General features: G+C 37.7%; 1 protein-coding gene and 1 long non-coding RNA gene across 12 annotated transcripts; one reads left to right on the top strand and one right to left on the bottom strand.

Annotated features, from left to right (window-relative positions):
• The first annotated feature begins 17964 nt into the window (after positions 1-17964).
• LOC140785116 (uncharacterized) lies at positions 17965-77733 on the top strand. 11 transcript variants are annotated; one of them, XM_073132859.1, is made up of 14 exons: positions 17965-18251; positions 48447-52805; positions 62404-63486; positions 69975-70334; positions 70476-70796; positions 70873-71199; positions 71340-72260; positions 72346-72495; positions 72602-72805; positions 72889-72981; positions 73176-73889; positions 73994-74803; positions 74940-75395; positions 75483-77733. In XM_073132859.1, the coding sequence occupies exons 1-14, from the start codon at positions 18207-18209 to the stop codon at positions 77481-77483; spliced, it is 11844 nt and encodes a 3947-aa protein (XP_072988960.1). In that variant the 5' UTR covers positions 17965-18206; the 3' UTR covers positions 77484-77733. The 11 variants fall into 11 exon arrangements, with proteins under 11 accessions (XP_072988960.1, XP_072988977.1, XP_072988967.1 ...); XM_073132876.1 differs by having other exon boundaries at positions 72623-72805; XM_073132866.1 differs by having other exon boundaries at positions 72361-72495.
• Positions 66120-70248, bottom strand: LOC140785178 (uncharacterized). Its single transcript, XR_012108398.1, has 2 exons — positions 70191-70248; positions 66120-66323 (listed from the first exon to the last, which is right to left on the bottom strand). It is a non-coding gene; the product is annotated as an uncharacterized lncRNA (long non-coding RNA).
• Positions 77734-105480: the final 27747 nt, after the last annotated feature.

Here is a 105480-nt window from a genome sequence, read left to right on the forward strand (position 1 = left end):
GGGTCGTTCACAAATAACAGGACGGGTGCCAAAATTATGTTTGTATCGCCCTGCAGTCGTTGAAGTAGAAAACTTTGGGGCCGAAGATGGTGACGAAGGCGGCCTAGGTTTCTTAGAAACTGCAGCTTTCCTAGGCATTCTTGAGAAAGAAACAAGATGCAAGATTCAATACATGCCCAAAGCAACCAAAAAAAACAAGAAATCAAAAAGAAATCAAGAAACCAAGAAGGCCCTAAATGAAATCCATCATCCACTTGAAAACGCTAAGATATCATGTTCAATCACACAAGAAACATCAAGATAGTAACTTTAACGTGATCAAAACTTGAAAACGCACGAAATCAATCAAGATCAAAAGACTTAATTGAATAAAAAAATAAGAAAATTGATGGATGATCATACCTCGCAAAAGTGAAGAAAAACTCAGAAATTCGGCCGAAAGATGCAAGATCCAGAGGAGAACTACCCTCTAAAAGGGTTTGTAGTGAGAAATTTGACGAAAAATATCAAGATCTTGAAGATTTGAGAGGGAGGAAATGATGGGTTTCTAGGGTTTGGAAAATGGAAGATGAAAACCCTTGGGTTCGGACGCAATATTTAAAGAATCCTCGAGTGCGTTCGAACGTACCAGTCTGCGCGTTCAAACGCGCAGGTCACCGCATTCGAACTCAAAAATAGATTGAAGACATAGAATATGACAATCAAATGAAATAAGTCATACACAAATCAACCAAATCATCAAAAGCATATTATAATCAATTCTAATACATCACTCAAAATTAAATTAATCTTGATTGATCATAACAATATGCATATGCAAGGTGAGCATAGATAACATGAAACATTTTTCTTAAATAAACTTTCCTATTTAAACAATGATACTACACAGTAGTCAAACCGACTTAGTATTTAAATTTGCACTTTTTGACTTATTCTCCATAACCGAACAGGAATTTTTCCTGTATATTTTTTTTATAAATAAACCATATAGGTGCAATGATGTCTTTCACACATGAGTAGGTAGCCTTTTTCTTGTAGTACAAATCAAACAATGTGCCAGAATATATACACAAATAGCAAAAATTTTATTTAATTTGCAAGTAATGTATTGAGTCAAATTGGACTCTAAACAAGATGGCTTTCACACTAACTCATTGTAGCCCTTTTCATTGATCTTTTATAAACACATTTGTGATGACTAAGCATGAGGTCAAACTGTGCAAATCAAGATCAATAGTGAGCTATTTAAAAAGAATTTTATGATGTCATGCTCACTCAAGAATATACACACGTTATGAGTGCATTAATTTCAGTATAATTATCATAGAAGTCGAGAGAGTGAATAACTCAGAAATGATACAATATACTACAAGATGACAAAATTGACTATAATAACTCAGAAATGATACGTTATGAGTGTTTTTTTTGACAAACACTCTCGACAAATATGAAACTAAAAACAAAAGAAAATTTCAGAGTAAAGAAAACCTAAAACAAAACGAAAAGAGAATAGTAAAAAATGAAACATGCAAACCAAAACACGCAAACCAAAACAAAAAGAAAATCAATCCAAAGCACAAATGCCTAAAGAAGTACGAAGATACTCAAATCTCTATAAATCCAAAGGTTTTGTAAATAGATCACCCAACTATTTGTCTGTCTCAACATGTTCTAGTGCTATTATTTTGTCTTCAACTAACTCGCATATAAAATGATGTCGGATATCAATATGTTTAGTATGCGAGTGTTGAACAGGATTCTTCGATATATTAATAGCACTCATGTTGTCACAATAAAGCACCATAGTATCTTGTTCAATGCCGTAATCTTTGACCATCTATTTCATCCATAGTAACTGAGAACAACAACTACCCGCTGCAATGTACTCGGCCTCCGCAGTAGATAAAGATATCGAGTTTTGTTTCTTACTGTGCCAAGCAACCAGATTATTCCAATATAAAAACATCCACCAGAGGTACTCTTTCTATCATCACATGAACCTGCACAATCAGAATCCGTGTATCTAGATATGATAGCTCTCGAGTCATAAGTAAACCAGATACCTAAGTCAACTGTGCCACCGACATATTTTATGATACGTTTCACAGCATACAAATGTGTCTCCTTAAGTTCAGACTAAAATCTAGTACACACACCGACGTTAAATGCAATGTCAGGTCTACTAGCAGTTAAGTACAAAAGACTACCAATCATGCTCCTATACAGTGTCTGATCAACACTTTGTCCTGAAATATCCTTACCTAGTTTGGTAGTTGTACTCATAGGAGTTCTAGCATGTTTTGCATTTTCTAAACCAAATTTAGTCACTAGATCCTTAGCATACTTGGTTTGAGCGATAAATATCCCTCTTTCCAATTGAGCAATTTGAAGTCCCAAAAAGAACTTCAACTCACCCATCATGCTCATCTCAAATTGACTATGCATGAGATCAACAAACTTTTTAGCTAACGATTGAATCGTTGCCCTGAAGACAATGTCATCCACATATATTTGTGCCACAACTAAACTTCTGTTCGACCGTCTAATGAACAATGTCTTGTCCACTCCCCCTCGAGTGAACCCCGCATCCACTAAAAAAGTGGTCAACTTCTCATACCAAGCTCTTGGAGCTTGTTTTAGCCCGTAGAGGGCCTTTTTCAGTTTAAACACATGAGAAGGAAATTTTTGATCTTCGAACCCTTTCAGTTGTTCCACATAAACATCTTCATTCAGGGTACCATTCAAGAAAGCACTTTTAACATCCATTTGAAACAATTTAAATTTTAAGTGATAAGCAATAGCAAGCAGTATACGAATAGATTCTAATCTAGCAACAGGAGCAAATGTCTCATCAAAATCTATACCCTCAACCTAAGTATATCCCTGTGCTACGAGTCTAGCTTTATTTCGAACTATATTGTCATGTTCATCACTTTTATTCTTGTAAATCCATTTTGTTCCAATGACATTCACATTCTTAGGTCTAGGAACTAAGTACCAAACATCATTCCTAGAAAATTGCTCTAATTCCTCATGCATAGCATTATCCCAAGAATCGTCTAACAATGCTTCCTTCACATTTTTAGGTTCAAAAGAAGATGTATAACAAGTAAATGATACCTCACTTTGGATTTGTCGTCTTGTCTTATTTGGTTTATTTACGTCTCCGATCACTTGTGACAGTGGATAATCTGATTTCACTCTGGCAGATGATTCTGGTACGTTGCAGTTATCTTTGTTCATTTCAACTTTGTCCTCGTCCTGATTCTCAATTTCCAGATCAAGCTCTTTTCCTATTTCTTCGTCATATGTATCTCGCAGAAATAGAAATAGGAGTAGCTTCAGTTAAATCGATCGTGGATTCATCTATCATTACATTAGCGAGATTCCATCACGGTAGAAGTGTTAAGATTAAATACTCGTAGGCTCGCTATTATTCGAATATCCTAAGAAGATGCCTTCGTTACTTCTAGTATCAAATTTAGTCAAATATTCTCGATCACGCAAGATATAGCATTTACTACCAAAAACTCGAAAATATTTAACACTAGGTTTCTTACCTTTCCAGATTTCATATGCAGTCAATTTTGTACCTGGTCTTAGATAAACACGATTTATCACATGTACCGCTGTATTGACCGCCTCTGCCCCAAACTTTTGAGGAACCTTTTTAGCGTGAAGCATAACCCTAGCCATTTCCTGCACAACTCGGTTCTTTCTTTCTACAATCCCGTTCTGTTGTGGAATTATAGGAGCTAAAAATTCATGTTGAATACCAAGAGAATCGCAAAATATAGAAAAATTTTCATTTTTAAATTCTCTACCATGATCAGAACGAATCCTAACTAGGGTAGTAGATTTTTTATTCTGCAATTTTAAGCATAGTGATTTAAAAACTTCAAAGGTTTCAGACTTCTCACGTAGAAAGGCAACCCAGGTATATCTGGAGTAATCATCGACCATTAAGAAAATATAGCGTTTACCTCCAAGACTTTTCGTTTTTGTTGGACCCATCAAGTCCATGTGAACTAATTGGAGCACACGGTCGGTGGTAGCTGCATTTACCTTCTTGTGTGAAATCCTAGTTTATTTTCCAATTTGACACGAACCGCAAACCCTTTTTGACATTTCTTTCATCTTAGGTATTCCTCTTACCATTTCTTGTTTGGACAGAGTAAATAATTCCTTGTGATTCACATGTCCAAGACGTTGATGCCAAAGATCTGCAATGTCGAAAGAGGCACTGTTACATTTCAGTTTATGTGACTTTCCAACAACATAGCAATTATCAGATGTTCTAGATCCATAACATATAACATTACCATCATGATCTAGAATAGTACAATCATTTTTGGAGAATTTTACCTCATAATCTTCATCACAAAATTGACTGATGCTCAGAAGATTTGCTTTCAAGCCCTTAACATAAAGAACATTTTCAAGAGTAGGAACCCCCAGAAAACTTACCTTTCTTTTACCTATTACCTTGGATGAATTACCATCTCCGTATGTCACAACTCCTCCTTCATGTTTTTCGAGATTAGAAAATAAGGATTTGTCGCCTGACATATGTCTTGAATAGCCACTGTCTAAATACCACAAGTCAGAATTTAAAGCTTTCAAGGCAGTATGTACAACATAACATTTCAAATCACTTTTCTTGACCCATATGGCCTTTGTTTTCATCCCATATATAAAAGCACTTCTAGGTTTTTGCAAAAGTTTGCAATGAGGTCGAATATGCCCTAGAATGCCGCAATGATAGCATGTCCGAACAAACATTTTTCTACTCACCTTTTGTCGAGGAGTGTGACTAGAGTTTACCTTTGGTACCATCGAAGTTTCACTAGTTTGTAGATTCAACTTCAATTTAGAAGCATTCATCCAGGATTGCTTTGTAAATGCGGTTGATGGCTTCAGGTATTCTTCCTTTTGTATACCTGCAGAAACAAAGATAGTTTTGTTATTATTTGAATTACCAGTGTATCCAACACCATACCTGTCTTTTCCACAGATCTGAGCTTTTAGAATCTCATCAAGTTTGTTCTTCCCTTTTATAAATGTCATTTTCTTATTCAATCGCTCTAGTTCAATTTCATCAGCCTTCATTTTATTTTTCGCATTGTCAAGTTGTTCAAAAAGATCTTTGACACGTTCAAGCTCCAATTTGTACTTCTCCTCAAATTGAATTCTTTCTGGTTCAATTACCTTGAGTCGTTGATGTAGTCTAAGATTGCTTTTCTTGAGTTTAAATAACTCTAGGTACAAGTCATTATATGCCTTTTGAATTTCAGATTCATCTTCTTCAGTTGGTAACATATCCTGATCATCTGTACTATCAGTATCAATAACAGAATCAAAATTAAGTAGAGAAGAGGCAAAAGCTACAAAGTTTTCTTCGTCTTTTCCAGAATCATCATCAGATTCATCTAAGTCATCCCAAGTAACTTTCATAGCTTTACCCTTCTTCTTAAGGCGATTAGAGCATTCTTGTGCTATGTGACCAAAACCAGAACATTCAAAGCATCGAACTTTATTCTCAGAATTCTTAATTTTTTGTTTGACACCATTGTTGCTCACACTTGTGTTCGAACTTGCAGTATTCTTCTTTTTCACAAAGGCTTTGTTTTTCTCAAGTTTTTCAGCATTCAACTTGTTTGGCTTTCGAAAGAATTTATTAAACTTTTTAACGAGCATGGCCAACATCTCAACATCTAAATCACCTTCATCATCAGACTCCTCTAAATTTTGTTCAACTGTGGATAGGGCCATCCCTTTGGATTTCCTTGGTTTTGAAAGACTGGACTCAAATGTTTGTAGATTTCCTACCAATTATTCAACTTTCATAGAATCGATGTCCTTACTTTCCTCAATAGCTGTAACTTTTGCCTGAAACCTTTCTGGAAGAGACCTAAGGATCTTACGGACAATTCTGTTTTCAAGAATTTTCTCTCCTAGGTTGAAACTAGAGTTAACTATATCACTCAATTTTGCATAGAACTCATCAAATGTCTCGTTCTCCTCCATATGTAGAGTTTCAAAACTAGTAGTCAACCTCTGAAGTTTCGAAAGTTTTACAGTCATAGTTCCTTCATGAGTTGTTTCTAAGATCGTCCAGGCTTCTTTTGCTATCTCACAAGTAGAAATTCTTCTAAATTCTTCCGAGGAAACACAACTAAAAATTGCATTTATTGCTTTGCTATTCCAGCCAACTTTTCATAATCTATCTTATCCCATGACTCAATCGGTTTCTCAATAAACTTATCATTCACCATGTACATTGGTGGACTCCAACCGTTCACAATGGCCATCCATACTCGCTCATCTATACACTTCAAATAAGCTCTCATCCTAGCTTTCCAATATCCATAATTTGATCCATCTAGAATAGGAGGTCTAATAGATGATGGTCCATCTCTATGAAAATCCATGCCTATCTGATCTCTCTCAAAGGGTGAGAGAACTTGCTCTGATACCAATTGAAAAACCCCTAGACACAAGTATGTATCTAAATACTAGGCAATGATATCACTCGTTCGCTTAAGTAAAAGTCCGTAGAAATATTAAGAACGAAAGCAGAGATGAACACCAATATTTTAACATGGAAAAATCCAAATGGGAAAAAACTACGGATCCAAACTTGGATCAAAACCAATCACTAGAATAGTAGCAGTTACAAGACTGACTCACAAAACAACCCGTCGATCCAAATGACTTTGTTCCTCTCAGTCTTGATCGCTAGAACCCACGATTCACTACTTCTTGTGATTGAAGTCCAATCTTAGTAGCCCTCGAGATTGATCTTTCGTCTAGATTGCCCTTAAGACGAAAGATTAAATTCTTGTAGATGAGTGGAACCTTGTTAGTTGAAGAACCAATGTAGCCTCAAGAAGTCTCCTTCAATAATGCTTCTTCAACCACCCTCAAGTTAGGGCATCACAATCCTTATATATGATCTCCAAGATAGAGCCAAATCCAAGTCTTATCCGTACTCACAAATCCAAGTCTTATCCGTACTCACGAAAGTCCAATTTTATCAAACTTCGTTGGTGCGTTCGAACGCGGCCCGGGTGCGTTCGAACGGCATGACTTGAACTCAGGAGCGTTCGAACGAGCCCGAGTACGTTCGAACGCGACAACTTGAATTCTTCAGGTTGCGTTTGAACGCGTTTGTGAACGCAGCTCTCGGTCTGTGTGAACGCAGTACTCGCGTTCGAACGCGTTTGTGAACGCAGCTCTCTGCCTGTGTGAACGCAGTACCCACGTTCGAACGCGTTTGTGAACGCGGCTCTCTGTCTGTGTGAACGCAGTACCCGCGTTCGAACGCGTTTGTGAACGCAGCTCTCTGTCTGTGTGAACGCAGATTTCGCGTTCGAACGCGTTTGTGAACGCGGTGTGAACTCGACGGCTTTTCTCCAATAATCTTGCAATTCTTCAAACCAGAGATATTCTAGACTTGTGTAAAGCTCATATACATAAAAAAATCCACTTAGAATATTTTGTACACAATTGCCAACTAATAAAAACCTAACAGATTTCAATCTGTAGCCCCATCTTGAATTGCTCAGCTCTGGCAGCATCATCAGGTACAACTCTAGGCCAAAAGCGAGACAAGGTATTAAACCTTTCCTCGTACTGAGCTACAGTCATATTCCCCTATTTTTACTGGGTAAACTCCCGTGTCAGCTCAACTCGGAGGGATACTGGAAAGTATTTCTGGTCAAAGGCATCAGTGAACGCCTTCCATGTGATGTACTCTCCCATAGGCCGATCTGGCATCAAGCACTCAATGGCCTTCCACCACTCTTCCGCCTCCCCTCGAAGAAGAAAAGTGGCGAAGGTCACCTGCTGATCCTCTGGACATCTGAAAGCAGTCAGGATCTTCTTCACGTCCATAAGCCACCGGTTCGCCTCCATGGGATCAATCATGCCACTAAACACCGGAGGATTTAGCTGCATAAACTAGTTTAGTAGCCACGAAGATCCCCCCTCCAGCTTGCTCGGCTGTGGTGAGATGCTCAGATGATCCACTCAGCGGGTTTGTCTTGGCCGCCGTCGTGCGTTCGCGAATCAGTTCCTCAATGAACCTCTCCTGCTATCTAACCAGACGCCCGAGGGCCTCTATGCTGCTGGCTGAAGTATCAACGGTCGGCTCATCAACTGGAGTAGAGGCTCCCTCAGAAACAGTCGCACAGATCGATCTAGTGCGTTTAGGCGGCATTCCTGTTAAGTTCAAGATAATTTATTTATAATTTTCAAAGTCACACCTACATGTCTCTACATTCTTATGTCCAATCTATCATGGTCTTTAAACTTCCTAAATCAATATGTGGACTGTACCCTAGAGAACTTGCCAGATTATGGTAAACTTGGCTCTGATACCAAGTTGAAACACCCACTTCTAAAAATTCACGTGTTCCCCACGTGGAGCATGTCCACGTGATTCCCACGTGACCTGTCAGTGAAATAATCTCACCAAGAATCTAAATAAGTCAAGAAATACCATAATAATCCAACAAATAATCCAGAATTATAATATCACAGGCCTCAATAAGCCTCTAGGAATACAAATCCAACATAAATTTGTTAAAACATAAATACCCTCGCAGGGGCTAAGTCCAACTGAAAATAATAGAATAAACAAATGCTAAAAATAAAGGAATGAATCTGCTACTCCTCGATGTCCGGATCCTCTATAATCATCTCTGAAATATTTCCACCAAAAATAGCGGTGAGCATGGGGCTCAGCAAGTAAAATCTAATATTAATCTAAGAATATTATATGATAAATAAAAATGCAACTTATAACATGTCAGGGAAAAATGTATATTATGACTTTTAATAGCTTCCTTTATTATAGCTCATTTTACATAGAAATATCCACACAGGAGTCGAGTCACAATAACATATCTCACAAAGCATCATAAAAATCGATGGGGACTAGTCAACTAGCGGTATTATCGCCCATACATGCCTGGCAACGCTGCATATGACCGGTTGTCTATGGCCATCAGACTAAGGACCCCAGTCGTAGGCCCATCAACACCGTTCTATTAATCATCGCATAGAGCGAAATCATCACATACGGCTGATAAGAGCACAAAGCTCAATAGACGCCCTGACCCTGCGTCCTCAAGTACCGCTAGAACTACAATCCCTACCTCTCAATCATCTTTTCTAATATCATACTAGTCAAGTCTCCAACTAGGGTAGTATAATCACCTGAATGCTCCACTAGCTACTGACCTCAGGTGTGGGCCGCTAATATAATACTATATAATATACACTCTACCCCTAACCCCGGGTTGAGTGGATAAAAAGGGCACTGCCTAACTAGGACTTGACTAACAGTGATACGTGCACGTGGTGCCATGATCTCTATTATTTATTTAACATAATCATCACAATAATAAATATTATAAACAAGCATAGAGTCTATCATACATGTGCATTAAGTGATAAATAATGCAAGTAAGAATTGACATGTAATTAAATGCAAACATGAAATGTCATATAAGTTTCACAAGGAAGAAAATGACATTTAATTATCACAGGTAAGAAATGACATAAAGATGCATTTTTCATAGACTATTATAGAATTCTACTCGCCTGAGTTATTTCTGGAATCCGTCTTACTCTCCTAATCAGTCGACTCTCCTTAATTTTTGAGATCCTTCCCGTACAATAATGGATCTGAGTTATTTATAAATAAAATAAACATAAGATTAATGAACTTATAAACTAACCATCTTGTTGTATAAATTTAAGTTTGATTCTCTAGGTCCGAGATATTATTTGTCTTAATTAAAAATAATAATAATGGTCATTTAGAGTCGTTCACATTGTAAATGTGAAGGTATTTGAAAAGACTAATAAATTCAAATACCTATTTTGATTTTGTATAGTTCCTAATTTTATTAATAACATGGTTGAGAAAATTATAATAATTACAATTTAGGTAGCTAACAGAATTTAATAAAAAAAATAGACTCATAATAAATTAGTCTAGGTTAAAATGTTAAAGGTTGGGCTGGGCTCAAGGCCCAGCAATTTAGGTGAGAGTGAGAGAGGGAGAGTGGGCTACAGACCTACCTACAGCCCACTGGACCAGAGGTAGTGGACTAGGCTCAAGAGCCCAGTCCAACAGAATGAGGAGTCAAATGTGCTCTGGACTAGCTCAGGGGCCCAGTCCAGCAGGGTGAGATGGTGGACTGGGCTCCAAAGCCCAGTCAGACAAAAATGAGGAGGTGGGCTGCGGTAGGCTAAGGGGGTGGACTAGGCTCCGAAGCCCAGTCCACCGAGACCTTAGAGAAAAGGGTCTGAGGACCTGGGCTACAGAGAAACCCACGCCACAGCCCAGAGAGAGACCGGTGGGGGTTGGCCCAACCCCCACCTTCTCCTCGTTCTTCTTGCCAGCGAAGGAGAAACAGAGGAGAAAGGAATAATGCTGCCGGTGATCCTTGTCACCGGCAGCTCCCGGCTCTAGCAACTCCTCCCCAAGTCGACTAGGTCGACATGGGTGCAGGAGTGATCAGGGCTAGCACGGTCGGAGAGAGAGAGAGTTGAGGAACTCCATGGCCGGAGGCCATGGAGTTTTCAACTCAGAGCTAGCTGGGCTCGAAGCCCTCTTCTCAGGTACCTACCTCTTCCAAGTGAAGAGATGGGTCAGCCAAGGTTGACGAGTGAGGCCACCACCGCCGGTGGTGGCCGCTTGTGCCAAAGAAACCCGGCAGTGGGAGGCGACATGGCATCGCCTCCCTCACGCCCCGTGGGGATCCAAATTGGGTACCCACAGCAAGGGGTTGAAGCAGGGAAACTTTCCAGACCGGTGTGTGGTCGACCCGAGGTCGCCGGTCGGGGAATTTCCCCGGCGGAAGCAGACGAAAATAAAATCCTAATACGCATGATTAACTAGGCTATTTTCAAATTGAACTGAAGAGGGGATGAAGGCTAACCTGAGGATCAAGGTGAGGGGGTTTTGGTTGATTGCCGGTGCTCCGGTGACTTGCTTCCCGCGACGAGGACTTCAGCAGCTCGGGAGAGAAAAGAGAGGAGGGAAGAGCGAAGAAGAGGAAATTACTAAAGAGGGAAACTCGAAGGGAAGGAGAGGAGATTAAATAGAGAAGAGCTGGAGAGGGCAACGGAGTGGAGTTAACTCCACTCCGGCGCACTCTCTCCCCACCTCTCACAACTGACTACGAGAGGTGGGGGAGGGGGAAGAAGGAGTCAGCGCACGCGCCAAGCACGTGCGCTGCGGGCGGTTAGGGTGCACGCGCATGGCGCGTGCGCTAAATTTTTTATTTATTATTATTATTTTTTTATTATTTTTTTTAACGAGTGTTACATTGGTCCAAGCCCTAGATGTAGGTGGTTTGGGCCATGCCCTAGGCATTGTCGAGTCAGACTAGGTCCTAGTCATTCGATGGGGTGGAGTTTCTCTGTGTCGAACTCCGTCTCATGTGCCTAACCTTGGTGGGTGGATCATTGATGTGCACAACTAAGAGATGGGTCCACCTCAAACCCTAGGGCATCCTCATCTTTGATCGAGTCAGCGCTTATCCGATCGAGAGCTGCAACATGCATCACTAGACATGGTTCTACTATGCGCCTCCCTATTTGTACCTGTGGTGTCTATTCAACACAGATTTCGTAAATAGCAGACACCATCTTTGTTATGGACGCTTATAGTGACAGCAAAATTTGCAACACCTCTTGTTGGGTAGTTGATACCCTTAGCGGATGGTAGGGTATGTTTATATTTAAAATACTCCTTGCGGATGGCAGAGTATGCTCTGAGCCTTCGGGCATGATGTTGAGACCAGGTACTGAGTGTTGACTATGCAAAGTGGTCTAATATGATGATGACATATAGAACTAACATTGATGACTGAGATATTAAGAAATGCATATGATTTCATTATCATCTGATTACCTAATTATCGAGTGGCCAATATACATCATATATGGTTTCATTTAATATCATAGCATCGTCATGGTCGGCATGCATCATGTGTCATATTTGAGAAAGAGTTATGTTGATAGTATGACATGGAGATTTATTTATTAATTGTCAATGATTATATAATTTATCAGTTATGACATGTTATCTACTTTTCATTTATGTATTATTGAGGATACATTCATATATTCATTCATAACATGATGCTCTTTCCGATTCATATTATCCAATACATAATTTACTCTTTGTTTGGCATCACTGATTCGGAATAAGGTTTATTCACTGAGCGTTTTGCTCATGACTCTCTTTATTTCTTTTCTAACCCCCTCAAATATGTGGTACGTGATAGCGACTTGAGATATCTTGAAGAGATATTTTAGAGCGAGGATGAGGTAAGCTATTGACGTGAGATGGTATAGAAGATAGTTTAACTAGATATTGAGTTGTACCATTATTTGATATTTATTCTTTATTGTATCAGATGGTGATTTGTATAATACATGTCAGATTATAGTGTACTCGTGTACCAGTTGTTTAGTTGTATCTTGATGGTTTGTCGTGGCCTATGTGGGTCCTATTAGATTATATAGTGGTCTAGTATATATTATTGTAGACTTGGATATTCATATGTTAACAGGTTTATTGGGTTGGTAGTATGATTTATTTGGTGTTGGATTATGTGAGTATGGATATATTAGTAGGTAGTATTTGATGATATCATGATTGTGTGTACACAAGAGTGTATTTGTGCGTGACGGGCCTCGCCCGTCTTGTCGCGTGTGTCGCGCATGCCGTGTGGGCACGTGGGCATGCACGTGTGGTTGTCATTTTGTTTGAGAATAATGACTGCTCCGATATCAAATTATTACAGACCAATTAAAGTCGATCTGTAACAAAGGGGTCTAGGTGTTGGATAGAGGTGGATGATGTTACGAACCGGCTTGATCTGATCTATAACGGTTCTGGACTGGTTTAAGGATGTGACTTTCGAAAGGGATTCCAAAGGATCTAGCTGTTGGATCTTGCTGAATTGTGGATATGTTGTCGCTCTTGAAGAGAGATTTCCAACGCATCTAAGATCGCAAGGCTTGGATGGCTATATCTTGAGATATCGATCGAATAGTGATTGAAGGTCGGATAAACCCTAGCTTGTTAGCCCTTCAATGGCTCGATAAATGCTAGGATAATTTCTTTCTAATAAAAGGGGAGAAGTTACTATAGAAGAGGGGGATTAGGAGTTAGAGGAGGTCGACCAAGGACTTGGGCAGTGGAACGAAGGAGGTGGCTGAGGGTGCTAAAGGCTAGAGCAAGAAGGAAGGAGATAAAGGCAACAATGTCGTTCTAATTATTAGATAAACTCCAATTAGGGTTTCCTCCACATATTTATAGAAGCTCACCCTTGTGACCTAAACTACCAAATTAAAATCCCTAATAACCAACAATTCTCACCGCAATGCGTTCGAACGCGCCCGATCGCATTCAAAAGCGCAAATACCATTCTCTGTCGTTGTGAACATGTGTAAGCGTTCAAACGGTCACATTCGAACGACCATGGGCCTGTGGCCGTTTGAATGCACAAATCATGTTCTCTGTTTTAGTGAATGCATGTAGGCATTCGCATGGCCAGTTCAAACGTAGTACTTCACATTCGAACGCCCCCTCACAAAAAGCTTTTATTTCTTCAAGCAAAAATCAAACTAGATAAATAGGCTTATCCTAATGAACTCAATGTCGCGAGTGGATCCAATCTGACCGAGTCGTATCAGATGATGGTGGTGATAAAGTGGAAAGTGGTGGAGAACGGTGGAGAGAGAAGATAGGCCACAATGGTGGTGATGAAGGGAGATTAATTTACTTTTATTCCTAGGTTATCTTACTCTTACTCCTAAGATAAACTCAACGGTAAAATAATTTCAATATTTGGATGATTAAACAAAGAAGCTCAAGCCCTCTATATATGGAGATTGGGTACAATGAGTCATACTAAGACTAGCCTTAAAGACTAACACAACTCTAATTAGGATTTGTCTTAAAGGCTTATAATTTAATTAGACTTACCTTAAAGGCTTAATTGGACTCTCTGATTTGATCAGACTTGACTTGTTCGCATCACCCAACCCAACCACACCCCAACCCCTCCTTCCGTACCCATAGAAAGCAAGCCAAGGAGAAAAATATGGGTGGCTGCTAGTGAACTTGGCAATTAGGGTCAACATGCCTGCCTCTCTCTCTGGTCGAGGGAAAAGGCACACGATGTGCTAACAAGAAAAGGCACACAATGTGGTGACAAAAAAAGGCACACAATGTGCCAACAAAGTTATAGACAAAGAAACTCAATGGGTAAAACTCGACAGCAAGGAGAGGGTAAGCTATTGGGGAGACCGAACAAAAAAACCATGCTAGAAGGATGAGGATGTCAAAAGGATTGCACACAATCCAAGGTTGACCCGCTAGTGTGACTAGTAACCCCTCCATGGCTAATGGCCATGGATGCTGCCAAAACCACAATTGGGCCACAAGGGCATCAAAAGCTTCGCCTTATGAAGAAGAAAATTTCCAACTAGGTGGGGAAGGGAGATGCCAGCAAGAATGGCCAGAAAAAGACCCGCAAGCCGATGAGGAGAGATTACCATATGTAGCCTTAACCGAGGGGAGAAATAGCCCATCAAGGGTACCATTAGCAAGGGGAGGATAAGGAATTGCTACTAGGGACGACACATGGAGTCACAAGACTACTGCATGACCAATCACCCAATGGGCGACGATAAGAAAAAGAAAGGGGGGAGACACTACAGGACTAATTAAACCAAAATTAACTTCATAAGTTGAAAAAAGATTCATCGACAAGTCAATCAGCAACGTCGACATGCCCTCGGCAAAGGCTCTGGCACAGCAAGAGGAAGAAAGGGGTACAATAACAACTACAAAAGAAAAAACAAAGAATAGGAAAGGGAGGGAAAGAAAAGTAAAGCAGCACATGTGCTGGGCACGAGCGCACACTTTAGATTTTTTTTTTTTCCTAACGGGTGTTAGACTAATTCATTTCGTGGTGTAGTAAAAAAAGAGAGTATATTTTCTCCTTTTACTACTGATTAGCATTTTGAGACAATCAATGGATGGAAAATGTCCGAAAAAGTAATACTATAAAATTTCTAGTCCATGACAGGGAAAGAGAGGACTCCTGAGGGAAGGTGAAAGTCGGTACAACTCATAGATTCTAGTGACATGGCACCAGATAGGCTAGCAGGATTTTGCCATACCAAACACCCGAACTGTGGGCCTATATCATCTCCAAATTGGGGCCCACCGAAATCTCAATAAAGACAGCTCAAGCATCAGCCCTTTCACATGCACCTCCCTTTAATGAACGCGAAATACTACTTGCCAAATCTGATAACTTAATATATAGAACGTCATAGTACATAGACAATAGATATACGTCATAAGATCTAATTGTTAAAAATATAAAATTACCGTTTTCTAACATTTTATCTGTTGGTTATAAAAATATAAAATCGCTACCTATTTTATTATCCACATCTCAGGCTTATAAAAATATGTCAAATCCAAAAATAGGGATTTTAATAAATAAAGATTATCGTTCTCTGATCGTTGTCCCCAATTACATTAGAAGGGTCTCTAACCTTCCTGTGCCATATTCTCCTTTTTCCACACGCACCGATACAGGAACCAACTTGCTATATGGGTCTTAAATGATTACGTTAGGGGCGGCAGAAGATGACAATAAAGCTTTAGCATGGTCGGCCGATCATATCTATTTTCTTTGCCTTGGTTTCTTGTATAATTAGCTACCATTCTGCAATAATGATGGCAACTTTCTTCACCCTTTGCAAGAAGGACCACTCATTCTATGTTTTCCAAACTCCCAGGAATATACCTTCAAATTAGAAGATCAGAAGCCATCTCTCATTCTAACATGTAGGAATTAAAATTTCCAAACTACATCAATAATGGTGAAATAGGAACTTCATGGTGTAGCTTTCAAGAGAGGTTGACGTACGATTCCATGCGAATAAATGGAGAAGAAGAAGAAAAAACTCACTAACTTCGGTTGTTGTAGACCCTCACTATCGGAAGCCAACAAAGACGAGTCGCATCTTATCGCAGTAGTTGGCGGCTAGATAAAGATGAAAAGGATTGGACACATATTTCAGCCAGTAGAACTTTATAAAATCTTAAATTATTTGGAATCCATGGGGGCTTCCAGTGTAAGGGGCCTTTGAAATTTTCACATAAATTGAAAAACAAATGGTAATCAAAATTTTCCACTGCAAATTTAGAGGCAATTGGTAGCAAAAAAATCTTTCAATTTTTTAATTGGCAGAAATAGAACCCTCCATTATCAAATTATAATTTTGAGTCTTTTTTAATGATTAAGGCCTAACAAATTCTAAAAAAACTACTGCATCTTTAAAAAAATAAGATTATACATTACCTATATAATTTATACACATCGTCTATACAAAATATACGCTCTAATTTTTAACAATATAGGTATCGAGATTTTAAAAAAGTCGTCATGCATTACATATATAATTTATACACATCGTTTATGCAAAATATATACTCTAATTTTTAATAATATGCACATCAAGATTTAAAAAAAAGAATGCCACATAACTTATGTAATTTATATGCATAGCCTATATAAATGTGCACTCTAATTTTTAATAATATATATATATCAAAATAAAAAAAAACATCACGCATCACATATATAATTTATACACATCGCTTAAACAAAATGCATGATCTAATTTTTAACAATGTGCTCAACGAGATTAAACGGTTATGTGGGTTAGAGAAAGGGTAAATTATTTTAAATTGATAAACAAACTTGAAATTATAATTTGATAATGAGAAGACTATTTTTGCCAATTAGAAAACTGAAGGGCTTTTTGCTTAAAATCACCCCAAATTCTATAAAAATAAGGTTAATAAAACCAAAGTGGAATAAGAGAGAAGAAGAATATGAGATAATTTTCTTTCTATCTCCTGAATTACTACTCGTTTCCACAATGATCCCTAAATTATCAAAAATATCTCACCCCATTAACGTCGTTGACAAAATCCAAGAAATAGCTAAATTGCCCCCTCCATTTTTGTCAACATAAAAATCTCTCGAGAGCTGTGCCTGACTTAAACGCGCATATGAAGGGGGTAAATATGCCATATTTTTATCACATAACTATCACATGATAACTTATATATAACAAAAATCTAATTAAAAGAATGAGAAACTATTTTTAATTGTTTAGAAGATCATTATGTACTAAAAAATAGTTTCCAACGTCATTGTTAAAAAAAAAATTAGTAGTTTTGGGAGTGAAAAAAGAAATAATCCCAAAGAATAGTCATTGTTAGTTTAGTAGGCTGCATTTGACTAATTTATTATAATTACTTCAATTTTATTAGTCTATCAATAGGATTGGCATTGTCATTATCATCTTAGGCGGCTTGCTCATATCAAGTTTTATAATCTAGCAGTCAAAGGAAACAAGTTTTGTTTGGACTTCTCTGGAGGCTAGAATAATAAGCTTCAAAATTGTAAGAAACTCTAAAGCACACTGACTGGTATTTAGTAGCATCATATCACACAGAAATAACTCAAGAACCAATAAGCATTCCTAAACACCCAGAAGCAGTACAACACTCACTTTTCTAGAGTTGTTAATAACTAAGATTTAGCAATTCTAGATACGGAAGCAGCTTTTGCCCTCCTTTGGTGTGGAAAAATCAAGGTCTCAAAAGCCAGTCCTTCACACGATTGATGTTTTGCCTTCTGACATAAGGAAAATAATTAGTGCCAGTCTATATCAATAATAGATAGGCAAACCAGTAATTTCACAAGAAAAGCAGAGGCTTGTGGAACCAACCAGTACAAGCATGCCAACCTAATTAACTATGGAAAGAAAAAGAAAACATTGGCTGGGCCAGCACCATCATGTGGTATATCAAACAAGTGGCATTTTGTCATATAATGCAAGTTCCCATGTTCAGTGATCTATATTTCTAGGGATAATTACTTCTGCCTAATTAAAAAATTTTAAAGGTACAATTCTTACAAATTATAGCCATTACCGACATTATTTTCGTAACTGCTCTCAAGACATTAAAGAAATGAGAAGAGAAGTTTAGTGTAAAGACCACACTCTTTTGAAGCCTCCTCAAACTATTTCTCGAAAGGCTCTTTCTCTAGCTATTCAGCTCATCCTCTTATGAAGCAATGGAGACTGAAGCAGCAATGCTGGAGGAACCCATGGCAAAGAAGGTGAGGAAAGACTAACCTCAGACATTGCTTTCATGCTTCCATTCTTTCAGCACTGCCTACCTCTCTAGAAATACGCATGAGATAACTCTGATAGACTCGTAATATTCTTCAGTATAGAAATGCATCCATACAGCTCTTTCTTTCATTTGCAATTAGTAGTCGGTTACTCTTGCATGGCTGCTTTGATCTCATGAAAATACAGAGAAGCAATATATCAAATATCAACAATTAGTAATAACTATGACACTAACAATTTGATTCATGAAATGTCATGATAATTAGGTTCAGAGACTTTTAGATCTAATCACCAAGATAGTTGTTTAGACAATTATGATCTTCTATCTTAACAGTGTTCCATCTTAATGTGGACCAGATACATGCATACGATACTGATATACTTCTCCACAAAGTATTCTGCATCTATGTAATCAGAAACAAATATCCATGAAATTGTGACAAACTTGTTTTGATGATGCTAGATTATAACATAAAGATTTGATTCATATTAATTCAGTGAAAAGTATTTATTTGTTTTTCCTTTAATACAATTATTTCTCTGTGACCAGACTATCATATCATTTTATGTCAGGGATGAGTAGCTTGATTTGAATGCCAAAAATATCAATTAAGGGCTTATGAAATATATGACCTGCACTATGCTAGAATAAGTTTTGTTCCAATTATATGTGTTTGAGTTATCTTTTTCTCATGTCTGATCAATGTTGCACTTGTTATTCAAGTTTCCCTTCCTGCAGTAATAAATTCAAAGCAAATTATCATTATTTAAACAAGCTCTGGTTCTTACTTTTGGCGGATAAATCATGCCATTGTTTCCTACATATGGTTGCTGTATCTTCTTAGCTCACCCCAGTAGTACCTTGTCAAAGTGTTACCAATTTCCTTGACAACATATATCATTCTCAAGGGACTTACCAATTTCCTTGTATCTTTCAAGTTTCCACTTATTTTATAGATAGGCAACTTCTTCGTAGTACAGCCACTTCCCAGCAGACTTAGTCTAGCGAACCTGAACTTTAACAGACACTATTGTTAAAGATCCTCAAAAATGTTGAAAAGGGACCCCTTAAAATAAAATAAAAACCAATGTCATCTAAAAGTACTTAAATTCTAGTAATATATTTAATTTAGACATTTGGGTTTCTAATTTTCTCCATTGACAGTTAAGCCAAGGGCATTTTGGTCATATGACCAATAAATTTGTAATATATTTGGATGTCTAAGCAAAATTCTACTTCTTAGTTACCAATCAAGAGACCTAATAAGGACCTTCAAAGTATGCCTCAGAATCAATTCACTGACCTTTAATAAGTTTCTTAATAAGTATATCTAGAAATATTCTAATCAAAGAATCATGAAATATTTTGAAACTTCTTCACTAAGCTCTACTATCTTATAACAAAATTGTAGGATCAACACTATTTACATTTTCATCTTTACTTTACTAGATCGGATGCTTAAGGAGTATCTTATACATATTCATGAGGTATCCAATATGGACACAAATATAGAATTGCTTCCTAAGAGCCAATATAAAAAAACATATGAAATGATTTGAAACTTCTTCATTAAGCTTTACTATCAAATAAAGAAATTGTAGGTTCAACACTATTCTTTTGCTACTATAGTTAACCAACCAACTACTCTAAATGGAGAAATCATCAAAGTTTTGCATAGCAGATAGCCCTTCCTTGATGGTTTTAGTTGCTTGATTTATTTGCAGAATAGTTCTTTCACTTCGTCTACATTACGTTCAATAGGCAAAATGGATCTAACATTCTGGGGTAGTTTCCTAAGCATGGCATCAGGCATGATGGTTCTTATTTTATCCCTTGATCTTTCTTTTCCATGTTTCTTAGTATGTTCAGTAAAACATGAACAACAGCTTAGTAAGTCATTGGTCATTGTCTTACATATGCAAGAACCCTAATTACATCCCACTTGTCTCTTTTGTCTACTTTCACTAGGCTACAACTGAGTACACGTTAGAAACCTAAAGTAATCCTATCTAACTTGATTTTCAGCTGACTAGGTTAACTCTTTTCCCATAGTGAAATAACTGTGTTATCCACCTTACTACTACTTTTAGATCCCAGCCTCAAAAACCTAAAACTAAAGATTTAAACTGATTATTGTAATCTACTATGCAATCACAAGCCAACTCTTAATCATCTTCTAAACACGCAAAACCTTACAGTTGTCGGCTTGATTCTGATGTTAAGGGAAAAGTGAAAATATCGGAGGAGATAGAATTTCTAGTTCGACTAGGTTTAGAGATAATAAAAAATAAAAACAATCCAAATCAAAGTTAAAACTCAAAAACCAAAACCAATTAGGTTTAGGAAAACTGAATCCTACTAGGTTTGAAAAAACTGACTTAGAACTGTATTTTGAAATCTGAAACCAAATAAGAAAAGAAAATTTGGATCTCACTCAATCTTTGAAAACTGAACTCAAGTTGATAAGTGGAAAACCTGGTACTAATAGGAAATGAAAAGCTAATAACTAATAGAAAAGTAAACGTAGCAAACACACCACGATATGTTTTTAGCATGGAAAACCTCTCTTGCATAGAGAGGAAAAAACCATGGATGGTCGTGCCAACAATGGCACGACGCGTGCCTATCGTTGTGCCACATGAAGCCCCTCTTTTTTCTAATTTCCCATTTCTATTAATTATTATTAAATTTTTTATCAATTGATTATTTAGAAGTTTTAGATAAAAATTGATGATGATAAGACTAGAGATGATAATGATGATGGTGATGATGAAATGACGAGACTCAGTCTATAGGTAGTAAGGCATCAGGAAAGGTGCGCCTATAGAATAATATGAGTTCATCATCATTACCATCATATCAATCACACCCACCAGAGTCACAACACCTTTATTATATTTCATATTTACAATCTGTATATGCTTATAGTGTGTTAAGCCTATGCCAGTGCTGGTCATTCCCGTGCATGTTCAATATTCATATTATATCATAAAAGAATTATAAAATTCTTATTTGAACGAAGGCTATTGAGATATTACAACGAGCAATACTATTAGTGGATGAGTTTTGAAAATATCAATAGTATTTAATACAACATTCTCATGTTATTCTTGTGCCGACAAATAAAGTCTTTGATACTCTTCTTCATTTTATATTCAACTAGATATTAGTTTTAATTATTAAACTATTATCAATTAATATTATGTGTTCAATTAGATTATGAACTATTATCAATTAATATTATGTGTTGAATAATATTTCTATTTAACTTTTGCTATATATTTAATAAAATAGGTCATTTACAAAAATATTATAAAGATAAAACACTATAATATAGGTTTTAATACATATATTTAAATAAAAAAACTAAATATTAACATACTGAAGACCCAAAAATATCTCTAAATATCCTAAATATTTTATTAAAAATATTATAAATACGTGCTAGTGGTACGTAAGGGCGTGTTGATAGTGGCATGACAAGGCACGTGCTAATGGCAAAGCCATCATTGGAGAAAACCACAGACCTTACAATCGATTAATCTTACTTCTAGCATTGTAATGCTTGAGTAATCTTTTGTACATGAATTGTATGATTAACTAATCTTGAGAATAAGGTCATCTATTTTTGGTAAGACTCGAGCGATAGATATCGACGAATGATTCAACTACTCCTATGCATATGGATCATCCTCAATTGTGGTACTCAAGCTTTCCTCACATAATATTTGAATTTATTTCCATGAGGGAACTAATGAACTATTCTAAGATGAGAATAAAAATTCCTAGAGTTCTCACTTGGATGGTTTGTCAACCTCTGGCCATTAATTATTTATAGAGTAAGAAACATTGATAATTCGTACTAGGACAAATCACCAAAGAAATCTCCAAATTAAATCTAAATTTTCTTTTGCTGTCCTTTGACGTCGTCTGGATTGCCGAAACTCTGTCCATACAATAGTTAAGTTTTTGATACACCTTGCTAGAGTATTTTCTTATTGCATTAGTTGTTTATTTTCAAAAAAATAAAGTTTCTGTAGATTGCGTTCTAATGTGGAGTTCGAACGCCTTTGCGAACTCCTGCATCAGTTCGCAAAAATAAAAAATGCAAAATGTGCGTTTGAATGCAGTCGGGCGCGTGCGAACACCTGTATCAATTCGCATCCACAGAGAACGTATTTTGTGTGTTCGAGCATAGTCGACCCCATTCGAACGCGATCGACAAGAGTGCATTAGTATTAGGGTTAATAATTATTATTTTGGCTTGTTGGCTAGCATCTTAAAAGGTGTGGATAAAATCATTATGATGAATGAATATTGGTTTCTATCTTCCTCTATCCTCTTTCTAGTCTCTCTATCATAATCTCCCTCCTCCTTCTTCACCAACCAGCCACCTCTACCATTGGCAATGTCTCATCTATCTTCTAATTTCCCTTGTCTGTCGAGTCCTCCCTTCTCTTTGTGATCTCGGCCACTTCTCTCCCTTTATCCTTATCCCTAAAACTACATCAACCATCTACTCTCATCTCCATTATCATCTATAACCCTATCATCTTCTCCACTCGTCACCACCACCATCACCCCCCATTCTAACATATTTTCGTCCCAATTGTAGTATGAATCTACGAAGGGCGTAAATACCAAAAACGTAGATCAGAAAGTTACAGATCGACCACCCTGGGTTTCGTAATTTTCTGACTATGGGAGAATATCTAGTGAATATTTTCCCTCGGTTGCACAAACTGCTTCCTGCATTTAATCCAGATATTGAAGAGGACGTTCTGTCCTTATCATTGGTATCAGAGCCCGGCAAACCTCGGACCTCTATTAATGGTGAGACAAGGAAGATGGCATCATCAAGAAGATCAATGGAGGGCATACCGATAAGAGAAGACTCAACCCACAAAAATCCTAACCGAGAGGCCGATTCCCTTGGTGCGGCCACGGTAGGACTGAGTAAACCAACGTCCATGGGTGTGAACATGAGCTTAGGGGATGAACTTAGGGGCATATTCCAAATATTGCTGTATCGAGTAAACGCAATGCAGAATGATCATAATGCCTTGAAGAAATATGTCATGAACTAATCGGCTTCATCATCTCCTTGACGAAAATTAGTGCCTCAAGGACCAGCAGTGGAACCACACCGAACCAACGCCCCACAGGTCCAAGTACAACATGTTAATGTTAATGAGCCTCTTTTACCTATTCCTACACATCATCCCCCACCTCCAATACAGAACCCAAGGCCAGCGGTGGTGGAATCCGAAAGGCGTGCGGCACCGATGCATTTCGTCGATGAAGAAGATTGCCACTTTGATGAGAATGTCGATCCCTTCGGAGATGGTATTGAGCGTGTTCAAGAATTCAGAGAAGGAGAGCAACAAGCATAGCGGTTTAGACCTGAACCAAGAATCTTTCGTGAGCTCGACAATGCTATCTGGGGGAGAACCGCACGCTTGAACTTTTCAAAATTTCAAAGCAGTGATCAACGGATTGGATGTTTCAAGTAGAGCAATACTTTGACTGTCAAGGGACAGCAGAGGACGCAAAGGTACCGATGGCAAGCTTTCACCTCCAAGGAACGGCGTTGCATTGGTATCGTCAATTATTCGAGGTGGAGGATTTACCAGTTGGGCAAAAATATGTAGGATGATTACACGTAGATTTCGAACAGCGACGTATGAAGATTTTGCTGCCACCATATTAAGCAAAATGGTTTAGAGGACAACCGTGTTAGAGTACCAAGCATAATTTGAAAGAGTTAGTAGTTGTTGTAAGCCACCTTATCCCGAACTAACATTGATGAACACATTTATTTTAGGGCTGCGAGAGGAGATTCAGGCAGATATTCGTGCTCTTTGTCCTACCACTCTTGAGGAAGCTTTTGAGAAGGCCGTAAGGATTGAGCAAAAACACAAGGCTCTAAAAATGGCAGCGAAAGTGAGTTGGGGCAACCGAGATGGGCGGTTTGCACCGAGAATGTCAGCTGAAAATTTTACAGGTTCAAAGGCATTGATTGCTAGTACTGGAGCATGACCACCCTTGAGACCCTCTTCCGATATAAGAGGAGGTACAAGACTCCCCAGGTGGAGGAGTGAAGAGCGAAGGGGCTTTGCTTTCAATGCGATGAATGTTTCACCTCCGGTCATCAGTGTTTCAAACTGATCGGAAGTGTGATGCTCATCGATGGTCTCGAGGGGGATGATGAGGTTATAAATGATGGAGAGTATACAGAGGAGGTCCATGAGGAGGACGTGGAGGAGGGTGCGGAGGAAGATATCCAAGCTGAGATATCTATGCATGCATATTCGGATACTTCCGCGCCGAAGACATTGCAGGTGGAAGGACTCGTTAGAAAGCATTATGTGCATATCCTTATCGATTCCGGGAGTACACAACTTTCTAGACGAGAGGTTGGTGAGAAAGATGAGCTTGGACGCTAAACCGACCGCGGGGTTTGAGGTCGCTATTGGAGACGGCACGAAGCTTCGTACGAAGAGCTTGTGCCGCCGGGTCAATATACGGGTGCAAGTACACAATATCATTGTGGACTTGTATCCGTTGGCGCTGCGAGGAGTGGACATTGTCCTTGGCACTCAGTGGTTGCAGAGCTTGGGACCTGTCACATTTGATTTCCGAAGCATGTGGATGAAATTTTTGCAAGGAAACAAGGTATGGCTTGATGGCGTTCGGTCCTCGTCGATTCCAGTGATGCAGCAGATGGTGAGGCTGCCTTGTGTGAGTTATTGGGCCTATATTCTTCAGTTATAACCAGCAAGAGATGAGCCTCAAATGAGTCCAGATACTGCAATTGATTTGTCTAATTTATTGGATAAATTTGCTGGATTGTTTGAGGAGCCAAAAGAGTTGCCGCCAAGACGAACGGCGGACCATCGCATAGAGATTATGCCCGGGGCTACACCGGCGAACGTGAGACCGTATCGGTATCCACATGTGCAGAAAGAAATTATCTCCAAGATAGTGGCTGAGATGTTGGAACAAGGCCTTATACAACCAAATCATAGCTCTTACTCATCGCCCGTGTTATTGGTGCAGAAGAAGGATGGGTCGTGACGTTTTTGTGTCGACTACTGGGCACTAAACGCTATTACCATCAAGAACTGGTATCCCACTCCGGTCATCGAGGAGCTACTGGACGATCTTGCAAGGGTGACCATATTCAGCAAACTTGACTTGAGGGCCAGGTATCATCAAATGAGAATTCACCCGGCGGATGTGCACAAAACTGTATTTCGAACTCCGAATGGGCACTACAAGTTCCGGGTGATGCCATATGGTTTCACCAATACTCCAGCTACTTTTCAAGGTCTCATGAATGATATTTTTCGGCCTTTGTTGCAACAGTATATTTTAGTATTCTTTGATGATATTTTGGTGTACAGCAAGACTGAAATGGAGCATTGGCAGCATTTAGAGGATATGTTGAATTTGTTGAAGCAAAACTAGCTGAAGATTAAGAAGTCCAATACCTATGGGGAGTACCACAAGTGAAGTATTTAGGCCACATCATAACAGCGGAAGGAGTGGCGGCGGATCCTCAAAAAGTGGCGTGCATGACAGCTTGGCCGATCCCTACTTCCACCATAGGATTGCGCGGCTTCTTGGGGCTGACCGGGTATTATCGCCGCTTCATCGCCAGGTATGACAAGATCGCTGCTCCTCTCACTTCTTTGCTGAGAACTCTTTTAGATGGACAGAGGAAGCCACTGCAGCCTTTAAAAAATTAAAAACAGCAATAACAGTGGCGCCCATTCTAGCTCTACCGGACTTCACCAAAGAGTTTGTTGTGAAATGCGATGCGTCGAGAGTTGGCATAGGAGCTATACTAATGCAAGGAGGATGTCTCATAGCCTTTCTCAGCAAAGCTTTATCATAAAAATCCGAGCAATTGTCGACCTACGAGAGGTTTATGTTGGCAATCCTGCATGTGATGACAAAGTGGAGGCCTTATTTGATCTGTAGGCAATTTATTATTAGAACCGATCAAAGGAATCTTCCATACTTTATGGGACAGTGAATTCACACTCCAGCACAGTAGAGATGGGTCACGAAATTGCTAGGGTATGATTGTGAAATTCAATACAAGGGGACCGAAAATAGAGCGACGGATGCACTATCGTACCAACCCGATACCGTCGAGCTCACAGCCTTTTCTTCTCCCACTTTTTCTTTTCTTGACGAGCTGAGGTATGCATGTCAATCTGACCTAGACCCAGATTCTATAAGGTTGTTACATGAGGTATTGGATGATCCAGATCGCCAACCAGAGTTAGAGAACTGAGGCAGTTTGCTGCTGGACCGCAGGTGCATCTGGGTGCCTGCAAATGACGAATTGCGGCAAAAATTGTTGGAGCACTTCTACCAAACTCCAGAGGATGGTCATGAGGGTGTCTTGAGAACTTATAGAAGGATATCACAGAGCTGCATGTGGTCAGGACTGAAGCGAGATGTGAGCAGTTTTGTTCATGCTTGTGAAATCTGTCAAAGAGCGAACGCAACCACATTAAAACCAGTCTGATTACTTCAGCCTCTACCAATACCAGACCGTGTTTGGGAAGACATTTCTATGGATTTCATAGAAAGTTTTCCGCTGGTGCGTGGCTACTCTGTTATTTTTGTGGTGGTTGACAGATTGAACAAATATGCGCACTTTTCTACATTGTTGAATCCATTCTCAGCCAAGTCGGTGGCTGAAATTTTTATGAGAGATGTTGCTAGGTTAAATAGCATGCCACACATGATTATCTCCAATCGTGATCATATATTTGTGAGCAATTTTTGGGTGGAGTTTTTCAGATTGCAGAGGACTTGATTGAACTTCAGTTCGATCTACCATCGACAGACTGACGACCAAACCGAGGTGGTCAATCGAGGCATTGAGTAGTACTTGTGGTGCTTTGTTGGAGAGATGCCAAGACGATGGTTGGAGTTCTTACCGTGGGCGGAGTGGTCTTATAATACCGCCCACCACAGTAGTATTGGCATGACTCCATACGAGGTGGTGTATGGGCGCACGGCTCCGACATTACGTGCCTATGACCATGTGGCATCTACGAATTGGAAGGAGGTGGACTTGGCATTGATGGATAGAGACGCCGCACTGAGGAGGTTGCGTGCCCATCTTAAACTTGCTCAGAACCGCATGAAGCAAGTTTATGATCACAGCCATCGGGAGCAGGAGTTCGACATCAACAGTTGGGTGTTCGTGAGGGTGCAACCGTGCCGACAGGTGACCTTGCCATCCGATGCGAAATCAAAAGTTAGGACATTGCTACTTCAGTCCCTTTTGGGTGTTAGAGCGTATCGGTCCAATTGCGTATCGCTTGGAGCTGCCTAAGGGGTCGAGAGTACATCCGGTCTTCTATGTTTCATTGCTGAGGGAGCGGATTGGAGATCATCAGATCATTGGATCAGTTCTACGGGAGCCATTAGAGGAGACAAAGATTGTGAAGCCAATTCGTGTACTTGCGAGGCGCCGATGATGTCATGGTACCAGACTGGAGATGGAGGTCCTAGTAGAGTGGCTTGGCAAACCATCCGACGAGGCAACATAAGAGCTGGAGACGGGCATCTTGGTGCGTTTCCCGGGCTTTACACCTTGAGGACAAGGTAGGGGAAGCGTGGTGAGCTGATACACCTTGCTAGAGTCTTTTTTTTATTACATTAGTTGTTTATTTTCAAAAAAATAAAGTTTCTGTAGGTCGCGTTCGAACGAGGAAGTGAGCGCGTTCGAACGAGGAAGTGAGCGTGTTTGACCGCCTTTGCAAATGCCTACATCAATTCACAAAAATAGATAATGCAAAATGTGCGTTCGAATGCGATCGGGCACGTTCGAACTCTCGCGGGTGAACGCCTGCATCAGTTCACACCACAGAGAACGTATTTTGTGCGTTCAAATGCAATCAACCCTGTTCGAACGCGATCGGCGAGAGTCCACTAGTATTAGGGTTAATAATTGCTATTTTGGCTTGTTAGCTAGCCTCTTAAAAGATGTGGATGGCAGCCAAAATCCTTATGATAAACGAATATTGGTTTTTATCTTACTCTATCCTCTCTAATTTCTCTACCATAATCTCTCTCCTCTCTCTTCACCAACCAGCCACATCTACCATTGGCAAGGTCTCATCTATCTTCTAATCTCCCTCGTCTGTTGAGTGCTCCCTCCTCATTGAGATCTCGGTCATTTCTCCCCCTTCATCCTTATCCTTGAAACTACATCAACCATCTACCCTCATCTCCATTATCATTTATAACCCTATCATCTTCTCCACTCGTCATCACCACCATCACTCCCACTCTAGCATATTTTCGTCCCAGTTGTAGTCCAAATCTGTGAATGGCATAATTACCAAAAACGTAGATCAGGAAATTACGGATTGACCATCCTTGGTTTCGTAATTTTCTGACTACGAGAGAATATCTGGTGAATATTTTCCTTAGTTGCGCGGACTGCTTCCTGCAATCAATCCAGATATTGAAGCGGACGTTCCGTCCTTATCAGTTTTCTTAAGTGAAGTGTTTCAATCGTCCAAGTACCCTAGTCCTCATCCAGATGAGATCCTATTGCTGAATTTGAATTTCGCTTTGCACGATCTTATCTTCCATAAGCTATGACTTGAATACAACTTAATTATCCATGAATTTGCCACTACAAAAATATTGCACTTACAATCTACTTCTTGGCAATTTCGTGATAGAACATAATTTCTAAAAAAAATCCTAAAGTCAAGACACATGAGCTTAGCATTTAATCCCTATGAAGATAAAAAAAAAAAACACTAGAAACCCCATGGAAAACATATGTTATATGAAAACAATTTGAGATATAATTTTTAAAGCAATTCCCAAGTCAATTTTATAATTGAATTTCAGCAATCAATATATCCAATACATGAAACTTATTATGCTATGTAGATGTGCTCTCAGCAACAACATCAAATCAAGTTTTTAAAACATATGCAAGTAAGCTCTAAACTTAAATAGTCAACATAAAGTCGTGAGTAAAGCTTATGAGATCAATGAAAACTGTTTCTCTCTCAAACAAACTCTCCCCCTTTTGTCATAAATTGACAAAGATAGCAAGTAACAGTGAAATGTCATACAGATAAATAAACTGCTCAAAAGAATGAAAACAAGATCATTTGAACAATATTAAAAAAATCCACAAGCCAAACCAAGAAACTCTGAAAGTCAAATTGAAAATCCATATTAAAAACCTGTGTTTTTCTAGTAGTTTTTCAGTCAAATCCAAACACAATAAATCAAAACAAAACTATTGAATTCTCATCTTGGCAATGGCGTCCTGACATGAGAGTACTGTCCGGACAAGGCTAGGGCAAAAGGTGCCTTTCCCCAATGTCGTCTGCATGGGCGATGGCTTGTCGGGATGAACTTCAGAACTGATTTTTTTTTTAGAAAATTTTCAATTTTGATTCAAAAATTGAGAAATCTGCAAAACATTCTTTTTTCAAAACCTTCAAAATAATTTCTCTGACCAACCTAAGGCCAAAATCCACAAAAAAAAAGTAAAAATCATGAAATCCAACTAAGTCAAAAATGATTTGAAACTTTTCAATATTGGACAATTTGATATATTCCAAATTCAATAAAAAAACTACTCTAATCCAAATAAAAAAATATTAAACTCTGATTAGAGATGTATAATGGATCAAACCATATGGAAATTAAGCACTTTGTTATTATGCATGATTTTAAGTAGTAAATTCAATGAAAATTCAATTATGCACTAATTCATAAACATAAGTCAATATGTAATCAGCATAGAAGTCAAAACCAACTTATAATATAGCATGAAGATAATAAAGATTTGCAATGACGATTTTCACACTTAAAGTTAAGGTAGCTTTGTCCTTTTATTTTCAATTTTTAAGCCAAGTCACTTTGTAAAGCCACAATGAGTCAAGTTTCCTTGAATTATGTCAAGATGGCTTTCACACTTATCATTCAATGTAGTCTTGTCCATGCAATTTTGAAGATTTTTTTCTAACATGCAATTGCAGCAAGGCTAATGGTCAATTATATGATCAAATATGAATATTATGAGTTACAAACCAACTAGGCTTGATCCACAACAAGGACTTGCTCTAATACCAAATTGTTACGGATTGATTAGAGTTGATCCACAACAAGGGAGTCTACACTTTGGTTAGGTTGAATGATGCTTGATGAAGAGAATGAAAATTGGTGATCTTAGTTGTAGGAGGTATGATCGTGATGGTGATAGTGGAGAAAGAAGATGAAGTAAGATAGAGAAAGAGAGATTAATGTACTTCTACTCTTAGATTAACTTACTGTTACTCTTATGAAAAATTCAGGGCTAAAATAATTTCTCAATGCTTAGACGATTAAGTAAAAAAGCCTAACCCCTCCTATATATAGAAGTTAGGTACATTGAGTCCCACTAGGACTAGTCCAAAAGGCTTATATGATTCGAATTAGATTTTACCTTAAAGGCTTACATGACTTAATTAGACTTATCTTGATTGCTTACTTAACTTAACTATGTTACGAACCAAATTTGGACCGATCCGAATGTCAGAAAATTAGGAAAATTTAAGTGGTAGTAGCCTCTTTAGTAGGGTTCTAATGACTCTTGTTTTGTCTAAATAGGGGGTCAGGATGAAAAGATATAAATAAAATAGTGGAGCAAGATCATAACGGGGTAGAACAATAAATATCCGACTTTATGGCGGTCGTCGGAAGGTGGCCGACAGCCAAGGGTGGTGGTGGACGGCCGTAAAATAGGGTGTCTCGTGAAGGTGATGATGGTTATGGGTTGGAAGTAGAATTATAGTTTCTAACTTAGATCTACTTCTAGGAAAATAAACAGTTATAATTAACTTACTTCTACTGTCATGACCCAATATTAGAATTATAACCGGCCATGTACCTCAATACATTTGAGATACACGAAGCCTTAACCAATATTTTTCTAAGTCCCAAAATAATAAGAATTTAAATTATCAACAACTAACTCCAATAATTTTAATCCAATAATTAAAAAAACACCAATATCATCGATAATGTGTCACTAATCAAACTAAATAACATATGGTTTAGAATAAAATGTCTAATGCAACCGATAGATAAATAGTAAAATCCTAAGCGGAGGTGAGGTCTCGGTGCATCTCGCTCAATCACCATGTAGATCAACATTTGAAATATTAGAAAAGAGAACCTATGAGCCAACAAATATAGCTCAGTGAGAGGAATACACTCAAAAACCAAATAAATCTGAATCCATAACACAACTTTAAATAAAAACAAGTACAATAGTATAAAATGAAAATCTTACTAAGCTTGCTTATGATAATAATAGTAATAACAGTACAAGTACTGACAAAACAAATCATATCTCATAACATGGTTCGTGTCCACATGCTGAATTTCTTTCGATATTAATAATAATGTTATATGTCTCAACTTGGACTGTCCCTAAGGGTCCATATCAATTATAAGTCACCTCGATATGCACACGAGTCTTTTCCTTATAGTTAATCCAGTTGGGATCGCCAGGGGGTATCACTATATAATAAACTAACCCTGTCTTTTCCACTAACCAGAGAGAAAGGTTAGAGTCACCTCAAGGAGATTTATAATCTAGCCTGGGATTGTTCTTTAAGCGTGTCAGAGTCACCTAAATGGATCATATGTTGATTAGGTATAAGACTATCCCCTGGACTTCAAGGTAGTCTTGAGTCACCACAGGGAGATGCACGAAAAATATATAGCCTGTGTCTATTCTCAAAGTTCTACCACGTATCAATTATATTTTTCCACTAATATTATCGGTTATATAAATGACTATATGCACTAAGTATAGCAATGCAGTGGGTCTTATATTTTGCACACAAAACATAATAATACACAAAAAAAATATAATAATATATTTGCACAATGAATTATACGTGATCTGATAAAAAAAACACAAAATACAAAATGAAAAAATAAAATAAATACTTAAGTGAACCCAGTCACCTGTGTCTAGCTGAACTGATTGAAATCTCTAGTCCATGGATTAACAAAAATCACCACATTTAATAATAGATAAATAACATATTTTAATTTAACTAATATCATGATTTCTAAGCTAATTAAATAACTAAAATGGGTTGGTTTAAGCCCATTGGATTGGGCTGGGCTAGGTTGCAGCTGGATTGCAGCCCAAAAAGGTTTCAATTAAACAAGTCCCAACAAAACTTTAATAATGGACTGGGCTATGGGATGCTAATATAGTGTGGGTTGGGTCTTGGATCCAAAATCCAACCCGAACCCATAACTAAAACGATAAGCTCTGATACCACTTGATAGGCTCTGATACCAATTTGATAAGCTCTGATACCACTTGTTAAGTTCCGATACCAAAGATAGGCTACGCAACGATTCCTTCGAGATCTTGTTGTATTACAGGAATCAGTCTGCGCGACCGTGGGAAAATATTCGTCAAATATTCTACGGTAGTCAGAAAATTACGAAACCAATTGGGTTAGATCCATAACTTCCTGATCTACAACTTTGAATTTATGCCCTTCGCAGATTCAAACTGTAGTAGAGACGAAAACACATAATAACGTGGGTGATGGTGGTGGTAACGGGTGGAGTGGATGTTAGGGTTATGGATGGGTATGGAAATGAAAGTGGATTGTGGAAGTGGTTAAAGGATATAGACGAAGGGAACGAAGTGGTCGAGATCCTAAAAAAGAGGGGTGGCTCAACAGTCGAGGGAGATTAGAAGTTAGGAGAAGCCTTGACAACTGTAGAGGTGGAAGCTTGGTAAAGAGGGAGGAGGGAGAAGTATAGAGAGAAGATAAGAGACAAGAAATCAATAATCCAATTGCATAATGAATTTGACTATCATCCACATATATATAAAAGTTAGCCAACAAGTCCTAAAATAATATGAAACCCTAATTCTAGAGGATTCCCGTCGATCGCGTTCGATCGCGCCCGATCGCGTTCGAACGCACCAAAAGACGTTATCTGTATTTGCGAACCTGATGCAGGCGTTCGAAAGGGCGTTCGAACGCGACCCCTCCTGCGTTCGAACGCGACCCCTCCTGCGTTCGAACGCAACCTACAGGAATTTTATTTTAATGAAAATAAACACCCAATGCAATAATAAGAAAATATCCTATCTAAGTGTATCATAAAAAAAAGGGAGGGGTTGGCTCAGTCTAACCCGAGCCCTAACCCACCCTTCTTCCTCGAGAGGATCGATGCGAGGAAAAGAGAGAGTCCACCGGTGACTGCCGCCGTCGGTGGTCACCAGGCATACCCTATGCTCCCCGCTACGATCACGGCCATAGCAACCACACGAGGTAGAGAAGAGGCCATCGTCGATGACCAATGCTCCTTACTCATGGGTGGAGGCGATTTGAACCACGAGGGCTCCAAAGAAGCACGCCTACGACACGAGGGCAATGGCACGACACTCCGACACATGAGCAGTACCGACCCGAAGCAGCCGACCAACTTGATTCACCGACGACGCCGCTTTGCCACAAGAATAGACATTTCTATTCTAACTTATTAAACTTAAATTAATTATGAAGGATAGGAGAGGGGTTACCAACAAGTCGCGTGGTGGTCTGCATGCTTTGGCTGATGCTCCGGCGATGCTCCGATGGTTTGATCCCACATCATGACCTCGACAGCAAAGAGGGAACAAAGATATGGAAGTGGAAAGAGAGAAGAAGAGGGCTGTGATTCCTTTCCTAGAGAGGATTTTCGAGTTGATTTATAGAGAAAAATCCAAATTCAAAATAGATTTGGATTCGGCCGAAAAACTCGCGGCTACTCCATCACGTGCCAGTGAGGAAGAGAGAGAAGGGTGCACACGTGTAGCCCACGTGCGCTCCGAGAGATTTTATTTTTTTGGTTCTTACATCTACTTCTAGAATATCTTATTCTTACTCCTAATATAAACTCAAGACTAAAATAATTTTTCAATGCTTGGATGCTTAGATTCCTAAACAAAGAATGTCATGCCAGCTCTTCTATATATAGAGGTCGAGTACAATGAGTCTTACTCGAACTTAGCCCGAAAGGCTTATACAACACGAACTAGGACTTGTCTTAAATGCTTACATGACTTAATTGAACTTGTCTTAGTGGCTTACGTGACTTAATTGAAGTTGTCTTAGTGACTTACATGACTTAACAAGATTTGTCTTAAGGGTTTATATAAGATATAAACATGAATTAATTAAAAGATAAATAGAATCGATCCATCGAGCCCAGTATCCTCATGATGCGATTCTATCTGACTCGGTTCGCATCAATCTACTACGCTTCTAACTACCTTGTCCTCAAGGTGTCTAGGGTGGTTTCCATACCTTCCATTGCTCTCAATCTCCATGTCCTCGATCTCCATGTGGGTCTCATCTGCGATGAAGAGAAGGGCTCTATGGTAGAATTTAGGGCCGACTTATTCGAGCCATAGTTTGCCCTAGCCACAGGGGACTTGGGCCAAATCTTAGTCACAATCTGTTCGAGCTAAGGTCTTAATGCATGCGGTTTAGGCCATGGCTCAGATGTGAGTGGTTCAAGGAAGGTGCCGGATGTAGTGGCTTGGGCCGAGAGAGCTTGGTTCGTTACCGGTGGGAAACTAGGGTGTTTGGCCCTCGCTTCCATCGCGGGTAGGGAAGATGACCCCGCGGCCGTTGTTGGTGGTTGTGAGGATGGTCTGCAGTGGTGGAGGGACCTCCACCGCGGCCGGAGGAGGAGGCGGGGTTGAAGTTTGGGCTGGCACCTCCACCTCTGTTAGTTCGGATTTTGCTCGCCATGGGGTGGCGTTTCGGTCATGGTTGGCAGAGCTAGAGGTGTTGGCAGTGCTGGCAGCGCGGGTTGGCTGTGCTGGGCTAAGAAAACCGTCGTCAAGGTCTAGATTAAGTATTTGACTTAATTGAACTTGTCTTAGTGGTTTACATGACTTAACAGGACTTGACAGATGGCTTACATAAGAGATAAATATAAATTAATTAAAAGATAAATAGATTCGATCTATCAAGCTCAATATCCTCATGATGCGATTTTATCTGATTCGGTTCGCATCAAACTAGACTTACCTTAAGGGCTTATATAACTTAACTGTACTTGCCTTAAGAATTTACATCATGAATTAATTAAAAAATAAATAGACTCGATCCATCGAGCTCAATGTCACCTTGAGTCAACCCGATCATACTCGGATCACATCATTATGCAATCTACTAGAAATTTAGGGTCATGTGCTGTCAATCCAATGTGCAAAATATTAAATATGACAATTTATATTCATGAGAATAATATATTAACATATTCAAAAAAGATATAATGATCAATGAATAGGTAATCAATGTAACTCAAAAATATAAGTTTCCATCTCAAAGTATTTTTAGTATCTTTCAATTTTTCAGACTTTTTTTTTCTGAAAATAATGAAAGAAAAGAAAACGCGCCAAGTAATCTAATCTAAAAAATAAAAACAAAATCTCAATCAAAAGATATGTAAATAAAAATCCATCAAATCAAAAGACAATGAATGAAGTCCAAATGATGAAATCCGCAAAATCCAATCAAGGGCCAAAATAAAATCAATCAAATACGCCCGAAATCAAATTAATTTTCAGTTTTCAATTTTCAGTTTTCAATTTTCAGTTTTCAATCAAATAGATTTCAGATTTCAGATTTCTAGAAATATAGGAAATAACAATTTCAGCAAAATAGATTTTCAGATTTCAGCTATTTACAGATTTCTAGAAATTCAGCAAATAACAATTGAAAAAATATCATTCAAATTTCCAGAAATTCCAGCAATAAACAAATTCACAAAAACAGTTTTCAGATTTTCAGAATTTCAGGATGTCAATCAATTTTCAGCAATTTCCAGCAATTAACAATTTCAGATTTCAGATTTCAGAATTTCAGAATTTCAGATTTTAGCAATTTCATAAATCCATCATGTTCAAAAGAGGACAAAGCAACTAAATCTGTCAAGTCCATCAATCCGGCACAAGGGCCAAAATGTGAAAACACGAAAATCTGCACTAAACCACTAAGTCCACAACCAAAATCAAATCCAATCTAAATCACAAGATGTATTAAGGAAAATCAATGATAGGGCTATAATGAAAAATAATGAAAAAAGCCCAAAATTCAGAGCTCGGGATAAAAGATTTTTAATATGCTCCCCCAAGCCGAAGTAATGCAAGAGTGAATCATTGAAGTGCACCATCCGGAAGGGGTGCAGTGAGATCACTTTTTCTCACCCAAACGGTTCGCATTTTCAAATTAAGAGCATTCACATGAGAAGTAGCAAGTATGTCATCACAAAAATCATATATATCATTGCAAACGCCAAATCTTTTTCGCATAAAATAATTGAAGTGCCTTGGAGCATCAAACATGTTATTATTCGAAGTCTTACCACATTGAATAAAACATTTAGATTTGATATGGCCCTTGATATCACACCTATGACAAGTAGAAACATGCAATTTTCTAACTAATTATTTCATACTTATATTAAGCTTCACATCATGTTTCTTCACATAAACATACTTAGCAAAAACTTTCTCACAATTTATACTCTTAGCATGCTTAGGCAAAGTAAACTATTTTTCCAACTAGAAGCATCACAAGTCAGAAAAGGAAGAGGCCGAAGGTACATTACCTTGCTCTTTTAAAAGAAGAAGGTGCATATGTAGAGGATTTATCATTGTATTCTAGCCTTTCCTTCAATTTTGCCTTCTTTTGAGCTTTATATGGTTTCGCCTGCCACTTGGAGCGTTGTCTTCTTGTCGAAGAATAGAAATTAGATATTTCACTTTGAGATCCCAATTCTACATCCTTCTTTTGAGCTTCGAAATGCCTATTGAGCTTTAAGGGCCCTATATAGAAATTTTGAAGAGATTGGTTAGCCTTTAGTAAATCAAAATTTTAATTCCTTTTCTCTCATTTAAATTTTTCTTAAATTCTATATGTTCCTGCATATGAGCTTCCAAAATTTTAATTTTATTTAGGAAACTTTTCCGGAAGCTAAATCATGAGAGAGAGATAAGGAATTTTTCAAATCCAGTTGAAACATTTTTTTCTTATGTAAGTTCCCCCACTTCATTAGTCAAATTGTCACGACCCAAAATAGGAATCATGACCGGCCATGCATCTCAATATGCTTGAGATGCACGAAGCCTTACCAATACTCTCTACGTATAGATGACAAGATAAATAAATAAAATGAGAATGTGCTTTATTAAAATTTTATTACTAAATGCAATTAAAATAAAAACAATGTTAATGTTTTTGAGTCTCTAAAATAAAATAAAATAAAATAAAGTATTCTAATCTAAAGCACAAAATCTAAAAGAGCGGAAGGGTAAATAGGTGAATCCTAAGTGGAGGTGGAATCCAGGTACATCACGCTCAGTCGCCCCGCTGTCTATTACCTGAAATAAATAAACAAATACAAAAAAAACAATAGAACTCGTGAGCCAACAACTATAGCTCAGTGAGTGGAATCCACTCGAACCAAATAAATTTTAAAACATATTAATGCTGAATAAATTAAACTAAAAGCAACAATATCCATCATAATATGTAATAGGCATGCTCTCTACATAGTAACAATGATAACAATAGAGAAATGTCACAACTTGTAACCTTGCACGTTTTCAACATATTAACATCTTTTAATATTTATACTGTCATATGTCTCAATGGGTCTAAACCCTGTGGATCCACATCAACTAGAAGTCACCTCGAGATAACGCTCGGGACTTTTCTTCATAGCTGATCCGGTTAGGGTCATCAGAGGGTATCACCCTGTGATCAACACACTCTGTCTTTTCCTCTAACCGTTGAGAGAAGTTAGAGTCACCTAGGAAATTTTCTCATACTTCCTAGGACTGTTCCCTAACCTCGCCAGAGTCACCTAAGAAAGTCACCGCAGTGATCTAATTTAGGACTTTCCCCTGGACTTCCAGATAGACTTGAGTCACAACGGAAAAATCGCAAACGATTTATACCGGGACTGTTCTCTAAGTCGTATCAATACTAGTCTTATTTTTCTTTTCACAATTTTTCAATATTTGCACGAAGTATGGTGATGCACTGAATATAATAATTAAATGCACACAGGAAATAAAACAATTAAATTTTCGCACATACAGATGAAATAAATAGATTTGCACACAGAAATTGTAACAATTTAATTTTTACATTTAAGGGTGAAATAAATAATTTGCACACAGAAAATTTACATGGTCCGACAAAAATACGAAATACAATAAAATAAATATGTGAGTGAACCCACTCACCTAAGTCTAGGCAAGACAACCAAAATCTCAAATCTCTAGCCCACGAACTAAAAATCACCACCGGGGAGGAGTGTGGTGGGTCCAATTTCCTCCGGCGACGCTCCGGCTGGCCGATTCCACGGCGACGACTCCGATAGTGAGGAAGAAGCGACAGAAGGGAGGAAGGAGAGAGAGAAGAGGGCTGGGGGGTTATCAGTATTAAGCAGAGAGAGAGAAAAAAAGATTAGGGTTTAATTTATAGTTTAGATGAGAATCAAATCTAATCCGATCCGGATTAGATGAAATCCCTTCTTTCCCACTGCGCACCGGAGAGGGAGAGGGGAGGGGCTGCACGTGCAGAGCACGTGCACCCTCCTCTCTCAACCCAAATTTTTTTTTTTTTTTTGGTCCTAACACAAATTGTTAATAGTTCATTCATCTTATTCTCTATCGAACAAGCTCTGGGTCTTTCGTACAAGTTTCAAGCTTGCCTTTTTCAATTTATAGGACTTTTCAAATAAGGCATTGTAGGCGGCTTGTCGATCCATGTCATCATTTTCATTATCCTCATTCTCAATCTGTCTTCTTGGAAAAGATATTTCAAAAGAATCATCATAGACAACAAAAATCTAGAGCTACATGCTCCTCTTACTTAGAATATTCATCATCTTTAGAGTTCACAAGCAATGGAATATTATAATGAATTCAGCCACTAGATAACAAGGAAGTAGTAGAAGGCAATGTGATTTTCCTTCTCGGAATAGGATTCATCCTTGACCAAATCACTCAAATTCTCCTTATCATCAATTAACACAATATGATTTTTAATAAAACTCATAATCGACAAGGCTATAAATGATGAAGGTAAACGAGAAGAAACCCCAAAAATTCATATCTCAAAAGATAGAGCTTTAAGATAAAAGAAACCCACTCTGATACCAATTGAAAATTTTAGGAAATATAAGATTTCGAGTTTGACTAAGTTCAAAGATATTGAAAATAAAAGTCAAAAGTCAAAAACAAAATCGATTTTGCTTAGAAAAACCGAATTTTACTAGGTTAACAAAATCAGCTTTGAATCATATTTTAAAATTTGAAACCAAGTAAGAAAACTAAATCTGAATACTACTAAAATTATGAAAATAACCTATTGAACACAAGTCTGTGAGCGGAAAACTAGGTGCGAGTAGGAAATTAAAAATCGATAATGAATAGAAAAAGTAAACATAACAAACACACCACGGCTCGTTTCTTTAATGTGGAAAACCTCTATAGCATATAGAGAAAAAAATGTTGGACCTGCACAAAACTGATCGATTTAATTTCACTAAGTGATAGAAACAAAACTTACTTACAACATCTCCCGATACTTCAATATCGTAGTGCTTAGTAACATTTTGAACACAAACTGCGTAATTAAGTATTTTTGTGAAAAATATTGCCCCTTTTAGGTAAGCACCTAAGCGACAGATCAATCATCAAAACACAAGTGTGTCAATAGTGGTAGATATCGACAAACGATTCAGCTCCTCCAATGCATATGAATCATTCCCAACTGTGGTACAAGCAATTGAACATGTGATCAAGCTCTCCTCATACAAAAAATGAATTTATTTCCATGAGGGAACTAGAAAATTCTTCTAAGATGAGAATAAAAATTCGTAGAACTATCACTTAGATAGGTGTCTTAACCTCTGGCTCTTCATCCCTTAAAAAGAGGTGACAAACATCTAGGAAAATGAACTTATGGAATCTCCAAATTCATTCCTAATCAAAATTCAGGCTCTCAGTTCCTTTGCTGTCCTGCACGCATCATCCGGACGCCACTTAAGTTTTCTTAAGAGAAGCGTTACAGCTGTTTGGATGCCCTTGACGTCGTCTGCATGAGGTCTTAAACTCTGCTTGCTGAATTTAAAATTTTTGCTTCGCATGACTTAATTTCTTTGCACGATTTGATCATCCATAAGCTACGTGCCTTGACTATATATATGAATCTAATTTGTACAACTCAATTACATGTGATTTTGTCCACAAACTTGTCATTATAAAAGTATTGCACTTATAAAAGGAATCAAATCTTAATTCGAAAGCTACATTTTTTTAGGGAGCTATACCAAAGAGCCAACAATCATTTGTCAATATTCATAGCGCTTGTGAGAACTTCCTCATCCCTAATTAATTTACCACTCACTTTCCCTTTCTACATTTTAGGACCCATAATTTCCTCATATACTCATAGCCTCATAAAGATTCCAACATCATCATTTTCTCATACACCAAATGTCACGACCCAAAATCGAAATCATGACCAATCACGTACCTCAATACACTTGGGATACACAAAGCCTTAACTAATATGTTTATAAGTCCTAAAATAACAAGAATTTAATTATGAATAGCTAACTCAAATAATTATAATCTAATAATAAAGAAAAGACCAATGTCATCGATAATGTGTCACCAATCAAACTAAAATAATAGATGGTTTAGAATAAAATGTCTAATACAACCGATGGACAAAATAGTAAAATTTTAAGTGGAGGTGGAGTACCGATGCATCTCGCTCAAGTCGCCATGTTGATCAGCACCTGAAATATTAGAAGAGAGAACTCATAAGCCAACAACTATAGTTCAGTGAGTGGAATCCACTCAAACCTCAAATAAATTCGAATGCATAAACATAACTTTAAATGAATAAAAGTTTAATAATATAAAATGAGAATCTCACTAAGTATACTTATGATAACAATAATAATAACAGAGTAAACCATATCTCATAACATATTTCGTGTCAATATACTAAATTTCTCTCAATATCAATAATAATGTCATATGTCTCAACTTGGGACTGTGCCTGAGGATCCATATCACAATTAGAAGTCATCTCGAGATGCACTCGAGTCTTTTCCTTATAGTTAATCCAGTGAAGGTCACTAAGAGGTGTCACTATGTGATAAACTCACCTTATCTTTTCTACTAACTCTAGAGAAAGATTAAAGTCACCTTAGAGAGATTTCTAATCTAGTCTGGGATTGTTCTCTAAGCGTGCTAAAGTCACCTAAACGGATCATATGCTAATCAGGTATAGGTCTGTTCCCTGGACTATTCTCTAACCGTACCAGAGTCACCTAAACGAATCATATGTTGATCAGCAATAGGTCTATCCCGTGGATTTTAAGGTAGTCTTAAGTCACCACAGGGAGATGCACTAAGAATATCTAGTCTGTGTCTGTTCTCAAAGTCCTACCACATATCAGTTAGGTTTTTTCACTAATATTAATGATCATATAAAGTATAGCAATATACTAAGTCTTATCTTTTGCACACAGAACATAATAATGCACAAAAATATAATAATATATTTGCACATTGAATTATATGTGATCAGATAAAAAGCCCAAACACAAGACAAATAAATAAAATAAATACGTGAGTGAACCCACTCACCTGAGTTTAAGTGAAACAACGAAAATCCCTAACCCACATGCTAAAAATCACCACCTCTAAAAATAAATAAATAACAAGATTTTTATTTAACCAACATCATGATTGTTGAATTCACACACAAATCTCATGGACTAGGCTACAAGCTAACCCGCAGCCCATAGTTATTAAGTCAGGTCGGGTCGGGTCTTTTGGATCCGAAATCCAAACCCAAACCCAAATAACATAAATGGGTTGGATCGAGTCGAGCCAGAGCCCATCTCTACTTCCTTCCTCGAGGGGATTGACAACCAGAGAGAAAGAGAGGGGGAGAAAGAGAGAGAGAAAGAGGTACCGACAATCACCATTGTCGGAAATCCATCGGTAGTACCCAACGGCTCCTCACCACCACAGCCACATGCTCGAGAAGGGAGGAGGTCGAATCGATCGCCGACAATCAGAGTCAACCCCAAGGCCGGCAGCAATTTGAGCCACAAGGGCTCCAAAGGAAGTACCCATGGCACGAGGCCAACGACGCAAAGTTTTCGGAGCACAATCAGCGGTAACCCGAAGCCGCCGGCCGACGAGCTTTGCCAACACCCAAATAATTAGGTATTTCTCTTCTAGCCTATTTAATTTTAATTAACTTTGTGGGGGGTGGAAGAGCACTCACAGATGAGTCAAGTTGCATCTCTGATTGCTTCGGTGGTGCTCCAGCAATCCAATCCGAGGTCCCAACTCCGACAAGAAATAGAAGATGATGATGATGATGATGATAAGAGAAAGGGGAAAATGAGGGGGAGTTCGGCGTGTCCTCCCCAATTTAGGGTTAGGGTTTTGTTTTATAGGGCAAATCCCGATTTCAATAAGGATTCGGCCGAGGATTTCATGACCACCTCCTCCTCGTCACAAAAGAGGTGAGAGAAGGAGAAGGGATCGCACGTGTAGTGCACATGAACCCCTTTTTTTTGGTTCTCACATCAAAGTTGTGCATATTAAAACAAAAGATGTCAACCTCCAATCTAGTAGCTATGGGTGCCAAAATAAACAAGCAGCTCGAGCTCGGCTAGATTGAGGCTCGGGCTCAACTGAGCCGAGCCCAAGCTCAAAATTGAGGCTTGATTTGAATTTTGAGCCGAGCCTGAAGCCAAAGCGGCTTGCTCAAGCTCGACTTGATAGGCTCGTTTACATTCCTTCTTATGCTAGAAAAAAAAAGTGTAGTCAAAACTATCTCATCTACATAAGACAAAAAGACCTACAAATCTCTCCCTTCTATCCCTCTACATCAGTGTCCCATCTACCTTCAACATATTAACATCTTTTCAATATTTATACTGTCATATGTCTTAATGGGTCTATACCCTGTGGATCCACATCAATTAGAAGTCACCTTGAAATGACGCTCGGGACATTTTTCTTCATAGCTGATCCGATTAGAGTCATCAGATGGTATCACCATGTGATCAACACACTCTGTCTTTTCCACTAACCGTTGAGAAAAATTAGAATCACTTAGAAAATTCCTCATTCATCCTAGGACTGTTCCCTAACCCCGCCAGAGTCACCTAAGAAAGTCACCGCAGTGATCTGATTTAGGACTTTCCCGTGGACTTCCAGATAGACTTGAGTCACCACGAAAAACCACAATCGATTTATATCGGGACTATTCTCTAAGACGTAACAATACTAATCTCATTTTTTCTTTTCACTAAAATTTAATATTTGCATAAGGTATGGCGATGCATTGAGTATAATGATTAAATGCATACAGAAATATAACAATTAAATTTGCATATAAGGATGAAATAAATAAATTTTTGCACACAGAAATTACATGATCTGACAAAGGTACGAAATATAATAAAAATAAATATGTGACTGAACCCACTCACCTAAGTCTAGGCAAGACAACCGAAATCTCAAATCTCTAGCTCACGTAATAAAAATCACCACTTTTAATAATAAATAATAATAAAATATTTAATTTGAATAATATCAATATTTCTAAAATTTAAAAAAAACTAAAAAGAACTAAAATGGGTTAAATTACCCATTGGATTGGGCTGGGCTACCGCTGGCCCGGCCTATTCCAAAAATAAAACTAATCGGGTTAGGCCAAGGCCCAGAATAAGTGGATTGGGCTACGGGCTAACCCGCAGCCCACCCATTTAAGTGGTTCGGGTCGGGTCTTTGGATCCGAAATCCAAACCCAAACCCGAACTCAAAAGAAAAGGGTTGGCTCGGGTTAAACCCGAGCCCCACCCAATTCCTTTTCTTCCCACGACCGACGCAAGGAAGAGAAGAGTTGAGGGAGCGACGGGGTACGACCACCCTCAAGCCCCTCGACTCTCTCTCTCTCTCTCTCTCTCTCTCTCGCGACTTCGTCATCCTCACGAGGTGGAGGAGAACCCACCGCAGATGGCCGACTCCAAAGCCAACGACGACTGGAGCCATGAGGGCTTTCCCAAAAGGCAACCATGGCACAAGGCCAACGACTTGGAGCTCTTGAGCATGAGCAGCAGTAGCCCGAAGCCACCGGTCAGCCTGATTTGCCGATGAAGCTGCAAAACCCAATTTAGGTATTTTTATTTTATCTTATTAAACTTTAATTAAAATTGAGGGGTAGGAGAGGGCTTACCAAGGAGTTACGTGGTGGTCTCCGATGGCTCCAGCGGCACTCCGACAGGCCAATTCCACGGCGTGACTCCGACAGTGTCACGACCCAAAATAGGAATCATAACCGGCCATGCATCTCAATATGCTTGAGATGCATGAAGCCTTATTAATACTCTCTAAAGTGTACGATGGCAAAAAATATATATATAATAATTTAAATGAGAATGTGCTTTATTAAATTTTATAACTAATTGCAATAAAAATATAAAACAATGTTAATGTTTTTGAGTCTCTAAACTAAATAAATAAAATGTCTAATCTAAAGCATAAAATCAAAAAAGCGGAAAGGTAAATAGGTGAATCCTAAGTGGAGGTGGAGTCCGGGTACATCTCGCTCAGTCGCCCCGCTGACTATACCTGAAATAAATACAAAAACAATAGAACCCATGAGCCAATAACTATAGCTCAGTGAGTGGAATCTACTCACTAACCAAATAAATTTTAATTCATATTAATGCTGAATAAATTAAACTAAAAACAACAATATCCATCACAATATGCAATAGGCATGCTCTCTAAATAATAACAATGATAACAATAGAGAGAGATGTTACAACTTGTAACCTTGCACGTTTTCAACATATTAACATCTTTTGATATTTATACTATTATATGTCTCAATGGGTCTAAACCCTGTGGATCCACATCAACTAGAAGTCACCTCGAGATGACGCTCAGGACTTTTCTTCATAGCTGATCCGATTAGGGTCATCAGAGGGTATCATCTTGTGATTAACACACTCTGTCTTTTCCTCTAACCGTTGAGAGAAGTTAGAGTCACCTAGGAATTTTTCTCATTTATCCTAGGACTGTTCCCTAACCCCGCCAGAGTCACCTAAGAAAGTCACCGCAGTGATCTAATTTAGGACTTTCCCCTGGACTTCCAAATAGACTTAAGTCACCACGAAAAATCGCAAACGATTTATACCGGGACTGTTCTCTAAGTCGTATCAATACTAGTCTCAATTTTCTTTTCACAAATTTTAATATTTGCACAAAGTATGGTGATACATTGAATATAATAATTAAATGCACACAGAAAATAAAACAATTAAATTTTCGCACGTACGGATGAAATAAATAGATTTGCACACAGAATTTGTAACAATTTAATTTTTACACATAAGGGTGAAATAAATAATTTGCACACAGAAAATTTACATGGTCTGACAAAAATACGAAATACAATAAAATAAACATGTGAGTGAACCCACTTACCTGAGTCTAGGCAAGACAATCGAAATCTCAAATCTCTAGCTCACGTACTAGAAATCACCACCTTAAATAATAAATAATAATAAAAATTTTATTATTATACTCAGTGCATCACCATACTTCGTGCAAATATTGAAATTTGTGAAAAGAAAAATGAAACTAGTATTGGTACGACTTAGAAAACAATCCCAGTATAAATCGATTGCGATTTTCCGTGGTGACTCAAGTCTATCTGGAAATCCACGGAAAAATCCTAAATCAGATCACTACGGTGACTTTTTTAGGTGACTCTGGTGGAGTTAGGGAACAGTCCTAGGATAAATGAGAAATTTTCTAAGTGACTCTAATTTCTCTCAACGGTTAGTGAAAAAAACTTGAATGTGTTGATCACATGGTGATACCATCTGATGACCCTAACCGAATCAGCTATGAAGAAAAGTCATGAACATCATCTCGAGGTGACTTCTAATTGATGTAGATCCACAGGGTTTAGACCCATTGAGACATATGACAGTATAAATATTGAAAAGATGTTAATATGTTGAAACCGTGCAAGGTTACAAGTTGTGACTCTCTCTATTGTTATCATTGTTATTATTTAAAGAGCATGCCTATTGCATATTGTACCCGGACTCCACCTCCATTTAGGATTCACCCAATTACTTTTCTGCCCTTTTAGATTTTATGCTTTAGATTAGAAGTTTATTTATTTCGTTAGAGACTCAAAAACAATAATATTATTTTATGTTTATTGCAATTAGTATGAAATTTAATAAAGCAATTTTTCATTTTACTTATTTATTTGCTATTGTAATAGTAGAAAGTATTATTAAGGCTTCATGTATCTCAAGCATATTGAGATGCATGGCCAGTCATGATTCCTATTCCGGGTCGTGACAGAAAATGGCCTATTGACTTAGATATAGAGAAAGGTTGTTCTCGTCGTCTCCTCCTCCGGCCTCCTCCTACTCCTCCGGCTGCTTCCTCATCCTCCTCCTCTGGCCTCCTCTTCTATCGACCTCCTCCTCTAATCAGGCTCAGACTCAGGCTAGCTCAGCTCGACTTGAGCTGAGCCAAGCCTAAATATCAAACAAGGCTCAAAAATAATTTTGAGCCGAGCCTGAGCTAGATTTGGCTCACTCACGCCTGGCTGAGGAAGAGTTATCACTTTGCTTAGGAAATCTTCGGAGTAGCACAAATAAGGAAATCTGTTCCTATTATTAAATTCATAATGCTTCTGATAATTTGAGCAAGAAATATATCGAAGAGTTAGTGCTAGGGGATCCAACTCAACTCAAGCCCGGTTGCTTTTCGATCTTGTTCGATTGATAACACATTTCTGCGATATATTTGTTCCCCGACGGAAGGACGGGAAGAAGCGGTCGACCCCATGCTGCCCTTGACCACAGGTCAGGCTCGGCTCCTTTACACCCCTACTAGTAGCAAAGGTCAGAAGTAAATGTTTACATAGTTAATTTCTTCAGTAGACCCTAGTGTATTCACATGAGATAGCACATACCACATCTTTGTGTCTAGCCTGCTAGCAGTAGTTTGAGACAAGTTAGCTCTAATTGTTGTACAAGATCTGGAGTTGATGACCTTGTAGAACCTCCAACTCCCCAGCTAAAAGCCCAACTATTAGGGCAGAACATTGTGTAAGCAACATTATTAGGAATTTAGGACATAAAAGATCCATGCTCTTTCAACTGCCTCAATCACATTCTGTTAGTAATTGATTTTGATATGATTCCAGTTCAGACCGGACTACCTTGTAGACATTAGGCTTATGGAGAGTCACTTATCTAGCTAGTTGTTTAATTCGGTACTAGGTTTAGTTTAATTTGAGCTTGTGTTAGTCATTTGGCTTATTGATGAATTTGATGTGGTTTAGTACTTTGGTTAATAATTTTGGTTTGGATTAATCGGTTAGCCTTCAATATATACTAGCATGCAAACCTGCATGAATCAGGAATTGAAAATTGATCATTTCCCTAATCTTTCCTCTCATCTTCGACCTATCCTCCTTTCCCCACCTCCTTCAACACCTAGTCATAAGCCTCTATTGGCACCGGTTTCTCCCTCCCTTCCTCTGTCAGACCTCCCCTCCTCCTTGGGCACCAACCATCTTCTCCCTCCTCTTCTCTCTCTTTATCACATTCAGCCATTACCTGGAGTTATCCATCAGACCTCTTGTTGGCATTGCATCCAGGACTTATTGATTCTTCGAAGTTCAATCTTCATTTCACTTCATGTACATAAAACTGATATAAGACACTAACATAATATAAATGAATGTCTAAAATAATCATAGCCATGAGGATATTTTCTGTCCTAAGATTAATTTTTCTGTTCTGTTTCAGAATATTATTTTGTCCTAGTATGAGTCTAAAGAGGATACGAGCTCATATAATTTACCAGTAATATTTCTAACAATAATACTATCACTTGGCTCTGATCATTGACATATTAGAATGATTGCTGAAATCTCATCATACAAGGGTATGATCTTTTGAAGCTTAACAATCTAGAGGGTCATGTTTTCTGCAGAACAAACAAGGGGAAACTACAGATTTAGGATTTGTTCACATTGCAAATCCACCAGAATATGAAAACAAATTGGTGGGAAATATTGAGAAGTATCTGAATAGTTTGGATATAAAAAGTAATATTTCTGGTTCAGTTTCCTCGCATAACATAGAAAATATTGAGAAAAATCAAAGTGATGCCAGAGCTACAGAAAAGAGCAGCAGTTTGCATGAAGCTTCAGATTCAGTTACTGAAGGAACTCTGAATACTTCTGATAGTGAAAGTTTTATTGAAGCACTTATGGAAGTTCAGATTCCTTTAGAATATGCTTTAAGTGATTCCTTCTCTGTTCTACAAGGAGAAAGCACTGGTAAAGAAGATATTCCAGAGAGTGGAGAACTTTCAAAATATTATCAGAATGATGAATGTGGAAAGGGAAAAGATGAAACCCACAAATTACACTTGACAAAAGATAAAGGGCCTACAGAAGATCTTCCAAGGGAAGAAAGTCTTCCAAAAACTGATGAGAGTAATATAATGGATGAAAAAGCTACAATAGATGATAATAATCCTGTAACTGATGGAGAGATATCATCAGAAGATATAGCTGTTCCAGAATTTGAAAATGAGGACTCAAAGGTAGAAGATGAACAAGCTATTGAAGTCACAGATGACATTATATTGCAAAAGGAGATGGCCAAAAACAAGGATAACATCCAGCAGATTTCTGACAAAAGTAGAGAACCTAATCTTGAATCAGCAGAAGATGAGGAAATGAACTATAAAAGTGATAAATTGGCACTTAAAGAGACAGCTTTGCAATGCAACATTATGATTGGTGACAATCTTCATAATAGTAGAGAAGCACATGATAGTGCCATGGAAAAGGAAAGTCTGGAATCTCTGGATCATGCAGTCGAAACAATTGTTGCCAGTCCGATAACTGAAATTGATTTTCCTATGGAAGAGAAAAAGGCAGTGAATAGAAGTACAGAGAACACTACGGAAAACCAACAGAAACACCTAGAGAACATGAAGGATCATGTCGATGATCTGAAGCAGGAGAAATCTATCTATCCTGAGCTAACAGAAAAAAATTTGGAAGAATTCATAGATAAAAGTGAATCAGAAATGGTAAAACCAAATATAACTGGAAGTATGAACCCAGACATACTGTCAGTATCAGAGAATCTGGAGATAGATCTGCAGAATGGTGATGAACAAATTGAGAGATCTAGCAACTTTTCTGTTCTGGAACCGAAAGAACATTGCCCTCAAGAAGATGGAGAGGACAAGGAAAGGGATCCTGAAAAAGAACAAAGTACAGAAGGACTCAGGTCAGACAGCGGATCTCAACATCCTGACACGTCTGATTATGGAAAGACATTAGAAAAAGTGTCAGTAAATGAGCTATCAATTATGTTGCTACCACAAGAAGAACATGTGAAGAAGAATCAAGTGCTTTCAGATATAGTGGACCAGGGAGTTATGGCACCACAACAGTTGCAAACCACCAGTGCCGCTGCAACAGAGGAAATTTGCAAGGATGACAAGAACATTGAAATCAATAATAACTCGAGCACTGCAATGATGAAAAAGAACGTGGAAAAGTCTCATTCTGTTGATAACGAAGCAGTACATATTGGGAGTACTGATTCAGCAGAGATAGACAAAGGCCCTGAGACCTTTTATGTGAGCAAAAATGTAAAGAATAAAGAATTAGATAATAAGAAACAAGTACAAGATGGACACATGGACATCATTGTCTCAGAAAATGTAGAAGTACAAAGCATCCAGAATGTCCAAGTGTATGTTACGAGCCTTGAAGAAGCTCGCATTGTCTTGCAAAGAGAAAGCAACCTTCAAACAAATGATGCCACCCAGTATATTGAAAAAATCTTGGGGAGAGAAGAGTATATGATTAATGAGGCTGAAGTCAACCCAGAAGAAAAGCTCAAACGGGATCAAGAATTTGGTGAAGCAGTTGATGAGAGAGAAAGTGAAGTGTCAGCAATTCCTACACATTCACCAGAGATTTCAGGAGATGTAATAAAGGAAAATCTAGAGAACACAGATTCAACTGATGGTGTAGGAGATGGAGTCCCAGAAGAGAAAGTTGATAATAGGAACATTAATGCTTCTTTCAACAGACAATTAGCTGATGAGATGCAGTCAATGAAAGAAGAACAAGAGAAGAAAGTGCCAGTGGAAACATCTGAAACAGTGACAGATGAAGACCAGTGTTATACAAATGCAGTTGACGAACTAACAGAGATGGAACCATCCAATTATCAAGGTTCCATTAGTGTTATTGGCCACTCGGTAGTAGCAGATACTTCAGAAATAGAAAATGCAGAAGAAACTTCATTAGTCAAGACTAAAGATCATGTTGAAAAACTTAGCAATGACATACGTGTGGAACCCAGAAAAGTACATGATGGGCCAAAGGACCAGATGCCAGAAGATCCTTCAAATGTTGTATGCAAGGGAGTTGACCTGACGGAAATCATAAACCCAGAAAAAGAAAAGATAGACAATGAAGGATCACCAACTAGTGTGGAAGGAGTTCCAATGACAGGAGGCCGGTGTTATAGAAGTGTAATTGACAAGTCTGAACTAACAGAGATGGAAGCATCCAATTATCAAGGTTTCATCAATGTTGTTGGCCATTCAGTAGTAGCAGATATGGCAGAAAGAGAAAATACAAAAGAAACTTCATTAATCAATACTAAAGAGCATGTTGAAGAAATAAACAATGAGGAAACTGTGGAACCCAGAAAAGTACATGATGAGCCAAGGGACCATATGCTTGAATATCCTCTAAATGTTGTATGCAAGGTAGTTGACCTAACAGAGATCATAAACCCAGAAAAAGAAAAGATAGGCAAAGAAGGATCGTCAACTAGTATGGAAGGTGTTCCAATGACTGACAGAGGCCAGTGTTACAGAAATGCAATTGACAAGTCCAAACTAACACAGATGGAACCATCCAATTATCAAGGTTTCATCAATGTTGTTGGCCATTTGGTAGCAGCAAATAGTTCAGAAATTGGAAATGCAGAAGAAACATCATTGATCAAGACCAAGGAGCATGTTGAAGAAATAAACAATGAGATACCTGTGGAACACATAAAAGTACATGATGAGCCAATGGACCATATGCTTGAAGATCCTCTAAATGTTGTATGCAAGGGAGTTGACCTGACAAAAATCATAAACTCAGAAAAAGAAAAGATAGACAAAGAAAGATCACCAACTAGATTGGAAGGAATTTTAGTGACAGATGAAGGCCAGTGTTATATCAATGCAGTTGATAAGCCTGAACTAACAGAGATGGAACCATCCAATTATCAAGGTTTCATCAATGTTGTTGGCCATTCAGTAGTACCAGATAGTTCAGAAACAGGAAATGCAGAAGAAACTTCATTGATCAAGACCAAGGAGCATGTTGAAGAAATAAACAATGAGGTACATGTGGAACACAGAAAAGTTGATGAACCAAAGGACCATATGCTTGAAGATCCTCTAAATGTTGAATGCAAGGTAGTTGACCTAACAGAAATCATAAACCCAGAAAAAGAAAGTATAGGCAAAGAAGGATCATCAACTAGTATGGAAGGTGTTCCAATGACAGATGGAGGCCAGTGTTATGGAAATGCAATTGACAAGTCTGAATTCACAGAGATGGAACAATCCAATTATCAATGTTTCATCAATGTTGTTTGCCATTCAGTAGTACCAGATACTGCAGAAAGAAAAAATGCAGAAGAAACTTCATTATTCAAGAAAAAAGAGCATGTTAAGGAAATAAACAATGATGAACCTGTGGAACCCAGAAAAGTACATGATGAACCAAAGGACCACATGCTTGAAGATCCTGTAATTGTTGTATGCAAGGGAGTTGACCTGACAGAAATCATAAACCCAGAAAAAGAAAACATAGACAAAGAAGGATCACCAACTTGTATGGAAGGAGTTCCAGTGATGGACGACAGCCAGTGTCATAGAAATGCAGTTGATAAGTCTGAATTAACAGAGATGGAACCATCCAATTGTCAAAGTTTCATCAATGTCGTTGGCCAGTCGGTAGAAGCAGAAACTTCCGAAACGGAATATGCAGAAGAAACTTCACTAGTCAAGACTAACGAGCATGTTGAAGAAATAAACAATGAGGTACTTGTGGAACAAAGAAAGTTACATGAGCCAAAGGACCATATGCTTGAAGATCCTCTAAAAGTGGAGCACAAGGAAATTGACCTAATAGAAATCATAAACCTGGAAAAAGAGAAGATAGACAAAGAGGGATCACCAACTAGTATGGAAGGAATTTCTCATGACTCTATTCCAGAATTGCCAAATGAACTAATTCCCGCTTGTCAGGTATCTGAAAGAAAGATCTCTATCCCATCCTTTTCATCTTCTTTCAAAAGTTTTTGCAATTTGAATTTTGTAAATGAAGTCAGTAGTGTTCATCAAGCCAAGCCCGAGTAAGAGCTAGCTTTCTCATGTTTGGAACAAATTTTGATCATAGAAGCCATATCTTCTTAGCACATATTTATCCTTAATAATGTATAGCATATTGAAATGATATAATTCCAGCCATCGAGTATAACATCATCTTTTAGATTGTTTTTGGATGGTTTTACATATAGGAACTTTGATTTCACTATTAAGGAGAGAAGTTGAGTACTTGGGTATAATTTAATATAAGTCAGTGTAATGGGTTATTTGTTGCCCAATATTTGAGAATTTATTGTCAAGTTCAATGATTGCTACACCAATGGCACATGCCTGCCAATACCCCACTGGCGCAACACATGCCAATCAACACACCCCAGTGTGTCATTGGTACACTAGCACATCTCTAAATAAGTTTTTTTTAGGATATTTATACATATTTTAAGTTCTAATATATGTATTAAAGCCTACATTAGAGTCTTTTATCCCTAGATAATGTTGTAAAAGACTTCACTATAGCAAATGTCAATAAAAAGTATGATTCAACTCATAGTATCAAATGATTTTCCTTTCCCCTTGATTCCTATGTTTTAAAGACTAAAGACTATTTTATACAGTTTTAGCATAAAATGCTATACCTATATAGAATGACTCGTACAAATGATAGATTTAGCTTCATTTTGCTATGACTAGGATGATTAATCTCGGATCTGGTTTCTAAACCAAAGAAATTAGGAAGAAAAAAATAAAAATGCATATCTTTTAATGAAGTTCTCATCCTTGGATCCACCTCCTCTCCCAAATCTCTCTTTCTCCTTCTTTTCTTCTATTTGGTTTGGGAAACAAGCCTACCAATAAAGACTAGAGAGATCTCAAAAAGAAGTCTCTTTGTCTAAGCTAAATAGGTATGAGGTGGTACTCAAAACAAATCCATCGTATCTAGCAATACAAGCGATACAGACAATGGCACACATCGGCACGGGGTGGCATGCTTAGGCATAGGGGAGTGCTGCCAGCACACACCGTACCACGTTTCCCATTGGCATAGCAGTTCTTGGTCAAGTTCAAATAATTCTCATCCCAAAAAGATTCTACAAAAATCAGTCTTGTTCAAGCTAATTTAATCACTTTCATCAATAGACTGGTTAATTCATCAGCAACTAGTATGTCAAAATATCTATTATTCCATTAATATTTCTTGGTTAGATATGAACCCCTTGTCGTGGAAATGGTACTAAATTCCCAATTTTGATTGATCTACATCTCTTCTTTCCCTCTTTTGAACATCATCTTGAGAGAAAATTAATGGAGTGCACTTATTACCAAAAGAGGATCCACTTACACATATATTGCCCTATCGTGTTCATGTCACGACCCGAAATAGGAATCATGACCGGCCGTGCATCTCAATATACTTGAGATACACAAATAAATAAATAAAATGAAAATCTTCTTTATTAAATTTATAACTAATTGCAATAAACATAAAACAATGTTATTATTTTTGAGTCTCTAACAAAATAAATAAATCCAAAAAAGCAGAAAAGTAAATAGGTGAATCTTAAGTGGAGGTGGAGTCTGAGTACATCTCGCTTAGTTGCCCCGCTGACTATTACCTAAGATAGATAAATAAATACAAAAAAAAAGAATCCATAAGCCAACAACTATAGCTCAGTGAGTGAAATCCACTCGAAAACCAAATAAATTCTAAATTATATTAATGTTGAATAAGATTAACTAAAATCAACAATATCCATAACAATTTGCAATAAGCATGCTCTTTAAACAAAATGAGGATCTCGATCAGATACGATAGACAAAAGTGCGCTATGGAGTCGAATAATCTTCCTAATATAAAGTTGTGCAAGACGATCTAGGGAGTAAGTCATACGAATAGCCAAAAAGTGAGCAGACTTAGTTAGTCTGTCCACGATCACCCAAATTGCATCATAATTTGATCTAGTGCGAGGAAATCTTGAGACAAAGTCCATAGTCACATACTCCCACTTCCATTCCGATAAAGGCAAAGGCTGTAACATCCCTACAGGTTTTTGGTGCTCAACTTTGATTTGCTGACAAGTGAGACATCTGGCCACAAAGTTAGCTATGTCCTTCTTCATGCCATTCCACCAGAAGTTTTCTCGTAAATCTCTATACATTTTCGTGTTGCCTAGGTGGATACTGAATCCTGAACTATGAGCCTCTGACATAATTTCATTCCTTAACTCTTCACTGGCTAGGACGCAGACTCAATTATGATACTTGACTAGTCCTTCATATGATCTCGAATAGCCAAGAGTTTCTCCTTTTTCTAATCTTTCCAAGATCTTCTTGAGGTTGGCATCCTCTAATTGAGCAGCCTGGATGCGATCTAAAAATGTAGGTTTGACCACTAGCCAGCTGCAAATAGCTGCTCTCTCTGGATTTGGTGTTACCTCAATTTTCAAGCGTCTGAATTCTTCAATAATACACTGCTGACAAGTGCTGATAAGTGCCCTTCTGATGATTTCCTGCTCAAAGCATCAGCTACCACATTTGCCTTCTTAGGATGGTAATTGATACTAACATCATAATCTTTGATTAATTATAGTCACCTGCGCTGCCTCAAATTAAGTTCTTTCTGAGTGAAAATATACTTGAGGCTTTTGTGATCAGTGAAAATTTCACAAGATTCTCCATAAAGATAGTGACGCCAAATCAAAAACCACCGTAGCCAACTCAAGGTCATGAGTAGGATAGTTCTTCTCATGAATCTTAAGTTGTCTAAAAGCATAAGCTATCACCTTTCCATGCTACATCAAAACACAACCGAGACCCTGTCGGGATGCATCACTGTAAATTACAAAATTGCCGCCCTCTGTCGAAAATGAAAGGATAGGAGCTGAAATCAATCTCTGCTTGAGCACTTGGAAGCTATTTTCACAATCATCTGACCACTCAAATCTCACTCCCTTTTTGGTGAGGTGAGTAAGTGGCAAGGCAATTTGTGAAAATACTTCCACAAACCTTCTATAGTAGCCTGCCAATCCAAGGAAACTATGTACTTTAGATACTAAAGTAGGCCTTGGCCATTTGCTAACAGCCTCGATCTTCTTTTGATCAACCTTGACTTCATCCTTGCTGATTATATGTCTTAAGAAAGCCATCTCATCCAACCAAAACTCACACTTCTTAAACTTTGCATAAAGCTTTTCCTCACGAAGAGTTTGAAGTATTGTCCTCAGATGTTCCTCATGCTTTTCCCTGCTCTTGGAATAGATCAATATATCGTCAATGAATATCACAACAAACTGGTCCAAGAAGGTTTTGAAGACTCCGTTCATTAAGTCCATAAAAGTTGCAGGTGCATTTGTAAGGCCAAAAGGCATCACTAAGAACTCATAATGGCCATAGCGAGTCCTAAATGCAGTCTTTGCAATATCTTCATTCTTAATCTTCAATTGGTGATAACCAGATCTCAAATTGATTTTTAAGGAGACCTGAAGAGCCTTGCGGTGATCAAAAAGATCATCGTTTCGGGGTAATGGATACCTATTCTTTACAGTGACTTTATTTAACTCCCGATAATCAATGCAAAGACGCATCGACCCATCTTTCTTCTTTACAAATAGAACTGGTGCTCCCCAAAGTGATACACTCGGATGAATAAAACCTAAATCCAGCAACTCTTGAAGTTGGGTCTGCAGCTCTCTAAGTTATGCTGGTGCCATCCTATAGGGTGTCTTTGATATTGGTTCAGTGCTAGGGAGCAAATCTATGGTGAAGTCTATCTCTCTATCGGGTGGAAGACCAGGTAGATCTTCAGGAAAAACATCTGGAAATTCATTTACCACTTGAAGTTCATGAGTCTCTTGCTCTGCACGCTCCACACCCACTACCGATGCAAAAAAGCCTGGGCATCCTTTCTTCATTAATCGATTTGCTCGAAGTGCTGAGATAATACTAGTCGTAAGAATCTTCCACTCACCCTGGAAGAAAAATTCTAGCTTCTCCGGGATATAAAATGTAACCCTTTTCATTCTACAATCTACTATAGCATGATGTGCAGATAACCAATCGATACCTAGTATAAATCAAAATCATGCATGTCTAGACAAATAAGATCTACTGGAAGTTTATGATCATCTATCTCTACTAAACAAGATCTGCAAATAAGATTTAAAAGTATGGTCCTCCCTATGGGTGTAGTCACTGCTAAATATGATTCCATAATCTCAGATGCGATAGGTAGAAAGGAAAGAAAATCAGGTGAACCAAAAGAGTGTGAGGCTCCAGAGTCTATAAGGACTTTAGCTGGTATGGAAGAAATAGATAATGTACCTTGCACCACGGATGGTGAGTGCTCAGCCTCTTCCTGCGTCAAAGTATAAATTCTTCCTTTATTCTCTGGCCTCACTCATGGATTTCTGCTACTCGCTGGAGGCCTACTATTCGCTGCACCAGACTGGGACGGTCGATGCTGTTGATCCTGCTGAGAAGTTGGACGCCATCCCCCACTTGGTGCTCTGCAATCTCTCACCAAGTGGCCGGGTCTTCCACAGTTGTAGCAGCTTCGGGGTACTCCATTGCACCCAACACTAGACGAATAGGAACATCCACACCTCGTACAATTTTTAAGCTGACTCTGTTTAGGACCTCCCCTAGAAGGGTTTGGTCCACTCCCGGCCCTCAAGGGCTGTCCAGACGACTGACCACCTCTGTTTTGCTCCTGATACCTCCTCGGCTTCTTTTGTGGATGCTGCTGTTCTCGTTCTCGGCGAAGCTCCCCAATATTTCTCTCGGCGAGGAGTGTCTTAGACAGCATTTCTAGAAGTGTCTAACACTGGAATAGTGAAATCCCATCTCTGATGGCTGGCCGCAACTTACCCTCGAAAAAGCTAACTTTCTCTTCCTCGCTCGCTGCTATATGTGGAACAAATCGCAACAGCTCGGTGAACCTCGCCTCAAAGTTCACCACAGACATGCCTCCCTGTCATAGCTCAAAGAACTCATCGTGATTCTTTTTCTTTAAGGCCCGAGGATAGTACCTCTCGAAGAAAATCCTCTTAAAGTTTTCCCAGGTCAGCTCTTTCTCTCATCCAATGTACTGGCGCTCAATCATCTGCCACCAATGCTCTGCTCGATCCTCAAACATATAGGTCGTCAAGGCAACCCTTTGATCCTCTGACAATCCAATACTCGCAATATCTTCTCGATTCGCAGCAGCCATGCCTCTGCTTTAATCGGATCAGTAGTCCCTCTAAAGGTAGATGGAGATGCCTTCAAAAAAATTTCAAACACTGTACCCCTATCTAGACTAAGGGGCCTTGACTCTGATGTAGCCGGAGTCTGCGATGACTGTCCTCCAATGGCCTGAAGAAGGGTCTGTAGCACTGATACCACTGTATGAGTAGCAAGAACTGGGGTAGGACTGAGGATCTGGGCAGGGGTAGGAGTCTGGATAGGAGTAGGAGCTTGGGTAGGAGCAGTTTCCGATCCCGAACCAGGAATAGCAGTTGGTGCAAGAGCTGGCGCTTGAACAGGAGCCGGCTCTTTCTCCCTACTCCTTTCCGGAGATAAACTCTAGGCCGCAGCTCCTCGTCGACGATGATGCATATACATATTACCCCTTCAAGATTTATAAATGAGATAAGAATAATTTTACTGAATATAATAAAATTTTCATAACGAACCTAGGCTTATGCCACGGACCTCCACACAACTCTAAGGGTGATTTAGGATAACAAAATTTTAGGCTCTGATACCAACATTGTCACGACCCGAAATAGGAATCATGACCGACCATGCATCTCAATATGCTTGAGATACACGAAGCCTTAATAATACTTTCTACGAGTATGATGGCAAATAAATAAATAAAATGAATATGTGAGTGAACCCACTCACCTGAGTCTAGACAAGACAACCGAAATCTCAAATCTCTAGCTCACGTACTAAAAATCACCACCTGAAACAAAGCTGATTTATCATCTTTGACAAAAGGTCTGGCCCTAGGGCATCTAGCACGGCATAGTATTTCCTATGTGATACTAGGTAGTGCTATATTTCCTATCTCAAAATGGTACAACATTGTCACGACCCAAAATAGGAATCATGACCGGCCATGTATCTCAATATGCTTGAGATGCACAAAACCTTATTAATACTCTCTACGTGTACGATGGCAAAATAAATAAACAAAATAAGAATGAGCTTTATTAAATTTTATAACTAATTGCAATAAAGATAAAACAATATTAAAGTTTTTGAGTCTCTAAACTAAATGAATAAAACTTCTAATCTAAAGCATAAAATCTAAAAGAGCAGAAAGATAAATAGATGAGTCTTAAGTGGAGGTGGAGTCCGGGTACATCTCGCTCAGTCGCCCCGTTGACTATTACTTGAAATGGAGAAACAAATACAAAAAACAATAGAACCCATGAGCCAACAATTATAGCTCAGTGAGTGGAATCCACTCGAAAACCAAATAATTTTTAATCCATATTAATGCTGAATAAATTAAACTAAAAGCAACAATATCCATCATAATATGCAACAGGCATGCTCTCTAAATAATAACAATGATAACAATAGAGAGATGTCACAATTTGTAACCTTGCACGTTTTCAACATATTAACATCTTTTGATATTTATACTGTCATGTGTCTCAATGGGTCTAAACCCTGTGGATCCACATCGACTAGAAGTCACCTCGAGATGACGCTCGGGACTTTCTTCATAGCTGATCCGATTAGGGTCATCAGAGGGTATCACCTTGTGATCAACACACTCTGTCTTTTCCTCTAACCGTTGAGAAAAGTTAGAGTCACCTAAGAAATTTTCTCATTCATCCTAGGACTATTTCCTAACCCCGCTACAGTCACCTAAAAAAATCACCGCAGTGATCTAATTTAGGACTTTCCCCTGGACTTCCAAATAGACTTGAGTCACCATAGAAAATCGCAAACGATTTATACTAGGATTGTTCTCTAAGTCGCACCAATACTAGTCTCATTTTTCTTTTCATAAATTTTAATATTTGCACGAAGAATGGTGATGCACTAAATATAATAATTAAATACACACAGAAAATATAACAATTAAATTTTCGCACTTACGGATGAAATAAATAGATTTGCACACAGAAATTGCAACAATTTAATTTTTACACGTAAGGGTGAAATAAATAAATTGCACACAGAAAATTTACATGGTCTGACTAAGATACGAAATACAATAAAATAAACATGTGAGTGCACCACTCACCTGAGTCTAGGTAAGACAACCAAAATCTCAAATCTCTAGCTCACGTACTAAAAATCACCACCTTAAATAATAAATAATAATCAAAATTTTTAATTTGAATAATAACAATATTTTTAAAATTAAAAAAACTAAAAAGAACTAAAATGGGTTTAAATTTACCCATTGGATTGGGTTGGGCTACTGCTGGCCCGGCCCATTCCAAAAATGAAGCTAATCGGGCTGGGCCAAAGCCTAGAGAAAATGGATTAGGTTGCGGTTTAGCCCACAGCCGATCCAATTTAATTGGTTTGGGTCGGGTCTGTGGATCCGAAATCCAAACCCGAACCCGAACCCAACCAAGAATTTAAAAGAAAAAGGGGTTGGCTCGGGTTAAACCCGAGTTCAACCCACCCCTCTTCTCTCTCTCGCGTCCAACATGAGGAAGGGAGAAAACTAGAGAGAGTGGTCGCCAATGACTCTGCCGGCGGCGGGTCACGACCGGCTCCATCTCTCTCTCTCTCTCTCTCTCTCTCTCTCTCTCTCTCTCTCTCTCTCTACTTCGTCGTCCTCACGAGATGGAGAACTCACTACCGACGGCCGAAACCGAAGTCGACGTCAATCGGAGACACGAGGGCTCCCTAGAGGACATCACCGACACCAGCTTGGAGCACGAAGCTTCCGGTGACGATGCGGTTGCGACCCGAAGCCGCCGGCCGGCCAGATTTGCCGACGAGGCCGAAATCCGCGAATTAGGTATTTCTGATTTACCTATTTAAATTTAAATTAAACTAGAGGGATGAGGGAGGGCTCACAGGGGAGGAGTGTGGTGGCCCTAAAATCCTTCGGCGATGCTTCGGCGATGCTTCGGCGATGCTTCGGCGATGCTTCGGCGATCTAATCCCACAGCGACGACTCCGACGGAGAGAAGAGAAAGAAAACGATGGAGAAAAAGAAGGCTAAAGGGAGGGGTTGAGGAGAGAGAGGATTAGGGTTTAATTTATAGATTAGAAGAGAATCAAATCTAATCCGATTCGGATTAGATGAAATCCCCCCTTATCAGCGCCTCGTCGCGTGCCGAAAAGGGAGAGGGGAGGGGCTGCACGTGCACCCTCCTCTCTCAACCCCCAAATATTTTTTTTTTTTCTGGTTCTGACAAACATGATAGCGGCAATTACATTTTTGGCCCATGGTGATAATTAGTTCATGTAGACCACAAGCTTCATTTAATACAACAATAATCACCAAGCATATAGTCCCAATATCTGGGATCGACTATATGAATCCTCTTTCGCCATTCATCTATATTTAAAGCGTTGGTTTGTGCCAAGCCAAATTCTATCATGTATTTTCTTACTAATTTTCTTCATTGTTAGTTTTGGTCTTTCCCTTCTTTATAAGGAACCTTCATGTGAATAAAATCGTCCATCTATACTGGTGCTCTATGTGGTCTGCATTGGACATGTGCAAAGCTTTTCAAGCTATCTTACTCTATTCTCTATTATCTTGTATTTTCTTACTAATCTCTTCATGTGAATAAAATTATCCATCTATACTGGTGCTCTATGTGGTCTGCATTGGACATGTGCAAGGCTGCAAGCTATCTTACTCTATTCTCATGTAATTCATCCTTTTTAAGTTCTGCCCCTAAATTTTTGGCTTTCAAGAGTGAAACAATAAGAAATCCAAACCTAGAATGGGTTTGGAGAGAGGAGAAGAAAAGAGAATTTTGGTGAAATGTTTCATTATGTTGAAAGAGAGGGCTCAGCCCTATTTACACAAGTTCACAATAAAATAAGATAAATAGAAATTCTAATAACTCTAATAAAGAGCATAACTGTGCATATTTATCTATATCTAAGTAGAGGAAATTAGGCTAGGGAATATTGTCATGAAACCTCTTAGGCCAAAAAAGATGAGTAGAGATGTACCATAACTGAATGCAGTTTTGGCTCATACAACCAAGGAGCTGAGCCTTGGAAGTTTCTATAGTTATGGAAAAGTCAAGACAAGGAAGATTAGAGAAAGATATTAGCTTCCCTATGAAGTTGCCTTCATCTCTAGACACGGAAAGAATCTTATCTTCTCTAGGATAAAAGCTTCTGCCAAAGGAAGATCTCTTCATTTATGGAACTCTGCTAGCTACTGTTGCACATTTACAAGTATATCAATTATTTTCCACTTATTGTTATCCTTTATTGGTAGAATTCTTAACTAGTCCTAATTTGTAAACTTAAAATCCTAGTTAATGTTTTCTTGCAATGTTATCAGATTTCTTATTAATGTACTTTTTTGCAGAATCCACCACCAAATAATTTGAGTGAAGAGATAGAGTTCACAAGTGAAAAGAATGAGAACTCATTTGAGAAAATTGGTGAGAAGGGACAAAATGAAATGGAGGCGTGTGGTGTTGTTGATGAGGTCAAACTAGACTTAGAATTTGAAAGTATTGAGAAGCCTCCAGGATTAGTGTCTGAAGATTTTTGTTGTGAAACAGTAACTTATGCTGAAGATATAGGGCTTGATAGTTCAGGTGAAAATTTTAGCATGACTAGTACAAGCAAAAAGGTGGATTTTGCAAGTGAAAAGAATGAGAACTCATGTGAGAAAGTTGGTGAGAACCCTTTAGGAAAAGAGTTGGTTGAAGCTACAACGGAGGTATGTGGTATCATTGATCAGGTCAAATTAGAATTAGAGATTGAAAATATTGAAAATGCTACAGAATCAGTCTCAGTAGAATTTTTTCATGAAACAAGTGCTTATGCTGAAGCGATAGAGCTAGACAATTCCAGAAAGGGGCCTCCTTTCCAACAGATAATTGCAAAAGAAAATGAGGTTAAAGAGATCTGCACAGAGAAAACTGAGAATGAAGACCACAACAGAGATACAGATGGATTTCTAGAGGTGGTAGCTCAAACAGATAATTGCGAAAGGATAGAAGATTACAGAAACACAAAACTCATTATCACAGGAGTTGAACAAGCAAATGAGACCATGACAAAACCAAACTTTGATGAGGAGAAAACAGAAAATGAGATACAAACAGAGCTAAATCAAGTGAAACAAGTAATGCAACTTTCTGAAGAAAATCTGAACAAAGTGACCAGCATAGAAGAGATATCAAGTGGAGAAATTCAAAATAATTTACTGGAGAAAGAAAAATGCAAAAGTAAGATTGAAAACCTCTCAAATGAGGCTTCTGAGAAACTCATCTTCTCCAAAGATGGTGTTTCTACAAAAGAAGAACATGGGGAGAAAGGCTCTGCAGAGAAGCAAGGAGAAGTCATTCAAGAAAAAGGCGAAGTATTTGTAATGCCTGAACAAACAGCATCTGAGGTGGTTTCTGAAGTTACAACACATATACTGGGTGCTGATGAGAAGGTATCAAAAATTTGACCTTGGCATTTCTGCATTAATTTTAAAAGAAGAGAAAATTATAAATAGGATAAATTACGCATTGCTGCCCTATGGCTTAGACTAATATGAAATCATTAGCTTTTCCGTCCAAACTTAATAGAAACTCATAAATTACCATAATACTTCTATGATATTAATAATCTCATCGTTTGAGTTCATATTAATAATCTAATTTTGATGGTTAGATAATAACTAGGATATGAGGCTTGTAGTCTTTAGATAGAAGAAGATAGAAGGGCTGAAAACACATTTTAAATAATAATCTCATTGTTTGAGTAAATATCAATATTCCAATTATGATAGTTAGATAATGTCACGACCCGAAATCGGAATCATGACCGGCCATGTATCTTGTCACGACCCGAAATAGGAATCATAACCGGCCATGCACCCCAATATGCTTGAGATATACGAAGCCTTATCAATACTTCCTAAGTGTACGATGGCAAAAATAAATAAACGAAGAAGATCTGCTTTATTAAATTTAAACTAATTACAATAATTATAAAACAATGTCATTGTTTTTGAGTCTCTAAACAAAATAAATTTAACTTCTAATCTAAAGCATAAAATCCAAAAGAGCGAAAAAATAAATAGATGGATCCTAAGTGGAGGTGGAGTCCGGATACGTCTCGCTCAGCGCCACGGCTGACTATTACCTGAGATAGATAAATAAATAAAAAAATCCATAAGCCTACAACTATAGCTCAGTGAGTGGAATCTACTCGAAAACTAAATAAATTCTAATCTTATTAATGTTGAATAGAAAAAAACTAAAATCAATAATATACATAACAATTTGCAATAGGCATGCTCTTTAAATAATAACAATGATAACAATAGAGAGTCACAACTTGTAACCTTGCACAGTTTCAACATATTAACATCTTTCCAATATTTATAATGTCATATGTCTCAATGGGTCTATACCCTGTGGATCCACATTAACTAGAAGTCACCGCGAGATGACCCTCGGAACTTTTTCTTCATAGCCGATCCGATTAGGGTCATCAGATGGTATCACTATGTGATCAACACACTCTGTCTTTTCCACTAACCGTTGAGAGAAGTTAGAGTCACCTAAGAAATTTCTCATTCATCCTAGAACTGTTCCCTAACCCCGCCAGAGTCACCTAAGAAAGTCACCGCAGTGATCTGATTTAGGGCTTTCCTGTGGACTTCCAGATAAACTCGAGTCACCACGAAAAACCGCAAGCGATTTATACCGGGACTGTTCTCTAAGTCGTATCAATACTAGTCTCACTTTTTCTTTTCACTAAAATTTAATATTTACACAAGGTATGGTGATGCACTGAGTATAACGATTAAATGCACACAGAAAATATAACAATTAAATTTACATGTAAGGATGAAATAAATAAATTTGCACACAGAAAATTATATGGTCTGACAAGGTACAAATATAAATAAATATGTGAGTGAACCTACTCACTTGAGTCTAGATTAGATAATTAAAATTTCTAGTCTCTAATCCACGTGCTGAAAATTACCACCTTTAAACAATACAAAAGTAACCATAATTTAATTTTTATCCCTAATTAAGTTTCTGAATTTTTAAAACCAAATAAATAACTATAATGGGCTGAACAAAACCCATTGGATTGAATTGGGCTGCAGGTGTCCCGCACCCACCCTTCCACTTTATGCTAATTGGGCTGGGCCAAGGCCAATCCAAAGCCAACAAGGAACTGGGCTGCAGGTCGACCTGCAGCCCATGACTTAAAGCTAGAGGTCGGGTCGGATCCGCAACCCAGACTCGAACTTGAGAGAAGGAAATGGTTGGCTTGAGTTGAACCCGAGCCCAACCTTTTTCTTCCCCAATAAGATCGGTGAGGGAGAAAGAAGAGAGGAGGAAAGGGAAGGAAGAGAGAGCATCGCCGACGACCATTATCGCCAGCAGCCTATCGACCTTGTCGAAACTTTCCTAGCGACCTCGACGACCTATACCAGAGGGAAGGTCAATCATGGCAACCAACAGTGGAAGACTTCCCACCCATGGCCAACCACAACCCGAGCCACGAGGGCCTCATAGAAGATAGCATCGACACCGGGCTTAAAGCACGAAGCTTCGGTGACAAAGCGGTAGCGACCCGAAGCCGCCGGCCAATAAGGTTCACCAATGAGACTGCAACACCGAAATTAGGTATTTCTAATTTACTCTATTAAATTAAAATTAAACTAGAGGGATGAGAGAGGGCTCACCGAGAAGGAGCATGATGGTCCCTATTTACTCCGGCGATGCTCCGACGGGTCGAACCCACGTCGTGATTCTGACGGTAAGGAAGAAGAAAACGAAGGAGAAGAAGAGGGAAAAGAGGCTAGGGGGTTAAGGAGAGAGAAAGAGAATTAGGGTTTAATTTATGGAGCAAAAAAATTAAATCTAAACTAGATTTGGATTCTGCGAGATATCAGCGACTGGCTCATCGCGTGCCGGAGAGAGGGGAGGGGACTGCACGTGCACCCTCCTCTCTCAACCCCTTCTTTTTAAAAAAAAAAAAATTCAGTTCTTACATATCTCAACACGCTTAAGATACATGAAGCCTTAATTATACTTTCTAAATACACAATGACAAGAATTAATAAAAAAAAGAATTTGATTTATATAATTTAAAATAATCGTAATGAAAATAACCAATGTCATGACTAATGTATCTCTAAAAGAATTGAATTAACAAATTGTCTAAAGCATAAAGGCCAAAAGAACGAAAAAGTAAATGAGTAGGTCCTAAGTGGAGGTAGAGTCCCGGTGCATTTCGCTCAGCCGCCATACTAACCATTACCTGAAATATTAGAAGAGAAAATTCATGAGCCAACAACTATAGCTCAATGAGTGGAATCCACTCGAAAGCCAAATAAATCTAAAATTTATAACGTTAAAAAAAATCTAAATTCAGCGATATAAAATGATAATTTTACTAAACATGTTCTTAAAGTAACAATAATAACGATAATAATAATAGAAGAAAGTCATATCTCATAACATGCTTAGTTTCAACATATCGAAATTTTTCTCAATAATAATAATATTATTTGTCTCAATTGGGTTTATACCGTATGGATATACATCAATTAGAAGTCACCTCGAGATAACATTTATGTTTTTTTCTCATAGCTGATCCGGTTAGAATCTGTTAAGTTCTGATACCAATTTGTTAGGCTCTGATACCAAATTGATAGGATTTGGAACCAAAAGATCGGCTACGGAACAATTCTTTAAGATCTGAATTTATTGCAGGAAGCAGTCTGCGCAACCGTGGGAAAATATTCTTTAGATATTCTCCGGTAGTCTAAAAATTACGAAACTAATTGGGTTGGATCTGTAACTTCCTGATCTACAACTTTTGTATTTACACCCTTGCAGATTCTAACTGTAGCAGGGACAAAAACATGGAAAAACGTGAGTGATGGTGGTGGTGACAGGTGAAATGAATATTAGGGTTATGGAGGGATATGGAGATGAAGGTGGATTGTGGATGTGATTTGGGGATATAGACGAAGGGAACGAAGTGTGACTTCGACGGTGAGAAAGAAGAAAACGAAGGAGGAGAAGAAGAAGAAAAGGGAAAAGGAGGCTGGGGGTTGAGGAGAGAGAGAATTAGGGTTTAATTTATAGATTAAAAAAATCCAAATCTAATTTGATTCGGATTTGGCGAAATCTCTGCTGCGCCTCGTCGCGTGCCAGAGAAGGAGAGGGGAGGGGGTTGCACGTACAAAGCACGTGCACCCTCCTCTCTCAACCCCTTTTTTTTCTAGTTCTTACAGGCTGGGGTGAAGGAGAGAGAGAATTTAGGGTTTAAATTTATAGCTAAAAATCTAATCTAAATTAGATTTGGATTCGGTCGAAATACTCGTGGCTACCTCATCGCGTGTCGGTGAGGGACAAGGTGAAGGGGTGCATGTGCACTCCAAGAAATTTTTTTTTCTTAGTTCTTATAGCGATCTTCTAAATTAGATATTTCTATTTTAACCTATTAAATTTAAATTAACTTTGAGGGTGGGAGAAGGTTTACCGACGAGTTGTGTGGCGGTGTCCTATTGCTCCGACGATGCTCTGGTGATTCGATCCTACGTTGTGACTTCGACGGCAAAGAAAGAACAAGAAGAAGAAGAAGAAGAAGAAGAAGAAAAAGAAAGGAGGCTAGGGTAAAGAAGAGAGAATTTATGGTTTAACTTATAGAGAAAAACCCAAATGTAAATAAGATTTGGATTCCGCCAAAATACTTGCGGCTACCTCATCATGTGCCGGCAAAGAGGGTAAAGGGTGCGGTGCGCATGTGCAGTGCACATATGTTCCCAGAGATATTTATTATTATTATTATTATTATTATTATTTTCAGTTCTTACAGATAACTACTAAGATTTGAGGCTTGTAGTCATAGATAGGAGAAGATAAAAGAGGTTGAAAGCTCATTTTGTTTAAAATATGGGTAGAAGATTCATAAGGGTATTATAGTAGTTTATATTTTTTTTTCTAAGTTCGGAGGAAAAAGTTAACAGTTTTACATTAATCTAAATCATAGGAGGGCAAAGTGATATAAATAAAAGTTCAGGGGTAAAGTAAAATTTAGGCCTAACCATAGGGTAATTTGAAATTTACCCTTATAAATGTTTTGACTATATTACAAATAAAGCCCTCTTTTCATTATTTACAAAAAGAGCCCCTTATTTGCTAAAAAGGTACCAAGCCGGACCATATCATTAGATATATAGTACAACCCAATTATCAGGTTAACTTAATCTCCAAAACAGCTTCAAGACAAACCAAAACACCAATTTTCAACAAAATCAAATCAAATCAAGCCTCTAAAATACTAAAATCATATCCAAATCTCATAAGATAAGGGTAATTTAGGAAGTATAAAACTATCAGTTTAAATGGACGAAATATTCTACTTTTTATTTCATTTTGTTGGGTAATTGTTAAATTAAACTTAACTCAAAGCGTTGCTCGTAGTCCTTTAGCAAATAAGAGGCTCTATCTATAAATAATAAAAAGAGAGGACTTTATTTATGTTTTATAATAAGTCAAAATATAGGGTGTTATTTGTAATTTTCTCTTGAAAAACGAAAATCCTAAATTGTCCCTTTTCAAATCCTTTATCATGTTACAGTTTATTAATGGATTAAGTGCAGAAAGTAGAAAAAGAGAACTTGTGAAATACTCAAGCAATAAGAATATACAATGAAAGCTGCACTTGTTTCTGCATCGTGAGTTAATTGTGCATTTGTTGCATGAAATCTGATAAGATACCCTTCAAAATTCAAATTCATAGATGACATATAATAAAATAACATCTAGGGTCAATTTTGTTGCAACTGAAACCTTCTTGACCTGACAGAAAACCTCTAATTTGACTTGTCTTTGAACTCTCAAAGTATCTAACAAGTATCATGGAAATATCTATTATCTAAGAGTATCCCTTTTTTTATTTTCTTTCCAAAAAATATGATATGTAAAGGATGATAAAATATAAAATATAAAAACCACCTTCTTTTAACAGCTTAAGCTTTAAGAGCAATTAGTGAGTTAATATGGCATTAGAGCCAGAGAGTCATTGGTTCAAATCCTACTATGCCCATCTTTTTCTGAAAATATAGAACCCCACTCATCTAATTAAAGCCACTTCTTAGGCCTATCAAAATGTCTTAGCTTAGAAATCATAAGTGTTAAAATATAAGATATAAAAACCACCATACTCTAAAAGTATATGCTTTTAGAGCAATTGATGAGTTAACAAAGAAAGTATCTGACACGTATCCAAGAAGCATCCAATAATATTGTATCCGATTCGATAAGGCTAGAGTTTTGAAGTATCCATGTTTCCCAGTTATGCATAGATATGTATGTGAATAAACATATATTGTAACTAGAGATTAATTAATTATGGCACATGAATAAGTAAATAAACTTATAGTGAAGCAAGACATAAATTTTCTTGGTCTTTTTAAAAGAGAATTTTTGTCAAATTTCTAGGCCCCAGCATTCAGATCCACTTTGAGATCTTTTACAAGTTCAACGATCACAAATATCAAACCCAAAAAAACAATTGGTAGATGAAAGAAATGAATACATCATAAATGTATCCTGCGGCCTTTACCGGGAAACCTGTCCTATGAAAGATGAGATAAAAGGATAGGTAAAGGCTTTTAACATGTTTTTACCACAGATTGTCCTCATCAGGCAAATCCTTGTTAGGGCTTAAGGCTCTGCATTCTACAATTGTTGTGGATATTGTCAATTAATCAAGTCATTATACACTAAAGCTAGTCTAAGGAAACACTCATGGAACTTTACTAGCAAGAGCCCAAATATAACATTGAAGTTAGTTCATTACCATTTTTTCCGATCAAGTCCATTCTTTGACCATTTACAACTTTATTATGCCAACTCCTTGGCTCAAATTCAATTATACCATTTACATTTCAAACAGATATCAAACATCATCAATCAGAATTGTGACTCTAAACCTACAACGATGGACAACAAAAATATCAGCAACAAACTAGATGCCTCTAATACATGTCTGTTGATTGGACAGCACAAGGATGATCTAGTGGACAAAATGCATGAAGAAGCAACAGATTCTGCAAGTAAAGAACAACTTCAGGAAAGTACTGGGAGCAGTGACAGCAAAGACAAAGATTACCAGAAAGAAGAGGAATGCCGGTATCTTCAAGAATGCCAGTATCTTCAAGAATCAGTATCTGAAGACAAGAAACAAGATACAACATCAGAAAAAGAACTTACCAAGAATGAGAACTCAAAGGAAGATCCTAACATCATGAAAATGGTTCTCTTCTATATCCAATGACCTATATTTAAATAACCTCTGTAGTATTTTATCAGAAGATAATACAATAATTTCACCACATTGAATTATTTTTCAAATGTCCATCTAAACAAAAAATTTCATATATCAATTTTGAAACAGATATGTGAAGAACTTGATGTGAACAAGGAAAATGTAATGGCAAATACAGTGGAGGAGGAAAGTCTAGAAAAGAATCTGAAAGATAATCCTGATAAACATATCTGCTCTGTACAAACAATATGCACTTCTCTCAACAAAAATCATGAAGAAGACCTCAAATTTGAAGAACAATCCCATCAAACTATTATCACCAAAGACAGAATTCTACAATCCATTGACAAAGAAAGCAGTGAGCCTGAGACATTTGATTTTATCATAGCTAAGGTCCAGACTGATTTATCAGAAGCCACAGGGGTTGGCGAAGATGGTGATAAAGTTGAGGTAAAACTTCCACCACTCCTTAAAATTTGTATACATATAATCTAAACTTTTTTTTTTCTATTGATGAATAATAAAGGAGGTTCCTGAAGTTCCTAGTAAGTATGGTGCTACTAAAATTGCAACTTTGGAGGATAGGGAAAGTGCACAGAAAAATATAGATGATATTGCTGATGCAATTAAAGAGAAGCATCAAGAAGTCCTAGATACATTCTCTGAAGAACTTTATCAGATTACCAACGTCAAAGAAGGTACAGAAGCTGATGGGAACAAAGATGAGGAAGACTATCAGGAGGACAAAATTGTTACTGAATCCGTAATTGAGGACCCAAATAAAAATACAACTTGTGAGACAGAATTCACCAAGAACCACAACTTAATAGACAATCTCGACATCAACAAGATGGTTTGTTTACTTATCTGATTAAAAACCTTTAAGTTTAATAAAATGGTCAGAAGTATGAACTAGTTCAACAAATTTTTGTTTTTCCCTATTAAACTTTCATTTGAGCCCTTTTTTCTTTGTCGTTTTCAATCCTCGAATAGATCCCTGTAATGAATGATATGAATGAGAGTGCTGAAGCTGCAAAAGTGGAGGATGAGAATCTTGTACAAAAGAACACAGGTGATATTCCTGATAGGAATGAGCAGGTGATGAAAGCAATACATGACAAAGTTGACAAAAAGCATGACGAAGAGCCCAAATATGTGTGTGCAGAGCAGATTGGTAAAAGTACCAAAACAGCAGAAAATATAGAAATTGCTGAGCATGACAAAAAAATAGACACTGAAAAGCTTGAAGCTGTAATTGAAGCAGTCACTGTGCCTGAGGATAACAATCAAGTGACAATTAGTAAAACTGATTATGAGATCCAAAAGAACATGGAAGATAATATGCTCAATATTATGAATGAATCTCTATCCAACTCACAAGATTTGGCCACGGGCAGCTTAGAATTTGGTGGTCTTGATGCTAGATCAACTGAACTTCACCAAAGGATTGATATTTTAGCATTAGCTGAGGACAAAGTACCTGCCAGTATAACATCAAGATCAAGCTTAGATAGCACTATAAATCCAATGCAAGAAGAGGAAGACAGTAAGAGTGACAAGACATCAGGATCAACCTCTGAAAAGAATGTGCCTAGAAAGGCCTATGAAATAGAACTTGAAGAGAAGAGAGATAAAGAGGTACCAAAGAATGAGGAAATTTCACACACTCCCTTGAAGTCCTCCCCCAGTATGATTAGTGAATGGATCAAGAGATTTGGTGAATTTGGTGAGGGGCAATTAATTGAGGAAGAGATTAAACATTCAGATGCTTGTTCTTTGACCGTTGATAATGATAGGAATATTGTTGAGACAAGACTGCATGAAAAGGAAGGGAAAAAGATATGTGATGATGCAGAACCAGAAACTGCACCTAGCAATCCAGATAATGAAAAGAGCGAAGTTACAACAGAAGAGGTAACTTCAGGATATGCTATAATAATCACAGAATTTAATAGAGAAACTCTATTTACTATCTGTAGTTATTAGTGATTTGGTGAAGCTGTCCATTATACAGATTAAGACAGTAGTACAGAACAGTGAAAAGACAGCAGATTGCGAACCTGTCAAGATCCAAATTTCAGAAACTGGTGATATGAAGATAAATGCAGATGAAGTCCAAGCCTTTGAAGAAAGATCTCCAAAAAAAGAGGTTTGACCACAACAATATAGTGAATAATTGTATCATGTAATTAAAACTTTAGAGCTATAAAAATTTTGGTGTCACAATACCATTGATGTGATTAATTGTAATGCAGAATACAATTGTATTGCAACAGGATGACAACAAGAATTCAAGCATAAAGGACATGGTGGACACATATGAAATGATTGATGATGCTACACTTACAACAATTCCATTGGCTGACAAAGCAGCGTTGAAAAGCCTACACCAAGGTCAGAGAGAGTTAGCGACTGTGGATGATGTAACAATGGAGAACAACCATTTTAAATATCAAGTGGTTAGTTACTGGCAAAATTTTCTTCCTTATTTCTACTCTATTTTATTTCCGCATACAAGTTTCATTGCAATCTTATAATGCAGCCCAACTATGTAGTAGTATCCTCCACAGAGCAAAATATGGAAGAAATAACTGGGGCATACCCTGCCAAAGCCAAAGATGAGATGTTCAAGGATGTAAGTCATGTTCCAAGGACTCTGCCCAAATTATATGTTATGTGACTTGTTATAGGAGCACAGTGGAACTGTGAATTTTTCATAATTCTACTGTCTCGTGATTAGCATTATATAGTAACCTATCTTGTTTCTCTGCTAAACATAAACTATTTAAATTACTGTCTCAAAAATTAACTGGTAATATTCTGGTGCAGAATTACAATTTAGACTCTCAGAGTAGGGAATTTGACATTGTAAATTCAAAGGAGAAAAAATGCATAACCAAGATTCAAGACAATTTACCCCTTATTCTTGCACTGGCTGAGGAGACAAGACAGGTAGAAATAAAGCATGAGGTATATTCTGATCACGACAGATGGACTCAGGAAACATTAACTAAGAACAACATCAGTGATGTTGATGCCTCCAAAAACAATAATAATTCTGAGGAGACAGAAGAAGCCTCTGCAATACTACATGAAGAACAGAGTCAACAGATAACCACTGGGACAGGAGTAACTCAGAATCATTCAATGGAAGGTACACTAACTACTTTTGAGGAAATTGTTAGTGAAATGAAAAGCAGCATAGCTTCTTTATCACAAGGCAATGAACCTAGCCAAAAATCCAGAGAAGAAAGAAAAAGTGACGATGGAACAATTTCTGATGGAGTCAGTGTGCTATCAACCATGCAAAAAGTTCAATCTCAGGGTATGGGAAATGATGAAGAAAACAAGGCATCTACATTGGTCTCGGAAGAACTAGACCCTGAAAAGAACAAAGAAAAAGAGACACCAATAAGAGAACTAGATGCATGCATTGCGATAGCATCCAACTTGCTTAGTACGGAACCAGCATCGATTCCCGACACTGAGAATGCAGCAGGAGAAATCGTATCTGAAGAAGCACCAAAACACAACAATCAAGAGGTCAGTGAATGTTGGGTTACAGGAAGATTATATGCTCATTAATCCTTCTAGTTTCTATCGTCATTAATCATTAGCATTAAGCTGATATTTTCTCTGTTATGCAGGTTAAAGATTCTAAGTTGGCATCTGAGAACACTAAATCAGCAGTAGAAAAGGAAGATAAATTCCAATTATCATGTGATGAAAGAGCTGATGATGATTCTTTACCTTTAAGAGGATCCTTATTAAAATATGATTTGGAAACACATGCCCGTACAGTAGGTTTTGAAGATCAAAAACAGTATAACGGGAAAGATAGTGAAATAAAAGAGCAAACTGTGTCAGAGAAGGAAAACAAGGAATACCAAGAGATTGGGGAAAATGCAGAGGAAAAGAAAATGAAAGACAATGAGCAAGAGGAGAAAATTGAAGTACAGTTATCCTTAAAGGTATCAGAACAGATTTACAACCGTGGGTACAATAAGGACAATTCAGAAGAGAACAAAATTTCAGAGATCAAGATAATAAAATTGGGGAATGTGCAATCTGAGAAAGCTGCCAACATTTCCAATGAAATGGAAGATGGTGATGAAACAGATGGGCTAGCATTGCACAGTGAAAACAAGAATGAGAAAGAACTTGATACCATAGATATAAAGGAAATGGAAGAGGAGAAACAAGAGAAAGTTAATGAAATACAAGGAGTAGTGGAAGTCTTTGAAGCAATCACCAAAGCTAAGTGCAACAATGTGAATCTAGAAGAGAAAGAAAATACTAGAGAGGGACCAGAAAACAAGATAACAGAAGACCTGGAGAATGAAAAGCTTCTACATTTAGGTGTTGGATATAGCTCCGAAAGAGTCATTCAAGAATACAAAGACAAGATGCATACTCATGGTCATGAGATGTTGCATGTCAATGATGATACAGAGGAGGTAAGAACAGTAATTCGTAGTAGCACTGAACTCTTTTCCATTTGTATCCTTTATAAACATCATGAATTTCTACTATTTCCCTCATCTTGTGCACATACTTTAATATAGTATGATTGACTGAGTTTCTCGAATGCAGATCTTAGAAGAAGTGGATTTGGAGTCAACAAATGACGGACTCCCAACAAAGCTGATTGATGATTTATTTGACACATCTAAGCCAGTTGAAGAAATTAAATATGTCGAAGCATCTGACTCTTATGCAGAACTGGAGGGCACAGAACTTGAGAATCTTCAGGAAACTGAGAAAATCAAGAGCATTCTTTTGGGTGATGAGGAAAAAGCAGATGTGCAGCTTGGAATAGTAGCAAAGACAACCTTTGACAATCTAGGAACAGTTAATGCAAACAAGGAAATAAAGAATATCACAGAGGAAGATATAGCTGTTGGAACTCCTGATTTGTCTCATGCAAGAGATGAAAAGAACCATGTATCATCTCAGATACATGACAATGAAGCAACAAGCACCGATTGGGGAAACAAATTGGAACCTAATGAATCTGAGGACTCAGTAAATGAAGAACCAAGTGATGAGGTCAGAATAGTGTTATCACATATAAAATGTTTCTTTCTTTCTACTTCTCTCCTCCTCTGTAACTAAGCAAAGATATCCTACTTTCAGGTTACAAACTCTGTTGTTATATCATCAGAGCAAATTCTCATGATGGACGAGGACAAAGAGAAGAATATTCATGTTTCATCTGTTGCAATTGCATCTGGTGGAGAAACCATGCCAAATCTAAGAGATGAACCTGAGATAATCTCTGGGGTGATGGTGAGAGAAGTTACAGAGGAAGAAATTGGGACAACTGAAATGCATTACAAGTTCGCCAAGGAGACTGTAGCTTTGGAGGGCTCAACTGAAATTGAGAAGTTTGTGCATGTTTCCACCGATTCAGCATTCATTTTTGATGCACTTAATGCAGATAATGAGAGACATCAAACTGACACTGATAATTTAACAAACGAAGATAACCAAATCATTCAGCATGATGAATTGCCGGTATCACGTTATTTAATGGACCGAATCTTGCAAAAAGAAAGTGGTAAGCTTGATGGAACCTTGGAAGTGAAGCCTGAAGATAATGTAGAAGAAGAAAAATCACAAGACGAAACTTCTAAGAAAAACAGTGAATTGAGCATCCTAAAGCAAGAAGGAAACTTGGTCTCCTTGTCCGCTGAGCAGATAACATATGATACAATGTCAGAAAGAAAAACAGAAGATCCTAAAACTTCTGAAAGTGGTTATGATTTGGTGGAAGAACTAATCCATGTTTCCAAGAAGGTTAAAGAAAATTCAATAGTAGAAAATATTCATAATGCACCTCAATTATCAACAGTGGATGAAGATGTAAATGAGGAAGTCTCTTTTGAACTCATATCAGAAGAGAAAAGTGAACCAGATAGGAAAGTGGATGTTGAAGACATCAGAAATACAGATTTGTCACTGGAAGATAAAGTTCCTACAACTAACCAAGAGAGAGGAATGGCAAGACAACAGGATTGCCGAAGCCTGAACAATGATACTGATATTCCAATTGTCCCAGAGGCTTCTAAGGAAGATAGTTTTCAACAAGGAAGAGAAAGTGCAGAAACCTTGTGTCACATTCCAAACGAAGCTCCATATGTAGTACCTGAGGAAAAAATTCCTCCAATAGCTGTACCAGATGGAAATGCAGAAAGCTTGTTTCACAAGGAAGAGATTCTATTAAGTTTTGATAGCCAACAAACTGATAAATCCTTTACATCTTCCAACATTGGAGATGAGGCTCCTGAAGTTCTCAGAACTCTGTCAGAAGATATCAAAATTGAGAATGAAAAGGAGAAGCAAGAAAATATCATTGGAAAGGAAGAAGTAAGAAAAAGTGTTACTGAAAGTAGAGTGATGAAGAATGATTTACCTGAAGAGCAAAAAATATCTGAGCAAAAGATTACTTCAACAGCTGTACCAGTTGAAAATGCAGACAGCTTGCTTCACAAAGAAGAGCTTTTACCAAACTTTAATAGTCAACAAACCGGTAAATCCTTTACATCTTCTGACATTGAAGACAAGGCTCCTGATGTTCTCAAAACTCTTCCAGAAAGTATCATAGTTGAAAATGAAAAGGAGAAGCAAGAAGAAATCATTGTAAACAAAGGAGAAGTAAGAAAATGTGTCATTGAAATTCCATCAGGAGCGATAAAGAATGATCTACCTAAAGAGCAAAAAGTAACTGATACACAAAAGGTCCAGCAACCTGATCCTGTGGTAGAGTTTGCCAATGAAGCAGTTGAAATAGATGAAAAGATAATGGAGATAAACAAGCCAAATACCTGCATAGGTGAGAAACAAACTGAAAAGGTAGAAAATGCAAATATTGAGGAAGAGAAAACAGATGATGAGAAGAGTGAAAAGGAAGAAGAAGATGAAGATAAAACTGAGAAATCTGGCCACAACATCGAACTGATATTGGAAGCAAGAGAGGCAGAGTTAAAGCCAGCACATAAGAAATCTCACAACATCTTATCTGGTGTTGGATCAAAGGTCAAGCACTCAATTGCAAAAGTAAAGAAGGCCATCACAGGTAAATCTTCCCGCCCAAAGACTGTCACCAAGATAAAAGAAAAGGACGGGACTCAATAGAGCTGGAGCATGTATTGTCATAAATTACTATATACGTTAGAAGGAATAATGTCGACAAAAATTATTATATACAGACCTAATAATAAGTTATTATTGTCTCCAGCCACTGTAAAGAGGAATAAAAATGGTACTCTGAAGATTAAGTGATAGTAATCCTTGTAGTATGTTACTGTAAAGCTAATTATGTCACTTCAAGAACTTAAATATGTGCATTGAATTTATTGCATTATACTTTTCATTATTTTGATTATGATTTGGGAGTAGCTCAGCACCATAAATTTGTATACTGAGGTAAATTCATATATTCAGCCTAAAAATTGTCCATATCTAGAAGTAAAAATTGAAAATATAATGTATTTAACTACATATTGTGTAGTGATGAATACAAAAAAGGTTTCTTAGGTGATGAAAGTTTAAGTTAACACTATAGTGTTTTGATATTGCACAGCTATGGAATATAATACTTCAAAGTTCAGAATCACGGCAAATATTTCTTTAGCTCCCATTTACTTTAGGAATAACAAAAATTCTTATTCCAGAATACAATCTCTTATTCTAGAATAACAGTTAAATATCATAATAACCATATCTCTTATTTCAGAATATAAATACTATTTATCAAAATTATATCTTATATCATACACTAACTCAATTATTAATTTACCCTTGATTTGACTATAATCTCTCTTAAATATCTTATTATAATTTATTACTCATCTCTTATCTCTTTCAAATATTTTATCATAATTCCTTACTTATTTTTTCTCTCTTTCAAATATCTTATCAACATCTTATCATAATTTATCACTCCTCTCTACTCTCTCTTATCTCTTATCATATTTTTTATTTTACACTAAATAAATAAAATTCAACTTAAACATCATAAATATCAATAATTTAATATTATTTCATAAAAATAAGCACATTTTAAAAATTATTATTATTATTAAATATTATTTTAATTGTACATACTTCAATATAAATATTATAAAATTCTTAATAATATAGTATTTAATTGATATAATATTTTTATAAATTATCTTATTATTAAAATAATTTTATATGTACTAATAACATCAAAATTATAATATTAATAAACTAATATTTTATCAAATTAATATTTACTCATAAATAAAATAGTATATTTAATATTTAAACTATATATTAACCTAATTAAATCTTAGGCAATTTGCACCATAAACCAAAATCATTTATATTTTTATCTCATTACCTATTTTAGCTTTCTTTTGCAACTTTAGCCTCTTTTAGTTGTAAATGACCGTAATACCCTTCTACTCATTTAATGGACCAAATCACCCATCTCATTCAAGGTTTAGCATTAAATCCGTTTTTCTCTTTTCTAATTTTGCACTCATTAGGAGAGAGAATTCTTATTTTTTGAATAGATAGAAAGAGAGAAGATTTATTTTTTATTATTCCCCTATAGTAACACAAATAATACATGTCAGATTTTAGTGTACTTGTGTATCAATTATTTTAGTTATATCTTGATGGTTTGTCGTGACCTGTGTGGGTCCTACCAGATTATATAGTGGTCTAGTGTATATTATAGTGGACTTAGATATTTATATGTTAACAGGTTTATTTGGTTGATGGTATGATTTATTTGGTATTACATTATGTGAGCATAAATATGTTAGCAGATTTTATTTGATGATGTCATGATTATATGTGCACAAGAGTGTATCTATACGTGACGGGCCCCTACCCATCCTATTGCGTGAGCCACATGTGTCGTGTGGGCGTGTGGGCGTGTGGGCGCGTGGGTGTGCACATGCCCATGCCGGGCGGCGACGTTACAAAAGTGGCCCGCGCCGACTTATTGAGATGGGGAAGCTTAAGAAAGAGGAATGAGAGGGAGAGATAGATAGAGAGAAAGAGAGAGACGGTAGCGAAAACTGGCATCGGCGGCGGGGGCCCTACCCTGGCTAGCTGGCCGCAGCTGGGGCGCACGGCACCCCCCACGCAAGCTGCTCATGCAGCTTGTATGGGCATGAGGCCAACAACGTCGTGCCCAAAAATTTTTAATTTGAAATTCTTTTTAGGAAAGTTTGTTATAGGTGCGCTTTGTCGATAAATAGGATTGGCACCTAGAGGATGATGTTGATCCCTTCGGAGATGGTGATGGACGTGCTCGAGGATTTAGAGAAGGAGATCAACAGGCACAAAGGTTCAGACCTGAATCAATGATCTTTCGCGAACTCGATAATACTAGTCGAGGGAGAACCGCATGCTTGGACTTCCTAAAATTTAAAGGCAGTGATCCAACGGATTGGATGTTTCAAGTGGAACAATACTTTGATTATCAAGGGACAGCGGAGGACACAAAGGTCTAGATGGCAAGCTTTTACCTCCAAGGAACGGCATTCCATTGGTATCGATCGGTTATTCATGGTGAAAGATTTATCGGTTGGGCTGACTTTTGTAGGAGGATTACACGTAGATTTGGGACAGTGGCATATGAAGATTTTGCTGTCACATTAAGCAAGATAGTTTAGAGGACGACTATTTTGGAGTATCAAGCTGAATTTGAAAGAGTTAGTAGTTGTTGTGAGCCACCTTGGCCCGAACGGACATTGATGAGCACATTCATTTCAGGGCTGCGGAATGAGATACAGGTGAATGTTCGTGCTCTTTGTCCTACCACTCTTGAGGACTGAAATAGAGCATTGGCGGCTCCTCTCACTTCTTTGTTGAAGAATGACTCTTTTGGATGGACGGATGAAGCCACTTCAGCCTTTGAAAAATTAAAAACAGCAATGACGACAGCACCCGTTCTAGCGCTACCGGACTTCACCAAAGAATTCATTGTGAAATGTGATGCATCGGATGTTGGCATAGGAGCTGTACTAATACAAGAAGGATGTCCCATTGCCTATCTTAGCAAGGCTTTTTCGCAAAAATCCCAGCAATTATCGACTTATGAGAGAGAGATATTGACAATTCTGAATGCGGTGACAAAGTGGAGGCCTATAGCGCCAACCCGACAATTCCAACACAGCAGCGATGGGTCACAAAATTGCTAGGGTATGATTATGAAATTCAATACAAGAAGGGAACGGAAAATAGAGCGACGAATGCACTATAGCGCCAACCCGATACCGCCGAGCGTGTAGCCTATTCATCTCCTATCTTTCCCTTCCTTGACGAGCTGAGGTATGCATGTACATCTGACCTAGATATTTTGAGATTGATATAGGAGGTGATGGATGATCTGAAGCACCATCTAGAGTTAGAGAATCGAGGCGGTTTGCTGCTAGACCGCGGATGCATTCAGGTGTTAGAGCGTATTAGTCCGGTTGCATATCATTTGGAGCTAACGAAGGGGTCAAGAGTGTATCCTGTCTTCCATGTTTTATTATTGAGGGAGCGCAATAGAGATCATGAGATTACTGGATCAGTTCTACCGAAGCCATTGGAGGAGATAGAGATTGTAGAGCCACTTCGTCTACTTTTTAGGCACCGACGACGACATGGTACCAAATTATAGATGGAGATTCTAGTTGATTAGCTAAGCAAGCATCTGATAAGGTGACATGGGAGTTGGAGGCTGATATCTTAGAGCGTTTTCCTGACTTTTCACCTTGAGGGCAAGGTGGGAGAAGCGTGGTGGGCTGATATACTTAGTTAGGATTTTTTTCTTATTGCATTAGGTGTTTATTTTCATTAAAATAAAATTTATATAGGTCGTGTTCAAACGTAGGTGGAGTCACATTCGAACGCCGTTGTGAACGCCTTGTGAACGCTTGTAAACGCCCGCCTTTGAACACTTTGTGAACGCCTTGTGAACGCCCACGTTCGAACGCCTGTGTCACGTTCACAAATCTAGAGAATGGGCTTTTTGAGTGCGTTCGAACGCGATCAACGGGAATCCTCTAGAATTAGGGTTTCATATTATTTTAAGACTTATTGGCTAGCCTCTATAAATATATGGATGGCAACCAACTTTATTATACTATTGGATTTTTAATTTTTTGCCTCCTATCTTCTCTCTAGACTCCTCCCTCTTCACCATCCTTCCACATCTACCATTGGCAAGGTTTCTCCTCGCTTCTAATCTCCCTCGACTATCAAGTCACCCCTCTTCTTTGGGATCTCGACCACTTCGTTTCATTCGTCTACTTCCCTTAATCACTTCCACAATCCACCCTCATCTCCATACCCATCCATAACCCTAATATCTATTTCACCTATCACTACCACTATCACCCATATTATTCCGTGTTTTCGTCACTGCTATAGTTCGAATCTGTGAAGGGCAATACAAAAGTTGTAGATCAGGAAGTGACAGATCTAACAGAATTAGTTTTGTAATTTTTTGACTACCGTAGAATATTTGATGAATATTTTCCCACGATTGCGTAGACTGATTTTTGTAATATATTTATATCTTAAAGGAATAATTGCGTAGCCTATCTTTGGTTCTAGATCTTAATAATTTAGTATCAAAGCTTATCAATTGGTATCAGAGTCTATCATCTATCCTACTAATTAAGCGGATCAAGATTACCACGTCATAGTATAGTGAGTGATTGTGGGTCAATGAGTAGTTTAGCGCTCAAATTCTTGAGTTTTGATGTTAGAGATGTTAATCGTTCTGGTCAGTGTTGGCAATTGACCCTTATTATACCTTAATGTGTTTATTTCTTTAATTTAGAGGTTTAGTGAGTATCTCAATTGTTGAGTTGTGCAACTCATTTGTTGTGAGAGATGAGTTGGTCAGAGTGAAAATTAGGAGGTAGATTGATTGCTAACACGATTGTCACTTGTCTAATATTTCATGGTGCATCATATTTATTTTGACGATATTTTTAAAAATTATCTGGTTTTAAGTTATTTCTTTTCGTTTTTGTTTCAAAAAAATATTATGTATTCTCACGGATTGACTTTTATGACAAGTGACTATGTGCATGCATCTCAGGTTTACCAAATAAGCTTAGAAGTTGGCTAAGAGTGAGTTATTGACTTTTAGAGGAGATCGCTTTGGCGTAGGGGCCTGTACTAGGTACATGTCACTGGTAGTTCAACTATTAGTTTGTATTTGTCTATTTAAATAATTGAGATGTTAATGCAAAATAAAATGTGAGGGAGTGCGATTCAAGTTTATAGTTAATGTCTTACCTTAATTAAAAGTATGTTTGTGCTTTTGGCTAATAAGAATGTTAGTGGAGATTGCTTATTGTTGTTTAATTACTCCTTGGTTAATTCAAAGTGGTTGGCTTAAGTTGTGGACTATTCTTTTGTCTGAGTTTGGATTTGATGATTAAAGAGTTATTTAATAATTGAAAGCAGCATGATGTGGGTATTATCTAATGTCATTTCTGAGTCGGACGATAATCATTAATATGAAAGTTATTAATTAGTGAGGTTTGAATCTCTATTAGTGGATGACTGTTGACTAGTCATGATTGGACGGAGTATAAACTCTTAAAATTCTATGTAATTAGTAAAATAGTGGTGGAGTGAACGAGGAATGATATCAGGAGTGTGATCTTTCTTTTAAAGGTTTAGTTATCTAGGAGTTATGTGGTTATGAGTTTGAGAGTTTTGATAAAAAATAGGGAAACAAAGAATATCACTACTGTGTAAACAAAGAGTTTGAGAGTAAGCATTACACAATCTCCAAGATCATTTTTTTTTTGTTGAAAAAGGGAATAGATTACCTATTTTTTATCGAACATCCAGTTAAAAAAAGAAAAAAAAGAAACTGGAACGCATGTGACCCGCACGTGCGCTGTGGCTTAAGGTGCGCACATGAGGGGGCATGTAGGGGTGGCAATCGAGTTGGGTTAAGTGGGTTCGGGTCGGATCGGATTTAGGTTGGCTCAACTTTATCTTGACACGAATACGACCCGATTAATAAATGAGTTACATTTTGGTAAACACAAACATAATCTGATTAATAAATAGGTAACACGACCTGACTAGCATAAGCCATTTAATAAACGGGTTGAGTTAACACAATACGCTAACATGACTTGTCTAACCTGTCTAACTCGTTTAATATAAATCTTATATAAAATTCAAAAATACAAGGCTTAAAATGTAAATATAAAAAGACGGAGCATAAAACTGTAAAAAGATTATAAAAACATATAGGATGTGAATATAATTTTGCACTTCATACTAAGAACTTAAACTTTGTAGTAGTAGGAGAGTTGAGAGCAACCCAACTCAAAACAAAAGTGGTTAGTGTTAACCATGAGAGCAAGTCAAGCCCCCTCTTCTCTAAATCTCCCCTAATCTAACCCCATCTCGTCACCGAAGAAGGTAAACCGGCAACATCGGCATCCTATAATTCCTCCCCAATTTAGATGTGGTATCCATATCTTCTTCAAAGAATAGCGAAGAGATCCGATGAGGGTGAGGAGGTTGGAGAGATTCAGATAGAGAGAGGAGGTAGCAGGCACCCGCATGGAGACGGAGGTGGGAGCTGGGAGGCACCGCGGTTGGAGGCAATTGGAGAGATTCAGAGAAAGAGGAGGCGCGAAGACACCGCAGACAAATGCCGACGAACTCTCGGGGTAGATGGCACGTGGAGACTTAAACAGCAGCTGGAGAGATGAGAGAGAGAGAGAGGAGGCGCGTCAAATTTTTTTACGAGAGGAGGCCAGAGAGATTAGAGAGAGACTTAAACAGCAACCTCAAGGATTGATGCACCAGAACGTCCTCTTCCACCAGAACGTCCTCATGTCGGTGATGCCCTTTGTGGATCGTCTCATCCCCCGATGGAGGCTACATATGGTAGCCTCCTCTCATCGGCTTTGAGCTTTTTTTTTTGCCATCATCATTGATGTCTCCTCCTTGGCCATTCGAGAAGTTTCCCCTCTGCAAAGGGAAGCCGTTGGCACCTTATTTCGGGGTTCTCATAGCTAGGGCAGTGGTGTGGGCAAACTCTATGGCCCCCGGCCGAAGAGGGGCCCTTCTTCCTTGTCGTCGACAACCCTAGACCCCGGTCAGCCACCCGAGTGCCATGCACTCCCCCGAGCTAAGAGAGGAGGGGGCGGACATGTGTTGGTCGGCTGCTAACGGTGGTGTTCACCAGCAGCCTCTCCCCTCCTCCTCAGCTTACTTTGGGAGATAAAGGAGGGGGTGTTGCATGATTGGGCTAGGCTGCGTGCAGCCTAGCCCGACATGGACTTGGTTGGTATAACGCCCCCTCCCGGCACGGGCACGTGCACGCCCACGCGCCAACACGGCACGTGCGGCGCCCGCGACAAGTCGGGCGGGACCCGTCACGCACAGATACTCACCTATGCGCATACAATCATGACATCATCAAATAAAACCTACTAACCTATCCATGATCACATAATCCATCACTAGATAAATCATACTATTAACAAAACAAATCTGTTAACATATAAATATCCCAGTTCATAATAATATACATTAAATCACTACATAATCTGGCAAGACCCACACAGGTCACAACAAACTATCAAGATATACCTAAAATGACTAATATAAGAGTACACTATAATTCAACCTGTATTATACAATTCATCGTCTAATATAGAATGGTACAAATATCAAATATTGGTACAACGCAATTTCTATATAAACTATCATCTATACCGTCTCTCATCTATAACTTACCTCATCATCGCTCTAAAATATCTTCTCAAGATATCTCAAGTTGCTATCACGTACCATATATCTGAGTGGATTAGAAAAGAAATAAAAAGAGTCAAGAGCAAAAGGCTCAGTGAATAAACCTTACCCCGAATCAGTGATGTCAAACAGAGAGTAAATCATGTACTACATAATATGAATAAGAAAGAGCATCATGTCATAAATGAGTACATGCATACTCATGCTACAGATCAACTCGGTATACAATCATAATAGTAGAATCATCTCCAATCATCTCTATATATATCACCAATGTACTCATATTCCAGATCAGCATAATCAAATGCATGATAAAATATGCTCGACTGTAATCATCTCTAAATAAAATCATATAATTATACTAGAGGCCAAAACATGCATGTACATAATATATAATATATTCTAATTTGAGAAAGGCGTATAGGGAATAAGACTACTCACACTGATTAGAAGATAGAAACTATGTATCATTTACATCCGCCTATCAATCGAGTGACACTCATCGCTAGCAAGGTCCACGATTTCTGAAATAAGGGGTTCGGGATCTAAAAATGTTCAAGTAACATGAAGTTAATTGTTTATCCCATTATAATCCATTCAAGTAAAATATGATGATTTATTAGATTTTAGAATTTCTACTTATTTTTATAATTGGCTAGATTTTTAATTATAAATAAAAATATAAATATGGATAAAAACCTAATTATAATTAAATTATATCTTGATTAATTAGGGACTATGTAGTCATTACTTTATAAAATAATAAATAAATACATAAGCCGATCATTTTATTTGTTACAAAATAATAATGTATAATAAATTATTAGAATTCTTTAAAATGTATCTCATAAAAATATTAGTATATAAATTTGATAATTATAATTTACAAATATATATACTAATCTAATAGAAATATAAATAAATAAATATGAGTATTACTTATATTTATACCTAATTAATCATTGATTATACAAATTATAATTAATACTAATCATATTGAAGATTATAGATTATTATTAAAATAATTAATATCTAAATAATCTATTTGCATTAATTAAGAAGGAAAAACCTAAATAAATAACATAAATAAAATAAATAAATAAATAAATAAATAATTAATTAATTAAAAAAACTGCCATTAGTGCTGGGCTCAGGGAGGGCGCAGGACGACAGGGAGGGCGCAGGCCGCTGCTGGCTAGCCAGCGGCCGACCTCTCGTCGACGGCTCGGTTCTGGTGAACCTGAGCTAATGAGGAAGAGAAAAGAGAGAGAGAAGAAGAGAGAAGGAGAAAGAACTCACCGGCGTGGCGGAGTTGGCGGTAGTGGTACCCAAGGATGGAGGCAGCGGTGATAGGCCAGCCTCGGCGAGAGAGAGAAAGAGAGAGAGAGTTTGAGGGAAGGAGGAGAAAGAGAGAGAAGGACCGAAAGAGAGAGAGGAAGGAGAAGAAAAAGATAGAGAGAAATGCAGGGGGGTTTGGCGGTGGCTGCGGTGGCTGCGGTGGCGCTGGGGCCCGCCGCGGCCAGCTGGCCATAGCCGATTGGCTGCGGCGACGCAAGGGGGTGAGTGGCACCCCTTCCATGCTGCCCGCCCCATTGGATGGGCACGAGGCCGGCCACACTGTGCACGTTGTGCCCATGCAAAGATTTTTTTTTAAGATTGGATTGTTACAGTTGGGCTACAAGTAGCCTAACCCAAGTTGTGGTGAGTTGGGCTACGACCCAACTGATACACCTTGTTAGAGTTTTTTCTTATTGTATTAGTTATTTATTTTCATTAAAATAAAATTCTCTAGGTCGCGTTCAAACGCGGAAGGGGTCGCGTTCGAATGCCCTTGCGAACGTCTACGTCATGTTCGCAAAAATAGATAATGTGAAATACGCATTCGAACGCAGTCGGGCACGTTCGAATGCCTGCATCGCGTTCACATCGACAAAGAATATTTTTTGTGCGTTTGAACGCGATCAACGGGAATCTACTAGAATTAGGGTTAATTATTGTTATTATGGCTTATTGGCCAGCCTCTATAAAGATGTGGATGGCAGCCAAAATCATTATGCTATTGGAATATTGGTTTTTGGGCTTTCTATTTTCTCTCTACCCTGATCTCCTTTCTCACTCTTCACCAACCTATCACCTCTACCGTTGGCAAGGTCTCTCCTAACTTCTAATCTTCCTTGTCTATCAAGTCTTCCATCTTCTTTGGGATCTCGACCACTTCTTCCCCTTCGTCTTTATCTCTTAAATAATATCACCCATCCACCGTCATCTCCATTATCATCTATAACCCTAACTTCCACTCCACTTGTCACCACTACCTTCATCTGCATTATATCATATTTTCATCCCAGATGCAGTTTGAATCTGCGAAGTGCATAAATACAAAAAATGTAGATTATGGAATTACGGATCGATTCCACTTAGTTTCATAATTGTCTAACTATGGGAGAATATTTGGTGAATATTTTCTCTTGGTTGCGCGGATTGCTTCCTGCAATAAATTCAGATCTTGAAAGAATCGTTCCGTGACTTATCATCAGTCCTATTATTTAGCCCAACCTAATATCTGTTGTGAGTTGGGTTGTGACCCAGCCCAATTCTTTGGTCGGTTGGGCAGTTCCTAGCCCAACCCAATATGTTGTGGGTTAGGATATGTCCTAGCCCCAATTCTTTGGTGGGTTGGCCTATGGCCCAGCTCATGAGGCTTTTTGGCCTAAATGTGTTGAGGTTTTGGGCCCAATCTTGGTGGGTTTTTGCTCGGCTTTGAGCCGACCCAAGTAGATTTCTTAACCATATTTATTTTTAATTTATGTTAGTCATCTTATTATTTTATTCTTATCAATTGAACCTTAAATATTGATCACCTTTAGATGGTAGTCTAGTTAACCATAATAATTATTATAAAATAATATTTTAATAAATGAGACATTGATATGAGAGTACTTCTTTGAATTTGTTTTTAATGGGGATTTAGTTCTTTTTAGAGTTTTGATAATTCTATTAGACATGCATTTATATGCAATAAAGTAAGTTAATTGAGCCTGATCTATTTTATTTTCTTTAAGTCCACAACAATTGGCGGAATGGTGAATCTGATTGAATTGTATTAATTAATAACCCTTAATGGTGCATCGGACCGTCGTAATTAATGTACTAACTGTACCCGATTAATAAATATAAAGAATTATTTGATGGACCTACCCAAGCCTATAGTGGATGTCAGTAAGGTTAATTAATTATTTAGTGGCATGAATGTTATGCTCATGTTCTATCACTTTCATTATCGAGTTAGACTCTGTACTATGTATGAATGATCCCATGACGCGATTATAACCTTTTGTTTGGAAAGCAATATTAGGCAAGTTAAACTTCTATAATTTGATAGTAGTGTAGAGAATGTAATAACTTATCGTATGACATCATCACATTCATATCATACATGTGCATATGTTTTCCTTACTATTATTATTGCACGTCGTGCATGTTAACTTTATTTTGTTGTTCGGTAAGATTTTGCGTATCATAATTTTTATGCATATTTATTGGGCATAATCATTTATGTTAGCATGTAATATTTGATAATTATGTGTGTTCTATTATTCTTATTGTGTTGTATAATATTATGCCACTTACATACGTGCACGATCATAAAGGGGGTGACTACTACATCTTAACAGTACAAAACACCTCCCCAGCCAGGTTGATCACAAACAACTAGGTAGTCATTTCGCTAGGTGATGAGCGATTTATTATCGATCGACAAGAGTCATACCTTTTATGGTATTTAAGATAGAGAAAGGGAAAGGTAGGATAACATAGACCTAGAGGTACCCGATGTGCGATACTAACTAATGAGATGAGGCCTATGGGTGTAACTGTGCATAAATCTAAGTTATAAAGTTGGTAGTTTAAGATGATGCATATTATGTGGTGTAGTGTTGACATGGCCTACGGGCAAAACTTGATGTGAGCTCGAGCTTGAGAACCTGATAGTCTCGACTGATGCAGGGTAGGTTATTGATTGCTAATGCATGTTCGTATTAGATGAAAATATTGAGTATGTGGTACCGATGCATTGATCTAATCATGAGGCACATATTTATCTTTATTTATTATTGCATCATTGATTGCACTACTTTTAGACTATAGCACTCGATACTTGCTGGTCTTTGTGCTCATGACCTTTTCATGGAAATATTTTTTAGATTGGTAGATGGCTCTTAGCCCGTGGAAAAATCATGTAAGGAAGGGGATTCTTATTTGTACAAATGGTACCTTGTCTTTCTTGGTATGCTGTTGAAGCAACTGCGGAACATGTCGGGCTGTATGCACATCAGGTGGCACAAATTGCATAGTATCATAAATGGCAAGATCTAGCAATGACTAGTTTTAGTTTCTTTTGATTATTTTTTTTCTTGTAATTAAGCTAGATGGCTTGTTTCCAATGCGTGGGCACTTACTTCTTTTTTCAAAATTGCATTTTGGGGGCTTGTAGTGGCCTTTGGTCTTATAGGCTTTTATAGTTTGTATTATTTTCTCCTGATTATTATGTTAAAACCTAGACCAATATCTCACGTGGAAATCACGTGATTTTCACCCATGTGAGGGGCAAGGGGCATGTGTATTTGATAGCAGGGTGTTACACCTACACAACGTTCACAAATATTTTTGGCCGTTTGAACGCGGTTGAAGATGTTCAAACGCGACATTTGAATGCCTACACAGCGTTCACACATACACAGCCCTCTATTTGGCCTTTCGAATGTAGTCGAAGGACGTTTGAACTCCTGTCGGTTATGTTGTTTTATATTAGAATTTATTTATGATTTTTGGACAATTGGCTAGCCTCCAAATATGTTGAATAGCAGCCATTTTTTTATTATTGATTATTAGAGCTTTTGTTTGCATCTATGCTTAAGCCAACATTCTCCCTCCTCCTTCCTCCCCCTCGATATACACCCCGAGCTAACTTCTACAGCCAAGGTTACTCCTCTATCGCTTCTCCCTCCTTACTCTTGCGACTAGCCATATTTGGAAGCTAACTTTTTCTCTCTCATCTTGTTCAAGATACTATTCCACCTACCACAGCCATCATCATCTTCCATAATCCTAACCCTAACCACATAACCAACTTCTATCATTCTTGTCCGTCCTACCATCTTCATAGGAATAACATTGAATTTCTATCTAATGATCTATTGATCTATCTAATGATCTATCTAATGATCTATGAGATCCCGATTGCATTGAATTTCTAACTTTCATAGGAATAACATATTCGAATTTTAGATCATTTCAATGGTTAGATTGATCCCTACTGCCTTTGAAAGTTTCATGTTTTGTTCTATCTATAATAGCAACTCAGATCGACAATAATATTCCTTGAGGGCGATTGCAATAAGGCACTAAAAATCAAGTAGTGGATGCTCTTTCACGCCATCTTGAGCCTCGCGAATTGGTAGCCTTCAGCATGCCCTTTCTCGCAAACTTGAGGACAACCACAAGCCTTGATTAGGACCTTGTTCAGATTCAGAGTGCGCTAATAGTGAATCCTAGCAACCATCCCAAAATGGAAGACTGAGATGGGCTAATTTTGGATCAAGGGATGATTCGGTACCTAATCTCATCATCATGCCTAAAGGCTCAAAGCATACCCTATCATCCGCTAAGGACAGTAATAATATAATATGCTCAATTGTAATCATCTTTATATCGGTTCATATAATCATTGTAGCCTAAAATAAAATACATATATATAATATGTAATATATCATAATAAAAATAAGGAGCCCTAAATTTTAGGGGGTTATAGCTATGCTTTTGCAGCACTCAACATATGGAAAAACTCTCTACGAGATAAGACTACACCACAATCCGATTAGAATAAGCAAAGTATATCAAAAAGTTCACCCACAAAACATCAAATCATTATTAGCAGAGTTCATAGAGTCTCAAATATGGGGTTCAAAATTTAAAAATATTTAAGATACTACATTAGCCATTTATCTAATTACAAATTTATTCATAAAATATAATGATTTTTTAGGTTTAGAGTTTCTCTTTTTATTTTTATTAGATTTATATAATAGATATAATTCTGATACTATAAATATACTATTGCAAGTTTTGAAGTAAGAATAAAAGGGTTGCTCTTTTTATAAAAATAGCCTAAATATATAGTTATAAAATAAAAAGGCTAACTATATTTAAATATAGATAAAATATAAGTAAAATAGTAATTAGAATATTTAATCACATATAATATAACGCCCCCGCCCGGCACGGGCACGTGCACGCCCATGCACCCACACGGCATGCGCGGCGCATGCGACAGGACGGGGCCCGTCACGTACAGATACTCTTCTGTACACATACAATCATGACATTATGAAATACTACCTGTTAACCTATCCATGCTGACATAATCCAACACCAAATAAAATATACTATCAACCAAATAAACCAGTTAACATATGAATATATAAGTCCACAATAGTATACACTAAACCACTACATAATCTGGCAGGACCCCACACAGGCCATAACAAACCATTAAGATGCAACTAAAATGACTAATACAAGAGTACACTATGATTCGACCTATATTATATAAGTCATCGTCTAATATAAAAGAGTACAAATATTAAGTACTAGTATAAGTCAATATCTGGTTAAACTATCATCTATACCGTCTCGCATCTATAGCTCACCTCATCATCATTCTAAAATATCTTCTCAAGATATCTCAAGTCGCTATCACGTACCACATATCTAAGAGGGTTAGAAAAGAAAATAAAGAGAGTCATGAACAAAAGGCTCAGTGAATAGACCTTACCTCGAATGAGTGATGCCAAATAGAGAAATAATGTACTAGATAATATGAATCAGAAAGAGCATCATGTTATGAATGAATATGTGAATGAATAGTAGATAACATGTCATGACTGATAAAAGTATATATAATCTTCGACAATGCGTAAACAAATCTCTATATCATACTATCATTGTAACTTTCTCTCAAATATGACACATGATGTATGTCGACCATGACAATGCTATGATATCAAATGCAACTATATATAATATATATTGATCGCTCGATAATCAGGTAATTAGATGATAATAAAATCATATGCATTTCTCAACATCACGATCATCACCGACATCTCTGTATAATATCATCATACTAGACCACTATGCACAGTCAACACCCAGTAGCCGATCTCAACATCATGTCCGAAAGCTTAGAGTATAGTCCGTCACCCGCAAGAGTATCTCAAATATAACTATACCCCGCCACCCGCTAGAGTATCAACATCCATCTAGATCAGACACCCACATAGTTGATAGAAACCTCGTGAGGATAACTCAGACATGTGTCCAAATGTCTGCTGCGCATACAGACTAACGACCTCAGACATAAGGCCAGCAGGATCACGACTATGTCGAGCGATCAATCATCTCTAGGCACACCCTAACCCTCGCGCCCACTCGGGTATCCTCACGCTTTCTATCAACTATCATATTAATCACATTTCATTTTTTCCTTCTAAATGACAGATCATATGCATATATCTAGTACGATAATAAGTCAATGCATAACATGAATTTAGGTGGAATAGGAATCAAGAGAAAATGATGCAATGTAGTCTCCAACTGTATTGTCAACACATGCAGACTCATGCTAATCTATTACATGCATACTCATGCTACAGATCAACTCGGTATACAATCATAACAATAGAATCATCTCCAATCATCTCTATATATATCACCAATGTACTCATATTTGAGATCTGCATAGTCGAATGCATGATAAAATATGCTCGAATGTAATTATCTCTACATAAAATCATATAATAATGTTGGAGGACAAAACATGCGTGTACATAATATATAATATAACCTAATTTGAGAAAGGCGTCTAGGGGATAAGACTACTCACCGTCCGATTAGAAAATACAAACTACGCGTCTCTCACGTTCGTTAGTTAACCGAGTGACACTTATCGCTAGCAAGGTCCAAAGGGTCTCAAATAAGGGGTTCGGGATCTGAAAATATTTAAGTAGCAAGAAGTTAGTCGTTCTTCTAATTAAAATATGTTCATGTAAAATATGATGATTTATTAGATTTTAGAATGTCTATTTATCTTTATAACTGACTAGATTTTTAATTATAAATAAAAATATAAATATAGATAAAAACCTAATTATAATTAAATTATATCTTGATTAATTAGGGACTATGTAGTCATTACTTTATAATATAATAAATAAATACATAAGCTGATTATTTTATTTGCTGCAAAATAATAATGTATAAAAAATTATTAGAATTATTTAAAATGTATCTCATAAAAATATTAGTATATAAATTTCATAATTATAATTTACCAATCTATATATTAGTCCAATAGAGATATAAATAAATATGAGTATTACTTATATTTATACCTAATTAATCATTGATTATATAAATTATAATTAATACTAATCATATTGAAGAATATATATTATTATTAAAATAATTAATGTCTAAATAATCTATTTACATTAATTAAGAAGGAAAAACCTAAATAAATAACATCAGTAAAATAACTAATTAATTAATTAATTAATTAAAACACTGCCATCACTGCTGGGCCAAGCCCAGCACTGTGAAGAGAAGAAAAAAGAAGTAGTAGAAGCCGAGGAGGAAGAAGAAAAAGAAAGAAAGCAGAAGAATAAAGAGGAGGAGAAGAAGAAGAAGAAGAATGGAGGAGAAGGAGGAGAAGAAGAGAGGAGAGGAGCTAAGGGAAAAGGAAGGAGAAAGTAAGAAGAAACCAGAAATAAGAAGAAAGAAGAAAGAAGAAAGAAGAAGAGACGAGGAAGAGAAGAAAGAGACAAGGTGAGGGAGGGGATTGCGGACCCGGGCCAACGGGGAGGTCACCGGTCGCTGCTGGCCAGCCAGCGGCCGGCCTCTCGCCAGCGACTCGGCTCCGACGATCTCGAGCTCGGGCAAGAGAGAGAGAGAAAAATAGTGAGAGAGAGAGGAAGAGCTTCTCACCGGTGAAAGTAGCTTCAGGAAGGTGGCGGCGGGCCGACGTCGGCAACGAGGAGAGGAAAGAGAGTGGAGAGAGAGTGGAGTGAGAGAGAGACCGAGAGAGAGATAGATAGAGAGAGAGATATTTAAAGAGAGAGAGGGAAGGCGGTGGAGGAGTTGCGACGGCGTCGGGGCCCGTCGCGGCCATCAGGCCACAACCCGTTGTCTGCGGTAGTAGCAGTGGGCGCGTGGCGCCCCCACCATGCATGGGCACGAGGTCAGCCACAATGTGGCCACAATGTGGCTGGCCACGTCGTGCCCAATTGTTTTTTGGGGGGTTTTGGGTTGTTATATATAATAAAAAGGTTATCTTATTATTTCATCTATACATAATAATATATGTTAGACGTTAAAATTACATAACTGTGAGCATGAACAAAAATATACATGAATTTAATTATTAAAACTATAAATATTAAATCTGTTAATAATATATAAATTATAGATATATATTTATATACATGTAAATGCTTGTAAGTATACTTAATTACTAATTGTACTAATTATATTTGGCTAATAATTATATTTCTAAGTGTAAATTATCAAAATAATGAATTGTCTAACTAAACCAATTTACCTTAAATTTTGAAAATAAACTATATAATTAGAAGAAAAAAGAGGGGAAATCCCTCTGCATAGTGATAGGCTGAGGAGGAGGAACTAAAGAAGAAGAAGAGAGAAGAGAAGGGAAGGGGAGGGGGAGGGGGATCCAAGTTGGCAGGGAGGGGACCGGCTGCTGTTAGCAGCTAGCAGCTGGCCTCTCATCGACAGCTTAGTTTTAGCGAACCCAAACCCAAAAGGGAGAGAGAGAAGAGAAAAGAAAAGAAGGGGAGAAGCCTCACTGGCAATGGTAGCTTGACGGTGATGGTGACAGTGATTTGGATGGTCAAGATCGGTGACTAAGAGAGAGAGTTTGAGGGAGAGAGGAGAGGAGAACAAGAGAGACTAAGAAAGAGAGGAATATATATATATATAGAAGACGATAAGGGAGGTAGCGTGGGTGTCAATGCTGCGGCTGTGGTGGGCGCACCACAATCAACTGACCTGATCTAGTTGGTTGGGCTGACAGTTGGGATTGCGTGGCGCCACTAGCGCGCTCCACGGTTTACATGGTACAAGGTCCTGCCATGCAACCATTGTTTTGCTTTATTTTTTATTTTTAATTATTATTATTTATTTTTAAGGCTAGATTGCTATATTTTCCTTCTCTCATAAAAATTTTGACCATAAAATTTATATCATATTGATAATGTAAGATCAACAATCTGATACACCTTGTTAGAGTCTTTTCTTATTGTATTAGTTGTTTATTTTTATTAAAATAAAATTTCTGTAGATCATGTTCGAACGTGGAAGGGATAGCGTTCGAACGCCCTTGCAAATGCTTGGATCAGGTTTGCAAAAGCAGAGAAAGCAAAATGCGTGTTCAAATGCGATCGCGCACGTTCGAACGCCTACAATGCGTTCAAACGTCTACATCGCGTTCGCATTGACAGAGAATGTTTTTTGTGGGTTCGAATGCGATCGAGCGCGTTTGAAAGCGATCGACGAGATTTCACTAGGATTAGGGTTAGTTATTATTATTATGGCATGTTGGCTAGCCTCTATAAAGGTGTGGATGGCAACCAAAATCATTATGTTATTAGATTATTAGGTTCTTGCCTCTCTATCTTCTCTTTACCCTAATCTCCCTCCTCCCTCTTCACCAACCTACCACCTCTACCGTTAGCTAGGTCTCTCCTAATTTCTCATCTTCCTCGTCTATCGTGTCCTCTCTCTTCTTTGGGATCTCGACCACTTCTTCCCCTTCGTTTTTATCCCTTAAACAACATCACCCATCCACCCTCATCTTCATTATCATCCATAACCTTAACTTCCACTCCACCCGTCACCACCACCATCATCCGCAATATATTGTATTTTCGTCTCAGTTGCACTTCGAATCTGTGAAGGGTGTAAATACAAAAAATATAGATTAGGGAGTTACGGATCGATTCCATATAGTTTTGTAATTTTCTAACTACGGAAGAATTTATAAATACCTACCCCTATCTTCTTCATAATATTTCTCTCTTCCTTAAAAAGAATATGAAGAAGAAGAAGAAGAAACGTAGATGGAGGAGGGGGGAAGGAAGATGAGGAAAGGGATTACCACTAGTGACACCGCCGACTACCCTATGGGTGGACAACATCATTAGGAAGCATACTGTGCGTATCCTTATTAATACAAGGAGTACGCACAACTTCCTCAATGAGCAGTTGGTTTGGAAGATTGGACTCACTCACTACCAAATCGATGGTGGTACTTAACCTCACCATTGGCAATAGCATAACGCTCTAAGCTGACGGTATCTATAATTGTAACAACCTATCCTATAAATAAAAAATTATTATTAATCTTTGTAAGGGCACGACGTGGTTGGCCACAGTGTGGCCGGCTTCTTGCCCATGCAATGGGGCAGCATGGGAGGGGGGGGTGCCACGCACCCCCTCGCGTCGCCGCAGCCACCGCCAACCCCCCCCCCCCCCCCCACACCGCCTCTCTTTCTCTCTATCTTTTTATTCTCTCTATCTCTCACCCACCGCCGCTGTCGTCGTGCTGCCGCAAGTGAGCCTCCTCCTTCTTCCTCTTCTTTCTTCTCTCTCTCTTTATCACTATCTCTCTCCCTCTTTCTCTTTTTCTTGCTTTGGGCTCGAGCTCGTCGGAGTTGAGCCGCCAGCGAGAGGCTGGCAGCTGGCTGGTCACAAGCTGCCGGTGCCCTTCCCGCCGGCCCGGGGCTACACCTCTATTCTTCTCCTTCTTCTTCTTCTTTTCTTCTTCTTCTTTCTATTTCTTCTCCTTCCTCGGCTTCTGCTGCTCCTTTTTCTGCACAGTGTTGGGCCAAGCCTAGCACTGATGGCAATTTTTTTAATTAATTAATTATTTATTTATTTTATTGATGTTATTTATTTAGGTTTTTCGTTCTAAATTAATGCAAATAGATTATTTAGACATTAATTATTTTAATAATAATATCTATTCTTCTATGATTAGTATTAATTATAATTTGTATAATCAATGATTAATTAGGTATAAATGTAACAACCCAATCCTAAAAAAAATAAATAAATAAAAACTAGTTACCTGGCACGACGTGGCCGCCCACAGTGTAGCCGGCCTTGTGCCATGCAGTGGCAGGAGGGGAGCATGCCACGCCCCCCTCGCGTCGCCGCAGCCAACTAGCTGCGACCAGCTGGCCGCGGCGGGCCCCCCGCCGCAGCTACCACCAAGACCCCCCCTCCACCGCCTTCCCTCTCTCTCTTTAAATCTCTCTCTCTATCTCTCTCGGTCACTCTTGCACTCTACTCTCTCTCTACTCTCTCTTGCACTCCTTCCTCTCATTGCCGATGTCGACCCGTCGCCACCTTCCCGAAGCCGCCGTCGCCGATGAGAAGCTCTTCCTCTCTCTCTCTCTCTCTCTCTCTCTCTCTCTCTCTCTCTCTCTCTCTCTCTCTCTCTCTCTCTCTCTCTCTCTCGCCCGAGCTCGAGCTCATCGGAGCCGAGCCGCCGATGAGAGGCCAGCCGCTGGCTGGCTAGCAGCGACCGGTGCCCTCCCCGCCGACCCGGGTCTGCACTTCCCTCCCCTCCTCTCTTTCTTCTCTTCTTCTCTTCTCTTCTCTTCTCTTCTTCTTCTTCCTTCTTCTTCACTCTTCTTTTCTTCTTCTTCTTCCTCAGCTGCTTCTACTCTTCTTATTTTTCTGCAACAATGCTAGGCTCGGCTTGGCACTATAGCAGGCCAGTGCTGGGCCAAGCCCAGCACTAGTACTAGTGATCCATTATCCTTTTTAATTTTATTATTTATTTATTTAGGTATTTCTCTCTTAATTAATACAAATAGATTTAGACATTATTTATTTTAATAATAATACATATTCATCATTATGATTATTGTTAATTAAAGTTTATTGATGATTAATTAGGTTATAAACTTTTACACATAAATATAGGTAATACTTATATTTATTTATTTCTTTATTTACTTATATGTATATTAGATTAATAGAGAGATTTGTAAATTATATAATAATTAGATTTATATTCTAATATTCTTATGATATACATTTCAAGTAATTCTATTAATTTATTATATATTGTTATTTTTGTAGCAAATAAAATACTAGGCTTATGTATTTATTATTATTTTATAAAGTAATATTTAATTAATCAAGATATAATTATAGTTAGGTTTTCATCTATATTTTTATTTTTATTTTTATCTATAATTAAAAATTCTAGCTAGTAATAAAGATAAGTAAAAATTGTTAAACATTTTAAATCATCATATATTACATGAACGAATTTTAATCAGATAAACGGCTAACATCATACTATTTAAATAATTTCAGATTCCGACCCCCCCTCCCTTGTTCAGGATCCCGTGGACTCAGCTATCGAGGCTTGATCATTGTCGTAGCAACGTGAACGAGTGGTTGTTTGGTATTTGTAGTGGTGGTGAGTAGTCTTATCCCCTAGACGCCTCTCTCAAATTAGGATATATTATATCTTATGTACACGTATGTTTTGGCCTCCAGCATGATTATATGATTTTATCTAGAGATGATTTTAGTCAAGCATATTTTATCATGTATTTAATTAGGCTAATCTGAGATATGAGTATATTGGTGATATATAGAGATGATTATACTGTTATGGTTTTTACGTCGGGATGATCTCTATCATGAGTATGCATGTGATAGACTAGCAAAAGTATACATGTGTTAGATACATGGTTAGAGTCGGCATTGCATAATTTTTCTCTTGGCTTCTTTACCACCTAAATTCCTGAGTTGCATGATCTGTTGTCATACTGGATATATGCATATGATTTATCATGCATAGAAAATCATAAAAGTACATGTGTATGTGATGTGATGTGATGTGATATGATGTGATGGCTAAAACGGTATCTGGTCCGGACTAGTACTGGACATACTCTTAGCGTATGGCAGAGTATGGTGATGGCTGATGGTTGTACTCTTAGCGTATGATAGGGTACAACTATCATTGATATACCCTTAGCGTATGCCAGAGTATGATTACTTTTCTTCTGAGATACCCTTAGCGTATGGCAAGGTATGATTTATCTATAGAGATATCCTTAGCGTATGGCAGGATATTGTTCATCTACAGAGATACTCTTAGCGTATGACAGGGAATGCTCTGAGTTTGTGACATGATGTGTATCGAGTTTGGGGCCGGATACTGTAGTCCAGCATGGTGGATGATATTCAGAGTTGAGATGGTTGATTGTGATAGTGAGAGATATGTGGATAATATCTGGCCTCGACATCTACGATTATCTAGTGGTTGGCATGCATCATGCATTATCATTGATGTGATCGGTTTTATTGGATCATAATTGTTATACATGATATGTCGTTATTTTCGGTGATGTTATATAGTAATTTCATCATGTTACATATTTTCGGTTGAGGATATAATATGGTCATTCATGAGAATTGATTTCATTCATATATATGTTATTGAGGATACATATATATATATATATATATATATATATATATATATATATATATATATGTTCATTCATTGCATCATATTGCTTTCTGATTCATATTATCCAGTACATGATTTACTCTCTGTTTGGCTTTACTGATTTGGGGTAAGATCTATTCATTGAGCTTTTTGCTCATTACTCTCTTTTTATTTCTTTTCTAACCCCCTAGATATTATAATATGTGATAGCGACTTGAGATATCCTGATTAGATATTTTAAAGCAAGGATGAGATGAGCTATAGACGTGAAGCGGTATAGAAGATAGTTTAACCAAACATTAAGTTATATCGTTGTTTGTTATATTTGTACCTTATTGTATCATATGATGATTTGTATAGTATATGTCAGATTATAGAGCACTCGTGTATCAGTTGTTTAGTTGTATCTTGATGGTTTGTTGTGCGCTGTGTGGGTCCTGCCAGATCAGGTAGTGGTCTCGTGTATATTATTGTGGACTTGGATATTCAGATGTTAACAAGTTTATTTGGTTGATTAATATAATTTATTTGGTGTTAGATTATGTGAGTATGCATATGTTAGTAGGTACTATTTGATAATGTCATGATTATATGTGCACAAGAGTGTATCTGTGCATGACGGGCCCGCCAGACCTGTCGCGTGCACCGCGCGTGCCGTGTGGGTGCATGGGCGTGCACGTGCCCGTGCCGGGTGGGTGCATTATAATAAATATAAGTAATACTCATATTTATTTATTTATTTATTTATATTTCTATTAGATTAATATATAGATTTGTAAATTATAATTATTAAATTTATATACTAATATTTTTATGAGATACATGTTAAATAATTCTAATAATTTATTATACATTATTATTTTGTAACAAATAAAATAATCGGCTTATATATTTATTTATTATTTTATAAAGTAATGACTACATAGTCCCTAATTAATCAATATATAATTTAATTATAATTAGGTTTTTATCTATATTTTTATTTTTATTTATAATTAAAAATCTAGCGAGTTATAAAAATAAGTAGAAATTCTAAAATATAATAAATCATCATATTTTACTCAAACGGATTATAATGGCATAAACAATTAACTTTATGTTACTTGAATATTTTTAGATCCCGAACCCCTTATTTGAGACCCCATGGACCTTACTAGCGATGAGTGTCACTCGATTTATTATCCCCTAGATGCCTTTCCCAAATTAGGTTATAATATATATTATGTACATGCATATTTTTGTCTCTAGCATGATTATATGACTTTATCTAGAAATGTTTACAGTCGAGCATATTTTTATCATGCATAGAATTAGGCTGATCTTGGATATGAGTATGGTGATGATAAATAGAAATTATTATACTGTTATGACTTTGTGTCGAAGTGATTTCTAGTATGAGTGTTCATGTAATAGACTAGTATGAGTATGCATGTGCTGACGATACAGTTGGAGACTACATTGCATGATTTTTCTCTTGATTCCTATTCCACCTAAATTTCTGTTATGAATTGACTCATTATCGTACTGAATATATGCATGTAATCTGGCATTTAGAAGGAAAGCATGAAATATGATTGATAGGATAATTGATAGAAAGCGTGAAGATACCCGAGTGGGCGCGAGGGTTAGGACGCGCTTGGTGGATGATTGATCGCTCGACATAGTCGCGATCCTGTTGGCCTTACGTATAAGGTCGTTATTCTGTGTGCCTAGCAGACATTCGGACATATGTCATTCGCGAGGGCATATGTGGCGAGGTATCCTCATGAGGTTTCTATCAACTAGAAGAGTGTCCGGTCTGGATGGTTGTTGATACCCTTAGCGAATGGCAAGGTATGATTATATTTGAGATACTCCTTGCGGATGGCAGAGCATGCTCTAAGCCTCCAGGCATAATGTTGAGACCGGGTACGGGTGTTGACTGTGCATAGTGGTCTAGTATGATGATATTATACTGAGATGTCGGTGATGATTGTGATATTGAGAAATGCATATGATTTCATTATCATTTGGTTACGTGATTATCAAGTGATCAATATGCTTCATATATAGTTGTATTTGATATCATAACATAGTCATGGTCAGCATGCATCATGTGTCATATTTGAGAGAGAGTTGTAATGATAGTATAACATGGAAATCTGTTTACTTATTGTCGATGATTATATACTTTTATCAGTTATGATATATTATCTACTTTTTATTTATATATTATTGAGGATACATTCATATACTTATTCATGACATGATGCTCTTGCTGATTCATATTATTTAGTACATGATTTACTCTCTGTTTGGTTTCACTAATTCGGGGTAAAGTCTATTCACTGAGTTTTTTTGCTCATGACTCTCTTTATTTTTTTATTTTTAACCCCCCACAGCTATTATGGTATGTGAAACTACTGGTCCTAATATTTTTAACTACAAACTACTGATCCTAATATTATTAACTAAAAAAATGGAAACCTAATTAAATTGTCCTTTGAAATTAAGAGCGCTTTCTCAATAAATGGTCTCACGAAATCAAGAGGGCTTTCTCAATAAATAGTCCCACAAATTCAAGAGGGCTTTCTAAATAAATAATCCTACAAATTCTTACAAACTAGAAGAACCTTCACCATAGAATACAGACAAAAATAACAAACTTTGACAAAAATTTAAGAGGAAAAACTTTAAATAATTACCTCAAAATATTACAAAAATAACTAAACAATGCTATTAAATATATACATTAACACTCTTATACATATACTAGCAATGCTAAATAATAAAATAATTTTGACTATGAGAATGTAAATAACTAGTCAAACAAAAGGAGCAAAAGATTTGATTTGCTTGCCGGTGATGAAGAATAACCTTTGATGAAACCCTAAATGAGATTTTGCGGAAGCACAAAGTCGATGAAGCAAAATCGGTAAGGTGATGGCTTACGACGGATATCCTAAGCAAAATCCTATTTGTTCTCCAAGTATGAAGGAATAAAATGAATAAATGACCTTTTTATATCAAAGTTTTTAATTGCAGGCTTTTTTATTGGACAACCATACTCGAGTGTAAAGTTGAAAAAAAGAGAAAAAAATCGTAAGTGTAAAAGAAATCGAAAATAGACTGAACTAAGGAAAAATGGAAAACTTAATGGATTTTATTGGAGTTTTTGATGAAAATATTGCTACAGTGATTTTTATTTCCCAAACTAGTACTATAGGGAAATCGCTTTCTCGGATGACTATAATCCTTATAACCAACTAAGTCCCACCTCTAAGTAATTGGCGAAAGCGATTAATGAATCGCTATATGGGAAAGTGATTCATAAATCGCTTTATCCAAAAGCAAGACGATTGCAAGGAACTAATCACAAATCAACATTTTGCACATAGGAGCATTTTGATAATAATCGCTTTCCTAGAAAATGATTCTGATACACACTACGTGCAAAGAAAATATAAAATTTAACCTGTACAAAAAAAATTGAGTTATATACCAGAAATTAAAATTTGAATTCAAACAAAATGAGTCTAACAATATATGAAACTTGCCATAAAACCAAAATAATATTTAGCCAAAAAATTTAAGAAATTTAGAATACATCATAACTCCCCAAATATTTACAAGAATAGACTAAAACTAAAAATAAAAATAAGTATCATCCTATTGTTTATAGGAAAGAAACCTTCACACCTTCGTTTTTATGTACGAGGAGCCTCTACCTCTCGGGGGACATCAATCACGAGGAGCCTCTACCTCCAATCCCTCGTCTAATGGTCTAGAAGACTCCTCTCGTTCTCTTTCTCTATGTCCTCATTCTCGTCCCCGTCCCCGTCCTCGTCTACCACATTCTCTCCCTCGTGTAGATGGCTCTTGCGTCACCTAGGATGTGGAGACCTCAATCTCAAAATGTGCAGCGTTCTCGTGAGCTAGAGCTACAGAATCCTCATGTGCTGGATCTACAAAGTCCTCATGAGCTAGAACTGCAACATCCTCGTGAGGTAGATGTGCAGCAAGACGTCATGGCTCATCAATTTTATTTAATGTTGTCACACATATCTCACACATCTCCTTTATTGTAAGACACCCCCGATGACTACTCCACATCCGTAGTGCTTTCATACCTCTTGTATGAATATTCGTCAAAGTAGAACCTATGAGGAAATTTCAAGTCAAATATACATAATACTACAATAAATTTCGTTGTAAAAAACTATACATACCATAGTCTCGATGATGCTACTAGATGGATGAAATCGCAAGTGGGGTCGATCAGATAAAGGAGAAATAAGTCATCGGGTGATCGTTCTATACCACTCCATATAGTGGTCAATAAATCTCATCAATTCAATATGTGGGGACTTATTCACTACTCTATCTATGCGCTGCTCCCATATACGAATGTAGGTTGTATGATGCATCTACCAGTGATAACTACTTTTTCCACTCTTATCGACCTCATAAAGTGCATTCTCTATATTATATGCTACTAGGATCTGCTGTATACGACCAAACTGTTGCATAACACGATTAGAAAAATGCCACTCCACCACATCAAAGTATATGAGTGGAGCTTTAGTCCTCCATATGTGACTATCTAATGTACATATGACAAGTAAAGTAGCCATGACATCCTCAGTGTATGGCTCCCATATCATCTGCATTAGAGCAAAATAATTAGTGAAAAATACATGTGGTGCCGGATTGTGAAAATTAGACGTTTACTTTCTATTATTAACTATTAACTACTTGATCATCTTTTTGTTGATCTAGCTGATCTCTGTAATATCACAATATATGTGGTGCCAGATTGTGCTAAAAAATCAAGCGGCACTACCATTTTGCACCAAGTGGATCTGTAGGTGGGGGTGGGTGGTACTACGGGTGGCCGATCACCCTGGGCCTCATGCCACAATCTAATCACCAACTGCTTCAATAGGAGGTGGGAGCCTATTTGGTCATCCAACATGTAGACGTTCCCATGCCCAAACTTGGTTTACCGACATATATATATATATATCTCATAAATATAAATATAACAACCAAAACAAATAGAAGTAGATTATATCTATAATAAGACTAGAGGGCCAACAATTTCTAATGCGCTGAGGCAAGAAGCTCGACATAACTCTCGATAAAGTATTGCTAGTGCTACACTACCCTAGTTACCGGTGCTAGTATACTACAAGTCCCGTAGTAGAGATAAATACATCATTTAGACTGCAGCTCCTAACTTGTCATCCAAATGCAGCCACACAAAAGTCAAATATAGGCTCCAGCATATCTCTGTACAATTTGATCATTAGCATTTGCAAGTAGCATCACAAATGTGTCACGCACTGCATCCAGATTGATGAATATCACATAGCAGTCTCAGGTAGCATAACTTCTAAAAATCTCTAGACACAACTCCGGCCATCTATTGTAATCTATGCTACTAGTGACAATTGGACCATGGACACGCAAACCCATAAGTTTTGCCACATCCTACAAAGTCACGATGGCCTCCCCAACTGTGAGATGAAATGTGTGTCTCTCACCTCCAATGCTCAGCTAGAGCTGTAATCAGTGCCCAGTCAATAGTAATCTCTACTACTCTATAGGCAAAGTAGAATCCGCTCTAAACAAGAAGGCGAAGAACTCGTGAATGTGGTACCAATTGTCTCAAACTCCATGTATGATGTCGACAAGTGAGGCTATCCGGATCCTACAATTTGCAAAAACAAAAATAAGTCATGAACCACTTCGAGTATGTCATATGAA

The sequence above is a fragment of the Typha latifolia genome, chromosome 1 (assembly GCF_019914945.1).
Source record: "Typha latifolia isolate L0001 chromosome 1, TyphaL0001v2, whole genome shotgun sequence".
NCBI lineage: Eukaryota > Viridiplantae > Streptophyta > Magnoliopsida > Poales > Typhaceae > Typha > Typha latifolia.

Excerpts from the sequence above, each read along its gene's own strand:
- LOC140785116 (XM_073132859.1), top strand. The coding sequence starts at position 18,207 with ATGGAGACTGAAGCAGCAATGCTGGAGGAACCCATGGCAAAGAAG. Across the intron at positions 18,252-48,446 it reads AGGAACCCATGGCAAAGAAG|AACAAACAAGGGGAAACTAC; the intron begins GTGAGGAAAGAC and ends TGTTTTCTGCAG. Across the intron at positions 72,261-72,345 it reads GCGAAGTTACAACAGAAGAG|CTGTCCATTATACAGATTAA; the intron begins GTAACTTCAGGA and ends GATTTGGTGAAG.